The sequence below is a fragment of the Arvicanthis niloticus genome, chromosome 18 (assembly GCF_011762505.2).
Source record: "Arvicanthis niloticus isolate mArvNil1 chromosome 18, mArvNil1.pat.X, whole genome shotgun sequence".
Classification (NCBI taxonomy): Eukaryota; Metazoa; Chordata; class Mammalia; order Rodentia; family Muridae; genus Arvicanthis; species Arvicanthis niloticus.
The window spans coordinates 37,890,230-38,022,169 of NC_047675.1; the positions used below are offsets into that span (position 1 = coordinate 37,890,230).

Here is a 131,940-nt window from a genome sequence, read left to right on the forward strand (position 1 = left end):
ACACGTGTATGCACACACGCTCCAGGTTGTTCTTTGATAAATAATGAGTTTGAAGAAAGCCTGGGGTTCATAACTGCCCTCCTCAAAAGAGTCTGAAGTCTTCAGATCCTATTTTTTGTCCTAAATTCCACCACTTATTGAAGGCCATACCTATGCTGAGAATCAGGAACCAGCACCCATGATTGGTGACAATGTTGTGGCAACAATTAGAGTTCCTGGATCAGTGTGTGCCCCCGTGTGATTTACAGTGCTTGGTGTGTGGACTCAAATCTGCTTCCTTGTCCTCCCCTGAGGAAGGATGCCCGGCTCTTCCTTTAAACATTTACTGTACACTTGCTGGCTCTTGTTTCCTGAGTTTGGGATTAAGCTTTCTGCACACCCAGTATTCCTTTAAATGAGCCCTTTGCTGTCAGAGCGGGGTGTGGTTTGCAGGAAGTACTCTTAACTCTGCTTGGAAGGATGAAGGCATGGCAGAACCACCCTTAAGCCATTTTTTTCTTCTAAGCTCCTAGTAAGCCTGTGTTCCAGGCACCCCGTGACCTGCTCCTACGGGCCTCCCGGACACTGCTGGCTGTTTGCCTTGCTGCCCAGACCTCCCCAGCTCTCTCCTTTCTCCGAGTTCTTCTAGGCTCCTCCAGGTTATGCTTTGAATTCTCGGCTCTGGACCTAGAATCTTAGCATCTCCTGTTTCCCCTAGCTGTATTTCTAGGGGGAAAGTATATCTGGGGATTATTGCTGATAGAAGACAGACCTATGGAAACCTAAATTACCCACTACAGCCCCAGAGCAAAGAGCAAATCCATTTCCTCCCTTTATTTTTCCTAAAATGTGACCTTAAACAAGTCCTCTTACTTCTTAAGATGCTTTACAGACACGACAAGCTCTAATCCTGATCACGCTGCATCACGTTGAATTTATGATGTTTATTTCCGTAATTAGGATCTTTCATCTCAGGACAAATCAAAGGTTCGGCTCCCTCCTAGAAGGTCAGGCAGAGGCTCTAAGGGGAAAGCACAGAGGCATCCTTTCTGATTCCGTCCTGACAGTGCACATAACTGTCCAAGACTCTGATGGACTTCGAGACTAGGGCATGGGGGTGAGCAAAGGTCAGGGTGAGAAATGAGAGGCAGGCGCACAGATTTTAGGAGCCAGCCCACGGCAGCACCTCCGACCCCCGCCCCCGCCCCCCCCCTTCCTGACCAGGCCTGGGACACCATTCTCTGCTATTGCATGGTATGACCAAAGAGGAAAGACAGTCAAAGAAAAAGGAAGCGCTTTAGTAGGAGTCTGGCTGCCTCTGAGACCAAAGGAAGCGGGCAGAGCTTTCAATTTCCATTTACTTGATGGGAATCCAAATCTTAAAGGCCCCAAAGGAAAACTATAATCTGGACAGAAAGAGATGTGGGATTTGGACTCCATCCTTTCCTAGTACAGGGCAAGACCACTCACAGCCATTTGCTTTTGTCCAAGCCCTTTCTTTATCATACACCAATAGACCCTAAATGTCAGAGCTGAATCTCTCCACTAAAATTCTAAGATTCCGGTTGCTTATCCGTAGAAGACGCCCACTTGAAACTGTCCATGCCTCTTGGCAGCAGGAGGTCCAGAGAGAGGTCCCGTTGCTCAAGCTCTGAGTGCACAGGCCTGTAACCCAGCAGCTGCAGTGCACCTGCGCACAGCTCCTGGACCCGGCGAATCTTGGCAAAGGGCAGCGTGTGGCGCCAGGCCTGGGATACACTGAGCGCATCCCTGGATGTGGTCTTGAAGGCCTCACGGCGTGCGCCTGGCCCTGAGCCATGGGTGATGTTGTGGATCCAAGTCTGGAGCTGCGGTGTGAGACCCAGGCCAGTGAAGGCATAGAGTTCACGGATGACGGTGAGCGGGTCCCGGGCCAGATCTTCGTAGCGTACCAGGCGGTAGCGATCTTGCAAGAAGGGCGGCGGCTTGTGCAGTGCTACCTCCGCGATGCGCACATGGCTACGGCACACCTCGCTGACCACGCGCAGCCGGGGGTCCGCCTCCACCCACGTGCCGTTGGTACCCAGGACGATGCCATTGTCCCGTGCCAGTGCCTTGGCTGTCTGCTCGCGGGAGCGCAGCACAGCCCGCGGGTCGCGCACCAAGTGCACGATGCGCAGGTTAAGGGCAGGGTCGCTGAGCAGCGGGTAGAGCACTTGCAGGTTAAAGAAGCGCACCTCCTTGAGCACTACGTGGCTGTAGGAGCTGCAGGCTTCCTGAGCCAGGCCGAAGGGCCGCTTTGCGCACAGAGGCTTACACACCTCCTCGCTGCTGATGTTGCCGCGAGCGAAGGCGTCGCAGACCGGAGGTGAGCACAACGCGCGACTCACCGCCCACTGGAAGAGATCCGAGATGTTGCGGCGCCAGGGCAGGTAGGCATCGAACACGTCCATGTCGCATAGGAACACTGAACGGACCAGGTCGCGCACGGCCATGTGGAGCGCGGGGGCACTGCCCTGCGACAACGCATCCCACACGTGCCAAGCTGGCTCCATCAGGTAGAAGACATCGGGGTGTTGGCTGAAGATCTGACCCACGAAAGATGAGCCCGAGCGCCATGAGGACAGCACCAGCACGTGCACATGCTCCCCACGGCCTGCTGGGGACGATGGCACTTGCCGGGAGACCAGGAAGACCAGGATGCCAGTCTGTACTATTAGGAGCGAAAGCACGACAGTGCTGGAGAAGCGGGGTAGTCGCATGCCTCTGGCTAGGACCTATAAAAAAAAAAAAAAAAGGAGGGGCAGGATTAGGTAGGAACTGTGACCCGAACTTATGCCCCAGGCCTAACTTCTGCCCAGTGCAAGCTGTACTGTGTGTACCTGTAGAAGGACCCCAAACTTCTGCTCCTCCTGCCTCTGGCTCCTAAGTGCCGGTATTTCAGGTATGTGTTACCACGCCTGGTTTAGCAAATACTATTTTTCAAACAAAGTTCCTTCCTTTTGCTTAAGAATCCCTCTTACAGAGTCAGTGCTAGGTGATTAGCCGTGTCTGAGCTGCCGAGGTTTTTCAGGGTCCTGCCTCTTTACTTCCTGCTCTGTGATCTTAGGACCAGGTAATCTCACTAACACTCTTATTTACTCATCTGTTCATGGAGGATAACGCAAGCATCTGGCTTCCAGGATTTGTGGGGGCCGACTGAAGGAAGCTTAGGGGAAGGAGAGAGTAGTACCTCCCGTGGTTAAAGACTGGAACTTTCTACAGTACGGTGTGCTTCCCTGTTGTATGATTTTTTTTAATGACCAAGCAGCACAATTTTTGTTATTAAAGATAAACGGGTCCTGGTGAGATGGCTCAGCAGGTAGAGGCACTTGCTGCCAAGCCTGAGCTGAGGTTAAATTCCTGAAAAACACATGGTGGAAGGCAGAACCCCAGTCCCAAAAAATTGTCCTTGTCCTTTGACCTCCATATATACCCACACCCGACTCCCCCCCCCCACACACACACACAAAGAATAGTGGGGAGGGGACCGAGTAGCTTACTTAGTAAGCCCTGCTCTCAGGCATAGCATAAGCCAAGGATGACACTGCACACACAGCAGGACCCCTCGCACAAGGTAAACAAGGGAGGAAGATCAAAGGTTCAAAGGTTCAGTCATCCTCTCCTCAGCTACAAGAGCTGAGGCAAGTCTACCATGTTACCTGCGACTTTCAGTCAAGAAAAGAAGCTAGCACAAAGGGCTGGAGACATAGCTAAATGGTAGAACTCTTACCTGGCATGCCCAGGGCCCCAGGTTCAAAACACACACACACACACACACACACAGAGAGAGAGAGAGAGAGAGAGAGAGAGAGAGAGAGAGAGAGAGAGAGAGAGAGAGACAGAGACAGAGAGACAGAGAGACAGAGAGACAGAGAGACAGAGACAGACAGACAGACAAAGAGAGAAATAAAATAGATAATCTCGTTGCCATCACCTCTGGGGAGAAGGTGCTGAAGCTAGAATGAGCGGACTCTAGACCGAGGGTGTTCTCTGGGAGCCAGGAGTTTCAGAAGAGCCCAGTGAAGGGGGAGGCAGCGTGGAGGTAGAGAAGCAGAGAGACAGAGCAGAGGTGTGCCCATGGCAGGCTGCTGGCCCTTCCTTCACCAGTGAGAGAGCACTCACTGCTGTCTAGGGCCGGGGAGAGCTGCTTGTGTTGCTCACAAATCCATGGGAGGTACCTGGAGGTTCCTGGAGCCTGTGAACACAGGAGGAAGACCGGTCAGAGCCCCAGAAGGGAGCTAGCCTGGCTCGCAGAAAGCTCTCCAGGATGGGGGTTGAGCCTTGCCATTGGCTTTCCAAATGAGAAGGAACCACTAGGCTTTCCTGGTGGAAGAGGAGAGAGGGCTGGCTTTCAGTCCCCAAACTGCCATGTGGGAGCAATAAAGCCTGGAACTCGTGATTTGATCTCTCTAAGCTTCTAATACCTTCTGTCAATCTTTGGCCTCAAATTCACTATGTGTTGAGAATGACCTTGACCGTGTGACCTTTTGATCCCCCTCCCAAATGTGACGGCAGACATGGATCCCCATACCTGGTGTGTGAGGTTCGGGGATCAAACCCCAGGCTTCATGCATGCTACCCAAGCACTCTCTTCACCAAACCCCATCCCCATGGCTTCAAACTCTACCTCTTGCCTCAGCGTCCCAAGTGCTAGTATTACAGGCACCTGTTACCACAACCAGCGGCAGACATTTAACTTCACAGGTTGCTGTGACATAAACACCTGTGAGGAGAGAGGCCTTGGCACGGAAGGTCTCTGGGAAAATGAGCCATCCAGAGCCCACTTATATATCTTCTAAGCTAGGTTTACCTCTAGTGTCTAAGGTCCTCGTTTCCTGTCTATGTACCTTTTGCTTCTGCAAAGGATGCCAGGCTTCCTTTCTTTGAGAGGAAGAGAGTGGAAGATTTCTCCTCTATCTCGTAGCATTTCTCTGCCACCTCACCTGCTTCCCTATGAGTATTGCCAAAATATTATGTGGAAAAGCTTAAGATCTAAATGGGGACCCCATCCATCCCTTCTCTGTGCCTTCCTCTCACCAGGAGGTCTTGGGTGGGGGCAGAGAAAACTTAAAGCTGTCTTTCCTGCTGACTCTGGGGGTCTTCCTGCACCACACATCCAGCCCTGGAGAACCCAGAGGACAGGGAATAACCTCTTGTCTGCTCTGCACGTGTCACCAGATTGCCAAGAAGCACTAGTTGCTTTATGTTCAGCCAGTGATTTAACTTAACTGCCCCTGCAGTAGACTTTATGATCTCTGAGATTTAGTTGGAGGATTCAAGGCTTAGAGGGGAGAGGCAGGCAGGACCTTAGCTCAGGACTTCAGTCTGTAAGTTCCTGGAGCTTCTGATGGCAGTCTGAAGGTCTATTCCATTTCTGATTATTCTCTTGCTTTCTTCCAAACCAAAGGCAGCCGCCTAGCCAGGACTTCATCTTGACCCAAGCCAAGGTGTTTGTCACTTGTGTTCTAGGAAAGCCAGAGCTCTCCTTAAGTGACTCATGTACTAGAGGCAGTGCCACCAGACCCTCCTACTGAAATTCAAGAACGAGGAAGAACTTCAAATAGTCACCCAGGGTCTCCCAGAGCCTAGGTCCTACCTGGCCTTACCTCCTTGGGACTAGGGACACCATTTTTTCCCCACACAGGTTAACTGCCAGATGGTTGGAGGCAGTGATATGTGTTTTTATCTTCATGGTCAAGTTTTACCTTCTCAACGTTCCTAGAAGGTGGAGCTAATTCTCCCTATCGGTTTTCATTGAGGTAACTAGAGTTCAGACACAGGAATACCCAGTCAGCAAAGATGAGCAAAGGACTGTAGCCTGGCAGTGGAGTGTGGGCCTGGTAGTGCTGATGCTGGGTGGTAGAGTGAGCTAGTTCAATCCCCAGCAGCCCCTCCTACACTTGAATAAAAACAAAAGGAAACAAAAAGTAAGTCCAGGGCCTTATTATTATTATTATTATTTATTATTATTTTAATAAAGTGCTTGTTGAGCAAACGTGAGGACCTAAATTCCCATCCCCAGAACCCTCATAAAAGCCAGTGTAGTGGCATGTTCTGAACCATGACAATGGGGGGTTAGACACAGACAGGTCCCTGGGGCTTGCTGACCAGCCACTCTAGCCAACAACGAAGCTCCCAGTTTGGTGGGGGGGGGGGGGGGGAGTGTGACCCTGGTTTGATTCCCCTGCCCCTATAAACCAAGCAAGGTGGCAAATGCCTTTACTCCCAGCCCTTTCCAGCTCTTTTAAAACATTTATTTATTTATTTAATGTATATGAGTACACTGTCACTGTCTTCAGACACACCAGAAGAGGGCGCATCAGTTCGAATTACAGATGGTTGTGAGCCACCATGTAGTTGCTGGGAACTGAACTCAGGACCTCTGGAAGAGCAGCCAGTGCTCTTAACCACTGAGCCATCTCTCCAGCCCCCCTTACCAGCTCTTAACTGATGCGAACAAAGAGTATAACCGAGGTCACCCTCTCCTACACAGAGAGTTGGAGGCCAGCCTGGTAGGCATTAGACCCTGTATCAAGCAAGCAAACAAATAACATTGGGCCATCTGTCTGCTCAGAAGTAACGTTGAGCTCAGGGGACAACCAGCTAGAGTCTGAACTGGCCTTTTGCCATTTTACACATATATACTTATTTTTTTTCCTTAAATGCCCACTATAACATGTGGTTAAATCAGTATTAAAAATGTTCAAGATAGGATTTTAAAAAGCGGTTGACAGCTACGACACACAGTGTGCTTAGGAGGGTGTTTCCTTTTAATACGTTTCTTACCTTTGATAGTAAAACGAATAAAAGTTGCACCTGTTAACTCATGCTAGTAATCTCATGCACTTGAGAGGATGAGACAGGAGGATTAATTGTTTGAGGCCATCTGGGCTACACAAGACCTGGTCTCAATAAAGCAAACGAAAACCCAAATAAAAGCTATAATAAAACAGTTTTCTTTGGGATTAGAGTCCCTTAGCTGTTAAAGTTACAATAAAGGGAGCTAGAGATAAAACAGAAGGAATGTGGGAAGAAGAAAGAAAAGAGAGAACTGGGAAAACCAGAGCCTCAGGGCAGAGGGTCTAATGAAGAAAAACCTGACTGACTGTGGAGTTGACAGTCTAGCTACGGACATTAGGACACGCCCAATGGGGTTTGGTGTGAGAAAGAGATGGTTTCAATGTTAAGAGTACTTGCTGCTCTCACAAGGTCCTTGACCATGCAAGGACAGGGGATTGGCTTGGTTCCTAGCCTCCACATTCACAACTTAGAACCATCCATAATTCTAGTTCCAGGGGATCTGGCTCCCTCTTCTGGCCTCTACAGGTATCACACATGCATACAGTACACATACATGCATTCAGGCAAAACATCAATACACATAAAATAAAAATAAGGCAATCTAAAAAAAGAGGAATAACAAAACAGGGGTGATGGACTCATCTATGGATGACCAAAAGACCAGTGAATGGCCCAGACACCCAAACTTGGAAGTGTCACAGCTGTTTCTTTCCTGGATTCTGGTCTAATCCACCTCTCTGCTTCTGCCAAACCATCTTGGACAGTGTCTCAGGACTATGCTACTAATTTCGATCCAGGATCCTGTACTTCTAGGTTCATCAAAAGAGCTTCCAGGTCCCATGGCCCCAAACCCTCCCTCAGCTCTGTAGTCCCCACCTGTCTTTGCATAGAATCATTTCAGCTCCCTCTGATGTAACGTACTGCCCATATCTCTTGAGGAAGGTAGCTCTGCCCATACCATATTCCATTTCTCCTTCTTGCCTATAGGCAGTATGAGGCTAGGATTGTGGTTTTAGATTTTTTTTTTCAAGTGTCAGTTCTCGGGGATCTGGTATGGGGCTTGGCAATGCGTGAGCAGTCTGGTCATGTCTGTATTTGCTAGGCATGTGTTCTTTGTAAGACAACCTCTAAACTAGGCATGGTGGCACATGGACCATTAATCCCTCTATTTGAGAGATGGAGGCAGGAGGATCAGGAGTTTGAGGCTAGCCTGAGCTCAATGAAACCATCTCAAAAATAATAAAAACAAAACCACCACCACCAAAAAACAACCAGACAAATAAACAACCTGTAGATTTTCCACGAGGAAGCACTGCTCATTCATTCAAAAGTGCCCAGGCTTTTGTAACAGGGCCCTGAGACCTTAGCACAACTGACTCCATGATGGAAATACCATTCAGGCTATAAAACTCAGCATGTAGACTGTACCATCTGGCAAAACTAAAACAAAGGCCTAGTCCATCAAAGTCCATAGTTCTGGGAAAGTCTCTAAAGGTACTAACCTTGTTTTGTTTGTTTGTTTGTTTGTTTGGGGGGGGGCTTCTGTAGTTCTACTCCTGGCTAACTGTTCTTGTTAACTGAAGTATGTCAACCAAGTTCATGATTTTTGTGCTTAAAAGCTCACCCTGAGAAATGCTCGAGGCTACACTGGCATCCTGAGCACCAGTGTAGTCACTGGCTGGCTGATAAAGACTTTCTATTGGATTAACCCTATGTCGGAACAGTCTTCTCTGGTGAATAATAAGACCCCACAACATTTCTGGAGACCCAGCAAGATGCCAGAGACGGAGTGTCTCACCGCCTCGAGAGTCTCAGAGACTCTTGAAGCAAGGAAGAAGGCAGTAGTAAGAGGACCCCTAGGAGGTGTGCAACCTGAGATGGTCCAGGTTCCCAGGGCTCCCTTCAATCAATCGGTGCCTAACACCTCAGAGGGATCTGATACCTCCACCATAAAATTAGAAAGTCATCTGGTCTGCCACCTGCAGGGGTAATGGTAAGTCTGGTTAAGGCACCTTCTGTTTGGCCACGAAGGACAGGTATGTGGCTGGATCCAAGTGAATCTGTCTGTGTATGAATGTTTGGCAGCTACCCCTGGCTTCCCCCCCTCCCCCGTATGTGTGTGTGTGTGCACGCACGCGCGCGTGTGCGAGCATGTGTGTTTCTATGTGTTTCTGTCAGTTTTGTTTCCCTGTATTGCTCAGTGGCTTTCTCTGGTGAGAGACCCTCCCTGAACCCAGCTTAAGACCTTTACACACTCCTGTTGGGGAACACACACTTCAGGAGCAGGGGTGCTTGCTTGTTAAAGTTGGTTGGCTCCTGTTCACTGTCAAAGATGTCCCCTGTGTGGGGACAGGGAGGAGCAAGGCCTCTCATTAGGGGACCCCTGCCATCTAAGCAAAATGCATAGACGGAGGGAGAAATAGTCCCTTCAAGTGAGCATTCTCTCTGCTTCACTTCATGGCTGCTCTAAGCAACTCTGGGGAAGGGGGAAAGTTTTTCTGGGCTGAGCCCAGAGGAAAAAGAAAGTTCCATTTTTTTCTCTTGTATGGTTTATGGCACCCTTTAAACCAATGATCTATTTAAGAAAAAAAAAAGCCCCTGGGTGAGGCAAGAAGACCTATGCCAGAAAATACAGCATAAGACAGAATAGATTTTCCCTTCTGTCCAACAGTGACCAGGGAGGGAGTCTTTAACATTTTTTCTTCGAGGTCCTTTTAAAAGGGATGAAAGACAGCTGCTAAAAAGATTTCCTTTGTCATCCAGTCAGCCCCAGAAAAATTTAAAAGTTAGAAAAACTGAAAGGTATAAATAGGTCTCAGTTGTCTGAGGTAGCTGGAAGGTGCTTAACATCAGAGATTAGCAGTCAGGCTTGGCCTTTGAACACGGAGTGTATGCCCAAACGATGGCTTCTCCCAAGGGCAGTGCAAGTCCAAAGATAGGTAGGGTGTCCAGCTGGAGAGAGCTAAATGGCTGGTGGGGAATGGAGCCAGAGAGGGCGAGCTTCCAGTGAGACAGCTCCCAATTACATTTGGGTGGAACACAAGGCTGACCTATGTGAGAATCTGCTTGTTGTGGACAACCAGATCTTGGGGTTCAGAATTTAGCATTTGTATACACGGCACCAGACCAGTCCCCAGCAACTGAAAGCCAGGTCACCTTCTCTGATGATGAGACACAGTTAGACTTATAGACATGAAGTAAAATTTTGGTGTCTTACCCTCTGCCAGAAGAAAATATCTCCTAGCTGAAAGTTCTGCCTTCAAAAGATACAATTAGACTATCTCTCAGACTGACAAGATTCCCCGGGCAGTATGGATAGAAACCAGCTCCTCAGGACTTGCCCACTATCAAGCTCCTATAATTGTTCAACTAACCAGTTCATCTATCTGTGTCCTTCCATATTAAACAATACCCAATGATCCTGGAAACAAAGGGGAAACTGCAGTCCAGATTGCCCAGCTTAAAGAGACAGGCATTTTGGTGCCCCACCAGTCACCATGAAATAGGCCTCTCCTACTGATAAAAGAAACCTGGAACCTCTGATTCTCATGAGTCTGATTCTCCCAGAGAAACAGGTATCTACCATTTTGGACCTGTAAAATGTGTTCTTCAGCTGCCCGTTAGCAGGGGTGAGTCAACTCATCTTTGCTTTTAAATAGACAGACCCAGTGTGAGATTAAAGCAGGTCATAGACCTGGACCAGGTTGCCCCAGGATTAAAGACACTAAATGCAGACTTCCTGTCCTGCTATTAAAGGTTTCCTGGAAAAACAAGATTATAAAAGGGCCACTAAGGGACTGCAGCTAGAATTACAGACATCAGGCCACAAAATGTCAGCTAAGAAAGGCCAACTTTTGGGCTGGAGAGATGGCTCAGAGGTTAAGAGCACTGGCTCCTCTTCCAGAGGTCCTGAGTTCAATTCCCAGCAACCACCCCATGCCTTCTTCTGGTGTGTCTGAAGACAGCTACAGTGTACTCATATACATAAGATAATAAATAATTCTAAAAAAAAAAAAAAAAAGAAAAAAAGAAAGGCCAACTTTGTAGAAGGCTACTTATCCTGGCTACCAGATAAAGAGGAGCCTGTCTCAGAGCAGAATTGTTGTCATCCTTCAGATCCCAACTCCAAAGACCAAGAGACAGGTTCAAGAGTCCCTAGGTGTGGCTGGATATTGGTGCCTCTAGATACCAGTTTGTGGAATAACCAGGCCTCTATACTCTATACATCAGCACAAAGCGGGGCACTGAGCCCCTCATCTGGACTGAGACTAAACAAAACGTACCTGAGGCTTTAAAAACAGCTCTGACTTTGGCTCCAGCTCTGGAATTTCCACATGTCTCAAAATCTTTTCATCTGTTTGTCCATGAAACAAAAGACAAAAGGGGTTTTAACCCAAAGTTTGGGAGCATAAAAATGCCCTGTGACGTACCTGTCCAAATGATTTGATCCTGTAGCTACAGGATGGCCCACCTGTCTGAGAGCTGTGGTGATTACCCCTAGTTTAATGAAAGAAAGCTAACAAGTTAATGTTGGGTCAAGATTTTTTTGTTTGTTTGTTCTTCAAGACAGATTTTTCTCTATGTAGCCCTGGCTATCCTGGAACTCTCTCTGCAGACCAGAGGGCCTCAAACTGACAGAGATCTGCCTGCCTCTGCCTCCCAAGTGCTGGTGTTATACTTCTAGGAACATCTCTAAATGTACTAAGTTTGCTTTTTTGGCTTCTATAGTTCTGCTTCTGGCTAACTGTTCTTGTTAACTGAAGTATATCAACCCAGGACATGGTTTTTGTGCTTAAATGCTCACCCTGAGAAAGGATTGGGGCTACACTGGGATCCTGAATACCCAGAGTTTAGTTGCCCGCTAGATAATAAAGACTTTCTATTGGATTAAACCCATACCCAAGCAGACTTAACTGGTGAATATCCATCAACAGTTTGAAAGCAATTGATCCAGTACTCCTTGGTTGCTAAGAGGGCTTGTCTACATATTTACCTTTCCAACTCCTGGCCTCATCTAGGAGTGACTTAAGAATGAAACAACTGGGCTGTTGAGATGCCTCAAAGGTCAAGATCACTTGTTGCTCTTGCAGAAGACCTGGGTTCAATTCCCAGCATCCACTTGGAGGCTCACAATCCATGGCTACAGTTCAGGGGGATCTGAGCCCCCAATCCCCCAGTCCCCCCAACCTCTGCTGGAACCAGGCATAGACATATGTGCAGGCAAAACATTTGTATACATAAAATGAAATAATCAAACCTAAAAAAATAAAAATAAAAATAAAAAAAGGAACAGAACACCTGTCAATCTCCAAGGGAGAGAGGGAAACTGCCAAGAGAAGAGAACTGACCAGAGAAATAAGGAAGGCCCCAAGCAAGCTGACAGCATCATCTAAACATCTGGAGCCAGGGGTGCAAATTCTCCACTGGAGAAAGCATTCCATTTCTGATTAAATCAGTGCAAGTTGAATTTCTGTGACAACCAGAAGTTCTGGTTAGGTAGCTGGTGTTGGAGGGTACACAGAGCTTCTGAGTGCTTGGTTATGCTATTTCTCCATATGGGAGCTAACTACATGAATATATCAATGACAGTTCATCAGTCTGGTGTGGTAGGGCACACCTATGGTCCCAGCACTTGGGAAGTAGAAGCAGGAAGACCAGAAGTTTAGTGCTAGCCTGGGCTTCACAGGGAGTTCCAGGCCATCCTGTGTTAAATGAAACCATGTCTCAAACAAAACAAAATGCCATCAGGCCACGCCCATCGGGCCAGCTTGTTAGTGCATGCCTGTGATCCCAGCACCTGAGAAGCAGAGGCAGGAGGATCACCAGAAGTTTTGAAACCAGTTTGTCCTATATTTAGTTGGAATTATCTCAGAGAGCATGCAGGCTCATCTGGATACTTCTATGCTCTGTGTTCTCTTTGCTCTTTTCTGAGGTGCTGTATTTCTTTTTTTTTTTTTTTCAGATTTATATATTTCATTTATGTGAGTACATTGTAGCTGTCTTCAGACACACTAGAAGAGGGCATCAGATCCTGTTACAGATGACTGTGGTTGCTGGGAATTGAACTCAGGACCTCTGGAAGAACAGTCAATGCTCTTGATCACTGAGTCATCTCTCCAGCCTGAGGTGCTGTATTTCAATAAGACAGTTGTTGAAAGGCCACATGGAAAGCCAGGCGTGGTCACTCATTCCTGTAATCTCCGCTCTCTAGAGACTGAGGTAAGAATACTGCTGCAAGTATGAGGCCAGCCTGGGTTGTGGGATGAGTCCAGATGAGTACATGACATAAATAAATGTTTACTGAATTGAAATCAGACACCTCGCCATTTGTCTAATTAATTAGGAGTAATTATTTAGGTTCCCCTCCCCCCCCCCGCCACCCCGATTTCTTTCAGTGGTGTTCCCTAGACATTTTTTGCTATTTCATGGCCTAAGAGATACTGAGGTGGCTATTTTCTGCCTGGTTTGTAGATGGGAAACTGGATTTACAAGGCAAGAGGTGTGTGCCATCGCAGGTGCCCAGGAACTTCCAGCCAAACTCCACTGGACATCTGCTCCTGTCACCAGCCTGTCCCAGCCCTGGCGTGGAATCTAAGAGAGTGACACATGATACTGGCAGGCTCAGATTTCTCTCAGTTTGGTGTCCTCTGGAGGCTATCCCTGCTCAGGAATCCCAGTGGCTGGGCATATCAGATTGTAGGTGAGGAGATCAGGAAACATCACGCCTCAAGGATGTCCGGCAATATAAAACCTGCTGTAACGGAGCCAGCATGTTCTTCGGGAAGAAGGATGGACGGGAAAGGGGACGGAGGAGAAAAGGAAACGGAGAGGGAAATGAAAGAGGGGAGGAACCAGACTTGTGGTGGCTCAAGAGGCAGCATAGTGGACAGGCGTGGAGGCGCACACCTTACATCCTGCAGAGGCAGGATGGTCTCTGTGAGTTCGAGGCCAACATGGTCTACATATCTAGCTCCAAGACAGCCAGGATGAGGTAGGGAGAGACACGGCCTCAAAATAGATAGATAGATAGATAGATAGATAGATAGATAGATAGACAGATAGACAGACAGACAGATAGATATTAAAAAGAGGCAGCATAGTAAATACCACTTATTGAGGGATAAAGGATAAGCCCTTTCTGTTTTCTGACATGATCCTTGAAATGAGGAAGCAGGTTCAATGATTGCCCCTATTTTACAGAGGAGAGGACTGAAGTTAGGAATATTAGATTCACACAGCAGCTGAGTCAGAATCTGGATTCTAGCAAGCTTCCTGCAGAGGCTCAAAGGGGATTCGTTGCCTGCTCAGCCCACATTCCTTTCTGCTGTGTGCCTTAAAGTTCCTCCAGGTAATACCGATTGTGTTAAAGACGCACACATGCCAAGGGGGCAAAAACAGATGGGAGAAGAGACAGCTACAAATCACATACCTAGAAAGAGACGTACACCTAGGCTAGTGAAGAGTTCTTGGGAACAGGTAAAGGATTAAGAAGACCTCCCCTCACCCACTCCAGAGAAGAAGATACACAAATAACTGACAAGTACATCCTAATTACCAGGGAAATGCAAATCGCCCAGTAGGTAAAAGAGTCATGGGAAGCCCCAGTAGATGGCTTGGTGGGTGAGGGCAGGATGGCTCAGTGAGTAAGGGCAGGATGGCTCAGTGGGTGAGGGCGCTTGCTGGCCAGCCTGACAACCTGATTTTGATCCCTGGGGTCATACAGTAAAAGAGAACCAACCTCTTCTTTTTAAAAAAAAATTGATTTTTATTTTACATTCATTGGTATCTTGCCTTCATCTGTATCTGTGTGAGGGTGTCAGAAGCCCTGGAACTGGAGTTAGAGACAGTTGTGAGCAGCCTTATGGGTGCTGGGAATTGAACTCTGGGTCTTCTGGAAAAGCAGTCAATGCCCTTAACTGCTAAACCGTCTCTCCAGCCCCAGAGCCCAACTTCTAATAGTTGTGCTCTGACCTCCAGGTGCATATGCCTGGACATCAAAGTATTCTTTTAAAGAGGGGCCTGGGTGTGGTGGTACATGTGTGTAAGCTCAGTACTCAGAGGAAAAGGAAGGTGGAGCTCTATGAGTTTGAGGCCAGCCTGGTCTACATATCTGATTTTAGGCTAGCCAAAGCTAAAAAACAAAAACAAAAACAAAACAAACCCTCCAAAAATACAAAAAAGAGGGAGGCTGGAGAGATGGCTCAGCGGTTAAGAGTACTGACTGCTCTTCTAGAGGTCCTGAATTCAATTCCCAGCAACCACATGGTGGCTCACAACCGTTTGTAATGGCATCTGATGCCATCTTCTGGTCTGTCTGAAGACAGCTACAGTGTACTCAAATTTGAAAAAGAGATAGTGCAGGGAAGGGATACAGTAGAGTTGTTAAGTAGCTTGTAGTACTAACCCAGCTGGGGAGAGAGAAAAGAGAAGGGGAGGCAGAGCCGGGCAGTGGTGGCACACGCCTTTAATCCCAGCACTTGGGAGGCAGAGGCAGGTGGATTTCTGAGTTTGAGGCCAGCCTGGTCTACAGAGTGAGTTCCAGGACAGCCAGGGCTACACAGAGAAATCCTGTCTCGAAAAACAAACAAACAAACAACCCTCCCCCCCCAAAAAAAAAAGAAGGGGAGGCAGGGAGGGAGGGAAGGGGAAGGGCTGGAAAGATTTTTAGGATTTTTTTTTTTTTTTTTTTGAGACAGGGTCTCATGTAGCCAGGCTGGCCTAGAAACTTGCTGTGTAGCCAAGGCTCACTCTGAGCTCATGATCCATTCCCCTAGTTCAGATATTACAAGCCCGAACCAGGAGTTTTAAAATTACAGGTGTTACTGGAAATAAGAGAAATCGGGCCCTTATCCAGTGCTGACCAGAATGGAAAATGATGCCGTGGAAGAGTCTGGCAGCTCCTCAGAGGGCTGGATGGAGTCAGCACATGATGCCGTTCTTCCCATCCAGACTATAGACCCAATAATAGTGAAAACATATGTCCACTTAAAGCCCGCTCAGGAATTTTCATAACAGCGTTGTGTGTAATAAACTCAAAGCAGAAACACCTCGAATATCTACCAACTGATAAGCAAAATGGTCCTATACCTCACAACAAAGTTCTCTGCCATGGGCCAAGGTGATGGCTCAGCAGGAGTGAGCACTGGCTGTGTAATCCTGATGACCTGAGTTTGATCCCCAGAATACACTGTGGAGGGAGAGAGGTATCTCCCCAAAGTTGTCCTCTGACCTCCACATGTGGGTCAGGGCATGCATGAGCTTCCACTTGAACATATCACACATGCATGTATGCGCCCACATATACATACCACTATTAATAATAATAATAGCAATTAATAATAATGATAATAATAGGTAAAGAGAATTCCCTGGCAATAAAAAAATAATGAGAGGTACATCAGGAGTTCAGGGCTAGCCTGGACTACATAAGACCCTGTTTAAAATCATCATCTATTGGGAAATTAATTAAAATCAGTCTGGAAAGCCAGGACTGGTGGCACAGGCTATATTCCTAGTTGTTTTAGATGCTAGGGCAAGAGGCTCACAAATTCCAGGACATACCTCAAAGTTTAGGCTATATCTGGGGATAGAGATCCGCGATAGAACACCCCTAGGTTCAAGCCCAATCACTGAAAAACTCCTCAAGATCTCCCGGTTCACAGTCACTCTGAGGCTTTTCTGAGCAGATACCAAAACATACAACCCCAAACACACACACACACACGTGCACACACGCTGTTTTCCTTAGCTTTGACCTTCTGAAATTCTGTTGTGGAGAAACAGTTTTCTGGAGCTGAGAACGTTTCTCAGTGGTTGTAGAACATTTGACTAGCACGCATGAGACTCTAGGTTTCATTTCCAGCAGTAGGAAAAAAAAAAAAAAAGGAGGGGGATTGTGGGGAAAAAAAGATTGGGTTTCTATTTTTTTTTCCTATTCTCATATCACAGTCACCACTGAAGACCTCTGTGAGCCTGAGCATGGTGGGGGATTTTATTACCATTCGAGAGATCAATCCTGCAGCAGCTGTGCCTCTTGTAAGTCAATTCAATTCAAGCTTCCTGGAGACACATCATTTAAGTCAATTCAATGCTGACTTGAGCTTCTTGGAGACAATTCCAGGACCACATTCCCGAGACCCTTCTTCCTTCTTTAGGTGTTAGTTAACAAGCCCTAGCTTGCCTGACTGGCCCACCAGCTAGAGACTGGAATTCCCATGACTCCTTCCTGGAATTCAATTAATTTATTTGACTGACTCATAGAACTCAGGGGAAGACTTGTCTTCATCGTTTTCTTACAAAGGATACAGATAAAAACATACATATAGGGTGGGAGAGGAGGAATAACTTCATGGTCCTCTCCAGGCCCATAGACCTAAAATAATCTCTCTGAACTCTGTCCTTTTGCACTTTTATAAACACTCCTGTATGTCTAAGGCTACACTGTGTGGAGAAACCCAGCACAGCCTGTCAGTCTAGATCCTTGACTTTTCTGTGCAGCATTCCTTCCTCCAGGGCATGGGGTATGGAGCAAGACCCCTCATGATATCTGTCTACTTTAGACAAGGTCAACCGACAGTTTCTGGACAACCAGCAGCTCCAAGGCACACTCGGGGAGGGGGTGGGGGATGGGGAAGGTGAGCTTGAGTTTCTATGACCTGACTTGGGGGAAAAAAAGAGAAATTCTAGTTTTTATGATCTGTATGATGTGCCTTAGAGAAGGCGCTCTGAGTCAGGAATTGTCAATGAAAACAGAGTATCTTAGGCAGTGGTGGGAACCCGGGAGGCAGAGGCAGGCAGATCTGAGTTCGAGGCCAGCCGGGTCTACAGAGAGAGTTCCAGGTAGCCAGGACTACACAGAGAACCCCTATCTGGAAAAGAAAGAAAGAAAGAAAGAAAGAAAGAAAGAAAGAAAGAAAGAAAGAAAGAAAGAGAAGAAAAAAAAGAACTGGCCTAGTTCTAAGGAATCTGATGCCTGTTTAAATTTCCTGGCTCCATGTACTTGGTACCTATAGATACACTCAGGAATACATGTATACACATAAAATAAATATCTTTAAGAATTATTAAAAACCATAGAATCATATAGAGGGATCCTGAACTATGAAACTCCTTCTCCATAGCAACACACAGGACATCATGTAGGGGGTGTTGGGAGCAGACTTTAGTAGAAAGCGGCTAGATCAACTTTGTAGCCATCTGGAACCATATACCCTGATGAAAGACTTGGTTGTCAAAAGCCTATAACAGCTGAAGCACACTCTGATAAATATATTGTTTATCCCACATAGCTTGTTTTGCTGTTTAGTGACCTCAGCTGTATGGTGCACGTGGTAAAATGTTTTCACCTGTGTTCTCCTGCTTGTGTATATAAATACCTCAGAATTCCCTTCAATAAGGGAGACTTGAGAAAATAGAAGAGACTGAATCACACCCTGTCTTGTCTCCATTCTTCGCGTCTCTTGCCCCAAAAGCCACACTCTCTCTTGACCAGAGCACTTAGCCCCAAAAGTGTTGAGGCAAAGTGTCGAGGCAGAATGTGGGTCTCAACAAGGGGGTGTGCATTTATTTAGCATATCCCCGTGCTTCCTTGGCAGAGCACTTATAGAGAGCATCTAGAATGTTCTCTGATGTATTTTATTAATATATTTTATTAATATCTATTTGTTTATTTATTTAGAGACGGGGTCGTACTCTGTAGCCCTGTCTGGCCTGGAATGTGCTATGCAGTAGAGTGGGCTGTCTTCAAACTCAGATCATCTTGCTTGTGTCTCTGAGATTAAAAACGTGTGCCACGCACGACCCTCTGTAGGGAGAATTCTTTAAAAAACGCAGAAACACTATCGGAACATGTTTTTATTTTAACGTCATGTGTTGGGGGATTCGGGGCTGTGGGGATGCGGAGCTGCTTCCTGGCAGCGGCTGACTTTTGTTTGCCTCGTGCTCTGGCAGAGGCGTGGTTTAACCAGCTGCAGATAGTTTCTGCCAGTGTGTGATGCTTGGAATTCTGGGAACTTTTCAGAGGGTATGTAAATGCTAGCGCTCCACTAGTGGGGGAGGGGGAAAGGGGAGGGGGTTGGTGGTCGGTGGTCGCTCAGGGTGGGTTGGTTGTGGTTTGTTAGTGGTCGTGCTCAAAGCAGAAACAAAAAGAAATTAGATTCAAAGATTCCCCCACCCCCACCGTCTCTCTCTGGGGGTGGGGGATACAGGGTGGGACAAAGAAGCACCCCACAAAGTCGTAAAGTCCAGCTATAAGCAAAGAAGTAAGAAATTAGATTCAAGAATCTCTCTCCTATCTAGTGGTTCAGGCTGAAACCGGGGGAGGTGGAGAGGATAAAGTTTGGGGAAAAGAACCCCCAAAGTAGCAAAAGACCAGCTACAGCCCTCGGCTTGACTTTTTAATGACTTTATATTCAAAAGAGCAAATTCTTCTCCCAAGTCAATGACGTCACTAAAAAAAAGATTAGTTGAGAAGAAAGGAACTCTCAACAATCAAATGGTGTCTTAGGACATATTCTGATTTGAAAAAAACAAAGCAAAACAAACAAACAAAACCGATTGCTAGAAGCGATCTTAGAGATAATAGGAGAAATTTCAATATGGACTTGTCTTAGGTGATGCTGAATGCTGTCAGTACTATCCAGTATACTCCTGTCTGTGCCAGTCTCCACGGCCTGTGTCCTCCAGTGAGGCCAGACCCTGTTGCATCGGAGGGACCAGGTTACTTAATCACTTTGTGCCTGTTTGTTACTTTAAATTGACAAAACAAAGGAAATAGTAACTTATGGGCTAGGTCTCAAGACTGGGATGCTCATATTTCTAAAGCACTTAATAACACCAGGCATGTGATCTGGGTCATAATTATATTAGTCTATGAACCTAAGAGAAAGTCTGCACATAAGAAAACCCCCAGCACAGTAGTCTGGATAGATTGTGATGACCCTCTGACTCTAACAAAAGACAGCAAGGACAGGTGATAGTCCACACAAGTGCGCACGACACAGAATTCTGAGAAATAATGGCTGGAAGCCTGGCTTTGGAGTCAGACTGGGTTCCTATCCTATGTCAGGCCAGTCACTAAACCACTTGAGGCCAGATTCCTTGGTAAAATGAGATTATAATGAGTCACCCCACCCACTGTCTTCTCTGTCCCTCTTTATGCACCTGGGGGCTTCCAGTCAACCCTGCCCCCCTGCTGGGCAAGCCTCAGTTCTCTCGTAGTTACAAAGATAGCATTTGATTTATTTAGCTAAGGGCATGGCAGCACAGTCCTGTAATCCCAGCATTTATGAGTTTGGGGCCAGGCTACTGTGGGCTACAGTGACTTCAAGAACAGTCTGGATTGTACAGAGTCATCAGGCCTCAAATCCCAGAAACCTTAAGCCCTCCTTCAGAAGTGTGGGGGAAACTGATTTTGTTTCCCCTTTCTGCTCCCTATTAGGAGGGAAGAGAAAGCATTTTGGGGGTGCACACATACTGAGGGCCAAGAGAACCCACTGTTGTGTCCAAGGCTGAACAGCCAGAAGCCAAGCCACCAGACCCAAATTCTAGATCTGGTTCCAAACTATTTTTTTTTTCCCTTAAGCATTCTGTGACAACGTATTGATCGAGCTTAAAACGATGCTCCAGTAAATGGGAGAGGGAAAGGAGGGGTGAAGCCACTGATGGACCGACCATTTCCAAGAGCCCTGAGAACCATAACTTGTCTCCGTGACACATACACATCATTCACAATCCACTCTTGCCACCAACCCTGACTAAGCTGTCAGACCAATGAGCTACGCGAGCTGCATCTCTAGTTCAGCCCAAATTCCTCCTTGAAATGGAACATCCCAACTAGAGACCTGACTACTCATCTACCGGAAAGCTTGGAGTTTGCCCACGAACTGGTCCTGGCGCCCAGACGAGGACATCTCTCTCCCGAGGCTCAAAAGAGGCTCCTAGGACTGGTCCCTTCCGAGTTCCACCCCACAGGCAGCCCTTCTTCTTCCCTGGGAATCCACGGGGACTGACTCAGTTCTTACGATCCCACAGCGAAGAAGGGACATTCTGGTGACATCGACCCAGGGAATCTAGAGGGCACCGATGGGGTACTAACGTATAGGAAACACTTGGAGAAAACCAAATAGGAATTCCAGAGTGAAACGGATACATTAGAGCAGTAAGAACGAAATGTTGGGGTGCAGGAGTCCTAAGGCTGTCACCGAAACCGGGGTCCCCACCCTGGAGCAGCCATCCTCCCCCCACCCGACCCCCCTGCCCGGCCCCGCTCTACCTGCGCTGCCGGCTGCGCTTCTGCGATGCTCTGCTCTGCCCGCCTGGGGCGCATACAATGAGCGGCTCAGACCGTGGTGGCTCTTTGCCTGGGGCCGCCCGCGGGAGCCAGGGCGGGATCGGAGCAAGAAAGCAGCCAGTTGGCCTGGGGCTCCTCTATCCTTCCCAGGCGTGACCGTGTCCGGCCACGCCCGGGGGGTGGGGGTGGGGGTCGAGGTCAGGAAGAAGGAGGACACAGGTGGGCTCCAGGAACACTGACCGCCCCCTCCCGGGGAGTGGGGTGGGGAGGATGGATCATCAAGCCTGCTGGCAGAGCCACCTCTCGGCCCACTAATGGACCGAAAAATCTGTCCCGAGGGGAGAAGCTTCTCAGAGGACAAAAGGCCCTTGTGCAGGAAATTGAATCTTGCCCCCTCCTCTGAGGGTGGCATCTTTGCAACTATCCAAACAGACACCTTGATGCCAAGGGGACCCGGATGCCTCCTGAGCAACACAGGAGTGGGGCGGGGCCTAGAGGACAGGTAACTTTTGCAGCAGGAACAGCAGCTGCCAACTTCTTCGGGTACATGCCTCTACCCAGAGGTGTGGGCTTGATAACAGGTCCTGATAAACATAGGGCACATTTCAATAAAGTAGATTTCTCCTCTTACAAGTAATAGGGCGGAGCCCAAGCTTATGCAGAAGACGGGGCTTTGTGGGACACATGTAAATCTGTGGTGGGGTCCAAGTTCCTTCTGGGAATGTATATCATTGCAGCCTTTCCGGGGTGCGGCTTGACAAGATAAAATTAGGATCCTTAACCATGGCCATGAACTTTCTGAGCTAGTAACTTCTTTCTGGATCCATCTGAAGGAAATAAGCCAACAATGAAGATTTATATATAACTTTCAAAGAAGTGGTATTTACAAGGGGTGGGGGAAAGCTACAACGAGAAAAAAAAAAAGCTGCATTCTAAGAGAACACCATCTGTTAACTTCTGGGTAAAGTATTTAGACGGCTGTTACTTTCTTAAAAATTTAAAGTCAGAGCTGGGTGGTGGTGGCACACACCTTTACTTCCAGCACTCAGGAAGTGGAAGTGAGTCTCTGAGTCCGAGGCTAGCCTGGTCTATAGCATGAGTGCCAGGACAGCCAGGGCTACAGAGAAACAGTCTTGAAAAATAAAACAAAAATTTAAAGTCAGGTTTGGTGAATCCTTCCTATAAATCTAGCACTTGAGAAACTGAGGCAGAAGGATTACATGAAGTATAAGGCCGCCCTGGGTAACATACCAAGATCCTGCTTCCATAAAAATAAGTAAGTTTAACTGAGGCTTGTGAGATTTACACAGTTTCTCCAGGAGACACTTTTAGAATTCACCTGGTCAAAAAATGTACAAAACTTACTTTGAAATGCATGAATGTGAAGAAGTGGGAGGGAGGGAGAAAAGAGAAATCAGCTTTGCCAATGCAGGCCTCATCTCCTTCAAACAGAAGCCGAACTGATCACGTGACAAAACCAGACCTTTCCCCCATCCTCCTTCCCAACACAGCTCACCTGCAATCCTGTATGTTTTCCACTATTTTTCCACTTGCCATTCTGTGCCATGTAGGCCTAGAACCAACCACACATCTGCTGAATAGCCTGCTACTCACCAAGCTCAGTTGCAATTTTCCAGCCCGCGTCTCTCACCTGCCATATGGATTCCAATGAAAAACCCTCCTTTACTAGGGGACTTTTGCCAAAGACCTAACAAAAGCTCCAACATCTTTAGGTAGGGGACTGGCAGGGTGGGCCTGTTGAAGAGTCAGTCAGTCAGAACCAAGAGGAATCTCTTCCCTCCCTATTCTTCCCACACCCAGGGCCCCTTTCAGAAGCCACAGGAAACTTTCTTTTGGAATATTTTAATTAGAAAGTTATAAAACATCATTGAGTTCTCTATACAATTTTTTGCACAGGATAGTTTAATATAATGCAAAGTAGCCTGTATCTTTGGTCATCTTTCCATATCTAGTTATCTTTTTTTTCCATACAATATATTTTTTTTTGTTTTGTTTTTTTGTTTGTTTGTTTTTTGAGACAGGGTTTCTCTGTGTAGCCCTGGTTGTTCTGGAACTCACTCTGTAGACCAGGCTGGCCTCGAACTCAGAAATCCGCCTGCTTCTGCCTCCCAAGTGTTGAGATTAAAGGTGTGCGCCACCACCGCCCGGCTATACAATATATTTCTGATCATGCCCCCAACCCCATTTTCTTATTTTATTGAGATAGGGTCTCAAGTGTCCCAGGCTGGGCTTTAACTTAAGGATGATCCTGCATTTCTGCTCCTGCCTCCACCCCCAATGTGCTGGGGTTAGAGGCTTGCACCACCATAAAGGTTTATGTGTAGCTGGGGATGGACCCCAGGGTTCTGAGTGTGGACTTCTTCCAACTGAGCCACATCCGATCCCTCTCATAATCTTTTTGAAATTAAAATCAGAGACCATTTCCAAGTAAATCTCCGGGGGTGGGGGGAACAAAACCACTCAGGCACACAATCAGCTGTTCATGTTAAGTCAGAGAAACTAGTACTAGAGTGTTTCTCCTTTATACTTCAAATCAGCTTTGCTTTCAAAATTCTTTCTTTCCTCAGTCTGACAGAAGGGTGTCTACAAGGTAAACTGGGGTGCATGTAGTGAGGAGTGTTTAGGGTTTGACATGAGGCGTGGACGGTAGGAGGAGGTATGTCCTTCCAGGGCTAATGGTAAGGTGGGGTTCTTTAAGAGAGTACAATTGCTCAGGGCAGGAATGGGGCCAAATAACAGTTTTCTATGCAAAGTAGGCATCTTTGTAGATACTTCTATAGATTAGAGGGCTATCTGGCTGGTCTCCTTCTCACTCAGGCTGGATTAGATGCTCTGCTCAGCCTCTCCCTGCACTCTCTGCTCCTCATGCCTTCCCCTAAGCCTCCCCTCTGGTAAGTAACCTGCTCCTTAATCAAGGGAACTGCAAACAACCGAGTCTTCAGCTCAGCCTCCAAAGAAACCCTGTGGTTGTCAGGCAGTGGAAGCCAATGCCAACAACCACCCCTCTGTCACCCGGATCCTTTCAGAAAGGGAGAAGGCCATCAAGGAGGGGGTGTGGCCAGGCTGTTGGGTGAGGGCCAGGGAGAAAGAACCTGTTGTTAGAAGCCCGACATCTTCCACTGGTGCTGGGGGTAGGGGAACAGACTGAATGCAACAGCACTTCGGACTCCAGCCGCCATCCCAAGGGCACAGACAGAGGGCAAGAAACAGGGCACAGAGCCAGCCACAGCAGGGCAGGAACAGAGGCCTGTTCAGCTGAGCTGATGACAGACCCCCATCTATTAGCCTGAGGGCAGGTGTCTGGTCCTCCTGCCCTTAAGTTACCCGCCAGCATGCACATGTTTCTGAGACTCTTGTATTTAGGTCCTGCCCTGCCCCCTTCCGGTCTCCAGTTAAAGACTTCAGTTCTGGAAATCAAAGTTCTGAATGAGCACTGTGTAGATACCTAGGAGTAGAAAGTACTAGAGGCTTGCAAGTTTCTTGTGAGAGCCCCTGAGGAGGCTAAAAAAGTAGCTAGCTTATGATAGAAGGGAGGAGTGCACAGGGCATCCCAGTTCAAAAGAGGTAAACTTGACCAGAGGTGGGGCTCTTTCAAAGATGTATGAACTCTGCAATTTTCTCCTGAAATTCAAGGCCAAAGCAAAGCAAAACCAGAAACAAAACAAAGCAAAAATCACAGCCTCTGGTAACCTTGAGACCTTTCCACAAACTAGTGTTTGCGGGCTCCCTCAGTGTTTTGAAGGTGTGGGCTCTGTGCAGTACAACACTGGAAAACCCATTTGTTGTCTCTCAAGTGAAACATGCAGGCCTGAGAGTGTCCAGCGGGCTCTTTGCAGAGATGTTGTGAAACGGCAGGTCTTAGAAGGCAGGAATGAGGCAGCCATGGTCCCTTGGTCTCCTGATGGGATCCTCTCAGGATAAGTGCTCTTTCCTTACCTCTCCCTGGGGCATGGCTACAGGGATGGAGGTCACTACTTGGTTCTGAAACACGAAGATTTTGATTCTTTCAAACACCCAGAGGAAGACGAGCAGGATGCTGACATACTGGATCCAGGCAAACTTTATCATCTCCCAGAACCCTGGCTGGTAAGTGCAAAGCGCTAAGGAGACAACAGCTACATGTACGAAACAGTTACCCCAAAGCTCAGGTTCGATGGGAAATAGAAAGAATATTTCAAATACTCTTCAGATAAAATGGATGGCCAGAGATTATTAAGATATAAATATGAATAATTCTGACCCAGAAGGATTGTTTAGAAAGAAATAGGCACAGGAAATTGATTTTTCTTTGCTGTGGGAACAGCAGGCATTTGTGTGGGGCTACGGAGCTGCAGCAATTTCCTATCTCGTGAGTCCCACATCTGTTCCTACTTGGGGTAGCTAAGGAAGCTCTCCTTTCTTAGTGGGAATGAGCTACCACTGACTGGCTAAGAGAAAGGATATGAAATGACTTCCACGGGATAGCGGATGACAGCATCAATGACAAAAGGAGCCTCAGCAGCCCTGCCCACCAGCCAGATGGGGCTGGGGTCACTGAGGATGGTGGTAACTGCAACACAAACATTAATCATTAATCTAAAGCGAAGGGCTATGAGGAGTCTTCGAATACAGATCCCAAATGTGTGCTTATTTGTATTTGTGTGTGTGTGTGTGTGTGTGTAGGTACTTGTGTTTGAGGGTGTCTGTAGAGGCCAGATCTATTAGATTCCTTGAAGTTGGTGTTATAGGCAATCAAGAGCAGCCTAACACAGCTGCTGGGAAGCCCAGTGATCTGCTGGAAGACTAGCAAGCAGTCTTAACTGCTCATCTGTGTCACCAGCTCTGGCCCCTTTAAATACATTTATTTATTTTGCATGTGCACAGTGTGTACGTGTGCGTGTGCGTGTGTAGGTGTGCCTGCTCTCTTCCTCCAGAGTCCCAGGGATAGAACTGATAGGTCATCAGGCTTAATGGAAAATGCTATTACCCACCCATCGAGCCATCCCTTTGGCTCGTCTCTCTCTCTCTCTCTCTCTCTCTCTCTCTCTCTCTCTCTCTCTCTCTCTCTCTCAACAGAGTCTCATGTAACTCACTGGCCTCTGACTTGATATATTACCAAGGACGAGCTTGAATTCTTGAATTTCTGTTTTGTTTCTCTCTCTCTCTCTCTCTCTCTTTCTTTTTTTAGGTTTTTTGAGACAGGGTTTCTCTGTGTAGCCCTGGCTGTCCTGGAACTCACTCTGTAGACCAGGCTGGCCTCGAACTCAGAAATCTGCCTGCCTCTGCCTCCCAAGTGCTGGGATTAAAGGTGTGCACCACCACTGCCCCTGAGCTTGAATTTCTGATACTCTCATCTCTACCTCCTGAGGGCTGGGGCTGAGTGTGTGCTACCATGCTTTATGTGGCACTGGTGACTGAATCTCGGGTGTTCTACATGCTAAGCGAGAGCTCTAGCTCCCAGCCCCAAAGAATGAAGGTTGTGTGAAACTATTTATATATGGAAAAAGAGTGAATGAAATAAGGAAGAAGAGAGTGGATTTTCAGGCCGGTGGCGGCCACATTTAGTTTTAGGAATTAGTTTTAGGAATATTGCTAGCCTACTGCTGCTACTGTACTGCATAGAATTAAGAGAACATACTGGAATTGCAAACCCCGACTTGTGAAATGTCTATGACTATCTATAATGTCTTGCTGCCAGAAACAGTTTTGATGCCTTTAGGGAAAATGTCAGACCACCAGCCAGCCTGGAGTGCTGACTCAAGCCTGGGGATGCTCCTCTAGGGAAGACACACTGTCCACAGTTAGATCTGTGGTACCTCTCTTCTACCAACCTACAGATGCGGACTGCTTGACACACACCAGCCGTCGATGTCTGGAAAGTGAGGACAGCAAATTGTCCCTGACTTCTTTTACAGGTGTACTGTGAGCGATAACACAACTAGGCTTAAGTACACATTAATGAGAGGAGAGCAGCCAAACCTGTGACTGGATAAATAAGGCGAGTGATTATTAATATGCTGGGCTACTGGAGAGGTGGCTTGTGGGAAATGATGTGGCTTTGAGGACAGTGGACAGAGGACAAGTTCCGGCAAGCCCATCCCTGAGCCTCCACTGGGTTTGTGGTTTTCACCATGAACAGTATCCCAGTGGTTTGTCTTCATGGTCCCCTCAGCCTGGGCAGTCTGTGAGCAGGGGTCCACAACTCACCATTCCTTTCCTGGTAGGCAGCAACAATGTGAGTGAGGTCATAGTCGTGTGCAAAAGGACTAGTCCCATTGATCACAGATACCTGGGGCGGGGCAGAAGAACAAGTTGTGAGCACTCTGCTCTTCTTTCCATCCAGCAGGTCACCCAGGCTGAGTCCTGGAGGCCACCCTGGCCGAGGGACCACACTCTTATCCTTGTGACCCAGCCCTGTTTCAGTAGTCATTCCTATAGAGTTTCATTTTTATTGTTCACAGTTATGTGTGTATGTGAGTGTGTCAGAGGGTGGGGGTAACATGTACCTGTGAGCACAGGTGCCCAGGGAGCCAGAGGCATCGGATGCCCCTGGAGTTAGAGTTCCAGGTGTGTGTGAGCGACCTGATGTGGATGCTGGGAACTGATGTGGATGCTGGGCAACCTGATGTGGATGCTGGGCGACCTGATGTGGATGCTGGGCGACCTGATGTGGATGCTGGGAACTTATGTGGATGCTGGGAACTGAACATCTCATCAGCCCTCTTTCTGTGATCTCTTCTTCAAGAATGAGTAAACCTTCTCTAATAATTTAAATCATTTTGCTCTCAAATTTGCTCTCAAATTTACCTTTTTAATTTAGTTTTCTCCCAGATAGTCTCACTGGGGAAAACACCTCTCTCTCTCTCTCTCTCTCTCTCTCTCTCTCTCTCTCTCTCTCTCTCTCTCTGTGTGTGTGTGTGTGTGTGTGTGTGTAAGAAACAGACACCGAGATAGACAGAGACAGACAGACAGATGAAACCTGATGTAGGTAGACATTGGCCCTTATTTCTATCACTATAAAAGGGAAAATTGAGGGCTGGAGAGATGGCTCAGCTGTTAAGAGTTCTGACTGGCCGGGCGGTGGTGGCGCACGCCTTTAATCCCAGCACTTGGGAGGCAGAGGCAGGTGGATTTCTGAGTTCAAGGCCAGTCTGGTCTACAGAGTGAGTTCCAGGACAGCCAGGACTACACAGAGAAACCCTGTCTTGAAAAACCAAAAAAAAAAAAAGAGTTCTGACTGCTCTTCCAGAGGTCCTGAGTTCAATTCCCAGCAACCACATGGTGGTTCACAACCTTCTGTAATGGGCATCTGATGTTATCTTCTGATGTGTCTGAAATAAGACTTAAAATAAATAAATCGAGAGAGAGAGAGAGAAAGAGAGAGAGAGAGAGAGAAAGAGAGAGAGAGACAGAGAGAGGTGTTTCCCCCCAGTGAGACTATCTGGGAGAAAACTAAATTAAAAAAAAAAAAGGTAAATTTGAGAGCAAATTTGAGAGCAAAATGATTTAAATTATTAGAGAGGGTTTACTCATTCTTGAAGAAGAGATTACAGAAAGAGGGCTGATGAGATGTTCAGTTCTCTGTGGGTTTAAAGAATAGCAGAAGGGCTATCCGTGCAGCCGGATAAAGCGACTGCATGAGAAAAGAACAGGAGGCCGCAGAGCTGGGAGACAGTGAGATCCCCCATCCCCACGTGTCTATGTTGGTTTTTATATAAAAACAAGTTTGCCTCCAACTCCTGTTCTAGGAAAACAGGCTATGCTAACCACGTGGCTGTCCGTATGTTCCCTCCACCCCTGGTCCTGTTGGCATGTGCCATGACCATAGGCCTCTCAAACAAACAATGCTGAGCGCTGAGCCATCCAGTGTCTCAGGAAGTCACTGAGCTGGCTGAATCCCACATTTATAAACCTCTTTTTCATTTCTGTTTGAGATGAGGTGTCGTTCATTTACACCGTGATGACTGAGAAGCGTGTCAAATGAGCAAGGCTCCTTCTCACTTCTGTTTGACATGGCGTGTTGCTCAGTTAACCAGGATAGTTTTCACTTCCTGGCTTCAAGTCATCTTCCTGCCTCGGTTTCCCAAGCAGGGGCTGCCAAGGCAGGCATGCCACCTCACCCACCTGTAAACTTTTTCACTCTAGGCTGGCATATGTCACCTGTTCAATGAATGGTGACCAGCAATTGTAAAAATATATTTACATAGGTATTTTATGAGATCATTTGGAAGATGTGACAGTCAATATTGACTGTCCTATTGCTTGGCTTGAGCAACACTTGGGAGATTTAGGAGAGCACACCTCTGGGTACAGGACATCTCCAGAGAAGTTTAGGAAGTGAGGGCTCAGAGCTGAGCGATGGTCTGACCCACTGACGGGTACAAAATGTGACAGACTTTGGATGTTTGGGAGTGGGGAGGGTGCTGAAGCTGTGGAAGGTGGGACCTGGTTGGAAGAAGCATGGCATGGGAACTTGTCCCTCAGGGCTGCATCTTGCTCTGGTCCCAACCTGCTTCACTCTTCTTCCTGCAGGCCACAGTATGAAGCTCTTCACTCCCCCCCTCCCAACGGGACAGCCTAAAACCTTTGAAACTGTGAGCAAAATAGATCTCTCCTCCTTCAGGTTGTTCTGTCAGGTATTGGGTCACAGCAAGCAATAAACTAACAGAAGGTGGCCTGGTGATGGTGCTCGCCTTTAATCCTGGCAGGGCAGGTGGATCCCTGAGAGTCTGAGGCCAGCCTGGTCTACAGGGTGAGTTCCAGGACAGCCAGGGCTACACAGAGAAACCCTGTCTTGAAGAAACAAAACAAACAAACAAACAACAAAAACTAACACAGAATACATTTGGAATGTGTGTCCCTGAAAGCAAGGGACAGTTTAGTTCTTCAGTAAGAACATTTCGCCTCTCACTCAGTGTATAAAGCATGGTGTGCCTTTTTACATCTACAAAAAAATATATTGTTTTTATGTGTATGTGTGTTTTGTCTGCACATGTTTCTGTGCATTGTGTGTGCACAGTGCCTGAGGAGGCCAGAAGAGGGTGTTGGATCCACCGGAAGTGGAACTACAAGCAGTTGTAAGTTGCCACCTGGGTGCTGGAAATCAGACTCGGGTCCTCTGGAAGAACAGCCAGTGCTCTCAGCCACTGGGCCAGCCCTTTAACTCCCTTCCTACATTAAGAAAGAATTCATGATGGGGCTGGAGAGATGGCTTAGTGGCTTAGAGTACTGACTGTCTTCTGACCTGGGCTTGGGTCCAGCACTGCCCATCTGTGGTATACAACATCCACTCAGGCAGAACACTCATGTATGTCAGAAGAACCAAATGCTATTTCTAAGCTTAAATTCTTGTCTTTTGAAGACTGTGATAAACATAGGCACGAAGGTGCTGGACCACAAGGGCATCCTTACGTTGTATCTGACGTCTGGGCCACGGTAGCTCAGCGGCTGCTTCTGTTGCAGCCTCAGGTCGCCATTCACATGTAGCCGTGACCCGGGAACAGCGAAGGAGGACTGCAGAAATGCCATGCTCTGCATCTCGAATGTCGACATCCTCTGAAATCATTAGGGGGAGAGATGCCATTATCAGGTCTGAAGAGCCTGGGGGTTCACAAGTCACCTGTCAGCGGCTGAAGCTCACAGGCCTGGCATGCCTATGCTAGCCCACTCAGGAACCTTTCTGCCCAGAACCCTCCGGCCTATCACTTTGAATATTCAACTTATCTATATTAAGTTCCCAATAACGTTCCATACAAGAGCCATCTGCAGTGTGGCTCAGAGAGGACAGACTCACGTGCAGTTGGTAGGAGAAGGTCAGGAGAAGCTGCACACCCAGAACATGCTCTGTGGACTGCAGGGGAAGTTCAAGTTTAAAGTACAACACATCCATTTTCCCATCCTGGTTCCTGTCTTCTTCTCTGGACTACAAAGGGAGAGATTTACTTTTTTAGAGAATTGCTGTAGCTGGTCAGTGGTGGCACACACATCTTTAATATCAGCACTTGGGAGGCAGAGACAGGCAGATCTGAGTTAGAGGCCTAATCTATAGGGCAAGTTCCAGGACAGCCCAGGCTACACAGAGAAACCCTGTCTTAAGAAGAAAGACAACAAACAAACAAACAAAACAACACACACACACACAACAGAAACACAAACAGAAAAGAATTGTTATTTATTTTAGTTATATATGTGTGTGTGTGTGTGTGTGTGTGTGTGTGTGTACCTGTGCAAGCCAGAAGACATTGTCGGACGCCCTAGGGCTTAAGGTAAAGGTGATCCTAAGCTTCCTGGTGAAGGTGCGAAACCTGGACCCTCTGCAAGGACGGTATTGAGCCCTGTCTCCAGCCTCGAAAGGAGTTTCTTTTTCCTCTCCCTCCCTAACTGTCTTTCCTTTTGTTCTTTCTTTAGAGAGCTAGGGATTGGCTAGGGCCTCCTACATACCAGACTAGCGCTGACCACTGTGTGCTCCCTCCATCCCTGAGTCAGTTTGTCCAAATGGAAAGAAGATGGTTGCCTCAGACGTTAAGAGGTCCCAGAGTTAATTCCCAGCAACCACATGGTGGCTCACAACCATCTGTAATGGGATCTGATGCCCTCTTCTGGCGTGCAGGTGTACATGCAGATGGGGCACTCATACATAAAATAAGTGAATCTAAAAGAAAAAAAAAAGAAAAAACCAAAATCTAATTCTAATAATCATGCATTTACCAAGCAAATGCTATACAAATCCACCAAGCTCTGTTTATACATTTTGTTAAGATTTATTTTTATGTTCCAGGCCAGCCTGGTCTACAGAGTGAGTTCTAGGACAGCCAGGGCTATACAGAGAAACCCTGTCTTGAAAAACAAAACACAAAATAAAATTTAATTAAATTAAAAAATATTTTTTAAAGATTTATTTATTTTATGTATATGAGTAAACTGTAGATAGCTGTCTCCAGACACACCAGAAGAGGACATCAGATCCCATTTCAGATGGTTTTGAGCCACCATGTGATGGCTGGGAATTGAACTCAGGATCTCTGAAAGAGCAAGCAGTCAGTCCTCTTAACCACTGAGCCATCTCTCCAGTCCAAAAGATTTATTTTTATGTGTATAAATGTTTGCACGCACATATGTCTGTGCACTAAGTGCACACCTGATACACACAGAGGTCAGAAGGGCACTTCTGGAAGAGGCCCTGAAAGTGTTGTTACAGATGGCTGTAAGCTGTCATGTGGGTGCTGGGAAGTGCACTCAGGTCCTTTGCAGGTGCAGCCAGTGCTCTTAACCACTGCGCATATCCGTACCCTGTGTGCACATCCTAAACCCCAAGTGCCTTGGCTTCAGATACTGAAGGTTGCGCTATCTGGCTCATTACTCATGTTGAAGCTTTAAACCTTATGCATGTATCTTTTAGCATCAATCAATAAAATACAAAAAGGAAACTAAGTAAGATCAGTAAGATACCAAGACCACAAATATTTGACAAGAATCAGGAGGGGATAAGAAAAGTCACAGCCCATAAATGATATGTGAGCAGTTAAAAATCGGTCACAAGGTGGTCCCTGCAGTCCCAGCTATGTCACAGTGACCTGACAGTGGCCAGCAGGAGAGACAGAACTGAAATGTAGCCCCATCTGCCAAGCGTTCTTGACACACACCAATGCCTCCATGCTAAGCTCGTCCCGGAAGCATTCCACCTCAGCTCATTCACTTGGCCCACCCATATAGACCACTCTGCAACCAAGAGGTTTTGTTTCTCAAATGAGCAAGGCTGGAGTCAAGATAGATGCTTTTAGAGCCTTGCAGTGGTTTCTTTCCTTCTAGACAGCCATGTCCTTGTCTTAGGCTCAGGCTCGTTATCATCTACTGTCCTTCCTCCATGGCTACTTCTCTCCTGGTCCCTGTTCATCAGCTTTCTGGGGGAGGAGGGAACTCTGTTACCAGGGCGACTGACTGATGGAGTCACAGAGCCACTTATGTATTAGTCAATATGAATGGGATGGGAAAGCGGCTGCCTGGCCTTCTGTGAGTTGGCTTTTGTTGCTGTAAGGAAGACTGCTGTTAGCTCTGTTGCTGTGAAGAGGTACCACGTCACCACTGCTGTTCAGTCCATTATCGTTATGGTGGGAAGCATGGCAGCATGCAATCAGGCCTGGTGCTGGAGAGGTAGCTGAGGGTTCTATGTCCAGATTCGCAGGCAGCAGAAAGAGATGAAACTCTGGGTCTGGCTTGAGCTGCTGAGATCTCAAAGCCTCCCCCCACCCTGACACACTTCCTCCAACAAGGCCACACCCACTCCAGTAAGGCCACACCTCCTAACAGTGCTACTTCCTGAGGGCCTGTAGATACCATTTATATTCAGACTACCACAACTACCTTCGGGACCTTGGGCTGGACAGGAAGATAAAGACCATGATTCTCGGTTTACAAGAGGAGAGGGGCCAGGAAAGAATTGCCAGGAAGATGCTGACTCACTCCAATGGGATGTGACAGGGAGAGGAAGGCATTTCACTCCATCTTTACAATATGCAGCAAGTCTCAGAAAGATCAAGTGCTATCCCCTATACATGAGAAAAATCTAGACACAAGAAGTCAGGATTTAAGATTGGGTATTTTAAGCCTGTGGTGGCGCACAGCTTGGGCACCCGCCCTCTAGTGGCAGACCGTGTCCGTGTTCCCAAGTTCGAATCCTGTGCGACTCCCGTCGAGTCTCATGGGGGAAAAAAACAAAAACAAAAAACAAAAAACAAAAAACAAACAAGATTGGGTATTTTAGCCGGGCAGTGGTGGTGCACGCCTTCAATCTCAGCACTTGGGAGGCAGAGGCAGGCGGATTTCTGAATTAGAGGCCAGCCTGGTCTACAGAGTGAGTTCCAGGACAGCCAAGGCAGTTACACAGAAAAACCCTATCTCAAAAAAAATTAGTCAATCAATCAATTAATCAAACAAACAAACAAACAATGAAAGGGAAGTAAGGTAAGGATATATTTATCATGCAAATGGGGTCACACTTTAGTGTAGGCTGAAAAACATGTTTTACAGTTTACATCAGATCTAAGAAACAGGGACTTATGTTTAATTATACATAGAAACCCTCACTTGCAAAGCCTTAACACAGGACAAATATGAACTTACTCTTTAACTACAAACAGAAACTTCAACCTGCACAGAAACTTACTCTTAACAGTCTTAACTGCAAACAGTAACCTTAACCTGAAAGGTAGGTGTATCATACCTGGCTTGGTCCCACAGGAGATGGAGAGCTAGTTCATCAGTCAAGAGCACAGTGTGCTGCTCTTCCAGAAGACCAGAGTTTGGTCAGTACTCACACTGGGTGCCTCACAACTGCCTGAAACACTAGGTCCAGGGAATCCCAATGTCCTCTGGTCCTCACAGGAACTTACATGTACAAATATCCACATGGGTGTTTATGCACATAGAAATATATACAACACACACATAAATCAAATACTAGAAATAAATCTTAAATCAATAAAGTAACAACAACAAGGCTAAATAATAACATATATATTATTTGGGTAGAGTTTGAGGTCAGCCTGGTCTACACAGTGAGTTCCAGACAAGTGAGGGCTACATAGTAAGACTTTATCTCCAAGAAATCCATAAAAACAAAAATGTTTCCACAAATCCTTAAATGAAATAAATACATCCATAAATAAATAACCTCAAAGAAACATGTACCCTTCCCCCTAAAACAAAACAAAATCAAAACCAAAGATGGGGGCAGGAAATACCATTTTGTACAAAGGTACCGTTCTGCTGGGAATAGTGACTAAGAAATACACGACAGCACCAGGTAACTGTCAAGTGGCACAGAGAAAATTGAAGCAGGCTAAAATGGAGGGTGGAAATTAACGGAGACTTTTCTGGGAAGTGTTTGGGATGACCTAACTTGCTGGCACCCTGACAATATAAGCTGGGGAATGAGTGGAGGGTGATCCAGGCTAAGCAAGGGTCTGTGTGCCAAGTGTGGGTGACAGCAGGGCACCTGGACAGTAAGAAGGCTGAAGGGGAGGGGGAGGAGGAAGAAGGCTGCTTGCATACACATGAGTCAAAGCTAGCTTCCAATGACAAACTTCCTCCAGCAAGGCTTCATCTTTAAAAGTTCCATAACCAAGCAGGACACTGGTGAGACACATCTTTAATTCCAGCACTTGGGAGGCAGACGCAGGCAGATTTCTGAGTTCAAGGCCAGCCTGGTCTACAGAGTGAGTTCCAGGACAGCCAGGACTACACAGAGAAACCCTGTCTCGAAAAAACTTATAAAAAAAAAAAAAAAAGTTCCATAACCTTTTAAAACAGCGCCACCAACTGGCGACCAAATGTTCACATGTGAGCCTAAGGAGGATGTACCGTGTTCAAACCTTGTGACTATACAAACAAGAATGATAATAGTCCCTAGAGTGTGCGGGTGGGGGGTGGGTGGGAGGCTGGACAGATAGCTCAGCTGATAACACACAGGTTGCTCTTCCAGAGGACCTGAGTTCAATTTCCAGCAACCACATGGAGGCTCATAACCACATGTAATTCCAGTCCCAGAGATCCATCATGGCTTCTGGGTACACTGTACACATATGGTGCATGAACATACACTCAGGCAAAACACCCCCACACATAAACCAAATACAATGTGTCTTTTTTTCTTTTTAAAGGAGGCATTCAGAGAGCTAATACCTCAACACTAATTCTAGGTCAGTTCCTGAAATCTAATTGGTATCTGGCTAAGAAAATTTGTAAATCATACCACTTCATTGGTATGAAAATATATGCATATTTTGGAACTTAAAAATTACATTTATTATTTATTTGTGTGTGGCACAGGAGTGGAGGTCAGAGGACAGGAGACAGTCCTCTCCTACCATGTGGACTCTGGGGATGAGGCACAGTTGTCAGGCTTGGTGGCAAGCAACTTTGTCTGCTGAGCCAGCTAACTAGCTCATTTTTTTTTTTTTTTTTTTTTTTTTTTTTTTTTTTTTTTTGTGATTAAAGAAAAAGAAAAAAAAAAAGCCACAAAAATTTCATAGAGGCCAGAAAAGGGTGTTAGATTCCCTGGAACTGGAGTTACAGATGGTTGAGTAGCCCCGTGTGGGTGCTGGGAACTAAAACCCAAAAGCAAGAAGTGTTCCTAATTGCTTTAACTGGCCCAATTATCTCTTTAGTTAGAGGTCTTGCTATATAGACAAGGTTGGCCTTGAACTCCTGGATCTTCCTGTCTCAGTCTCCCAAATGCTCAGGTTACAGGCAGGCATGTAACAATCTTTATATCTATGTATGGTCTCATATATTATTGTCACATATCCCAGTAAAGGAACCATCATGGCCTGTATATGTATGTATTGTTAAACTGAGGGTAAGAGGGGGTATGGGCCCCAATTTCAAAGTTTTTTGGTTGCTGCAGGATAATCATTTACAGGAAGGATCAATACTAATGTTGGCTAGAAGATGTACCATAGCCCACTGATATCGATCTGGTTCCACTGAGAAAAGAGACCAAAATGCTTATTATTTCCTATGTTAAAATACATAGGAAATAACAGTAGCACAGTATGGAGAGGACTAAACAGGGCAAAGGGGGATAACTCCTGCATCTGAGCTTGAGGAGAGTTGGGGTCATTAGATACTAGAAGCTTGAGAAAGAGGGTGCAGGCAGCTGGAGACAGAACCTCAGGACACAGCTGGTGTTGCCACCTCAGTGTAGGGTCTCTGTGAACACCAGGGCCAGCAGAGTGTCAACTCGAGACAAGAAGGAAATCCAGTTCAATAAGACTTGGTGGCCAATGTGGGTTCAAACTTTTAGAGTCTGACAAGGGGCAGTTTATTTTAGCCTTTTTAAAGCACAGCTGAATTTAGAAAAAAAGGATTCCGATGACAATGAACTCAATCCTGTGCATAAACAAAGCTTCAGACACATTTATACTGAAACTTTTTACAAGGTACAAATGGCCCCTTCCATATAGAGAGGGTCTGTTGACTGAGAAACAGCGCTTAAGGGTCTAGGGAGGAAGAGTCTGGGATAAATTTAATAGTCTGGGGAATTCAGGTGTGGCCTGGTCCTTCAGATAGCAGAGATAGCCAGGCTACTAAATACATCCAGCTTTCTCAGGGGAAACCAGGTATATATCTGCTCTGTTTTAGAGACAATACTGCATAGTTAACATTCCTGGTTCTCCTAAGGCTTATCTCCATCCTTGTGCCTCCACACCCCAGAGCTTGGAGGAAGGTCATACAGAGACCTGGAGGGCTGAAGGAAAAATCTGACTTGTTTGCTTGCTGTCCTTACCTGGGCCACACCAGTAGTGGCTCTTCATTCTAGCAGATAGCAACCAGCCCTCAGGCAAGGCTCAGTATGCTTCCTGTTAACCGGAGGGAACAGGGACCAAAGGGCAAAGGGGGACAGAACTCAGCATCTCCAGATCATTGGGAAGCCGGAATTGGAGCTGAGATAGTGACTGAGAGCCAGCAAAAGCTGCTGTTAAATTTTGGACTAGTGAACCAGGGTCTTATGTATGCTAGACTGGGGACATACCACTAAGCTACACTCCCAGCCAGGTGGCTGCTGACCTAGGGAGTCCCACTGTTCCCAGAATGTCAGGACTTATAACCATTTTCCAGGGCATCTACAGTGTCTCATGGCTTGTTGTGGTTTTGTTTGGTTCCTGTTTTATCCCTTGTGTTTTTCTCTGTAATTCATTTTCTCTCTCTCTCTCTCTCTCCTCCTCCTCCTTCTTCTTCTTCTTCTTTTTTTTTTTTTTTTTTTTGGTTTTTCGAGACAGAGTTTCTCTGTGTAGCCCTGGCTGTCCTGGAACTCACTCTGTAGACCAGGCTGGCCTCAAACTCATGGGGATCTACTTGCTGGCCTCGAACTCAGAAGTCCGCCTGCCTCTGCCTCCCAAGTGCTGGGATTAAGGGTGTGCACCACCACTGCCTGGCTCCCACTGGACTTCTTAATATCCACACTCATATGTTTTCTTTCCAAAGGCAAAAACAAAGTTTTTCAGGCTATAAGAGAATCTCACTGGAGAGCACTTGCATACTATCTGTGAGGCTAGATTCAATCCAAACATTTTTTTTTTAAAACTTTAAACAAAATTAGTTCTCTCTCTGTAATTTTCAATGTGAATATTCAAGTTTATACCATTGGCCATCTCACTGTATTCTTGTCATTACCGGGTATTATCTTTCTGGTTTTTTGTTTTTTTATTTAGTTGGCCTTAGGATGATGGTTCCATGGTTAAGAGCACTAGGTGCTCTTGTAGACTCTTGTAGTGCTCTTGTAGGTTCAGTTCCCAGCATCCACTGGGTGGGTCACAACCATCGGTAACTCCAGGTCCAGGAAATCATCGGATGCCCTCTTCTCCCGAGTGCTGCCTCTGCCTCCTAGGGGCTGGGGTTTACAAACCTTTGTCAACCAGCCCTTTGCTGTTGGTCTCAGACAGTGCTTGGGTGGCCTCGAACTGGAGTTCCTCAGAGATTCTGGACATGGAACCACATCCTGCCACATTGGCATTTGACATCTGCACACAGATGGGTAATGAGAACTAAAGCAGCAGGCAGCCTCCTGGCCACCAGTGACTGCCAGGTGCCAAGGGCAGCAAGACACACCCCAGAGTTAGAGATGGGGAAAAAATGGGTGCTTAGACACACGGCCTCAGACTGTGACACCCGTCTCTAATCTCTGGCGCCGTATCCTTAACTGAGCCACGTCACTGAGAAGGCCACTTACAAATAACAAAAACTAGACTTTAAAACATTTTTTTAAAAAATTGGGATCTTGAACACACTGTTATAGGTGAACTGACCAGAGCAGAACGAGGCTGTCTGTGACTTTGAAGCATTCCCCAAAATTAGCAACTTCAAAGCCACCGCCCAATGTTGGTCAAACTTTGACCTAAAAACCATGGCTTCCTTGACTCCTTGGTTAGTTTCCCAGACATGGTGACGCTAGCCTGGGTCTATATGTTTAGAGCTAAAATAAAAATATTTCACAGAATATGATTAAGCATATAAAATATACATTTTTTATTGTGTCTTGCTATGTATTGATATTTAAGCTTACTTGTCGAGCTTGTGATCCTCCTGTCTCAGCTCTGTGAGTAGCAGATGGTACCGCCATGTGCCACTATGCCCAGCTGGACACTGTTCGCATGAAACCCAGAGCAAATGAGTCCTTCTGTGAGTCTATGTCTTCATATGTAAAATGGTGGACAATGTTCTCTCAATTCACCTCACAGGGTTACTGTGAGAATAAACAAATTGTATATTGTCTTCAAAATTAGTAGCTAATATTTACTGTTTGTCACAGGCCAAATACTGCAGAAATGACTTTAAATATGCTACCTGACAATAAAGTACTTATTCTGTGTACAAGTAGATAGGGGGACGTAGATAAGACATAGTAAGTCAACAGCGAATTTTTTACTACCATCGCTTGTATTGCACACTAGGCTACTGCCTGGCTGCTTTTATGAGTATTGAAGACACAATTCACACCCCATAAAACCTACTCTTCGAAAAATAATAAACGGTGGGCTGGAGACTTTGCTTAGCTACTAGAGCATTTGCCACGCATGCACGAAGGCCTGGGTTCAATCCTTAGCACCATAAACCAAGTGGTGCCGGGCGGTGGTGGCGCACACCTTTAATCCCAGCACTTGGGAGGCAGAGGCAGGCGGATTTCTGAGTTCGAGGCCAGCCTGGTCTACAGAGTGAGTTCCAGGACAGCCAGGGCTACACAGAGAAACCCTGTCTCGAAAAACCAAAAACCAAAAACCAAAAAAAAAAAAAAAAAAAAAAAAAAAAAAAAAAAAAAAAAAAAAACCACCCAAGTGTGAAGTGTGGTAATGACTGCTTTGAATCCCAGCACTCAGGAGGTAAAAAGTTCAAGGCAGGGCTGGAGAGATGGCTCAGTGGTTAAGAGCTCTGACTGCTCTTCCAGAGGTCCTGAGTTCAATTCCCAGCAACTATGGTGGCTCACAAACCATCTGTAATGGGATCCAATGCCTCCTTCTGGTGTGTTTGAAGACAGCTACAGTGTACTCACACACATAAAATAAGTAAATCTTAAAAAAAAAAAAAAAGTTCAAGGCAGTCTGAGCTATATAAGACTGTCAAAAATAATAATGCTGATGATAATAGTAAAATGTACACCATGTGAACATGTCCAGCTAGGCAGTGGTGCAAGCCTGTAATGACAGCTGTAAATGAAGCTGGGACAGAAGGACCAAAAGTTCAACAAACCAAGATATCAATACACAGAGAGCAAGAATATTCATATATATATTCCCCCCCCCCCCCATTGGCTGTGAAAGCATGAGGTTGTCTGTGAAAGCATGAGGTTGTCTGTGAAAGCATGAGGGTCTGAGTATGAATCCCAGCATCCATGTTAAGAGCTGCTTGTGCCTGGAAATCCAAGCCTATAGGAGTAAGACTGGAGGCTCTCAGGACTTCCTGACCACTGGCCTTTACCAAGGTTCAGAAAGAAACCCATCTCAGGGGAGTAAGGTAGAGAGTGATACAGCAGGATACCCAGCATCTTCCTCTGGTCACTGTGCACGTGCACACCTGTATACATACATGTGCTTACACTATACACCACACACATGCATGCAGATATATATACATGTAAGAGTAGATTTTAGTTATCTACTAAATATGGTACTTCAAAAGTTTAACTTTTAAAGACTTGCTAAACTATTTTCCAAAGTGACTTTACCATTTTATATATTTACTTGCATTTTTATATTTATGATTTCTTTGGATTCTGTTTTGTTTTGCTTATTGACACATTCTAGACTTTTCTTCTTTAAAAACTTTTTATACAGTGCCTTCTAATTTCTTTTTTTGTGCTACTGAGCTATTAATTCATTAAAAATGTTTTATTTTTCTTTATGTGTTTGTGTATATGCATTTGTATATGTGTTCACACACGTGTGTTAGTTCCTACAGAGGCCAAAAGAGTGCATGAGATTCCCTGAGACTGGAATTACAGGTGGCTGTTAACTGCCTAAGATAGGTACTGGTAACTGAAAAAACATAACCACTGAGTTATCTCTCCAGTACCCTTGATTAACACTAGCTGCTCTTCCAGAGGACCAAGACTTGATTCCCAGCACACAGATGATAGAGTACAACCATCTATAAACTCCAGTTCCAGGCACATCCAACATCTTCTTTTAGCTCCATGGGCACCGCATTCATGTGTGTGTGTGTGTGTGTGTGTATGTGAATATATATGCATACATACAAGATATATGCATATATATGCAAAATAAAACTCTCATATAAACAAAAAATAATAAATTAAAATTTGAAAATTGTTCTAAAGGAGACATTTAGGAAAAAAAGTTATGTTTTACTTCTTTTAAGACAGGGTCTTAGCTGGGCAGTGGTGGCGCACGCCTTCAATCCCAGCACTTGGGAGGCAGAGGCAGGCGGATTTCTGAGTTTGAGGAGAGGCCTGGTCAACAGAGTGAGTTCCAGGACAGCCAGAGAGAAACCCAGTCTTGAAAAACCAAAAAAGACAGGGTCTTACTTTAGCTTTACCAGAGCTGTAACTTACTGTGTAGCCCAGGCTAGCCTCAAACTCATGATGATTGTAATACTTTAGCCCACCAAGTTTGGAGTGTGTGTGTGTGCTGTGTGTGTATATATGTATGTGTGTGTGTGCTGGCACGCGTATGCATGTACATACACACACACACACACTCCTGAACAACATCCCTAGCTATGGCCCCTGTTTTCCAAGCTGTCCAGGATTATCCAGGCTGTTGCTCACAGGCAGAGTGCTTGTCTAGCACATTCAAGGCCTCGGGGTAGAGCCCCACCACTGGAAACAAACAGAAAGGAAAGGAAACACAGCACATCCATCCAGGATTAAAAAGAATTAGGTTTTGGCTTCTTAAACTTGAAACGGGAGCCACCTACCAGAAGCAGAGGAAGATGATGAGCAGAGTTCTCAAGGGAGTGGCTTCTGGTTGCAGAGATAAGCCACCGAGCAGTGGTAGCGAATGAGTAAGAAGGAAAGAAGCAAGCCTAAAGCTTATTCTTGCTTTGGTGAATACCTCAGCTTTCCGTTACTTCTTAGACTCTAATGTCCAGAAGTGTCTGTGGGAAGGATAGAAATGTAGAGGGGAAAAATGTGAAGAATAAACCTTCTACCAAAAATCCTACACATAAACGCACTACATTTGCCAGGCGTGGTGGCACTTGCCAGCCAACCCAGTGCTTGGGAGGTGGTGGCAAGAGGATGGTTAGTTTGAAGTCAGCCTTACTGAGTTGGAGTTTGGTCTGGACTATGGAGAAAGACTCTGTCTCAAAACCAAGCAGCAACCAACTAGCCAATCAAAACAAAAACAAACAAACCCATTGTCTTAAAGTAGAACTAGAATTTTGTTTAAAGTTTAAAAAAAAATGTTTGGATTTAATCTAGCCTCACAGATAGTATGCAAGTGCTCTCCAGTGAGATTCTCTTACAGCCTGAAAAACTTTGTTTTTAACCTTTGGAAAGAAAACATATGAGTGTGGACATTAAGAAGTCCAGTGGGAGCCGGGCAGTGGTGGCACACGCCTTCAATCCCAGCACTTGGGAGGCAGAGGCAGGCGGATTTCTGAGTTCGAGGCCAGCCTGGTCTACAGAGTGAGTTCCAGGACAGCCAGGGCTACACAGAGAAACCCTGTCTCGAAAAACAAACACAAACAAAAAAGGTCCAGTGGGTACACAGGGAAGGGCAGGCTCACCTCTACCCTGGCCTCTCACCCCATCACTCTTCTCTAGAAGCATTAGAGTGGAGTTTCTCAACCTGTGGATCTCCAGCTCCTTGGGGGCTATGGGGTTGAAGGATCCTTTCACAGGGGTTGAAATATCAGATATCCTGCATATCAGATAGTTACATTACAATTCATAACAGTAGCAAAATTACAGTTTTGAAGTAGCAATGAAATAATTTTAGAGCTGAGGTCACAACAATATGAGGAACTATGTTAAAGGGCTGAAGCATTAGGACGGTTGGAGAGCATTGCATTAGAGTCTCGAGAATAAAAACGGAGCCAGGTACAGCAGGCCCTGCTTGTAATCCTAGTAGTTAGTAAGAGGGTCACCAGTTCATGGCCAACCTGGCCCGTTTCTGGACTACACTGCAAAGCCTGGTCTTAGGGATAAATAAATAAACAATTAAAGGGAGCTGGAAAGCTGGCTTAGTGGTTGGGAGCCTGGGCTGTTCCTCTAGAGGATTCTGGTTTAATTCCCAGGACCCATATGTCAGCTTACAACTGTCTATAACTCCAGTTCCAGGGGATCCATGACACTAGGCAGGCACATGGTGCACACATGTGTGCATGCAGGCAGAGTACCCACACACAGAAAATACAATTTTAAAAAAGCATCATGGTAAGTAAATAAATAGCAAAAGCGGGGCTGGTGGCCCACAACTGTAATCTCACCGCTTCAAAGGCACAGGATGAAAGACCAGCAACACAAGGTCTTTCAGGTCATCCTAGGCTACAAAACCAGTTCCAAGCCATCCTGGACAACATGACATGCACTCTCAAAAAACCTACAGGGGTATGTGTTGGTGGCATGGGGGAATCGTCTTGATCATTTGAAGAATAAAAGACTTCAATGATATTACAAAACAAAAAAGGAAAAACAAAACCTTCCAAAGCAACAACTTTTGCCTTAGTTACCTAATGAGTGCTCCCCAGGGGCTGGAGAGATGGCTCAGCTGTATAGAGCAACTGACTGCTCTTCCAGAGGTCCTGAGTTCAATTCCCAGCAACCAAATGGTAGCTCACAATCATCTGTAAAGGGATCCGATGCACTCTTCTGGTGTGTCTGAAGACAGCTGGACTAATATAAATAAAAAATTAATAAATCTTAAAAAAAATAACGAAAGGGGTATGTTTAAAACTTTTGTTTTTGTTTTTTTAAAGTGCTCCCTAGGCTGGGAGGTGGTGGCACACGCCTTTAATCCTGGTACTGGGGAGGGAGAGGCAGGCGAATCTCTGCGGTCAAGGCCAACCTGGTCTATAGAGCAAGTTCCTGGACAGCCAGAACTACACAGAGAAACCCTGCTCTGAAAAACAAAAACACTTCCCAGAAGAAAGACTTCCCAGATGTTTAAATAACATTTGCTGAGTCTCCATCTCTTTTCTGAGTATTCTCTACTGACATTCCCTGGGGACAGATGGAGCCTGAGCATCCCTCCCCCTCCCATCAGCCATCATCGCACATCCCCCTCTCATCCCTTCAGTTTCCCTAGATCGACATTTTGCTTAGTCAGCATTCCGTGAAGTAACTAAGACTAAGCAAGTCCCATTCCCGTTCGCAGTCCTGACTGCCATCTCCTTCCCTGCGTGTTCTCATGGCTTATTTCCCTGCAATTAACAATTATTTTGTTTGCTTATTTTGTTTTCTCTATGTGCATGAGATTCCAACAAAAAGCTTCCATTCAGAGGTGTATGACTTAAGTCTGGGCCTCTCGACTGTAGTCCCAGCTTCTTAGGGGGCTGAACTGGGTGCATTTATTGCTTGAGCCACAGCCAGCTTGGGCAGGCAACATAGCAATAACCCATCTCAAAAAGAATAAAAAAGCTGTAAGATTTAGTTAAAGTTTTGTTTATTCACATAATAATTTTAATAGTAAAGAGATTGGAGTAAATTAAAAAAAAAAATCAAGGAGTAAGGGTGGGTAATGACTAGCTCAGCAGTTAATGACTCCTGCAGCTAACCCTGGGAATCCCCGACCCTGGGACAGTGACAGGAGGGAACTGACCCCTCCAAGTTGTCCTCTAACCTCACACACCAGTGCTACCGCTTTTGAGACTGAATAGCCTTGAGATTGCTGTATAGGCCAGGGAAGGGGGCAATCCTCCTGCCTCAACTGGGATAACACGCGTAGGTTAGAAACAAATATTTACTAACAAACAACTAGTTAAATTCATCACATTGCCCATGTCATTAAATAAGCTACAGACCTTAAAACAAATAAAGTTGGTTAACCAGTACTACTGATACATGTACCAACCACAGCGAACCTTTACTTTTCTGTCAACAGGTTTGTGATCACGAAATATATATATATATATATATATATATATATATATATATATATATATGAAAAATTAAAGAGCAGAGTAATCTGAATTAGATTAGAAAAGTCTGACTTTTTTTCCCCATCGTCTACATGAGTTTGCCTTCTAGGCTAATAATCAGACCTGTCCGAAAAGATCCACATTTGAAAGTAGGAAAGCCAGATGTCCCATACGTCTAAAGGAAAATATGTTCAGAATATGAACGGAAAGGGATGACTGTAAGGAAGCATTTGATTTATGCGAAAGTAAACACTAAACTGCAGACCGTAAAATGTTTCAGTTTCATAGGGGGACAGCTGCAATGTGGAACAGAGTTAGGAACCTACCCCAGCCAGGCGTGGCTTGGCCAGAGCAGAGGCTGAGAATTCAACCAATCAGCGCTTGCCCCGCCCTAACCCGCGTCCAGTCTGCATATAAACGCGGGCACTTTTTGTCTTTACAGTGTGGTGATGTTTAAACTCAGCGACTTGCTGGGGTATACAGACCTTAGCCTTCAAGCCCTTAAGAGGGTTTTCACAGCCACCTTTTCATTCGGAAGTGACCTGCACCAGAGGCAGGCAGTTTGTCAGACGAACACACCGCCCGCATGGTTGACTTTCTGGGGACACCTGGAGAAGCTGAGTAAAACTAACTAGAAAGTTAAGCATGCGCAGGCTAAAGAGACTTTGTTTCCAACTCCCGGTGGCTCCTTGAGATCCAAGCTGTGGGGCTGAGAATGTGGCTCAGTGGTAAAATGCTTGCGTGCAAGCACAAAGCCCTGGGTTTGATTCCCAGCACTCCATAAACCCCAGCACGGCGTTGCATAACCGAAATTCCTGGCACTGGGAAAGTGGAGACCGGAGGAACAGATGTTGAAGGCCGACTTTGGCTATATAGTTTAAAGCCAGCCTGAGATACAAGAGACTCTGCCCCACACGCCGTCAAATGACCCTAAATGGGATCTCACCCCATCTTGTCCCCCCCCAGGGTCCCGGCGGGAACCACGCACCGACACGAGCGGGACGCGCAGGTGAACCCCCTGCAGCCGGTTGAAGGCGGGGAACGTGCTCCATGCGAGGAAGGCTCCGGGCTCAGGCCCCAGTAGAGCCACGAGCAGCACTTGGTGCTGAAAACGCACGTTCGGCTGCTCCTCGTAGCTGCTCCGCTTCAGCCAAAACCCTGCGGGAGACAAGGCGGGTTGGGGGAGCCAGGTCAGGATTGGCGGCCTGGGCCCGCCGGCCACGCCGAGCCGAACCGTAAGGCCCTCCAGACCCGGGCAGGCTCACCGTGGCTCCGGAAGGCCACCAGCAGAGGGGGGATGTAGGTGAGCGCAGTGGTCAACAGCAGGAAGAGCGCGGCCTTGGAGCAGAGCCCCGCGCGGTAGGAGCGCTCGACCGGATGAGAGAAGAGATGGTACAGCGCCATGAGCCCAGGACCGCAGCGCGGAGTCTCCACGGCAACCGACGGAGGGCAGAGGAACCAATAGCAGGCACGCAGGCCTTAGCAGGGGGAGGAGCTAGCGGGAGGAGGTTCCTGTGTTAGAAACTAGATACATTTTAGGCAGTGCCTGCACGTCTCTTCAAGAGAGCAACAGTAATAGTATTTCCACTCACCAAAGTCTGTGTCAATTGTACAAAATCAGATGTGCATAGATGTTGACATCTCCCCATAGGTCACCTATTAACTCACAACATAAAGATGGTTGATATAGCTTAGCAGAAGGCTAGCCTACCATGCAGGAAGCCCTGAGTTCATCTCCTGCACATCATTAAACCAGGCACGGTGGCCCACATCTGTAATACTAGCAATTCTTCAGGTGAAGGCAGAAGGATCAGAAATCCAAGGTCATCTTTAGCTACATTGTGAGCAAGAGGCCAGCCAGAGATACAGGAGACTTTGTTTCAATGCAAAAACTCCAATGTGGTTCCTACTGAAGTCCCACCATTCATATATCAAGGCCACAATCCTAGAAGTAGGTACTTTTGCCTTCAAAGTTAGTGCTATCACTATGTCCCATAGCAGGAAAGATAGAAAACAGGAAACAAATCCCCTAGTTATTCGAAGGTCACAGGGTAATTTACTACATGGCTCCTTCTGTTGTACTTTGTTAGGTATAAACGCTGATATTGTCTTCCCCAAAGTTAGCATTAGCTGATCACTTGGGTGAATACTAACACCAATATCTTAACATGAAAGACAGATTTTCTCTCCATCAATACTCACTTCTTCAGGTCCTCTGCAAGAACAATCAGTGCTCTTAACCATTGGGTCATCTTTCCAGCCCCCCACCAATTATTTATCTTAATTCTGGAAAGGCTGTCCTCTCCTCTACATGCCTGTCATGGTGCTCATCTTCATATATACACAAATAATAAATAAATACAGCATAGCATGTAAATAAGCTGGAGAGAATGGCCGGTTTTCCAGAGGGTCTAGGTTTGACTTTCAGCACCCACATGGCAGCTCACAGCCAACTGTAACTCCAGTCATAGGGGATCCAACAACCTCTGTAGGCACTCATACACATGGTCCATAGACTTACACACAGGCAAAACACCCATACACATAAAGTTAAAATAAAGGCATTGGCACACAGCTTTGATCTCAGTGTTCAGGAGACAGAGGCAGTCAGACCTCTGAGTTCCAGGCTAGCCTGGTCTACAGAGTGATTTCCAGGACAGCCAAGGTTACAAAGAAAAACCTTGTCTCAATAATAATAATAATAATAATAATAAATAGGAAATATAAAAATGTATTTTTAAATTAAAAAAATAAAAACTGCACTAAAATAACCATTTTGGAATGGCTAGATGTAATGTAAATTCCTTGGAGTGGTTGATCTGTGAGTAAGAGAATGTTTGCCTCCTAAGAGTCAACAGAAGGAAACATACACTGTAGCTAAGTCACCAATGAGACAGAGAGAGGTGAAGGTTAAGAATTTAGAATTACAGCTGGGCAGTGTTGGCGCATGCCTTTAATCCCAGCACTTGGGAGGCAGAGGCAGGCAGATTTCTGAGTTCAAGGCCAGCCTGGTCTACAGAGTGAGTTCCAGGACAGCCAGGACTACACAGAAAAACCCTGTCTCTCTTGAAAAAACCAAAACCCAAAAACAAACAAACAAACAAAAAGAATTTTGAAGTACAAAATGATTCAGCCTTAGCTGGGTGTGGTGGTGTACTCCTTTATTCCCAGCACTGGGGAGGCAGAGGCAGGTAGATTTCTGTGAGTCCCAGACCAGCCTGATCTTCATTGTGTTCTCCTGTCTCTGAAGTTTGCCTCAAAAGACATTTCCTGGGCTGGAGAGACGGTACAGTGATTAAGAGCACTGCTCTTCCAGAAGTCCTGAGTTCAATTCCCAGCAACCACATGGTGGCTCACAACCATCTGAAATGGGATCTGATGTCCTCTTCTGGTGTGTCTGAAGACAGCAACAGTGTACTCAGACATTAAATGAATAAAAAAATCAATCTTAAAAAAAAAGACATTTCCTTTCAACTACATATTTCAGATGGGAATAGTTGTTCATGCCTGGAATGCTCATGCTTAGAAGGTTGAGACAGGAGGATCAGGAATTTAAGGCCAACCTTGGTTACAAAGCAAGCTTGAGGCCAGCTTGGGCTACATGAAACTATCTCACATATCCAAGCCAGGCTGGTTCAGTAGGAAAGAATACTTGCAGCATAAACAAGAGGACCAAATGCTCAGGTAAGAAGCCAGATCAGGATGTGTGTGCCTGTAACTTGAGGATGGCTGGGGCTGATGGCTGTTAGCCTAGCTCCAGATTCAATAAGAAACTCTGTCTCAGGAAGAAAGGATGTATGGTAGGGAGAGACCCCCTGACAATCTACTGTGACCATCACATGCACACACATGGGCACAGGCATCTACAAACATGAATGCATATACCACATGCTTAGGGGTTTAAGGCCAGTCTTGGTTACATTGTCCTGAGATATATGAGACCTTGTCAAAGACAAAATTAAGCAAAACATCCAAACTAGCATCACCACCAACAGTAAAAACAAACAAACAAACAAACAAACAAACAAACACACTGGACTAAACTTCAAATAGAACCCTTAGTTCTTTTTCTACTCACTACAAGAACTCCTCCTTGGAGTTCTGGGTCAGGTTCAAGGCTGGCCAGGATTTCTTTTACCAAGTCACTTTCTGGTTCTTCCTTTCAGCCTCATCAGAGAAGTCTGTATTTTCTTTCCTGGCTTAGTGCTGGCCCCTGGCTGCCCTACACTATCCATGTCTGTCTCTGTCCAATCACCTTAAGTCCATCCTGCCTGTTTTATAGGTCTATTGTGTGTGGTTGTTCTATTTATTTTTCTACTTACTTCCTTAGCTTGCTACCCCCATGTAGAAGGCATCTAGTGCCTTAGAATATTTAAGGAAGCTAAATGCAATGTCCAATACATGGATGCTTTAATGAATGATGAACTAAAAGAAAAGAGATACCAACTGAGCAAATAAGACAGAAAGATTTTGCTTGTCATCATAGCTGTTGTGGGACATGCCTGTCTATTGGTTGATAAACAGTGGATTTCCGCCAAGAAGTGTACTTAGCTCTTACATACTTTTAAGTGATATACACATGTCTTGGACTAGGACAGTGTGACCAGGCCAGCTCAGTCAGTCAACAGGTTCTCCAGGGCAGGAACGAGGATTAAAAAAAAAAAAGATAATTAGATAACCCTGTAGCATGACCCCAACCAGTTCTGAGGCTGAGGCGGGTTTATTTTTTCCCAATCTGCTTTTATACCATTTTAATTACATACAAGTAATAAGGTCAGTTGTAGGTTGAGGAACAAGCAAGATAATAGATGCAAATAGTTACGGAACAAGCAAGGTAATAAACAAAGACCCGTGATCACTGTTCCTTTCTTTCTTTTTTAAAGGATTATTTATTTATTTTATGTATGTGAGTGAGTACACTGTTACTGTCTTCAGACACATCAGAAGAGGGCATCAGATTCCATTGCAGATGATTGTAAGTCACCACGTGGTTGCTGGAAATTGAACTCAGGACCTCTGAAAGAGCAATCAGTGCTTTTAACTGCTTAACCTTCTTTCCAGCCACCCCCCCCCCATCACTGTTTCTTTTTCTTTTTTTTTAAGGTTTATTTATTTATTTTATGTACATGAGTACACTGTCTCTGTCTTCAGACACACCAGAGGAGGAAATCAGATCCCATTACAGATGGTTGTGAGCCACCATGTGGTTGTTGAGAATTGAACTCAGGACCTCTGGAAGAGCAGCAGCCAGTGCTCTTAACCATGGAGCCATCTCTCCAGCTGGTGATCACTGTTTCTTTTTGTTTGTTTGTTTTCATTTTTGTTTTTTGTTTGTTTGTTTGTTTGTTTTTCGAGTAGTTTTGTTTTTCTGAGTAGTGTTTTCTCTGTGTAGCCCTGGCTGTCCTGGAACTCACTCTGTAGACCAGGCTGGCCTCGAACTCAGAAATCCGCCTGCCTCTTCCTCCCAAGTGCTGGGATTAAAGGCGTGCGCCACCCAGCCATGATCACTGTTTCTAAGGGTTAATCAGGATGACAAAGATATCGGAGCCTACTTCCCTGTCCTAGCCCAAAGCCAGATTCTTGCCTGAAGCCTACTTCTTTGTTCTAGCCCCAAATCAGATTCCAGCCAGAGCTTACTTCTCCATCCTGGCCCAATGTTAAATTCCTTCCTGAAGTCTACTTCCTTGTCCTGGCCCAATGTCAAATTCCTGTCAAGCGGCCCCCAAAACTCTCCACAGTAGTGACCAGCTTTGAAAAGAGAAGCAGGGGTTTTAAGTTTAATTTCTCCCTCACTCCCTTTCTGCAGTATTGAAGACTGAACTAGGGATTTTGGATATAGTAGGAAAGTACCCCCCCTACTCAGATAAACTTCAGCCGCTTAAGCCCTGTTTTTGTTTTCAAGATGAGGTTTGTCTGTGTAGGCCGACTGTCCTGGCATTCATTTCATAGACCAGGCAGTCCTTGACCTCAGAGAGATAGGATCTGCCTGCCTCTGCCTCCTGAGAGCAGGGGTTAAAAGTGGGCGCCATCACTGCCTGATTCAATTCTTTTCTTCCATTACAAGGGTCCCAAGGACAAAACTCAGGGTCCTTAGTCTTAGCAGCAAATATTATTACCTGAGTCATCTCACCAGCCCCTGAAAGATATATTTGAAACAGGCTGGTTTTCAACCCAATGTGTACCGGGTGGATAACCCTGAATTTCCATCTCTCCTGCTTCTACCTCCTGTGTATTGACTTTGCAGGTGAACAGGGAGGGCATAGAGGTGCATACCTTTAACCCTAGACAGAGGCAGTTGATTTCTGAGTTCGAGGCCAGCCTGGTCTACAGAGTGAGTTCCAGGACAGGCAGGGCTACACAGAAAATCTGTCTCGAAAAACCAACCAACAAACAAACAAAACAAAAAAAAAGGCCTAACGAACTGGGCATGGTGGCAAAGGCCTTTAGTTCCTGTGCTGAGGAGGCAGATGCAGGCAGATCCCTGAGTTTTAGGTCACCTTGCTCTGCAGAGTGATTTCCTGGACAGCCTGGAGTAAATAGAAAAGCCCTATCTTAAAAAATACAAAAAGGTTGAATGTATTACAGATTCTCTGGAATTCAAAACACCAGTTTGTTCCAGATCTTTCTGATCTGTCTCTCCCTGTACTCCTCCTTGTTTATTTAGTCCTAGCCACACGGGGTCCTCTGTGTTCCTGGTGTCTGACAATTTGTATAGTGACCCACCATCCCACCAGTGCTTCATGCTCTCCTCATCCACTGTTTGACTTTTCGAAATATCACCTGCCATTACCTGATATTTAGTTTTTGGTCTTTTTCCAAGAGAATGCAAACTCTGCAATAGCATGGGTATTGTCTGTTTTGCTCATGGATTTCTCCCAGTTTCCAGAACAACACTCTGTTGTGTCTGTAGCATAACATTCAAAGGATTTTTCATTTCACAGAAGACAAATGCCTAGTTGCTTTGGGCTTTAAAGTTTTTTGTTTTATTTTGTTTTGTTTGTTTTTCGAGACAGGGTTTCTCTGTGTAGCCCTGCCTGTCCTGGAACCTGGACCTCACTCTGCAGACCAGGCTGGCCTTGAACTCAGGATCTGCCTGCCTCTGCCTCCCAAGTGCTGGGATTAAAGGCGTGTGCCACCACTGCCCTGCTAAAGTTCTTAAAATTATGTTTTTTTTGTTAACATTTTCTTATCTTGCATGCATCTGGGTGTGTATATGTTTGGAGGCTAGCCACCGTGCATGCCTAGAAGCCTTGTAATCAGGTTAGACTCTGTCACTTGGGTCCTGGGGACTGAACTCATCTAGAGGCTTGGCGCTAAATAGTGCTTTCACCTGCTTGAGACCTGAGTCTCTCCTCTCCCACAGTTGAAAATAACAAAATACTTTCAGAGTGAAGCTATGGCCACAGCATGTATCAGGAATTTCAACTGTAGGAAATGAAGGGTGACAAGGTTCAAACACAGGCTCTCCAGATGCGGTAGATCATAAGCGCGTGGTCAGGTGCCCGATTAACTGCATATTCATGTTCTGTGTTCACCAGTGCATAAACAAATGGTGACCCAGAGCAGACTTCCCGGATGACTCGGCCACGACTTGGCTTAGCTCCGCCTAGGGCAGGTGACACCCACAGCTCCGGGTGAGTGCTGAGCCACTCCCACTGCCGGCTCCTTCGCCTAGGGTGTCTCATGACCAGATCTCCGAGGACTACTCCCTGCCTGACAGGCAAACTTCGCCTCTGACAGTTTCTGATAAAGAATCTCTGTGATCTGGGATATTCCGTTGACTAAATGCGTATCTGTGGTACTTGTTCATAAATGTTTATGAATGTTTATAAATATGTATTCATGAGTAGAGGGAAATGAGATTTGTTTAAATCAGATTTGAGGTGCGACAACTCCTAGACTAGTCTCTAGGTGGTCACCAGTACTCATTGCCACACAGTGCTTGGAACTGGTTATCCCTCAAGGCTGAGTTCCCGCCTTGTCACTCAGCCAAAAATTAATATTCCTTTCTCCCCAAAGCCCCAGACATCCCCTACCAGAGCCCTTTATAAGCATTCCAAGCTATGAGCCATGACATGTCAGTCACGCACAATCCTGAAACTCCATTCCAGTCACTAATTCCTCAAGTCTCCACTGCGTCTCAGAGACTCCGTAGCCACCTACGTCAGTCTCTGTTCCCAGGAGAGCCCCTAGGGCTCCTCTTAGGCCCCGCCCCCTCACGTAATCACAGCGATTGCATTTACCAGGCACGCCGGAAGCCCCGCCCCGGGCGGTTGCTAGGCTCCGTCAGCCGGAAGTCCCGCCTGCCGAGTAGTCGTCGCTGCCGTCGTCGCCGCCTCCGTTGTTGTTGTGGTCGCTTCGCCGAAGTCTGCGGCTCCAAGAGCCGGCTCTGTCGTTTCCCGCCGCCATGAAGTGGATGTTTAAGGAGGACCACTCGCTGGGTAAGCGCGGTCGGCCTGGTCAGGCTAAAGATCGCGACCCTTCCCCCACTCCTGCCGCCCTGCCGGGCCCGCTGGGTCGTCAAGGCCCCGCCAGTCTGGCGCCTCCCATGGACCCGTGTCGCCCTCTGCGGATCTTTCTGGGAGTTCCTGAGGGGATCTGCGGCAAGGGACTCGGGGGCTGGGACTCCGGGCGTACGCACGCAGGTTGCGGGCGGCGAAGGGCGGACAGGAAGATGGGGTTCCGGCAGCGGGGGGCGGGGGCGGCCGGCTGCCTGGCAGGTGCCATTGTCAGCCTGGTTTACTTCTTTCCCAGAACACAGATGCGTGGAATCCGCGAAGATCAGAGCGAAGTATCCCGACCGGGTTCCGGTGAGTGTGGACTCCCCGCCCCCTCACCCCGCTGTCACCCTTAGTCTCCTGGAGAGGTGTCGGGCGGGCGCGCTAGGTAGTGCAACAGTTGAGAAGTTAAGGTCTTAAGGTGTAGCCAGAGACCGGACAGCCTGGGCTTCAGCAGGCTCTAGTGTGGGGCATAAGGGGCTGGTGCTGTTCAGGGGCATCAGTGCTGAATCTTCCGATCTAGGGCAGCAAGCTGCTTGCAGCCTCTATGCTCCCTCGCCAATTATGTAAGGAACTGTGTTCTAGGACAGGGCAACAGGTCACTGCCACTTTGGGGAATGATGGTGGAGTGAGACTGTCATTTGGGGTTGGATGTGGTAGTCTCCGGGTAGTCATCTTTAACTTCTAGTCTCTCTTCACCCTCCCTGATTCTGCCATCTTTGCTTGACTAATCTGAAATGCTATCTTTTTGCCTCTAATCAATAAGGATGTTGCTTTATTTCTGCTTTCTGCCCTAGTTGTAGCTCTTTGCTTGTAAACAGTTCCTCTGAGGAAAAAAGTAGGAGGGCAAATGTTAACTGTTCAGAGAGAAGCAACAGGCCAAATGAAACAGGCTCTTGGGTGGTTGCAGTTGTAGAACGTTGCCCTTAGTTCATCCATTCTTTCCAGTGTTGCTTGGGGTCTTAATGCTCTGTAGTGTGGGTCTATTCTCTGATCGTGAGTTAAAAGACTACAGATAAAACCCTAGCCAGATCAATCTTTCATCTACCTGGATACAATGTTAGAAAGCTACCTGTGCAGTGGGGTGGTATATGCCTTCAGTTCCAACATTCAGGTGGCAGAGGCAGGCTGAGTTTGGGGACAGCCTGGTCTACAGAGTGAGTTCCAGGACATCTGGGACTACACTACTATGAGAAACCTTGTCTTGAAAAAAGTTAGAAAGCTTTATAGCTGTGTTTCTCTTACAAATGCTGAGATCAGAGATGAGGGATTTCTGTCAGCTCTGGGCCTCCAGAGTGTGGCTTCTTAAGCTATGGGCATAGTTATTTACTCATCTGTGCCGTTTCCCACACACTTCCTTGTCTATACTTTGCTCATCAGACTTGTTTGAGGCCAGAGCAATGCAGCCCAGTGGTAAGTGTGCAGGAGTTTGCTCTCCTTCCCCTTCCCTCCCCTCATCTATTCACAGTGCTGGAACCAGGCACTAGCCTTTGTGGACTCTAGGCTTATGTTGCTCTGCTGAAGAACAGCCTGAGCTTTTGACCTGTCTTGACTTTCCCAGGTGATCGTGGAAAAAGTCTCTGGCTCCCAGATTGTTGACATCGACAAGAGGAAGTACTTGGTGCCATCCGACATCACGGTGGCTCAGTTCATGTGGATCATAAGGAAAAGGATCCAGCTTCCCTCCGAGAAGGCCATCTTCCTGTTTGTGGACAAGACAGTCCCGCAGTCCAGGTAAGAAGTGCTTACTAGATGGGTCTTTGGATTAGAAATCTGTTTGCCACCTTACAAACCTTGGGAGGTGTTCTTCCTCTGTATAGCCTTTGGCTGTCCTAGAACTCACTCTGTAGACCAGGCTGGCCTTGAACTCAATAATCTGCCTGCCTCTGCCTCCCAAGTGCTGGGATTAAAGGTGTGCGCCACCACCGCCCGGCTTTTTTTTCTTCAAGACAGTTTCTCTTTGTAGCCCTGACTGTCCTTGAGCTTACTTTTTAGACCAGGCTGACCTTGAACTCAGGGAGTTACCTATGAGCCTTCCTGGAATTAAAGGCATGTGCTACCACACCCAGCTCAGATCAAAACTCTTGTATATCAATAGCTTTAGGGTAAGGTGCTGGGCACCAAATGTGTGTCTGTGCACAGTATTTGAAGGAAATATCTGGAATCATTTGATATGTATGGGTGTGTGCTTGTGTGTATGTACACACACCTGTGTGTAGAGGTCAGAGGACAACATCTGGAGTTGATTCTTTCCTTTCACATCAACACTGAGGTTGTAGGGCTTGCTGACTAGAGCTTTCACTTTATTAAGCCTTCTAGCATACATTTGGAGACAGCATCTCTCACTGAACCTTGAGCTTACTGATCTAAATCAGGTCCTCATGCTCACACAGTGAGTACTTTGCTGTTATCTCCCCAGATCTCAGATCTGGACTTTAACATGCACCCATTCTAGCCTCCCCGAAGTTGACTTAAGATACCTGATGTTGACCTCTGGCCTCCACATACACACGTGCAAACTCCATACCCTAATTAAATTACTCAGAGATCCTTCAGAACTTTCTTGGGCTTAAGCCACAGGTAGAAATGAGGCCTGCCTTGAGGATCTCATCTCTTGATTCATGTAAACTGGTCCCTTTCTCTCTACTAGGGTCAGGATTTAGGCAGGGGCCATTACAGCCTGCAGCTTGGGTATAGCTCACAGCCTGGTTTAGTTCCCCTGACTAGCTTGGCTGAAACTTGGTTCCTCCTTTTCCCATTAGTGATTGGGCATTTTAAAACCCTGAGTCAGATTTCAGTCTTCATGTGTCTCTTCAGTGTGAATTCCTTGTTACAACTTATTTTAGTGACCTAAACTAGGTTTGGGGGCTAGCCTGGTTTGTAGAAACCGGATTCACTAAAAACTACAAAAGATGCCAAATGTGGTGGAATACTGGTCTGTGTGCGCACGCGCACACGGCTCTTAGTTTGAGGCAAGAGGATTGGGAATTAAAGAATACCATGGGCTATACAGTGACCCTGTCTCAAAAAAAAAAAAAAAAAAAAAAAAAAAAAAAAGTTCCAAAAGAGACCTAAGTCAAATTTTACATCTTATTTCTATTGAAGGTGAAAGACTGGCTATTGGTAAAGTCTTGGTACAAGTTCTTTGTAAATCTGTCTACTGTCTATTTCTGGTGTCTGGTAGAGAGGAAGCACAGGAGAATAGCTGAAGCTTCAGTAAAGGCAATAAATACTTGGCCTGAGGAGACAGGAGAAAAGCCAGAGCCACTGGGTGCTACCTGTCAGTCAGCACCTATAGCTCTGGTGGTCTTTCATCCCTTAGCCCTTCTCAGCCTTCAGAGGCTCTTGGGTAGTATGTTGATGGCTGTGCACTTTACCAGGAGGAGGCTGGGGCGTCTGGGGCATCTGCAGGGTCCCTCTGCCCCCCTTAAGGGAAGTAAATCCTTTATAGCCTCTAGACCTTGCACAGTACCTTGGTGATTCTGCTTTTTCCCACCTCTGGAGAGGAAGCAGGAAACTAGCAGCAATGCACTGGTTTAGTGTCCTTAATGCCTGTGCTCTGGCCCAGTGGTCAGCAGTGGGTCCAGTTCAGGGCTTTGTCATGCCAGGCAAGTGTTCTCCTAAGTCACGTACTCAGCCCCCTGGTACTTGTAGAAGGAAGTGGAGCAGGTTTCTGATGAAATTAAGATTTCTCTAATGGCCGGGCAGTGGTAGCGCACGCCTTTAATCCCAGCACTTGGGAGGCAGAGGCAGGTGGATTTCTGAGTTCGAGGCCAGCCTGGTCTACAGAGTGAGTTCCAGGACAGCCAGGGCTACACAGAGAAACCCCGTCTCGAAAAACCAAAAAAGCAAAAAAAAAAAAAAAAAAAAAAAAGATTTCTCTAATGGATCTATAGTTTCTAGTGATGGAAATGGCTTACATGTCTCACCACCGGTTTCCCTGTTGTCCCTGAAGTATAAATTGATTGGATGAAGTGGTTCTCAGCAACAGAGGCTGCTTCAGAGCCATTTTCACTCTGGTCTACCTTAAAGCAGGTTACATTTGACTGAAGTGATCTAGGTCTGAGCCATCAGAACCTCAGAAACCAAATGCTGGTTCTTCAGGACAGAGAACACCAAGGCCTTTAGACTTAAGGTCTCAGTTATTGACTTCTTGACCTACAGGCCCATCTGTATTTATTTGGGAGTTTTATTTAAAAAAACATTTGTTGCTGGGCTGTGGTGGTGCATGCAGGTGGGTCTCTATGAGTCCTCTATGAGGGATATCCTAGTCTATGCAGTGAATTCCAGGATAGCCAGGGCTATGTAGAAAGACCCTATTTTAAACAAACAAAAAGAAGGTTTTAGAGCCAGAGCAGTGCTGACTGCACACCTTTAATCCAAGCACTTGGGAGGCAGAGGCGGGTGAATCTCTGAGTTCAAGGCCAGCCTGGTCTACAGAGGGAATTCTAGGACAGCTAAGGCTACACAAGAGAAATCCTGTCTTAGAGAAACTAAAACAAATGAAAACAAAACAATATATTTGTTAGCCAGGTTTGGGGTAATAGACACTTGTAGTTCCAGCTCTCACGAGACTGAGGCAGGAGGAGACCATCTTGGGGAATACAGTGAGACCTTCACCAAAAATCAAGTCCCAAACCCAAATTGGAGTATAAACAAAAGAGGCATGTGACATTTCAGACCCATGCAAATGTCAACATCCATCAGATCCCAAGGGAAAGTACAGCAGGGTCTCTTTCCTAAAGCTGGTGGTGACTCAGCTTCACCATTTCCTCCTCAGAGTGGGGCAGTTTCCTTAGGGAAGCCTGGAGCCTCCTTTAACCTTCATGCAGTGCTTGCAGCTTGCACAGTGGCTGAGGAGATGAGCAGAGAGAGAAGGAATCCAGGCATGCAGGAGCCCTGGTCCTTCCTGCTGTGATTGACAGGCTGCAGAGGAGCAGTGGTACTTGACATTGAATAGAGTGCATTGGTTATGGGTAGAGCTGAGCCCAGGGCTAAGCATGGAGAGTGGAGGGCAGTCTTCGTATTAAATAGAGATGCTGTATATATGTACAGGCAAGCTGTAAGAGGTCTATTTCCTTTGTTTTTCGAGTTCCTGTTTTGTTTTTTAAAAGTGGGATCTCAGCTGCCCTTTCTTTCTCTCCTGTTTTTTGAGACTACATACCTCTTAGCTGTCCTAGAACTCAACATGTAGACTGGGCCTCAAACTCAGATCCACCTGTACTAGAATTAATGGCATGCACCACCAGGCTCTGCCTCAGCTGCTTATTTCATGGAGTTTAGAAAGTTGGATTCTGTGCCTCATGCTTACATCAAGGATCTGGCTCAGCACAGAAGAGGAGCTATGCCTTCATTCAGACAGAACTGAGAAGACATGGGTCTACAAGTTTCCCGGTCATGGTAGTTAAGGGGAAACCCAGGCCTGTTAACAAATAGTCTTTGTTCTTTGTTTAGAGCAGTGTCAAGGAGAGACAGGAAGCTGAGTGTTGTAGTGCACATCTTTAATCCCAGTACAGGAGACAGGGAGGCAGAGCTCTGAGTTCAAGGTCAGTCTGGTCTACATAGTGAATTCCTGAGTGGCAGAGCTACATAGAGACTCTGTCTCAAAATAAAACAAAAAATAAAAACAGGAGTGTGTTATTGAATACATATCTCCAACTTGTTACCAGCTTGTTCTGGAGGGATCAGTGCTGCTCAAAGTGGTGGTTAGTTGGTTGGTTCTCAGGCTTAAAGGCTGGTAAGATGTCTTAGGGTCCATCTTTTGTTGAGAAGTGTGCTTAAACTTAACAATTGTGATCCTTTCTGGCTGGGTAAACACTTCTCTCAGAAATGGCTATTGGTCTGGTGAGGGTACCTCAGCAGGTAAAGGTGCTTTCCTCCAAGCTTGATGGCCTGAGTTTCCTCTCTGGAACTTATACTGTAGACTGAGAGAACTGGATCATACAGACTGTCCTGACCTTTACATACACACACACTTTTTTTTTTTTAAAAGAAAAGGTGCGTTTTAGGAGTGGCAGAAGATTGTCAGAGAAACATGACAGGAAGCAGTAGTCGGCTCTGTGTATTTTGGTTTCAGTCCTGTTAAGTTTTCACTTTATAATCAGTGCCTTTCAAGGTTCGCAGTGTGGTCATTGCCTCCTGTCTCGCCCTACTGTCCTGCCTTGCTGAAAGACAGCGAAACACAGGAGCCTCCTGGCAGATGGCTGGCCAGGTGGTCATCACTCCAGCCTGTTTATGACTCTGCCTCCATGGCCTGCCTTTGGTTGAGAGTTGAGGGCCTGAGTATCTTACCTGGCAGATATGTTAAAGCTGCCTCTGTGCTTTAGGTCTCCTGACCATTCTGACAGCCAGCGCACTGTAGGTGCTCAGGTCTTGACTCTGAGAGGGAAGATCATCTGCCCTGAGGTTTATAGAACATGTCCTAGACTAACATGCCTGCCTCTGCTACAAACTATCTCCTGCACAGCGTCAGTATTGTCTGCTTCTGCTTCATTCGAGTGACCTTTTGATGGAACTTTGTTAGTGTGTATGAGGCGTCCTGTTAGGTCATTGGCTATAGGCCTACCTGTGTCTTCACTTGGAGACAGTACAGGCTGGTGGTAAATGTTTTTTAGGTAGGTGGTGGTGTACACCTTTAATTCCAGCATCTTGGGAGGCAGAGGCAGATGGATCTGAGTTCAATGCCAGACCTGTTTACAGTTCAATTTCTAGGACAGCCAGGCCACAGATGGGGGAGTAGCCTGGGTCCCACCACAAGATGTCTGATTTCCTGTCATTCATAAGTTCTGATTTTATTTCATTCATGGAGATGCTTATAACACTCTCTAGAGATCCCAAAGTTAGCCCAGGTTGAAAATCAACACAGTAGGTGTTCTCATGAACACAGTAGGTGTTCTCATAACCAGCTTCCTGCTACACTGGGACTGTCCATGGAAACAGCATGTAAACCTCATGTAGGTTTTAAAAATTCTAGTAGCTCTTTAATACTCAACAAGTTAAAAACAGGCGATGGTACATGACTTTAATCTCAGGACCAGGGAGAGACAGGATCTCAGAGTTCAAGGCCATCCTGGTTTACACGAGTTGTCATTTCAACACGTAAATAAACTTGCTTTATTTTGAAATCTTGTTTTTTTACTTACCACATCTAGGTTCAGATGCCACATTTGAGTTGCTGAACAAAGCTGTGAATTCTGTTTTAGAAGTAGCCATATAGGTTTTCTTCCCTTAACTGTGAGGATTTTGATTAAATAATACTGTTCAGAGAGGTTTGTTTTTTAGATTTTATGTGCATGAGAGTTTTACCCAAATGTATATTTGTGTGCTCATGTGTGTCTGCTTCCCTCGGAGGTCATACAAGTGTATCAGATTCCCTGGAACTGGAGTTATGGATGGTTGTGAGCTGCCATGTGGGTGCTGGGAACAGAATCCGGGTCCTCTGCTGAGCCATCTCTCCAGCCCATCCAGAGTTACTTCACAAATGCCAGATTAAGATAGCCTCATATCAAGAGCTCTTGTGATTGGAGAAGACAACGGGCTTTTTCTTATTCACATTCATCCCCCACATCATTACTTATTAATCTATCCACACAGCCACAGCTAAGCATGCAAATGGGGTGGGAAGTGTAAAAGGAAAGCAAACACTCCCCCTTGATTAATGTGCCTTGTCCCTTGTTTACAACTGGTCTCCATCAAACACTAGCGGCAAAGGCAGGGAGGAATAATTGCTTCAGAGTTGAGACTGAATCTCTCTTTATATTCCCCATCAGTCCTTGGTATACAATATGATCTTTAGTTGTTTTGGAGACAAAGTCTTATGTAGCTAGGCTGGCCTAGAATTTTATATGGAGCCGTGAGTGACCTTGAATTTACAATTCTGCCAGTGCTGGGATTACAGGTTTGAGCCACCATTCCTAGGCCTTTTCATGAATGGTGGGGCAGGCTGGGGGTGGGGTCTGGTCTGAACCCATGTACCTATGCACGTACTCTACCAGCTGAGCTACATCCCTGCTGTGTCCATATTTAAACAACTGGTGGCACAGGGGACTTGTTCTTGGGTCAGCATGTTACTGCTGGTTCTGGTTGACCTACCACTTCATCATTATGGTCACGTGGCCAGAGCTTGTCTGCCTTTGCAGTAGGTGTTACTACTCTCATTGACAACTCAGTTTCCTGGCAGAGAACTAGCTTAGCTCTCTACTGCAGCCAGTTTCACAGAAGGCAAACTGGTTTCCCACCCACATGTTTAGTTTAAGGAATCCTATTTTTGGAGAGTCTTAGGAAGCTTGAGCAGTCTTATTATATTACATTTTATTCTTTTGAAACAATAGGGATCCAACCTAGGCCTTCACTCCTCCTGGGTAACAAGCACTCACCACAGAAGTGCATCCCTGGCCTAGGGAAGGGTGCACTGGACCCCGAGGCTGTGGAGCTTTGCACTGTGCATAAGGATCTCTTGGTCGTTGTAGAAGATCTCTGGGGATTTACAAATTGTGACTGAAGTGTTCATAGTAAGGATCCACCTGTATCTTTGATGATGAGTCTGACTTATGAATATTCAAATAAATACTCTGATGAAGAGAACCAACATGTTCCTTCTGACAAGGGTCTTTCACAGTGTGGGGATGAGCCCTTCCATCTCCAAGGAGTAGGCTTCCTTACAGGCTTCAGAGTGAGTACAGGGACCTTAGGCACATGCTGTACCTGGATCCTAATTTGGTGTAATATCTCCCTCTTTCTGTGCTGCTAGAAATTCAACCCAGGGCCCTGTGCCTGCCAGGTTAGTGTTGTCACTGAGCCACCCCTCAGCCCATCTTCAGTTTTTCATGCCTGTTTTCTCTCAGTAGAGCAGATTGCGGGTCACAGCAGGTACCTGATTTATTTTTACCTCTCAACCACCAACCACAAAGCTCCTTATCTTTAGGCCTCATTTTTCCTCTTGATACCTGGACTCAATTCTCAATTTTTTTTTTTTTTCTCTTTCAAGCCTAACTATGGGACAGCTTTACGAGAAGGAAAAAGATGAAGATGGATTCTTGTATGTGGCCTACAGCGGAGAGAACACTTTTGGCTTCTGAGGCCCTTGCTGGGCTAGGTGCACCCTTCCTGCTTGTGTATCTTGTAAATAACTGGCTGTTCTCAGTTACTCCGCCAGAGCCTCCACACAGACCTACTAGTGCATTTGTAACTGGATTTATTTCTTAATATATTGGAAGGTTTTGTTTCCTTAGATTAGTAAATTATCATACAGAGTTTTATTTTCAGTTTTCTTTCTGTGCACTGTCCTCATGGCTATATGCTCCAGGGAACCTGTCCTCTGGGAATCATATTTAATGAAGACATAATGAAGGGCGGTAGGTGTGGTATTACAGTGGAAAGGAGGGCTGATGCATTGTTCTGGATTATGTCCGAAGTGTTAGATGGCTAAGTACTAAAAGCACCCAAATTAAATCTTAGCAATCAGAACACTTGCTTTACTAGATTTTGCCAACTGCAAATCATGTTGGACTGAGCTAATCTGTTCTTCTTTCTGAGACTATTAAGGTAAATACTTAACAATAAAGCCTCCTTATAAAGGCATTACGGTGTGACCATGTCCATCATTCACCTTCCAGAGTCAGGAATGGCTCCTGCTTGTCAGGCTGGGAGAAGGGCGTGCAGTGGCAGCAGCTTAGCCTAGGATGGGAAGTGGTGGCCAGTATCAGAAAAGGGGATTGTTTTTTTCAGTGGTTAATATAGTCATAGGTTCAGATTTCAGGACTGTGTGGAAAGGTATATACTGCAAAGTCTCTTCTGCTTATGGAAAATTGTATAAGCTTTTCAGCATTTTAGTAGCAAAATTTTAAGTATGAATATATATATATGCTTTAAAAAAAGATTATTTATTGTTGTGTTGCCTGAATGTGTCTGTGTGCGGGTGTGATTGATCTGGATTTGGAGAGTTAGTTGTGAGCTGCATGTCATTGCTGGGAATTGAACCCAGGTCCTCTGGAAAAGCAGCCAGTGCTCTTAAATGCAGAGCTATCTCTCTAGCGCCATGTGTACATACTTTTTGTTTGCATATGTAAATAAAATGTGTGATTGTTAGTAAAACATATAGGGGGCAGTTAAGGACAATGAGGTCCTGAGTTTAATTCCCAGCAACCACATGGTGGCTCACAACCTTTTATGATGCCCTTTCTCTGTGCAGATAGAGCACTAATATACATAAAAATAAATCTTTCTTTAAAAAAATAAAACATGTATTTATACACTGGGTTTTTTGTGTGAGACAGGGTTTTACTTTGTATAGTTCAGGCTGGTCTCCAACTTATCTGCTTTGCTTTCTGAGCACTGGGTCACATGTGTGGGCCACTACACCTGGCTTTCTCCTTTTTTCGAGACAGGATTTCTCTGTCGCCCAGGCTGTCCTGGAACTCACTCTGTAGACCAGGCTGGCCTCGAACTCAGAAATCTGCCTGCCTCTGCCTCCCAAGTGCTGGGATTAAAGGCGTGTACCACCACTGCCCGGCCCAGGAAATTTATTTTATTTGATGTGTATTGCTGTTTTGCTTGCATGTATGTCTATGCACCACTTGTATGCCTGGTACCCACAGTAGACAGAGAAGGTAACAGATTTCTTAGAACTGACTGGAGTTACAAATGGTTATGAGCTGTCATGTGGGACCTCTGGAGACAGTGCTTTTAGCTGCTGACTTGTCTCTCCAGCTCCTCCTCTTGGTTTTTGATGTCTTCCTTGGAGCCCCAGCTGGCCTGGGGCTGAAGAGATCACTTGCTTAAGTGTTGGAATTAAGGCATGTGCCACCAATACCTGGCACCTGGATAATTTTGTAACTAGGATATATTAGTAGGCTGACACAGTTCTCTGATGTCTCTCAACTGGAACTGGAAGAAAACATTCTTATCGCAAAGATCTTGTAGTTTTTTTTTCCAACTTCTCCGCCCCCCCCCCAAAAAAAAAGTATATTTGTCTTTGCTGGTAGTGTGAAGCTAGAAGCAAGTAGATTCTTGCCTTGGGTGAGCAATGGGAAAGGAAAGAGCAGGCCCTTGTTATAAAGGAGTCTTGTTTGTGGTCACATGCACATGCACCTTTTGTTTTCAAAACAAAATCCCAAACATCTGATTTACCAAATGAAGACTCCGGAGTCAGATGCTGTGGTGAAAGCCTGTTGGCTCAGGCAGAGAAAGCCCCCAGCTGGGCTTCCTTCTCCATTTCCCTCCCAGAAGATGAAAAGTTCCTCCTTGCTGTCCTAAATCCTAACATCCTTCAACTCACAGACCCTCCTTTCTCTTTCCTGGGTTTTCTTAAGGTCACACCTGTCAATTGGTTGCCAGCTCTGCCTCTTTGTACAGAACTCCAACTTTCTGAGACTGGCCTAGGCTGTAAAAAGGCACTTTATTGTTGGAGCTAGTATAGGTTGGTTGGTTCATTGGCTGTAAGCATTGCATGATAACATTAGACCTCATTTCAAGGTTTTCTTTTCCTGTGTGTTGGTTTCATTCTCAGGCAGATTCTTTGCAAGGGATGCTTATCAGCTTCCCATCTCTAGTGAGGGAAGAACACTTGTTGTTTTTGGTTTTTTGAGATAGTTTTTCTGTCCTGGTACCCTCTCAGTAGACTAGGCTGGCCTCCAAAGATCTGCTTCCCCCTGCCTCCCTGGGATTAAAGGAATATACCACTACTGCCCTTCTAGTACAAACAGTCCCTTAGACTGGGTATGGTGGCATGCCTGTAATTCTGAAGGCAGGGACAGATCCCCGTGGTCTAAAGTTCTGGAGTTAGTTCTAGGGCATCCAGAGCTATATAGAGTGTGAGTGTGTGTGTGTGTGTGTGTGTGTGTGTGTGTGTGTCCTTGAAGAACTAGGGGCACTGGCACAGCTTCTTGGGAGGCTGAGGCAGGGGTATTATTGAGGCCAAGTTGGAGCAACAGACCATTTCTCAAAAAAGTCCCTTGAAGGACTCTGACCTTGAACCACAAACAGTCCTGCTTGGGATGGGGACAGAAAGACAGGAATGGCGGGTCTCCATCGGAAGAGATCAAACAGAAGGAGAGGTAGCTTTCCATTTTGTCTATTTCTGTTCTAACCACAAACCCACAAATGCATCTGAGGAGAAATAGCAAGAAAACTCTCCAAAGGCCAGTGTCACTGAAGCTGACTGTAAATTTCTTAAGGCAGTCTCACATCCCAGGTTGATCTCTAGCTTACTAAGTAGCCAAGGACAACCTTGAATTCTGATCCTTCTATCTCCTGAGTACTGGGATTACAAGCATGTACCATCACATCTGGCTTTGTGACTTGCAGGGGATGGAGCACAGGGCTTGCACATTGGGCAAGCACTCTTCCAATTTAGCTATATCCTTAACCCTCACTGTGTTTTTAAATAATTCATGAATATCGTATATGGAACACCTATTGGATACCAGATGACTGGTAGACATTACCACAGTTTTTCCAAAAGGCCTGTATGGTAAGAGTTTAGTTTTCACAGATATTGCAGAGGTGAGAGAACTGAGGCACCAAATGAGATTTAGGAAGAATGACATGGTTGACAGTGCTCAGTCATTTGCTTGTTTCTATTACAGTGTGCCCAAGAGGACTTGGCCCTGTTCATACTACCAAACAGCTCCATCTGTGCAGTAGTGAGCTGCTTAACTATGTGGACAGTACAGGATTATTCTGTGCTGGACATGGGGCACAATATGAATAAAGGATTATCCCATCCTGACTGAGCTTACTAGTAAGGTTGTCAGTGGAAGGTGGTGAAAGGGGCTCAGTGGTGAAGTGTGTACTTCAGAGGACCCAAGTTTGGCTACCAGTAGTACACATCAGGTGGCTTATGGCTTCTCAGACCTCTGGACTCTACCCGCTCTTGTGTGCGCGCGCACACACATACAAGTAAAAATCAAACTTTATTGGACCAGCAGGGAGAATATCAGCTTCAAAACCCACCATTGGGGTTAGAGAGATATCTTTGTTAGGAAGGAGCACATATTGCTCTACCAGAGGGACCAAGTTTGGTTCCTAGTACCCACACAGGGATGCTCATAACTGCTTGTAACTAGCCCCAGGGACCAAGTGGCTACTTTTGGCCTCTAACAAACCTTCCCCCCAGTACACATGAAAAAACAAAACAAAACAAAAAAAAACAAAAACAAGGAAAATCTTTAGGGATAGGAGAGCTAGCTCAGCATTTAAGAACACTGGCTGTTCAGGCTGAGGACCTGGGCTTGCTTCCAGGCACCCATGTGGTGGCTCAAAAATTATCTGTAATTCTTGTTTCAGAGGCTCCAAAACCCCGTCTGGCCACTATATATACAAGGTGCACAGACATTCATATATATAGGAAAAACACCCATACACACAAAATAATTTTAAAAATCTGGGCTGTGTCTATAGTGTCTAGGGCCTATAATAGTTATAGCTATTTGCAAAGCTAGTTCAGAGGGTCACCAGTTCAGCCTATGCCCATGGAGTGAGGCTTTGTCTCAAAATTAGTATTTTATTCATATGAATACACAATCGCATTACAGATGGCTGTGAGCCACCATGTGGTTGCTGGGAATTGAACTCAGGACCTCTGGGAGAATACTCAAATGCTCTTAACCCCAAGCCATCTCTCCAAATATTATTATTATTGGTTTTTCGAGACAGGGTTTTTCAGTATAGCCCTCCCAGCACTTGGGAGGCAGAGGCGGGCGGATTTCTGAGTTCAGGCCAGCCTGGTCTACAGAGTGAGTGCCAGGACAGCCAGGGCTACACAGAGGAACCCTGACTCAAAACAAAAACAAAAACAAAAACAAAAACAAAAAACAAAAAACAAAACCCAAAAAAACAAGCCTTTTTGTGTATGTTTTGCCTACATGTATGTATGTGCACTTCATGGGTGCCTGTATCTGAGACCAGAGGATGTTTGATACCCTAGAGCTGGAGTTACAGATGGCTCTGTGCCATCTTGTGGGTGCTGGGACCCAAGCCCAGATCTTCTGTAAGAGCAGTAAGTGTTCTTTTTTTGTTTGTTTGTTTGTTTTGTTTTTCGAGACAGGGTTTCTCTGTGTAGCTCTGGCTGTCTTGGAACTCACTCTGTAGACCAGGCTGGCCTCGAACTCAGAAATCCACCTGCCTCTGCCTCCCAAGTGCTGGGATTAAAGGTGTGTGCCACCACTGCCTGGCCCGGCTTTTATGACTTTTTTTTTTTTTTTTTTTTTTTTTGAGACAGGGTTTCTCTGTGTCCTGGCTGTCCTGGAACTCACTCTGTAGACCAGGCTGGCCTGGAACTCAGAAATCCGCCCATCTCTGCCTCCCAAGTGCTGGGATTAAAGGGGTGCGCCACCACTGGCACACAAAAAGTTTTTAAAAAGAAAAAATGAAAAGTGTGTGGGCAAGTTGAGGTGGATACATTGTATACATGGTTTGTATATGTTTGGTTTGTATATGCTCAGCCAGTGAGTGCACTATTAGAAGTTAGTCCTATTTGAGTAGGTGTGTCACTGTGGGTGTGGGCTTAAGATCCTCAACCTAGCTGCCTGGAAGCCAGTATTCTGCTAGCAGCCTTCAGATGAAGATGTAGATCTCTCAGCTCCTCAGCTCATCCTACCTGGATGCTGCCATGCTCCTGCCTTGGTGATAACGAACTGAACCTCTGAACCTGTAATCCAGCCCCAATTAAATGTTGTCCTTGTAAGAGTTGCCTTGGTCATGGTGTCTGTTCACAGCAATAAAACACTACTGATACATGTGTGAAACTGAAAGTAAATGAAAGATTAAAAAACAAAACCAAAACAGTGACACCAAAACTCCCAGCACTCAAGCTGAGGCAGGAGAAGTGCTATTATAAGTTGAGGCCACCTTGATCTACAGAGCTTAAAAAAAAAAAAAGACAAATACTCAATAGCAAAAAGGAAGATGGTAAATGAGACTTCAGAGCCAATGCTCAGCTTGCTTCAGCAGCGCATACAATAAAGCTGGAAAAACAGCACACCACGCCCATGCTAGGAAGTCTGGGAAGCATTCCTCACTTTATAGAATAAATGGTAAAATTAAAATAAAGCCTAAGTAGAGAACAAACCTTCACTTAAGTGCTTTTTTACTATTTTGAATATCAAGAGAGCTATGAAAACTGGAACCCAGTGGAACATGGCTGCTGAAAGGCAGCTCAGTTATGTGTGTGGTGCTGGGAGCAAACCCAGGGCCTCACACCTGCTTCATAGACCCTCTGCCACCAGCCACCAGCAGCCCACAGTTACAGATTCGGATGTTCTTATGTACCAGCTATCACCAACTAGAGGACAGAATAGAAAAAGTGTTTTATTGCTGGCAGCAGCAAAACCTAGAAACATTTAGAAATAAATTTAGCACAGACTCCCAAGACCTTGGTGGAGAAAAATGAGATTAAGGTATTGCCAGGGGGTACAAGCAGAGCTGGATATAAGGATATGGCATTAATACATCCGAGTATTGTAAAGATGCACACCACATCCAGACATGAGTCACTAATGCCACTCCAATGAAAGCCCCAAGAAAGGCCAAGAATAACAAGGGATGTAGGAAAAGAGACGTGTGAGAGACCAGGTCCAGTAGACCCACAACATCAGTAGTGGCAGTAGTTGGGAGAACTGTAGTCCAGCACTCTAAGGCTGGGACAGGCGTGAATCTGAGGTCAGTCTGGTGTGCCCTTGAGAACAAAGCCACTTATGGTGTGATACAGAGTAGAACCTGAGAAACTGACCATGTTTACAATATAAACAGCACTGAAGCTGACTGTCCATGGTACATGCCCGAAAATCTAGTCATCCCATGCAGAGGTGTATGCGTGTACATGTGTGTGTGTGCATGTTATATGCACGTGGGTATGGAAGCCAAGGGTCAGTCACCTTTGTTTCTCAGGAGCTATTCACCTAATTTTTTTTGAGACAGGGTGTTTCATTGGGACCTGGGCTTGCCCTTTAGGCTTTGCCTGCTGGCCAGTGAGTCTAGCGGCCCTTCTGTTTCCTCGTTGCTGTAGTTACTGGTGGGCACAGGTGCACCTAGCTTTATCATGCATGGCTTTATGTGGGTTCTGGAGGTTGAACTCAGGTCTTCATGTCTGTGTACTCTATGGGCTCAGGCCATAAACTCCAGCACTTAAATGTTTCATTTCATTGGGTTAAATAAGGCCATTTTATTATGCAAGTATGTAAAGTACTTTGAGTGTACCCCCCCTTGTCCTCTCCTACCCCCTTATCATAGTCTCTTTGTTCTCCCAGTTTTGCTTCTGCACATATGTATATGACTTTGTGTGTCTGTATTACCACCTAGGGCCCCAAATGAGAGAAAACCCTGAACTAATTTATTATGATTATTCCCAGTTGTACCCACCATCCTGTAAGTGGTATAAGTTTTTGTTGTGTTGTTGTTTTATTTTTAAATGGCTGGGGAAAAAGGACACTGAGGTTGATCTCATCACTCTGCTCCTATGGACACTACTGTACTAAACACTGATGTGCAAGTACCTCTGACATGCCGACCCAGAGTCTTCCTCAGTGAACCTCAAGCCACCACTGTCTGCGCCTCACCAGTTATCTTCCAATTACTGCTCTATGCCCCCTGCTACAACCATAACATCATGGCCTCCCGGCTATCGTCTCTGTCCTGTAGCCTGTACCTTTGTTACAGAGGACCGTCAGCTCCCCTGGAGTAATATCTATCCCATGACCTCTCCCCAAGTCTCCAAAGTGCTGAGCTGGCAGGTTAAAATCATTCTCCCTTGCAGGACATCCTCCTCACTTGTGACCCAAATGCATGGTCAGCATCCTCCTAAACTCCCCTGGGCTCTGTCATGTTCTGTCCTCATCTCTACCCTTATATGATGCCCTCTACCTCACATGCCTCCCCTCAAAACTGCCCCCATATGTGACACTTGCTAATCCCCAATCCTTCCGGGAACTCAGGTATCCTAGAACACAGAACCCAAGGTTACTGTGTCCTCTCAGGCTGGGCACTGGCAGGCTTCAGGCACAGTCAGCTTCCGCTGTGCTGTGTTCTCTGTGGAGTCAGTGGTCATCTTCCCGAAGCTAAGGAGCATCATGAGGAGAGCATGCATCTTCCCAAACCCTCATCCTCCCAAACCTCGGATGCAGAGCTCTCCCCACATCCCTCCCTTTCCCCATCCCTGCCTTCTGAGGATGACTTTCAAGCAGCATTTGGAAGCAACCAATAGAACTGCTCCTGTTGGGGGAGGAGGTGTAACCCTGGGACTGGGAGGAGGGAGGAGGCTGGGATCAGGTTGTAAAGTGAATAAATAAATCAATGAAAAAAAGTGGTCCTATTCCAAAAAGATTCTACCTTGGACTGGGTAGTAGAAAGTTTTCAAAAGTGCAGCCGGAGAAAGAAACTGACAAACAAAACAAAAAAATCCTTGTGGGTGGTGTGAAGGCAAAGCCAGAGTTAAGTAGGATACATGTAGTCTGTGATCAGGGGCTTCAGTCCTTCTCTCTGGGTCCTAGAGCAAAGAAGATGTGGGCCGAGCAGTGCCCATCAGCACACGTGCACCTGCCTCCACCACCAGATTTGTCCAGTAGGCTTCCACTGAGGGTAAGCTTTTAGGTTTGATGGGGAAAGCTCTGTAAGTCTAGACAGCAGACTGGATACCGTTGCTTCTGAGCTGACAGGCAGACCCAGACCGGAAGCTCCCATGCACAAATCACTTTCAGTGCAGCAGACAGCCCTCCTCTCAAACCTGTGCTGGATATAACTGCATCTCTCCCTCACAGACCTGATGCCAGTGGGCAAGGACACTGACACTCTGAGAACGATTTATTACCTTTCTAGGATCCTAAACCAGTACACCCTGGGGCCACATTCAACTCCAATCCATTGCCAGACTCACCCGTGTTCTGCTAGGTCAGATGGCAAGGACGCCCGCCCTTGTACATATTCCAAAGAAATGTGCAGATGTTTCTTAAGATCTAGCGTGGAGTCAGAGGCTGCACTCCTTTGGACATGGAGGACATTCCAGTTTAATGTGCACTTTGGTTTCTTGAAAATTGGGTTTGTGAGCCTCACACCAATTTTATACTCCATTGTTTTAGAATTCTGCTTAAATATTTTAAGCAAAAAACTAAACTCATGTGGGCCATCTATCTATGTATTTGTTTGAGACAGGGTTTCTCTGTGTAGCCCTGGTTGTCCTGGAACATGCTCTGTAGACCAGGCTGGCTTTTAAATCAGAGATCTGCCTCTTCTGCCTCCTGAGTGTTGGTGTTAAAAGTGTGAGCCACCACCCACAGCTATGGCCCTTATTGGTAGTCTGGATGATTGTTAAACTAAACTATGGTAACGCAGGTGCTTCATAAACAACACTGTCTGGAAGCCAGGAAGAACAGATTAATATGTGGGTTAATTAGTTAACATGTGGATTAATTAACAGATTAAGTGAGGCACAATCCCTGCTTCTCAATGACCATCTTCTAACTACTGTGCAAGTGGTGGGGATCTTTCTGAGGTATTTATTGATTTTATCGAGACAGAGTCTTGTATGACTCAGGCTGCCCTTGACCAGGGCAGGTCCTGGAGGTCTTCTTGCCTTCACCTCCAGAATGCTGTTAAGGCAGATACCATCACACCAAGCTTCTGGAGTATCTTTTATAACAGCACCAATCCCATTCCTGAGGGCTCTGCCTGATCACCCTCAAAGCTACCACTGTCATATGGGGAGTTAGGGTCATGAACCAAGAACTGCAGGAGGAGACAAAGAGCAAGGCAGAGCTGGGTTTTCTTTTTCCTTCCTTCCTTCCTTCCTTCCTTCCTTCCTTCCTTCCTTTCTTTCTTTCTTTCTTTCTTTCTTTCTTTCTTTCTTTCTTTCTTTTTTTGGTTTTTCGAGACAGGGTTTCTCTGTGTAGCCCTGGCTGTCCTGGAACTCACTCTGTAGACCAGGCTGGCCTCGAACTCAGAAATCTGCTTGCCTCTGCCTCCCAAGTGCTGGGATTAAAGGCATGCCCCACCACTGCCGGGCTCAGAGCTGGGTTTTCAAGTAGTTTGGAAGATAATATGAATGTTCCCAGCTGAGCTCTTTCTTCTCACAGTCCCTTCACCCTCTGCCTGCCAGTCTCTTAATGCAGGAGTCACCGATAAGCTTCTAGAGAGAGACATTCCTGATGGCACTGGGTTAACTGAACAACAGTATTACTACAGGAAAATACCAGTGGGAAGGTCACTTCTCAGAGGCCAAAATAGCCCCACGAGAGGCAAAAATAAAACCAAAACCAGGAAGTTGTTGAAACCTTGTATTGGAGGAATGAATATAAATATCTAGAATGAGCAGGGCCCTAAGACTTCAAGAAGCACACCTTTCTTCTCAACAAAACCCAACTCAAGGCAAACGGCACCCGAGACTGAGCGAGCATCTATAGTTGGTGAAGCATGAGCTGCTCCTGGTACTTTCTCAGCAGCTCCCTGACAGGCCTGCTGTTGAACTGAAGACAGATGCTGGGAAAGGGCTGTGTGATCCCACCCAGTTGCCGGTTGGTTTCACTGCTGAGGGGCCCACCATGTCTCTGCCTTGGAGATGCCTGCTGCTGGGTTCAATGTGCTTTTCATTGTCTTGGCTGCCTGAACAAATGGCCATTACTGTTCCCATTGTGAGCGCTTCCCTTTGGAGTGGGGCCAATTTCAAGGAACATGTACTTGAGACCAACGTTTGGCAGTTTGGGTTTCTACTTGGAGTGACTTTCTGCCTCTGCCTTTTCCCCCAGAGGCTCTGCCACACTTGGACACCTGAAAGCAGTGCCAAACAGACTTGATTTGAAATGTTGGTTCCTAACCTTTGCTGACTCATCTCAGTAAGGGCAAAATAGCAAATCCAAACCAGAGTCCCCAGGTTGCTAGATTAATAAAAAAGCAGCCCCCCCACCCCGCCCCATCAGTAATATAACCAAGGCCGTATGCAGGTCACAGTGCCATAGCATCAATATATTGAGGAACATTCCCAAGTGCTTTATTTAGGTAATTAAGAGTTTCATTTGCCTTTTCTTTTTGAGTCAGAATCTTAATACTTAGCTCTGGCTGGACTGGAGCTCACTCTGTCAAGGCTCAGACTGTAGCCTTGAACTCAGAGGTCTGCCTGCCTCTGCCTCCCATGCCTGGATCTAAGGTATGTACCACCACACCAACCCAAGAGCTGATAGAGTAGAGCTGTGGCAGAGCTCACAGGTAGAGTGCTTGCTTAGCATGTGAAAGATGCCAAGTTTGATTCCCAGCACACAGTTTTTGTTTTTTTGTTTTTGTTTTTTTTTTAAAGAGAAAGCCGGCCCTATACTTGAAAATGATTGCGCCTCCTAATTGTTGGGACTTTCTTTTGTAGAACAAAATGGAGGTCAGAAGTCAAAGGTTAAATACTGTCCCTGCATATAGCTAGAGATGTTGGTGGCAGAGTTGGTACTGTCATGTGATTGAGTCCATGGCTGGACTTAGTTATTCTGCTCACAAGTAATAAGGACTTTTTTTTTTTCCTATCACATTCTAAATTGAGGTATGATTACATAAAAAAAAAAAAAAAAAGGTGCACAGAAAATAACTGTAGACCTTCATAAACTTCCACAAGACCTGCATTTTTCTATTTAATACCCTAAGTAAAACACAGATTGTTGCCAGGCATGGTAGCACCCATCTGTAACAGCAGCTTTGGAAAACTGGCCTCAGCCCAGAATGTCACCAAACAAATGTCACCAACCAAACAAACCACAGGTGGTTTTGGTTTTAGTTTTGGTTTTTTTCTAGTGTTAAAAGACTGAAAGTAGCAACTTGCGTGTGTTGACAAGTGTTGGATCCTACCCACTGTCCCCAGTTGAAAGAAATAAACATTGAATTCAAAGGCTACTTACATCTCTGAAGCGTCTCTAAGTTCCCTCTGTCCTTTGGGCTACAGGACCACCTGAAAATCATTTTGGATTTACTTGGATGGCTTTACAGGAAAGCAGGTTGGTCCAGTTACAGACACAATTAATTTTTAGTTTCAGTGTTTTGGTTTTTCTTTTGCTTTTCAAGATAGATGGTAGGCCTGGATGTCCTGGAACTAGCTCTGTAAACCAGGCTGGCCTTCAACTTTTATCAGCTGGGACTGAAGGCATGCACCAACACTGCCCAGCTTTTTAAATAATTGTTTAAAAATATTTTTTTTTACATGTATAGAATGCAAAGCAACTATGATTCTACAAAGAGAGGTATAGAATGAACTATTTTGTTCAGAAAATAAAGACTTTATCTTCAAGATATCTGCCTCCTTGGCTCTGAGCTCAGGCATATTCAGCATGGTGTGGCTGTGCATGCGGGCTGCCTGGCTCTCTCTGAATCTCGCCACTACCTCTGCATAGCAGTGTAGTTCCTCTGGGAAGATTTGCTTGGGCTCATGAACACACACACACACACACCCGTACACATGCACACACACGCGTATACATGCACACACACGCGTACACATACACACTCACACACGCGCACACATGTGTACACACGCGCATGCACAGGATGCACAAGTTCTGTTTTTATTTGGAGGCTATTTCCTACTTCAGTGACCTTCGTGTTGCCGTGGGCTCCCAGCGGGCTCCCAGCAGCTCTGGCTTTCTTGGCAGCACCGGAGGCAAGCTGCACTAGGAAACTTAACGAGCTGAAAAGAGCTGGTGTTCAGAAACTGGAAAACTCTGGCTTTGGAACCTTGTCCTTATACCAAAAATGTCAAGGTCTGCGTGGGGGCAGCTTTCCAGCGGCCACAGACACAAGCAAATCAGACAGCAGGGCACTGGCGGCCAGGGCGGCCTGTTTTCTCCACAGTAGCTTCACTTCCTCAGACAGTGAGCTCACTCTTGGCACTGGGGAATCCATAAATCATGGCATTTAACATGGCATTCCTCCATCCTGAAGGAAGAACTATGTGAACACAGGTGTATACGCACATGGCTGAATGAAACTAAGTTCTCAAAATTCTGAGGAAAAGAAAACTTACACACACACACACACACACACACACACACACACACACACACACACAGTCATAACATTAGACCCTATTTAGGAACATAGGTGAATGTAATCTTCCCTCCAGAGCCAGATTTGGATGAACTTTTTAAATTGAAGACACAATTTAATGGAAATATAGGTAGAGCTGCTACTCCATTTCCTGTGCAGCTTTACTTCTGAGGGGCTTCTAGTTTTTCTACAGTTTAAAATACAAAATCCTTCCCATTATTTAAAAAAGAACCCTGGGTGGGGTATAGCTGGTGGTTGTGGTAGAGCTTTTGCCTACCACATGGAAGGGCCTTCCTAGTTTCTCTGATGGAATTGTCCTGCTCACTATCCTGTTCCTAGTGTTGGTCTATGGGCACCAGTGGAGTGGGGAGTGGGGACACGCATGAATGTCCTTGTATTCTCTGACTTCACCAAAGAAAACAGGGTTGCTGCAGCCAGAGCCTGGAGAGGACCACAGGAGGGACACAAGTCAAATGACAATTGGAACCTCCTTGACGGGTTTGGCCCGCAGCACAGACTAGATGATGTTGCTGGTGACGGGGACAGACAGGATGAGTAGGATAACTTATGGAGAGGACTGCTTTCTGACTTGGGATTTTAGGAAGATAAGGACAGCCTAGGTGTCACAAGACACAGTCTGAGTCTACAGTACTACAGAGATGGGATTTAGAGGCATATGTACAATTCTAAACTTTCCTTTTTCTGGTTTTGTGAGACAGGGTTTCTCTGTTCCAGATAGCTTTTGCTGACCTGGAACTCTTAAGTGCTGAGATTAAAGGCGTGCCCCACCACCCAGTGTAAACTTGGGTTTTAAGAGCATAAAATTGGATGTAGGCTGTTGGATGTTTAAGTACCACCTTTAGCTCTTGAGAAAATAAGTACAGCTCAAGATGAAGCTGCCTTTAGTGGTTAGCCTTCAGTGCTTTCCTCCCATATGCCAGTGTCTAAGGTTTTTAGGTGTTTGGGTGTGAGTAAACTTGACATTATAACTTTAGGAGTAAAAATGTATTACTGGCTGAGACCTTTTCCTCTTACTGGGCTGCCTTGACTGGCCTAAATAGGAGAGGAGATGCCTAGTCTTACTGCAACTTGATATGCCATGGCTGGTTGATATCCATTGGAGGCCTGCCCTCTTCTGAAGAGGAATGGAGGAGTAGATGGGGGTGGGAGAAGGGGAGGAGAGGAGGGAGGGAAAACTTCAGTCAGGATGGGAAATAAATTAAATAAATAAATAAATAAATAAATAAATAAATAGTTTGAAAAATATGCTACTTCACATTTTATTTAAGCCTTTATAATATAAAAATCTCATAAAAGAACCCTGCATGGTGGCACACACCTTTAATCTCAGCACTCAGGAGGCAGAGACAGGCAGATCTCTGCATATGAGGCCAGCCTGGTCTACAAAGTGAGTTCCAGAATAGCCAGGGCTACACAGAGAAACCCTGTCTGGAAAAACAAAGCAAAGCAAAGCAAAACCAAACAGTATAAAACATAGTGACACTGAGTAACAAGCAGAGCTTCTGTTTCCAGCTAGTTATTCAAGGTGGGAAGAAGCTGAGTACTCTCTCTTAGCTGACAGTTAAACAGGGTTAGTTGCTAGGTCTTTTGCTGATTTGCTGTAGGAAATTAAGGCATTTGGGAACTGAGTTAAAAAGAAAATAATTCAATCAAAATAGGGACCTGCTCTGCTGATACAGGTGCTTACCGCCACACATACACTATAGCATGTGTGGCCCCCATAAATCAAGAAAGACAATCAAACTAGGCATTTGTCTCATGTGGTTTGGGTACGCTGGACCCTAGGGCTTCGGCTGTTCTGGCAGTTTCCTCCTCTGCTGCCTTCATTGTCAGCTGGCTGTCTCTGTCTGTAGGGAAAGATGGTGGCTACTGGCAGTTACAAGAATATAGTGGCCCCCACGACACTGGTCAGAAGAGAATCCTGGAAGCAAAGTATGGTGTGACACCAGGAGGCAGAGGTGGGAGGATCAGAGCCCAAGCTCATCCTTGGCTGTGTGTTGAGTTCAAGGCCAGCCTGGACTATAGAGAGGGATCCTGTCTCAAGCAAAAGATAGGAGGATGAGGAGAAAGTGGTGTGGCGGGGGATGATGGTGGCTTGGTATTTAGAAAGCTATAGCAGGACTGAAAGCCAAGGACAGTGTAGGTTACAGAGTGAGACTATCTCAAGAACAAAACCAAAACCCAAACAAACCTTTCTTGGTAAGTCTGAGAACAGAGCTTTCCAAGGCTAGTCTTGTGCTAGGCCTGAGGGTAAAGTTAACTTCAGCCATATCTGGTTGCTGAGGACTGGGAAATGATGGTTCTCAAAGGAAGGCTGGAAATATGAAACACATTTTCATTAGTCCAGGAGAGACTGTAATGTTTCCAACATTCTAAAGTGATTCCAGCCCGATGCATACTTGCTGAATCAATATAAGAAGATAGAAACCAGAGCTGCTGAAGATTACTTAAGAGCACCATGTTCCAAACTCTGATGATGTATTTTAAAGAACCAATAAAACACAATTGAAGGCACATACCAAGGTCATAATTGAGAGGCTATTTTAGCACAGAGCTGCTCCAGTCAAGTATAACTGATGAAGTTCTGGGCTCCATTTATGACACCAAAAGGTGCAGCGCTCTGGGAGAAGGCATCGTTTTCTCCTCAGACTTAATGTCCAGAAAAACAGAGGTTTGTTCAGCACAAAGGGAGAGGGAGACCAATGTGAAGGGTCCTGATACCAGCAAGTGTTCATTTAAACTGGTGGTAGTCGGGTGGGTTTCTGATCCAGGACGCAAACGGCTGTATCCTCCGGAGTGCACCCCAGGCTTCCTGGTAGGCAGACGCAGCCTCCTTGTACTCCTGATAGGTAGCCGGCTTCTGTACCCTAATGCACACATGCCATCAAGCACAGTTCTAACTGAACTGCTCACCCTTAGATCAACTAGGCAGATTCAAACAGCAGGACAGGAGCAGGGAGAGCACTCTGTCCCTCCACAGGAATCCATGTTAAAGCAATGCGTTCGTAAGCAAGTTAGAATCACACACTGCTGGTTCTGTATGGCCCTTGTGTAAGCAGGTTAGAATCACACACCGCTGGTTCTGTATGGCCCTTGTGTAAGCAGGTGAGAATCACACACTGCTGGTTCTGTATGGCCCTTGTGTAAGCAGGTTAGAATCACACACCGCTGGTTCTGTATGGCCCTTGTGTAAGCAGGTTAGAATCACACACCGCTGGTTCTGTATGGCCCTCGTACCATCAGAGAAGAGTTTCTTTGTGGTGCTGAGGACCACACAGTCTCAAGTATACTGGACAGTCTCCTCCTCCTGTCACTGAGCTGTCCACCCCAGCCCTGACAAGACTTCCACCTTCTTGGCTGTTTTTTGTTGTAAGAACGTTACATCCTACTATGTGCTGCAGTTGACCTTCCTAGCCTTTCTGCTGAAAAGTTCCTGATACTCTGAGTAGTTGAAATTCTTATGAGATTTTCTTTAGCTAAGGACTAGGATCAAATTGTGGGTGGGGCTAGGCAGTGGTGGCGCACGCCTTTAATCCCAGCACATGGGAGGCAGAGGCAGGCGGATTTCTGAGTTCGAGGCCAGCCTGGTCAACAGAGTGAGTTCCAGGACAGCCAGGGCTACACAGAGAAACCCTGTCTTGAAAAACCAAAAAAGAAAAAAAAAAAAAAAAAAAGAAAAAAAAAATTGTGGGTGGGAGTCCTCCGAGTCCTTGTCTTGGCCTTGAGTTCTGCCTGGCTTTCTAAGTCCAATCTGAGCTGGAATTCTCCTGTGTTCTTTAACAGCAGCTCTGGTCCCACCCTTACTGAGCAGAGGAAGCCCTGGCTTTGATCCTCAGAACCGAGTAAACCAGGTGTGCACTCCTAATCCTAGCACTGGGAAGGCAGAGACAGGAGGACCAACTGTCAAGGTCATCCTTGGCTAGAGTAGGTGTAGGCTAGTCTGCCTCATGACACTAACTCAAAGGGAGAAAAGCTTTTTTTTTTTTTTTTTTTTTTACTTTCTAGCTCATTACCCTGCCTGTCTTTAGGAAAATCCCATTTAGTATAGTCTACTAAGATTACTCTAGCCTAGTTTTTTTTTTGTTTTGTTTTGTTTTGTTTTTTTGTTTTTCCCCCCCCAAGACAGGGTTTCTCTGGCTGTCCTGGAACTCACTCTGTAGACCAGGCTGGCCTCAACTCAGAAATCCGCCTGCCTCTGCCTCCCAAGTGCTGGGATTAAAGGTGTGCACCACCACTGCCCAGCTAATTAAAAGTTTTTACTTTATGCCTGTGAGTGTTTTGCCTGCACATATCTGTGCAGCATGCTTGTGCCTCTTGCTCATGGTGTCCAGAAGAGGGTGTTGGATCCCCTAGAACTGGAGTGAGCCACCAGACATGAGTCCTGGGACCTGAACTCCAGCTGGTCCTTTGGAGGAGGAGCAAATGATCTTAACCACTGAGTTAAGTGGCTTTTATAAATAAAATTTGTTACTGGTTGTTAAAACCAAGTATAAGCCATGCCTGGGTCAAGCACTCTTACACGCAATATTTTTACTTATATTCTTCTCAGCGATCTTGTGGGCTTGGCTAACCTTACTATTCTTACTATTGAATGAATCCAGACTGTGATAATCAATCTTCATTGTCAACTAGATTGGATTCATAGTTAGAATCACCAGGGAAACTAACTTCTGGGCATATCCAAGAGGTTGCTGCTTTCCAGGAAGGTCTGACTCAGCTGGGAAGGCCCACCCTGGATGTGGGCAGCGCCACACATGAGCTGGGGTCCCAGACAACAAAAGGAAAAGCCGAGCTGACCACCCATGCTCCTCTCTGCTTCCTAATTCTGGATGCAGTATAAGCTGCCACCTCATCTTCCTGCCACTATGGACTGTGCCCTCCAACTGTGAACCGAAAAGAGTCTTCCTGAAGTTGTGTTTACCAGTTCTCTTTTTATTACAATAACAACGATAACATACAGAGGCATGCCACCTAATGCAATTTTATCCTGTTTCACCCGTTCTTTACTCTTATCATTTATTATTAATTATTGTATATGTAAGGTCATTTATCTTGCCTGAGTACCATGGGTGTGCAGTGCCTGGGGAGGCCTGAAAAGGGTGTCAGATTCCCTGGGATTGGATAGTGGTTGTGAGCCACTATGTGGGTGCTAGGAGCTGAACCTGGGTCCTCTGCAAGAATAGCCAGTGCTCTTCTTTGCCTCTCAGCCATCTCTCCAGCCCCAAGTTTATTATGTTTAATTGTGTGGATGTGTGTGCATGTTCACATGATGGCACAGGAGTGTGGTGGAGGACAGAGGTGCCTGGGGAGGAGGCCCCAGGTGGACAGAGACTATGCTTCTTGCAGTAATACTGATTTCAGTTTTATTTTAATACTTTTTCTTACTAGTAAAGAGGAAGGATCCATGAATTTGATAATTTCAAACTGTATTTGAGTCCTGAGCTTCTGTATCGTATACCAGAGGCCCTGGGTCCCATCCCAGCATCACGTCAGCCAATCAGTCCAAATGATAAAATGAAAAAAAATAAAGACCAGTGCTGTCCTCCTGGTGTCTGGGAGGTGAAAGCAGGGGACCTGCTGGGGGTTTGAGCTTAAGCTCATCGTGAGTTTCAGTTTCAGGCCAACCTGGGCAGTGAGATCCTATCTCAAAATAAGTAAATAAATGTGTAAGACTAAAACCAAACCTTCTGTGCTTCCTGTAAGAACAGCCTCTGTAACTTAGGTAAGACCCTGACACAAACCCCACAACTTCCCATTCTCTCTGGGTAAGCAGTAAGCGCCCACTGGCTCACTGAGCCTGATGTCAAACCAAACATAAGCTAGAACCAGAGCAGACAGACGTCTTTACAGACAGGAGAACAAAGGGACAGACAACATCACCTGACGGAGTCCGGCTGCTCGTCTTCTGCAATGCTGCTCAGCAGCTTCTGGAATGATCTAAAGAGTTCCACCTTGCTGATTCGGGATCTGTTCAGAAAAGGCAAGTAATGATCACTTCCAACTGATTACGTACCAGACCTCATCACAATGCTCAGATGTGAATGTGCCAGATCCCCCCCCCACCCCTCTGTACCCCACAAGGAGAACTGTAGACTGACCTAAAATGTCTCATCAGCCTCTCCTCTCCCGACACAATGTCTTGCTATATTGCCCAGGCTAGTCTTGAGTCATGAGCTCCTGCCTCAGTTTCCCAAGTGTTAGGATCATAGACATGGGGCACCACTGCCTGCCTCTCTAGAGAGACCTGTGCTGTGAGGAAATGAAATCCCTTGCTAGCAAATGACTCTGACCTGTTAGCCACAGGACGGTGCATTTTCACAACTAAATCCCACCAACCTCACCCCAGCTTTCAGGGGTCTGCAGCCCCAGATAACATAACTGACCTCTCAGATTCCACAGCACAGGCACTAGGAAATTCATCATTTATGCCAAATCTGCAGAAACTATGAATACAGTCTATTAGGGTTTGTTTTGTTTTGGGGGGTTTTGTTGTTGTTTTGAGACAGGGTTTCTCTGCACAGTTCTAGATGTTCTTTGCAGACCAGGCTGGCCTCGAGCTCAGAGATCTGCCTGCCCCTGCCTCCTGAGTGCTGTGATTAAAGGTGTGCGCCACCACTGCCCGGCTCACTTGTTGTTCTTGCAGAGGACCTGAGTTTAGTTTCCAACACCTGCATTAGGTGGCTCACAACTGCCTTGCTACTCCAGCTCCAGGGGAGCTGCCATCCTCTTCTGGCCTCTGCAGGCACCTGCACTTAAGTGCACATACTCACAAACAGAAACACATGTGTATACAAATAATTAAAAATCAAAAAGATGTGCTACTCTCCCTGAGGACCTAGGTTCAGTTTCCTGCCCCCATAGAATGGCTCACAACTATCTGTAACTCCAGTTTCAGGGGAGCCGGTGCTCTCTTCTGGCCTCTGTGGGCACTGAACATAGTGGTGCACAGACATACATTCAGGCAAATCACTTGCATATATAAAACAAAAATAAATATTTTTTGAAAAAAGAATTAAGTTTTGGGCTAGTGTGATGGGTCAGTGGGTGAAGGCACTTCACCAAGTCTGACAACCTGTGTTTGATCCATGGGACCTTCATGATGGGAGAGAACCAACTTTCAAAAGCTGACCTCTGACCTTAACACACATTCTGAGTCATGAGCCTTTGCAAGCACACACATGCAGAGACACAACATAAATAAATGTAATAATAATAATAAAACCTTAAGAAGTCCTAAATAAGTGGGTACTCAAAACTATGTTATAAATCTGAGCATAACAAACTGCTAAGCTGGCAGGAATGTTACAGAAAGACTTTCCATGTTTCCATGAACCTCTGGTGCAGCGGTTAGCATAGTGGCCTTCCATGTTCCTGATCTGATGACAGTGCCTTCCATGTTCCTGATCTGATGACAGTGCCTTCCATGTTTCTGATCTGATGACAGTGCCTTCCATGTTCCTGATCTGATGACAGTGCCTTCCATGTTCCTGATCTGATGACAGTGCCTTCCATGTTCCTGATCTGATGACAGTGCCTTCCATGTTCCTGATCTGAATGACAGTGCCTTCCATGTTCCTGATCTGATGACAGTGCCTTCCATGTTCTTGATCTGATGACAGTGCCTTCCATGTTCCTGATCTGATGACAGTGCCTTCCATGTTCCTGATCTGATGACAGTGCCTTCCATGTTCCTGATCTGATGACAATGCCTTCCAAATTGCTTTTTAGATTTAAAATACAAGAAAGGCCAAGACAAGACACTCTTGAAAGACATGGCAAGAGGACTTTCTCCTACAGATACCATCTTATTTAAAGCTAGAGTTGAATATGTTTTTTGAGTGCACACACAATTCTGGTACTTGGTTGGCTGAGCAGAAGGACTAGAAGTTCAAGGACAACCTAGGTCAGGGAGAAGGGTAGAGAGAGGGAAATGGAGAGACTCAATCTAAAAAACCATGAAGAGTATGGTTCTGTTATAGGGATAAACACAACTACAGAAGAGAACAGAATAAGGGTGTGTGTGGCCTGGTCTACAGAGTGAGTTCCAGTACAGCCAAGGCTACACAGAGAAAGCCTACTGTGAAGTGCACCCCCAATCCCACTTAAAACATGCGAATTTCTAAAAATCAATTATTTCTATGGCTGTAAAGAATACAATCTCAGTTTGTCTGGCAGGAAGCTACTCCTGCAACAGGAGGCTTCTAAACGCTGGGCGACTGCAGGTGTCCCACGGAGATAAACCCCAAACCACCTGCAGCCCCAACGCTTATTTCTTCTCACCTGAATAAAGTGGCCTGGCAGAATGTATACACCAACAGTTAAAACTTCCACCGAGACCCTACAGCTGAGACACAGTCTCCTGGGACTGAATTACTATAACTAAATACTAGGCACATGTTCGTAAAGCCCCAGTTAATTAATTACTACTCAGAAAATTATTATAAGAACAAAGTCACCCCTAGGCCTTCTGCATTATATACTACAGTTGTTTAAGCTGGTCTTCTTGGACTCCTAACAGCAGGAACAGGGGCTGTTTCTGACTCTTTTGCCAGCTTTTGGGACCCTTTTCCTCATAGTGGGTTGCCTTGCCCAGCCTTTATATGAGGGAAGGTGCCTAGTCTTACTGCAATTTGATATGCTATGTTTGGTTGATATCCATGCGAGCATTACCCTTCTGAAGAGAAACAGAGGAGAAAAGGATGGGGGTAGGGGACAGAGGAGGTTGGGGAGGGGACTGGGAAGAGAGGAAGGAGTGGAAACATCATCAGTCAGGATGTAAATAATAATAAATAATTAAAAATGAAAAAAAAGAGCCAAGTCATCTGTTAAACATTAGAGAACATATTCAGTGGGCACCAAAGGCAACACAATGTTCATTTTTCATATAGCTAGCAATTTTACTGTAAATATAATTTTATCAGTTGGCTATATGTATTGACTAATAAAATAATAATCTTGGTCAAGACCGAAAAAATATATGCTTGTTACTGCCTCCTGAGTGTTGGGATTAAAAGCAAGTACCACCAAACCTGGTTTATATTGAGTATTAGTAAAGCATATGGGAACGCTTCATTCATGAGAAACTTCTACTGTGTCATACTCTACATCCTGGAGAACAGATTCCCATCAAGGCTCAACAGCTCCCCAACTGACTGGAAGGAGGTCTACAGGGATCTGTTTACCACCATCACAAAGGTAACACATGATGTTAACACATGCAAAGGCTGGTACAGAGGCTGCTACCACCCTCTTGGGAACACACCTGTGAAGGTTCTCAACAGTCTGTTCCCTGGAAAACCAAGAAGAACGTTGAAATTTTTTTTGTCGGTTTTTTGGTTTTTTGTTTTTTTTTTTGTTTTTTTTTTTTTGCTTAAGTCATCTCATTAGTAACATAAGGTGTTGCCCACACACACTCAGCACTCAGGGGTGAGGCTGGATCCAGACCAAAACCTTGCTGAACTATATAGTGTCAGCAGCTACCTCCCCACACCAAGAGGCTCGTGGGAACAGCTCATGGCATAGCGGCTAGGAAACTGGTTCTATTCATGTGGTTACCACATGACCCACCAACGTTCATTCCCTAAAAGAAATGAACATAAACAATCGGGTACCCAGCTGTTCACACCAGCACTATTCACACCAGCAGTATTCACACCAGCAGCCCGAAGCAGAACACCCCCAAAGGCCTCGCTGAAGAGAGGAGAAGCCACGGGAGTAGAGTGTGTGCTGCCTAGCCATACAATGAAGTGCCAGTCCACACTACGAGTGAGCCGTGGAGACACAAAGGACAATGGGGTAAAGGGTTTCATTTATACTAAGTATCCAGAAGATAGAAACACAGAGAGAAAACTAAATGTAGCAAATGAGGCCAGGGCCAGGGAGGAGGAGGGGGAGAGGAGAGGAAGAAGGAAGAAGAGGGGGGAGAGGAGGAGAGGAAGAAGGAAGAGGAAGGGGGAGAGGAGAAGAGGAAGAAGGAAGAGGAGGGGGAAGGGGAGGAGAAGAAGTAGGAGTAATTAGTTTCCTTTTGGGGGAAATGAAAAGGTCTCAGAATTGGACAGGAAGGGGTGAGTTCAGAGCTACCCTCTCCCCAGCCCCAGGAAGCTGTACCTGGCCCGAGGGCTTCCAATTTCTTTCTTTGTTGTTCCTTGTGGAAAACCATTGGCTGTAACATCCAAAGGCTGCTGAGGGACAGCACTCCAGCTGATAGCTAGGAAGAGAGGGATTCTGGGGTTAAAACATTCTCTACCCAGAAATCAGTGCTGCCCTCAAATCTTGGCCAGAGTGTTCTCTCTGCAGTGGCAGCAGGTAATCCAGGTTCAGAACCGGTCTAAGTGCTGAGTTAGTGTCTACTGAGTACCTAGCCCTGAACAGTCAACTGCATCCATCCCCACTCCCAAGGCTCAGGCACACAGAAGAGGAAGAATGACAGAGCTGGAGGGTGGGGGAGGGGCTGGGAAATGCTCTCTGGACATTTTATGGCTGCCATACAAGTGTAGCTATGGTTACCTGCAAAAGATCCAGCCAACATGAGTCAGCATGTCACCAGACAGCACTAACTGGAGTCAGAGGACTACGAAAAGTGCAAGTAGATGCCAAATGGAAAGCAAACCAATTAAACCAGGTGCCAGATATTTCACAAAAATGTTTCTGTGACTTTACAGTGACATGGAAATGAGCTATGACGTCAACATCGAGTTGGGGGTGATGCTTGGCTCCTCGGGGCTCAGTGACGTCAAGAGGTTCACAATTACAGCTTACAATTTAATTTCTTATACTTATTTATTGAGGGGACGGGCATATGTATGTCATGGTGCAGACGTAAAGGTCAGAGGATAAGCTAGGGGGAGGAGGGTTCTTTGCTCCCACTGTGGATTCCAGGATCAGTGTGGAGTTATCAAGTTTGCTGGAAAAGTGTGCCCTTATCATCTCACTGGCTCCTAGCTTAAAATTTCCTTGAAAATTTATTATATGCTAGGTACAGAATTATATATGATAGCTATGACGAGCAGTATTTTTCTAATCTGAACATAAAGAAGGCCAAGACAGGGTAAGTGACCTGGTCAGGACCTCACAGGACACCTTCCAAGGAACACATTTGAGTTCCCACTGTCCTCCTAGGCTGGCATGATGCTGACCTGCCTAGGGCAGTCTGTGATGCTCCAGGGTAAGTCAACCTGGATTCCTTACCTGCCCCACAAGGGACGAGTCGGCCTGGACTGTCACCTCTTTTCCTGTGCACTGCACAGCGGCTCTGTTCGAATAGTAAATCCGACTGCTGTATTTTCAGTTCTTGAACGCCAAAGCCTCTGGGTAAAACCAAGGTTTCCTGACACCTAAGTATAAGGGGAAATACATTCAGTTTAGATGTACCTAGAGAAAAAGACTCTCAGGTAGTAGCTCACTGTCCCCAAGCCTTATGAGAGTCAAAGGCCTTAGTAGCTGAGTGAATCTGTTTACTTATTGAGGTGGGACAAGTGAAACATGCCAGATTTTGCACAGTAAGAACTTTTAAAATAAGTCAGGTGGTGGTGGCATACACGTTTAATCCTAGCACTCAGGAGGGAGAGGCAGGTGGATCTCTGTGAGTTGGAGTCCAGCCTGGTCTCCAGAGCAAGTTTCAGGACAGCCAGGGTTACACAGAGAGATATAGTTTCGAAAAAACCAAACCAAAAAACCTAGTAACAACAAAAACTTTTAAATTTTATTATTTATTTATTTGAGACGGGTTCCCATGTAGTCTAGGATGGTCATGAACCTGAATTACGGCAGAGGATGACCTTGAAATTCTGATCCTCCTGCCTGGGCTTCCTGAGCGCTGGGATTACTGGGGTGCACTATAGCCACGCTGTTTTATGAGGTGTTCATAAAGGAAGTGAGGATCAACCAGAAAGCCTTACTTATGCCTGCCAGCAGCAGCTTAGCAACTGAGCAATGTACCCCCATCCCCAGCAAGAATTAAAAAAGATCCCATCCTATTTGGTCTGAGGCATAGCTAAAAACGAAGTTAATGCCCATCAGTGGGATCAGAAATCTAAAACTTCATTCTTATTTTGAGAAACTTACACTGTACCTTGTTTACACAGGCTTCCTAGGAAATCCTTCAAACAACTCAAACTAAAATGATCCTGTACTGTAAAAGTTGTATGTTTCCTCTTCTGAACAAGCCAGGCGCTCACATGATGCAAATCCAGTGCACAGATGGCACTTCAAATCTCAGAGACTTCACAGCCATTAGCAGCCACCACCACACTCCGTGCCTTTCTCCAGCCCCGGAACGACTCCCCTTCTGTGGTTATTTCACGGCAACTGAGTCACACATGCGTGGCTTACTTCACTTACTTGATATTTCATGGTTCACTCACATGGATGCTGTGTCGCATGTATCTCAACACTAGGCTTTTTTGGAGACTGGATTTCACATAGCCAGGTGAGAATCAATGTAACGTAATGTTTGGTACTCCAGTCCTTTCTAACAGGGAACAATATTTGCTTGTTTAAATGCACTCCTTTTTTTTTTTTTTTTTGTTTTGTTTTGTTTTGTTTTTTTTTGTTGATTGCTTTTTTTAAAAAGGTTTATTTACCTATTTTATTTATATGAGTACACTGTCGCTCTCTTCAGACACAACAGAAGGCAGCATCGGATCCCATTACAGATGGTTGTGAGCCACAATGTGGTTGCTGGGAATTGAACTCAGGACCTCTGGAAGAGCAGTCACTGCTCTTAACCACTGAGCCATCTCTCCAAGCCCTGTTTGTCTGCTTTTTAAAGACAGGGTCTTACATGTATCCTGGCTGTCCTGGGACTCACAATGTAGACAGGCTGGCCTTGAGGCTCACAAAGGTCCAACTGCCTCTGCCTCCCGAGTGCTGGGACTAAAGACATGTTGCCACACCTAGAGATTCACTACACCTTATTCATTTGTCCATTTATCCATCCATTGATAAGCATTTGGGCTCCTTCAGTTAGAGGCTATTCCAACATGCTGCTATACACAGCTCTGTATGTTTCCATGGGAATATACAGTTTCACTTCTCTTGGGTGTGTGCTTATGAGTGGGAACCCTAGGTTCTGTTTGGGGTCTTGCTTTTGGAATCTGCTTCCCAGGTTGTATGTTCCCATGATGTCTCTCTCACCCCAATTTATTACAGTACACGCCAGAGTGGTCAGGTGTACAGCCATCTTTATCCTTTTTTGAGATGTGGTCTTTATTTTGCCAAGATTTAGAATTTTGGAGACATAGCCTAGACTGGCCTTGACCCTGGATCCCCCTGTTGAGCTTCCCGAGTACTGGGTTTGTAGCTGGTCTCTGCTGCTCTGCGGGATCTTCTTCCCACCTTTTATTCCCCTTGCTTTGCCTCTATCACTAGACAGGAGGGAAAGAAGAACAGAGGAGAGACATCTCTGAATCTAGTTTCCTTCCTTCCGTTTCTTCTTTGAGCACAACCACTAGCTAACTGCAGCCCAACCCCCTGAATGACCAATGACTGCCAACCCTGCCTGTCAGGGCCCTAGCATTTATATACTCTCTAAAAGGCTCCCAGAATTCCAAATACCACACAAAGAAATTATCTGCAGCTGGCAAAGTCACATCTCTGCTAGAGCGTGATTCGGACAGTCCTAAGCAGCCCCATATCCTACACCTGGGGTTAAGATAAAAGCACATTCTTACAATATTTCTGTGTTTTAAAAGAAATCAAAATTGTCACAATAGGGGTTAAAACTAATATTTAGTTTATAAAAAACTATTTCTTGTTTGCTTGCCTGCTTTTTTTCCTTTTTTTTTTTTTTTCTTTTTTGAGACTGGATCTCACGTAGCCTAGGCTGGACACAAACCCCCTATGTAGCTGAGGGTAATCTTGACCTTCTGATCTTCCTGTCTCTCCCCTGCCCCACCAAATGCTAAGACTAGAAGTCTATGTCTTCACTGTCATCACGCCCAGTTTTATGTGGAGCTGAGATTCAACCTAGAGCTTCATTCAAATTAGGCAAGCACTCTTCAACTGAGATATATTCCCCAGCCCTGGCAATTATTCTGCTCACTGCAGAAATACACAGCAGAAAAATGATAATGTACGGCTTTAACAAAGAAGAAAAACAGCAGTAACACCATGACTCAGAGGTAATTAGCGATGCAGAGCCTCCTACAGCTTTCTGTGCACAGAACATATTTTAAGACCAAGATGGAGCTTATTTCATCTTCTAAATTGCTTTAGACATCACAAACATCTTTCTGCATTAAATATTTATCAATACTATTTTAACAAAAAAAAAAAATCACTCAATCTCCAACTGTGGAGAATTACTTTTTTCTTTTCTTTTCTTTTTAAGTTACTGTATCTACAGTGCAAACCTAAGACTTACGTTTTTTTATTTCTTTAGAAAAAGTGACAAGATACAAAATTGAAGAGTCTACAGGTGTAGACTTCTGGCTCCTTGCTCACCTTCTGCCTCCCTCCCCCACGGCCTCTTACCTGCCAATCAATGCCCTCCTCATGGCTTCCTGGCTGTATGGGCACTTCCCGATGACCACAGCTGACAGGTATATGGGCTTCTCCAGGAAGTGCATTAGCAGTGCGCCCTGGCATCCGAGGACATTCCACCTTGCCATCTTGTCACTGCAGGACATGGAGCATGTCCTGTCTCCCCTGCCAGGCTTCACACGAAGTAGTCCCACCTGGTGGTAGGCAGCCCCTGGCTGTCTCAAGTCCCCAGCTTCTCCAGGAACACACTTGGCTCCCGTCCTATAGACATCCACCACTTTGAAGCTACCTGAAGCTATTCCATTGGCAGCATCCAGTTCCTCCTTGGTGAGATCAGAGCTGCTGACATCTGGTTTGACTGGACCACTCTCCTGTGGCCCATGGTGAGCTACACAATTGGAGAGGGACCTGGCAGGTGTTTCAAGCCTGATCTTCTTGGCTACCCGGCTGTCGGGGTCTTCACAGTTCCTTTTATTTTTAGAATCCTCTAGATTCTCAGTCTCTTCTACAGGTGAGTTGTTGGCCCAATTTCTGATGACAGGACAGCAAGGCTGTTCTTCAAACTCCAGCATCGGAATGATGGAGGCATCCCCACCTGCAGGAGAAGGAACCAACCCCTTAACCAGTAATTCTCAGAATAAGACTCCCTGACCAGTGACATTAATATCCCCTACAAATTAGGTGGGACCCAGAAGTCTGTTTAATAAGCTGAGTAGGCCATTCTGATGCAAGCTTAAAGAATCAAGGCCTTAAAACAAAGTCAATTTGTTTTCCCTGCTGAACCTAGATGAATTAAGAGGGAGACAGGTGATAAGCCTTGGTAAAGCATAGGCCTAAGGGGCATAAGGCCTGGTCTTGATTGCAACCACCATAAAAAAAATAAGAAAAAAATAAATACAAACCCTGAACCACATGCTCATATGCAGGTGTGCACGTGGCCTGACATGTGTGGAGGAGGTCAGAGGACAACTGCAGGTGCCAGTCCCCACCCTCCTCTTTGTCTGAGACAGGATCTTGTTTCCTGCTGCATACGTCAGCAATCCATTTTGTCACAGAAATGCTGGGATAATAGACATGACCTAGTGTGTCTGGCTTTGTGTGGGTTCTAGAGATTCAAACTCGGGCGGAATGGCTGATGACAAACACTCCACACTGAGACCTCCACGGGACACTCTTCTTTCCTCAGTAATAAATTAACACTAGGGCTGGAGAGATGGGCTCGGTGGTTAAGAGTGCTTGCTGCTCTTCCACAGGCCCAGGTTCAGCTCCTAGCACCCACATCATGTGGTTCATAATTTGTTAATTCCAGGTTCAGGGGATCTGACACCCCCGTCTCTGCTGGTGCTTGTATGCACGTGGTACACATGAACACCCACATAATCATAACGTAAGTAACAAGTAAATACATCTTTAAAAATTAACAATATATACACATACAAACAAACCCACGTGGCAGGACAGCAAGGTGCCCGTGCTCAAGTCTGAATCAAAGGCTCTGAGGTGGTGATGAAGTGCCTTCCTAGAGCCTGTGAGTTACAACTTCTCCATGACAGAATTGTGGAAAACTGAACATTTAAACAAACATCTCAAGTAATTTCTACCACAAGGAAGTTTTAGAAACACTGCTTCAGACCAGAGTTTCTCAGTCTCTACACTCATGAAATTTTTGTTCGTTTTCTCGACTGGCAAGCACTTTACCACAGAGTCAGCCCCCAGCCTGACAACTACTGATTTATAATGGGTAAGGTTTCCCAAGGGCATTTGCGGCCTGAGTGCCCTTTAGATGTCTTGGAAGAGTAGTGGCTTATTTCATGGGTTGAGTAAACTTGACAAACATTAATCATAATATCCTCATCTTGGGGATTTTATGATACATATTCTCACAGAAAAGACCCACGATAACTGCCAAATCCAGTCCACTCCAGTGTTTCTAAAAGCTCCGGTGTTTCCCTGTACTGGTTTACAGTCCTCATGTATTCTGTGTCCACGGAAACTAGAGGAAGGAAAGCGCAGCACTCCCTTGAGAAGGAAGCTGTTTCTTCAAACACCAGCCCAATGTGTGCTGCTTTTCCAGTGTGCAAAGTATACTTGTAGTCTTTATAACCAGAAAGTGGCAAAGGCAAGAGGGACACAGGAGGAGAAAAGTCGTAGGACAGGCTGCCTGGCTGGCTTCCAGAGACCTTACAAGGTGACAGCAACTTTGGAGAATTCACTGGGGTCCACCTCCTACTCAGTAGGCTCAGAGATGTGATCCTGACAGAATGGCAGAGTACAAGAGGCTGACTCACACCAGTAACACAAAGACAGGAGTCTAAAGTAGCTAACCAAGACCCAAATTATTCTCACTGATGAGAAGTAAATGTCAGGGAGCCAGAGTCACATTTGCTTCCAGCGTGCTTCCTTCCTACAGATAAGCCACGGGTGGGGGAGCACCACATTGTACGAGGAGCACCACACTGTACAAGGAGCACCACACTGTACGAGGAGCACCACACTGTATGAGGAGCACCACACTGTACGAGGACCACCACTTTTTAAGATTACTCATGAACGAAGAGAGTTATGTCAGTGGTTGAAGATTTTTCTTCCAGCAAGACAATTTCCAGAGTCTTTAAGATCAACAGAGGACTGCCAAATTCTTATTTAAGATCTTAAAAAGCAAAACAAAATCCAATTATCACAAGGAAGAAGGAACCTAACTCCCACCCCCAGCTGTCCTTCCTCCCACTTCTCAGCACACAGTCATCGTTCCTCCGGAGCCCTGAGGAGAAACCTGGAAGTCCTCGTTCTCCTCACCTTCGTAATCAATCACGCAGTCAGTCCACTGTCCTGAAGCTCGCTTGCATTTATTCAATTGTCTCTGTCTCATCAGTGACCTCTGCCCTCCCCAAATCACCATACTCTCACTTAAACAAGAAGGGAGCCTAAGAACCTCTACATTTGAATTACCTACCACACTACTTCAGTCTTAGTTTTCTTGCCTTGCACACCCAGAGCAGCATGCCCAAGTCCCCTGGTCTGTGTAGTCCCTCTGCAGGCTGACATCCTGGATATATCCCCCAGGTCTTTACTCATGTGAAGCAGGCACTTTACCACTGCATTCTCTTCCTAGACCCTTATTTACTGCTTTAGACTCAGTGTCCCTATCGTGTTGAATATTAGAGAATACCGGTTCATGACAGGAATGGTGGCTCACTCCTGTAACCTCAGGAGGTGAAGGCAAGGAAGGCTAACAGCAGGACTGTGCTAAAAATACAAAACCTCCGGGTGTCTGGAGCATGCCTGCATTCCCTACACTTGGGAGACTGAGGCACGACAACTTAGCAAAAGCCCATGTCACACCAGTGAGAGGGTTCAGTATGCAAAGGTGCTTGCTGCCAAGCCCAATGAACTGAGTTCCAACTCCAGAACCCACCAGGTGGAAGCAGAAAATTAATAACTACAAGTTGTCTTTCCACCTCCGTGTATACACAGCAGCACATACACACACACAGTCTCTCTTTCTAATATGTAAGTTAAAAAAAGTCTCAAAAACAGAGAAATATTTGTTCCATGAATAGATGAATGAATAAAATGGGCTTTATGATTAGTTACTACAGTAAGACTTTGTGCTTTTGAGTCCCAATAATTATATTGTACTTTGTAGGGATTAAGCTTGAAGATGCCCAGTCCTGACTTTGAGAACTAACAGTATAAGACTCCACACCACCCTCTATCTGCCTTTTGCTTTCCCCCAGAAGCAATGTGACTGTGTATGTAAACAGTCACTGCCATTAGTTTTAGCTGTTGTCAGCCAGAACTGCCTTTGGAGAAACATCTCTATGAGCAAGACAAGCATCGGGAAGCAGTCAATACAACACCGATCCTGAGGGTTGGCCATACTTACAGGGTGTGTGGCTAGAGAAAAACACAAAAGACAGGTCAGGTCTGAGCCTCCACAATCCTCTTTGAGTCCCTGAAACAAAGATGCTATCTTCTTTCAGGACGGCTGCCAAATGGAGCTGATGGAGAAGGTATCTGAGGGGTGCAAGATATCAGAATGAACGGACAGGCTGGTGACGTGGCTCAGGGTACCTTACGTGCTGAGGGCCTAGCATATGTGACAGACAGCCCTTGGCTTGATCCCCAGCACTAGAAAATCAGTTAGATGGAGAAAAAGAATTAACAGCACACTTCTGTGGTAAAGAGAGCTCTCTGGTTGGGCGGGAGATGGTTACAATAGAACGAGACTGGCCATGATCCGGGATTATGGGGATGATAGAAACAAGTCCTTTGTGAAGGCTAGAAAGATCTCAGGCTTCACCCTGATCTACTGAGGTCAGAATCTCTGCAGGGAGGTTAGTCATCAGAAGCCTGATGTACCAGGCAAGCGCCCCATCACTAAGCTTATACCCGGGCCCCAGAAACCTGGGTTATAGCAGGTGATTCTGAGGCATGCCCAAGTTTGAGAACCACTAACCTGGACCCTGGTAGTTCACTGAGATATGATCTGCATCAGCTCAAGCTCATTAGAAATCCAAACCCCATCCTAAGACATGGCCGACCAAGACTATTTGGGGAGTGTGGCTTTACCTCTGGAAACTCCTTCTGGCTATGATCTCAGCATGGCTGTCATTGAGGATGTCTCCTGTGGCAAAGACAGGACACATACTGTAAATGAAGACATGAGATCTAGGGAACCTGGAAGAATATACAGCAGTGTCCCCGCACCAGTACTCAGAATGACCATGTTACCTCTTAGAGGGGTCTAAGCTTGAGTTCCTCAATATATGGAACCATAAAATCCTTTGTATAAGGGGAAAGCCTATGTAATATAGGATGAAGTGAGCATGGTGGTACATGTCTTTAATCCTAGCATTTGGGAGGCAGAGGCTGGTGAATCTTTATAAGTCTGAGACCAGCCTGGTCTATACAGGGAGCTCTAGGCCTGCCAGGGCTACAGACCCTGTCACAAACAAACAAAAAACCAGCAAACCAGCAAAAACATATAGGATCCTTTACCCACAAGATGTCAAGAATACCCCTGCCCATGTGGTGATGACCAAAATACTTCTGGACAATGCCAAAGATACCTTGGGTACAAAACTTCCACTGGTTGCAGGGTCCATGGTGGTATATGTAACCCATGGTTTAGGCAGGAATGTCATGAGTTCGAGGCCAGTCTGACATAGCAATTTATAGATAAGCCTGGCCTATACAGTAAGATCTTGTCTTAAAATACTAAGTACAAGCAAAACCAAGTACCACTAGTTGAGAACCACTGGTTTATAGTAACAATTTTTTAAGTGCTAGAAGATTGAATTTAGGGTCTTATGCAGCTAGGCAAGTGCACTGCCCTCAAGTTTCCGGGCCAAATTCTCTAAATTTTTTAAAAGATATCTTGTTACACTTTTATTTATTTTGTATATATGATGTGTGTGCAGGTGATACAAGATGCATGTACAGGTCAGAGGACAATTGAAAGCTTTCTTCTTCTACCATGTGGACTCAGGGAATTAAACTTACCTTGAGGCTTGGTGACAGGGTTTCACCTTGAAGCTCTGACTGGCCTGGGGGCTCATTAGAACACCACAGAAATCCACCAGTCTTGGCTTTCTGAGTGCTGGACTTAAAACCATGCATCGCCAACCCTGACACTTGCTCTATTTTTTTGACATGGGGTTTCACTAAGCTGGTTAAGTTCTTCTTCACATCCACCTGTGGCCCAAACAGGTCTTGAAATTTAGATCTTCCTTCTGCCTCAGCTTCCTAAGCCACCAAGATTACAGGCTTGTGCCCCCTGGCTACAGAAACCTTGTATCTGTAAGTCAGGGATGGAGATCTCTTACACCACGGCACCATATTCATGCTCATGGTGACACATTTCCATAGTGGACGTGACACAGTCCTCGAATAGAGGAGACAAGGCTAGGAGAACAGAAGGGACTTAAGCATTCTTGCTGAGGGCAAAAGTCTATTTAATCAAGATTGTTTTCTGGGCTTCAGAAGCCACCGAGGCTGCTCCTTCTTCCTTTGGTTCAAACTTGAGAATGCTGACTGCCTTTTAGAAGCATGTTCCTGGGGATTTTGCTCTGATTTGGATTTCTCTCTTTCTCTCTGTCTCTCTCTCTCTTTCTCTTAGGGCAGAGAATTTACTATGCTGGTCTTAAACTTCTTGCCACAGCATCTAATGTGGGGTTTACAGGGAGGCACCACCATGTTCAGCTCTGAATTCTTATTTAAAAAAAAAAAAAAAAAAAAAGAATGGTCAGCTGGGTGGTGGTGGTGCACACCTTTAGTCCCAGTGCTTGGGATGCAGAAGCAGGTGGATCTCTGTGAGTTCAAGGCCAGCCTGCTCTATGGAGTTTCAGGACTGCCAGGGCTACACAAAGAATCCGTTTTGAAAAACAACAATAAACAAAACCAAACCAAAGAACAATTGGTTCTTCTAATTCCGGGGACGATCAGTAGTAAATGAGGGGTCAGCCACTCCAGCCAGTATGGCCCCATTTCCTTGACAAGGTCAGTATGACAGTTCAGCACAGAAACAACTGTTCAGAGCTTCTTTGCTTACCGCTGTCTCTCATCTTGGACTGGCCTATGCATTTTGTTCCCGTTCCCATTGAGACAACTTCCTTTGTCACTGAGAGGAAAAAGACAAATCATTAATTGAGTGAGCTCTCCGAGGCCGAAAGCTTCCTGGCGTTCGGGTTTAATAAGTCCACATTCCTCCATTCGTTGGAGCATTCCCACAGGTAGAGTCAACCGGGACTGCAGTTCCCTTGGGGTGGTTTGTCGCCACCAGAAGTACTGCGCCACCTGGTGGACAAAATGGGGAAAACACCTGACGTATTCGAGTCCCACCCAGGCGGTTCTGTGGGTGCAGGGGAGAAAGGGTCTCACCTTGCATGTCCTTATCAGGGGTGTCATAAGCATGGTTAGCTGCAGACTGTATCTTCACCACAGCTGCCAACAAAGTCCACTCACGGTTTGGCTCAGGCTTCCCCTGCTTGGGCAGTCTGACATTATAGTGTGCATAGCACAGCTGAGCAATCTCATCTGCGGTCCACATAGGTGGAGCTGGAGCTGAGGCCACAGAAAAAGCCAAAACCATCAGAGCAGAAAGGATAGAGCCTCACTCCAGTGCTCCAGCTCTTCCCTAACACGGTGCTCAGACTAAGGTCTGTTCTTACTAACCTTCCCCAACTCCCATCTCTAATAAAGGAAAGAGTGAAGCCCAGACGACGAGCTGTTTCTTCAAGATTAACACAAATTACAAGTTAATGAAGGTGGCTTTTCTGTTTTATACTGTCCTCTTGGATTTCAGCTTGCTTTGGGCAGATCGTCACCTTACAAGGTTTCTTTCCGGACAAATGTTCTTTTCTCCAAATGGAAGAGGCAAGCTACCTCACTCTGGCAAATTTCCAAGTCTATCACTTAAAGCTCTTACAACAGTGGTGCTTAAGGGTGTGGGCATGGAGTTAGACTTTCTAGGTTTCAATTTCAGTTTTAATACAGAGTAACTGTGTGATTCCTGGGTAGATCAGTTTTCACATCTGTTAAAACATGACTAATAGTACTTAACTTTTTTTTTTTTTTCTTTTTTCTTTTTCTAGACAGAGTTTTTCTGTGTAACAGCCCTGGCTGTCCTAGGACTTGCTCTGTAGACCTGGATGGCCTTGAACTCACAGAGATCGCCTGCCTCTGCCTCCTTAGTGCTAGGATCAAAGGCATGTGCCCCCTACCTTATTTTATAAAAGCAAATGTCTATCACAATGTTGACCGTGATTAGCATTAAGAAAATACAACGTTTGGTGATCTGAGAAATTTGAATTGGTGGGGGAGAGAAGCAATGTAACGGGCACATGAAGTCACTTACACACAACCTATCAGAACATTAAGCAGATCAGATCTGAAAGAGGCCTGCGAAAGCTGGCAGCACTTCTCCAGTTCTTGGCTGTTAGTGCTCACTGGATATATCTTGACTTCAATCGATTATATAAAAAGCTTCTTAGATGAGCTCATGTGATGGCCCGACACGGCATTTGTAGAATAAACGACAGAATAGTTTTTTTTTTTTTACTGAGCTCTGATGCGATGTTTTGGCAAGATATTTCTAAGACTTCTGCAAAACGCAGGCACATTTTGCAGTAAATGGTAATGATTATTCTGGCAGGGACTGACAGAGATTGTTACTTTAAAGTCTAACGCAGAGAAACCTTGTATTTCTAGGAGCACAAGCACGAGGAATCCCAGAATCCTGTTAGTTCCAGTTAGGCATCACAGAACGGTTTATTTTATGAAGGTAGACACCTGCTATTAAATTCGAGGTACATGCCGGGCGGTGGTGGCGCACGCCTTTAATCCCAGCACTTGGGAGGCAGAGGCAGGTGGATTTCTGAGTTCCAGGCCAGCCTAGTCTACAGACTGAGTTCCAGGACAGCAAGGGCTACACAGAGAAACCCTGTCTCAAAATAAAATAAATAAATAAATAAATAAATAAATTCGAGGTACATATTACAAACTACAAAACAAGGGGACGAAGCAGTCAGAACTACATCACGTCATTCAGGTAGCTGACAGACGCAGTTGTTTAATGTTTCGATATTTTGGGTCCGCTATAATTCATCTCTACAACCCCTATTTAAAGACCTTGAAGAACTCCTTCATATGAAGCATCTCAAACAGGCATTGCTTTGGCTATAAATAACAGTCTTAAAGACTGAAAATATCCCCCAAACCCCTTCTTTTCCCACCCTTCCTACCCCAGGTGAGGCTCCGCTGGGCTGGAGCGCCTAGCAGGGCTGTGAGACCCCTCCCCGCAGGAGCCGTGGACACGGGTCCTCAGTTTCCCCCCCCCCCACAAGGTCAGCTGTGTAGAGCTAACCCCGAGATGCCGACCCGGAGTCCCTGACACCCTGTTATCCACACGCCGCACCCTCCACTGCTTCCTCCACGCGATGCCACTCTACCGCCACGCTCGCCGCAGAACCCGGTTGCGCAGCGGAAGTGACGCACTAAATGACAGCTTCGGTCAAGCTTTGCTCGCAAAGCTCGCTGGTCTTTGTAGTCTTTGGGAACGGAGTCGAGGCTGCTCAGTTCTACAGCCAAGATATGAAGGAAGCTCTGCCAAGGCAGAGCTAGGAAACCGACTTAGCTTGCAACCTGTCAGAATCTTGAACAGAACTATAAGATCCTCTGACAGTTTCTCACCTCGGTCATAACATATGCTGTATTACTACCATGGGTTTGGATGACCTGCCCTTCGCTCATTTTTCTCAGGGGTAACAGACCCTCTGTTATTCTTCAAATAGTCTTATGTACATATATGCATACATATATTTTAAAGATTTATGTAAATATGTGCATGCAAATGCCCAAGGCAGCTAGAAAAGGACATGGTCAAGCTGCCTGACATGGGTGCTGGGCACCGAACCCAGGTCCTCCGTAAGCACAGTAATTCCTTGTAGCACTGAGCCATGTCTCCTGCCGTTTTGTACTGTATGTTAAAACTGCACTGCAGTCCTCTTCTCACGCTTTGTTTGAGTGTGCCTCCACCAAAAGGAACGTGCACTTGATCTGGTTCTCCCTCAACTCCCCACTCAAGCACTAAAGAAAATAAAAGTAATTTTTATAGAAGTGATTTGATTTTCATTCACTGGTGTTTCCAGTGTTTCAGAACAATGCCTCATACTGAACAGAGATTAATATACATTTGTTAAAGATTATGACCATAGATGGGGCTGCAAAGTTGACTTAGGAGTTAAGAGCTCATCTTGCTCTCATAGGGCTGAACTTTATTTCTCAGTATCCATGTTAGGCAGCTTACAAATGCCTGTAACTGGCTCTAAGGGATCCAACATCTCTGGCCTCAGAGGGCACCTGCACTCGAATGTACACACACATAGTTAAAAAAAATACAATGACAAAGTTCTAATTAGACCACTCATTAGACCAGCAGTCTGTGGGGAAAAAAAGTAACATTGCACAGGTAAAGAGAGAAATGGTTTATTTGGTAACAAGGAATAAAAAGAAATTCTTTAATTCTTCTCTCTTGTGGTTGGACTGCAGTGGATAGATGGACGGCGCCACACAGGAATCACTTCCTCAGACCAGATCTGCTGAAATGCAGATGCCATAGTTGCATGAGTCCTCTAGACAGAGGGGCTGGCCTCTGTGCTTTCTGGGGTTTCAGTGGCTGCTGCAGTTTCCTTCTTGTCTTCAGGCTTCATGGCAGGAAAGAGAAGTACTTCCTAGAGAAGAAAAAAGCATCCGTTGAAGTTGAGGAGCACCAGGAGCAGGCACTCAGGAGGCAGGGGCAAGCCAACCGCTGCGACCCAACTTCAAGGCCAGCCTGGTCTACATACGGTTAAGTTCCAGTACAACCAGACTAGGTAGTAAGACCCTGTCTTTCAATAACAGGGCACTGTGGATTTTTTTCCCGCTATCCTACTTTTGCTGTTGCCTCTGTTGTTACAAAATTCGCACCCAGCCCAGGGCACAGAACCTGCTAGGGTCCCACGTCAAAAGAGCGAATCAACAGGTTCTAGTAAAACTGAGTTTCCGGGGCTACAGAGATGGCTCAGCAAGTAAGAGCACTTGTTCTCACAGAGGACGGAGATGTGGTTCCCAGCAGATACATGGCAACTCATAGCCATGTGTAACTTGTTATAGGGGATCTGACATCTCTTCTGGCCTCTGCAGGCACAAGCGATGCTTATGGTGTAAATGGGCCATATGTATAATTTAAAAAAAATATGATTTTGTTTTATGAGTGAACCTCAGCTGAGCGGTGGTGGCATACACCTTTAATCCCAGCACTCAGAAGGCAGAAGCAGGGGAATCTCTCATTTCGAAGCCAGTCCGGTCTACAGACTGAGTTCCAGGACAGCCAAGGCTACGAAGAGAAACCCTATGTGGAAAAACAAAAACAAACAAAAAACCCAAAAAACAAACCAAGACCCACCCCCCCAAAACAAACAAACAAACAAACAAACAAACAAACAAGAGCAAACTGAAAGTGAACTTCCTCATAGACATACACCAATATAATCTCAGTATTCTGCAGGTAGAGGCAGACATATCAGGAGTATCAAGGTCACTATAAACTACCGATGGAATTCCAAAAGAGTCTAAGCTACATGATGAAACCCTGTCTCAAAAAGAGTAGTAGCACCAGCAAAGACAGCTTCACACCTAACAGAACCGAAGGACTTAGGGCAACACATGTAGAAAGGGCTTAGCATTTCCTGGATATTGAAGAAAAGCAAACTATTAGTATCCCTCCTGTCTCGAGCAGCAAAGACTAAAGTCCTGTAAGGCCACACTCTCTAGTCTTCTGTAAAGCGGAAGGAGACTTCTTGAGCCTCTCCTTTCTCTTCCAGGCCCTCTGTGCTGTTTCCAGTACAGTGGAGTTCTGGGGATGCATGTACTGGGAGGTCTGTGCATACCTTGATATTGTTGGAGTCTGTGAGGAACATGGTGAGGCGATCGATACCCATGCCCCAGCCAGCTGTTGGGGGCAGCCCATATTCCAGGGCGGTACAGAAGTTCTCATCTATGAACATGGCCTCATCATCACCAGCAGCCTTGGCCTGGAGAAAACAGAGCCAAAGGTTCAAAAGGATCCAAGTCTCCTAGTCAGCGGTTCTCAAGCCCGATGCCGAGACCTTAGTACAGCTCCTCGTGTTGTGCTGACCCAACCATAACATCGTTTCATCGCTTCGTCATAACTGTTACTTTGCTACTGTTATGAATTGTAATGTAAATGTCTAATATGACACTCCAAAAAATGGATCAACCCACAGTATTAGGTCACCTCAGTGTCTACATGAACACATTCAAACTTTCAAAAGGGTACCAAAGATGCCAGGACAATTTCTGATCAACTTGCTGGAAACTGATTTCCAGAGACCTGGAGGTGAGGACTGAAAAAATCTACCTCAGAGATGAAGCCCTTATGTATTTGGAAGGCTGAGACAGAGGGTTGCCAAGAGTTGGAGGCTAGCCTGGTTTAAACAACTAATTCTAGGCCAGCCAGGACTGAACAGTGAGATCTTGTCTTGAAAGTTAAGGAAGGCAGGCAGTTCTCCTTATTTTACACAAATAATATACAGTAATTAAAAAAAAAAAAAAAAGACAAAACCGGTCTTCTGCTTGGGGACTTGGGACTCCAGATAGACTAGTTCTTAGCTAGTACAGTATGATACTAAAAAATCTCTATTTCCTGAAACCAGCCATCAGTGGCAGAGGTAAACAGGGCTACATACAGAGATTCTGTTTCAAGAAACAAAGCCAAACAAAACAACCATACCTGCCCCCTTCCAAAAAAAGGGGGAAAGGTATAGTTTAAGAAAAGGTACGTCCTTGTTAAATGTATTTTTGAGATGAGTGTCTAAATATAGGCAATCTTCAACCCATTTTATGTACCGAATAATCAAAGCCAGAGTGTCAGTGGGTGTGGTACGTAGCCCTGTAATCCCAGCCCTGAGAGGCAGAGACTAGAGGGTCAAGGATTCAAGGCAGCCTCAGCTACTCAAGAGACTATCTCAAAAACAAGAAGAGCAGTTCTATTTTGAATGGGACTTCCTCCTGCAAAGCCTCTTTATGGAGCTGGAGAGTTGGCCCAGTGGGTAAGAGATGCTCTTCCAGAGGATCCAAGTTTGATTGCCAGCACACACATGGTAGCTCCCAACTACCTGTAACCCAGTTCCAGGGGATCCAATACTCTTTTGTGCCCTCTTGAGCATTGTGTGCACATGGCACACTGATACCCTTGCAGGCAGAACACACACACACACACACACACACTTGGAAAGCCTCCCTGGCTTTGGTTAAAACAGCAACAAAGTGTTCGGTGTGAGCTCAGGGGTAAGAGACCATTCTCACTCACTCACCTTGGCCTGTTCTTCAAATAGCTGTCGCTGCCGCACGGGATCATTCAGCTCAGTGTAGGCATTACATACTTCTTTCTTCATGACAAACAGCTCAAAGCGCTCAGTTAGACCCACTTTGGAGCGGTGCCTGGGGACATGAGACCACAGAGCATGAATATTCAGAGCTCTCATAATGTAATACCTGACCCAAAAGTCGAAACCTGAAGCTTCATCAATTTTCAGCACCGATCTCTGGTACCAGAGTGAGGGTGAGAGAGACAAGAGACTTGACTATACTCCTAACAGGCAGGGGCACAGACTGAACCCAGGCCGTTCTGCTTTGCTCTCATACTCTGGGCTGTCCACTTGTTTTGGTCAAGGAGGTATTGGCAAAGGTCTAGCATATATTTGCTTGTTGAGGCTTGTTCTTTTGGGATGCCTGCCTTGGAAACCCAACCACCATGCTGACAACAGACTACTGCCAGAGAGATCACGTGAAGAGGCCCTGGCAGGATTCCCATCTTAGATATTGTATCAATGCATGCCATAGAAAGACCAACAACCCACATGAAGCTCATGAAGAAGGAAGACCAAGTGTGGATGCCTCAGTCCTACTTAGAAGGAGTAACAAAAATACTCAAGGGAGCAAATATGGAAACAAAACATGGGACAGAAACTAAAGGAGGGGCCATCTGGAGACCATTCCACCTGGGTATCCATCCCATGTACAGTCACCCAAGCTAGACACTGATGTGGATGGCTGGAAGTGCATGCTGACAAGAACATGATATAGCTGTCTCCTTAGAGGTCTGCCAGAAACTGACACATTCAGAGGATGATGCTCACAGCTAACCACTGATATGATCAAGGGTTTCCCAATGGAGAAGTTAGAGAGAAGACTGAAGGAGCAGAAAGGCTTTGTGGCCCCATGAGGAGAGCAACAATACCAATCAACCAGAGCTCCCCAGGGTCTAAACCACCAGCCTGGGAGCACATAGGGAGGGACCCATGGCTCCAGCTGTATATGTAGGGGAGGATGGCCTTATCGGGCATAGGTGGCAGAGGAGATTCTTGGTCCCATGAAGGACGAACACAAGAGTAGGGGGGAATGTGAGGGTGGGGAGGGGGGAGTGAGGGTGGGGGGTAGGTGGGGGCACAGCCTCATAGAAGCATGAGGAGGGGGGATGGGATAGGAGGTTTCTGGGTGGTGTGGGGAAGTGGGGTAAGGGGATAAAATCTGAAATGTAAATATAATATCCAATTTTTAAAAAAGGAAAAAAAAAAAAAAAGAAAAAAGAAAGACCACTGACAAGAAAGTCAACACAGGACATCAAAAAACCCCTGTGGTTTTATACCATTAATTTCTGTTTTGCTTTTTTTTTTTGGTGTGGTTTTTTTTTTTTTTTTTTTTTTTTTTTTTTTTTTTTTTTTTTTTTTTTTTTCACCACTGAAGGGCCAGAGAGATGGCTCAGTGGTTAAGAGCACTGATACTCTTCCAGAGGTCTTGGGTTCAATCCCCAGCAACCACATGGTGGCTCACAACCATGTGTAATGGGATCTGATGCTGTCTTCTGGTGTCTCTGAAGAGAGCAACAGTGTACTCAGACATCAAATACATAATTCTAAAAAACAGAAAAGGAAGGAAGGGAGGGAGGGAGGGAGGGAGGGAGGGAGGGAGGGAGGGAGGAACAAAAAGCAGTACTGAAGACTGGACCCAGGCCTGGATGCACGCTCAGTAAGACATTCTGCTGCATAGGTGCAGCTGTAGCAGCCCAAGCCCCACGTCAGGGTTTTTTATGCAGTAACAAACTGCATCTTACCATTTGGCCAAAGGACTCATGATCTGTGGGTGATCACAGATGAATGTGGGACTGATGCATGTCACTTCGAGGAACTCTCCAACAAGCTTAATGAAGAGACAGAGCAGAGTTAGACATGGCTTCCGAACATCACTGACAGTCCAGCCTATGGGAAGGTTTTAACTCCCATACAGATGAGTTCGCCTTGTAGCTCTTGCAAAGGACAGAATATTGAGTAAGGTAATATATGCTATTTGGCACATAGTATAATATTACATTTCAAAGCTCTTTTTTGCTTATATTTCTTTTTCCCCTCATTAATTTATTCACTTTTTATCCTGATCACTGTTTCCCCACTCCTGGTCCCCTGCACAGCCCCTCCCCTTCTCCTCTGAGAAGGTGGAGGTCCCCTGGGGATCCCCCACCCTGGCACATTAAGTCTCTGCAGGGCTAGGTGCATCCTCTCCCACTGTGGCTGGACAAGGTGGCCCAGTTAGGGGAACGGGATCTGGGGGTGGGGCTGAGCCACCCCTTCCCTGGCCTTGACTTGCTAAGTGAGTACTTTGCACTGAGCTACACTTCCCAATCCCAATTCAAAGGTTCAATTCTCCCGTTCCTCTGTAAGGTTTTCCTGTAGAGCTGCAGGGAAGGATTCTCCCGGTGGGACCCACTTTCTTGGGATCAGGGAACTGGTAAGCACCGGAAGAGCACAAGTATGGTCTCTTGCCTTATCAAGGAGCCTGGCTGTGGTCCGAGGTGGGGGGCATTCAACAGCTTTTGCAACACAAATATCATCCAGAATTTTTCGAGTTTCTGTAACAGAAATGTGTAAGTTAGGACAGGGAACATCACTGTGTAAAAATGCCTATAAATACAACAGGTGGGACATTTTAGCTCTAACCCAAACAGATTTGGAGCTGAACAAGAAGGCAGGCCACATGGTGGAGTGTAGTATTTTACCTTCAGTTTCAAAGAGACTGGTTTCTGGCAGCTTCACACCTAGGGCTTTCTCAAGCTCTTCTACCATGCTGATTCTTCGGAAGGGTGGGGTGAAGTCAACTTCATAGGCTTGGCCTTCTGGCCCATCTGGGTGGTAGGTGATCTTGTAACTGCCTGTAATGCTTTTCACCATCCCTGGGAAAGAAAGCAGCCATCTCATGGACTGAAAACAGGAAGTTCTCCTCTAAAGCAGCACAGCAGTCTCCCAGATGAGTGTGAGCGGACAGCAGCAGGACTCACCTGACAGCATCTTCTCTGTGATTTCCATGAGGTCATGATAGTCTGCATAGGCCATGTAGAACTCACAGGTGGTGAACTCAGGATTGTGAGTCAAATCAATCCCTTCGTTTCGGAACTGGCGCCCAATTTCATAAACCCGGTCAATGCCACCAACCACCAGCATCTACCAAAACCACACGGCCATAGTCATGTGTTAACAGCCCTGTAGGCTTCTATGAACTAACTGCTTTTCATAGCTTAGACTCGCTCTCCATTCAAAATGCCCAGTGCCCCGCTGTCTTTAATATCAACTTGCTTTTGATTTTATTTGGCTGTGTAGGACTCCAGAGTCTCTTCCTGTGTCTTTGCTATTTCTTACTTGTTGGGTCTGAGTTTTTCCAATATGCTATGGGCAAATGACCCAGCTCCACCTGCCAGACACACTGTGACATGTCAGCATGGAAGCCACCAAAGGAAAATGAAGGTATGACATAGAACTCACTATGGTGAAGGGACCCAGAGAGGCAGCCATCTTTCAGACAGGCTGCTGAGATCCTAGTGCAGTGACTGGTGCCTAGCAGGCGGCAATGTGATGTGACCCAGCAACATTTCCAGGCAAGACTCCCTGGCCTTCAAGGTTACTGTGGCTCCCTTACACAGGTGAATACATTTCAGTCTTGCTTTAACTTGTTATATATCTGCAACTAAGAATCCTGGATGACAGACTTTGGTATTTATACTGATAAATTTGAAGAGATTTAGTTTGAATTTAAGACCAATGAAAGTTCTTTTTATGAAAGACTGAACTGAGAAGGACTGGGATGTAGTTCAGGGGTGGATTTTCTTTTTTCTTTTGAGACAAGATCTCACTGTGTAGCCTTGGCTGTCCTAGAACTCACTGTATAGACAGTTTGGTGATCTGCTTGCCTCTGCCTCCTGAGTACCAGCATTAAAGGTGTTTGCCACCATGCCAATTATAGAGTTTTTAAAGAAGAAAGAAGGGAAGAAGGAAGGAAGGAAGGAAGGAAGGGAAGAAAGACAGACAAAAGTGAGATCTAATCCAGAACACTCTCCCGGCTGCTCTAGCGTCACTGGTCCTTATTTCAGACTGTACTAGTCTAGCCAGTAATTTTTCCATCCTCCTGCTACTGGAAGGAAATAGGTGTGAGACTATTGACTACCTTATGGTAGAGTTCTGGAGCGATTCTCATATATAAGTTCATGTCCAGCTCATTGTGATAGGTGATGAAAGGCTTGGCCACAGCTCCCCCAGGAATGATGTTCATCATGGGAGTTTCGATCTGAAACAGGCAGAAACAAACAGTTCTTAGATAATCAGAGGCCTTGAGGACAGTTCATCCTTTGCATGTAACAGTCTAGGCCCGTCATCTAACAAAGCAGACGAACAGACTGCTCGACTTGTTAGAACCACATCTCCATTCCTATTAACACAGGGCTGTAAGTGCCGACAAGCTGTAAAAGGAACTATAAATGAATGCTGCAGCTTTTAGGTTTAATTTACTGTGGTGATTTGAATGAGAATGCCCCCCCTCCCCCATAGGTTTAAATGTTTGGTTTCTAGTTGGTGAGATTGCTTGGGAAGGATCATGAGTAGGTGTGGCCTTTTTGGAGATGTGTCACTGGGGATGGGTTTTGAAGTTCCAAAAGCCTATGCCAGTGTCTGTCTGACCATCTTTTTTTCATTCTCAGTCTTTCTGCCTGCAACCTGTGGATAGGATATAAGCTCTCAGCCCCTGGACTGTCTGCTTGCCTGCTGGCAGGCTTCCTACTATGATATTGAACCAACCCTCTGATATTATAAGCAAGTCACCAATTGAATACTTTCTTTTAGAGTTGTCATGGTCATAGTGTGTCTCTTCACAGCAACAGAACAGTAACTGAGACATTTACAGTATTTACTACCTACATCCTTTAAGAAGCATCCAGGGGCTGGGAGATGCTCAGTTGTTAAAAGCACATCTGCTCTTGCAGAGGACCCAGGTTCTCTGGCCTCAAAAGGACCTGGCATTCACATGTACAAGCCTACACATACATACATGTAGTTAAAAAGAAATTGGCTAAGACTTATAGAGGCCACTGGGCATCCTCCCTTATCCTTTGCACATGCACATAAATACATGCACCAGCACACAGACATCAACACAGCAAAAACAGACTGGAATAGAGTCTGAAAAAAAAAAAAAAAGAGGCAGGCTTATTAGAGTACATGTAGCATGACCACAATTTGTATTTAAACCCAAAATAAAACTCCTCCAAACATTTACATGTCTACTCCATCTGTAGCAATAATATATATATGTATATATGTATTTAGTGTATTTATGTGTGCATATATCTGCCTGCCTATGCCTCCTAAATGCTTGGACTAAGGAAAGCCACGCTACCTGGCTTCTAAAGATATCTTTAATTCTACAGACCCTCCAAAATTACTGAAAGTAGCATCATTGGCACAGGGACGGCACATTATTTTGAAAGCCTTCCTAATGAGCCCTCAACAGGAAGAAGAGACACTTGGCAAGGCAGTGCTCTCCTCAGGCATGATGGACCCTGGCAGGATATGCCGTGTGAAAGAAAGACGGGACAGTGAGTGACAAGCACAGCAAAGCCAGTGCCATTTCAGGTAAAGAACCCTTCGCCCTTGGTCACCTCTAGAAATCCCAGCTCATCCAAGAAACTTCTTATATATGTGATGATCTTAGAGCGGATGATAAATTTCTGCCTCACAAAGTCGTTCAGGATCAAGTCCAAGTATCTCTGGCGATACCTTGTTTCCTAAGGCAAAAGCAGCGAGTGGTTAGAAACCAGGGTTTTCTGTGATGGCCACAACAGGAGAACAGCTTCGGAGCTTACCTTGTCTTTGAGGCCAAAGTGAAGATGAGGCAGCATGTGCAAGCAGGGGGACAGGAGTGTGATCTCCTGGGGGATGATGCTCAGCTCACCCTTCTTGGTTTTCCCAGGATTCCCCTCAACTCCAATTATGTCTCCCCGGCGCAGCTTGTTATTAATATGAACAAATTCCTCCTCTGATTTATAATTCCTGAGTGAAAGGAAAAGTAACTTAGTGCACAGTTCTACAAATGAATACAGACTCCTGGCTTACTCAGAGTCCCTGCTTCAGGGCCAACTGCTGGAAGGATTCCTTTATGTTTACTGTAAGCAAGAACAGACACTCATTGCTAGGTCTTGTCTCCTGCCACTCAGCTGTACCCAACCATGTCCTACTTCTCGATACCCTAACTCTAAATGACAATGGGAAAATAGGACCATGCTAGCATGTGTCTTCACCTGTCTGTTACTCTGGAGTGTGACACAAGTAATTTTTTAGTTTGTTTGTTTTGCTTTCAAGATGGCGTCTCTGTAGCCCTGGCTGTCCTAGAGCTTGCTTTATAGACTAGGCTGGCCTTGAACTCAAGAGATCTGCCTGCCTCCTGAGTGCTGAGATTAAAGCCTATCCCAGCACCACCCAGCCATATAAGATCTTTCACTGTCTATTTCTATGTACCTGGAGTTGGCCATGACTTGTAACTTGACTCCCTCTCCTCGAAGGTCATAGAAGATGAGCTTTCCCCCAGAGGCTCTCTTGGCATGAATGCGACCTAGAGAGAAAACATACAAGACACTGAGAGAAGGAGAAGCCTTTTGAGCTCTCTGTGCAACACCGATCACAATCATCTGAGTGTGGCCCGGGGTCTGCAGCCTGCCTTCTTCTTCATGTCAATGATTTCCACTAAACCAGTCCAGGCTGTATAGGAAGACCTCTCTTTAAAGACAGTCAGTGAACTCTTGGATGATGGTACTGACAACACACATTTTGGGTCTTCCTGAATCTTTACATGAAAATCTAAAATATCAGTAGACAGGGACTAGATAGGCTAAGCCAAGCCCATTAATAAAGGTCATGCAGGGAAAGGCCAGGCACAGTAGCACACGTCTTTCCTCCCAGCAGTTTCCAGCCAGGAAGTCCCTCAAAGAACATCCCTTTCCCCAGGAGCATCACCTCATCTAGAATGCCACCATGCCTGGGGCTGCTCTATTCCGTGAGTAGATATAAAGGTACTGTCTCCAGTAAAGGAGCTTCAACACCAACTGGGAATAGCGCAGCATGAGATCTCAAGTTTAAGGCCAGCCTAGGGTATACAGCAAGATCTGGACTCAAAAAAAAAAAAACCAAAAGGGACAGAGGGCACAAGACCAGCCCAGGCCCTCCTTTGTGTTAGAATAGAAGCCTGCCCTCGTGAGGTAAGAGGTGAGTAAACCGTCAGGAACCTTCCTACCTGCCACTTTTAGGGTGACGTCAGTCAGGTGGTCCCCAGGCTGCAGGTGACTGTAGTCTTGGATGAACTGAGTGAGAGAGATGTCCACGTGGAACTTGTGTGGGTACGGATCCTCCCCACTGACCTTCAGCTGCTGGACTGCTTGACTTCGGATCTTGTAGTATTGCTGTTTAAAAAAAACCAGAGCTAGTCCTTCAGAAGTGGAACCCTGTCAGGTGTGGCTTCTTCAGCAGAGTATCTTAATTACGCTCCTTGTTGGCAGAATACCTTACAGGATTATTCTAGTTTAAGAGAATATAGTTATGGCAAGGGAGGCATGACAGGAGAGTGGCTTGTTCAGGCAAGACAGATAGCCATGTTGGAAAGAATGGGGCTAAACCTATTAAGACTCACCAGCAGCAGCCCAACAATGGTTGTGTACGCCTTTGATCCCAGTGCCTGGGAAGCAGAGGCAAGTGGATTTTTGTGACTCTAAGGCCAGCCTGGTCTACAGAGTAAGTTCTAGGACAGCCAAGGCCACATAGAGAAACCCTGTCTCAAAAACACAAAACAAAAGACCCACCACCAGCAACCCACTTCGCTCAGAAGGCTCCGCCTCCTAACACTTCTACAAACTTCCAAAACAGCAGCACCATCTAGGGACATCAAGAGGACACATGAGCCTGCAGGGGGATAGCCACAACACTAACCTCTGCATCTTTGAAATAGGACTATGGAATGAGATTTGTATCAAAAATACGTAGATTCACAGAATGAACTTAAAATACAAGATTCAATGGAATAAAAAAAATGGAGGTTCAGCTGAAATAACAAAACTTAATTGCTACAGACAGTCTCCTTTGTGGACTGCACTTGTGTGGTGAAGTCACATTCCTAATTATTCTGCTGGCCACACACTAGACTCTTCCCTTGGGCATGCTCAGCACACCTATAAGTGCAGATATGAAGTATTTTACCACAGGAGTTGTGAGATAGTTTGTATGTACTTGGGCCAGGGAATGGCACTATCAGGAGGTGTGGCCTTGTTGGAGTAGGTGTGTCACTCCGGGTGTGGGCTTTAATACCCTAGGGCTAGCTTACTAGAAGGGAGTATTCAGCTAGCAACCTTCAGATGATGATGCAGAACTCTTAGCTTCTTCCTCAACATGCCTGCCTGGTGCTGCCATGTTCCCACCGTGATGATACTGGACTGAACCTCTGACCTGAAGGCCAGCCCCAATTAAATGTTGTCCTTTACAAGACTTGCATTTGTCATGGTGTCTGTTCACAGCAGTAAAACCCTAACTAAGACAGGTTGGCAATTTTTTTCTTTTAAAAGATTTATTGGGCATGGCTATGTTTATGTACAAAACCAGGAAGTAGGAGAGGAGTGGTGGATTTGGCAAGAGGAATGTATTCTGCCAACTAACAGAAGCTCTAGTCTATCTTGAGGGAAGACACCCCTGCTGTCATTGCAACAGGCTCAGCTACTTCCACAGAAGTAGTTACTTAGGATGACTGGTCTCTTGAAATTGCCTACTTGGACTTGATATTAAAAACTCAGGGCCCATGCCTTTAACAAACAAAAGACAGACACTGGATATTAAAAATACAGGGTCCATGCGTTTAACAAAAACAAAAGGCAGACACTGCCCTCCCAATTCTCTTGCTGGTTCAAGTTCCTATTTATTTTGTTAGTCACTTAGTCTCTCCTGCTGTCAGCCACAAGCCTCTCAGCTCTCCTGTGTCCAGTTGTCCCAATGGCCCAGGGGAACTCACATTTGGGTCCAGAGTCTCCTCCTCAACACCCACACCATTGTCAGCAGTATGGTTGGTGGCAGAAGCAGACTGGTTTAGCTGTTTCTCACTGAGCTCTTTCTGCTTGGCCTCTTTCTCTGCCAGTTTCTTCTCAGCTTTCAGACGCCTCTTCAGCTCACTGTTGGAAAGATGACAGCACCAAGTGTGACAGCTGCCCGAAGAGCCCTGTGTCAGAAGCTCCACTACCACTTTCCAAACGTATAAACAGCTTGCAGAAAATGTTCCTGCTGTGCCCCACACCCCTAAGTGATTTTACTCCCCAGCTCTTTCTAACCTGTTAGTCATTAAGCTATTTATGGGAACAAGACAAAAAGAAAACCTAACCTTTGAACAAAGATGCAACAGGTCATTTCCAGTCTCCACTTGGCATCAGAAACCAACTGGAATCAAGATACTCAAAGGTGAAGAAGCCCACATTTACCAGTTTATGCAAGTACTGGAGCAGATTTCCCAGAAAATCTGCAGGATAAACTTTTAAGCTCCCTGACACTAGAAACTGCATCCTGGTAGTTTGGTATCCCTAGAAGAAGATGAAGTCCCTACAGTACCACTTAAAGGTGCAACAAGGCTCTGTCAGTTTCCTGGCTCTCCTAGGGAAGTGGGTTTGATGGTGGAGAACTAGTCTTCAGAGCTTGAAGACACAATCTCTTCAAGAGATAATTTCAGAACAACTGTCAAAGACTGATATGGGGGTTGGGGATGTGGCCTGGTTGGTAGAGCGCTTGCCCAGCATGCACAAAGCTCTGGGTTTGCTCTCTAGCACTGCAAATGTGACACTGCACATCTGTAAGCCCAGTACTTGGGAGGTGCAGGTAGGAGACCGCAAGTTTAAGGTCATCTACAGCTACATAGTGAATTTGAGGCCGGCCTGAGACCTAGCTCAGAACAAAACTGTTCTGACATTAACCAGAATGGACTACTACACAAAGCAGCACAATACAGGTAATATGCTATGCTTGTAGTCCAACTGCCTAGCACTGAACCCTAAAACACCGACCACTTGAATGACATTGAGCATATGACTTATCATCTAGAAAAGGGAAGTAAGACACCCTCTCACCAGTTGTGAAGACTGAGATGTTAATAAGAAATGATTGGGTACCAGAGTGTAGTTAGGGCTCAAAAGTGGGTTCTAGGTCTCTCGCTACTTAACTCTTCACATTCTGCATCCAGGACAAAACCTGGACAAATCTGGATCCATTTCTAATCAAGCCTCTCACCATCCAAACTTCAAGTATGTTACCTTAAACTCAAAATAATGGGGGCAACTCTGTGACCCTTATGACCTGAATTCCCTACCGGAATCCAGGAAAAACAAACTGACTTAGACAAGAATATCTTCGTTATTCAAAGAGAATTTATGGATGGATCATTCCTTACAACTGCTAAGTCTTCAATAGTGAATCATGGCAAAAGATTCTAAGCCACGCTTGCATATTGTCTGGCTTTAGAACACACCCTTCACTTTCTTTGGTTTGTTTTGAACTATTGGAGGTTGAACCCAGGGGTCCAAGTGTAATAGGCAAGAGGTCTAACACTGAATTACCCCCAGGCTCCTTTTCAATATAAATTTAGCGAAATCTGAAGAAAAGAACTATCTTTTAAGTACAGAATAATTTCGAAAGCTTCAAAACAGACAAGTCTTTCTAAATACAATCTGTCTTGCATTCATGTTTCTAACAGCCCAGTGGTCTATCATTCTGTAATTCAGTGAGCAAGCTTTTAAGGCTATCTGGTCCTCCCCATCCCAATATTAAGATAAATCTCTTTTCTGCTTCATTCAGGATTTGCTCTTGCAGATTGTAAGGACAGTCCAAAAAAGACCCTAAAGGGAGCACCAAAACTAGGACAAAGTTGATAAACGAACCCCAGAAAGACAAAAAAAAAGGGGGGGGGGGAATAACTAGCATTAGAAATTCCTTTATTGCCGGGCGGTGGTGGCACACGCCTTTAATCCTAGCACTTGGGAGGCAGAGGCAGCGGATTTCTGAGTTTGAGGCCAGCCTGGATTACAGAGTGACTTCCAGGACAGCCGGGGCTACACAGAGAAACCCTGTCTCGAACCCCCCCCCCAAAAAAAAAAAAACCAAAAAAAACAACAACAACAAAAAGAAATTCCTTTATCTCAGACAGGGTGGTGTAGCACATGCCTGTGCAGAAAGACCTTTAGTTTAGGGCCAGCCTTCATTACATAGTGAGTTTGAGGACAGCCTGGTCTATATAGCAAGATCCTGTCTCAATAAACAAGAATTAGTCAGAGGGGCAAAAAGAAAGGGAACAGAGAAGGGACCACAGGGAGAAGGACTCTGAACTCATAAAGTAAGAAGGGGAATGAATCTTGGCTTGGGCAATAGATCTCTGTTTCCTTAACATGTCCAAAGACTTACAAGTTAACAGACACCGAAGAAAGATTCTGCTCCCAGTGCAATAAAGAAGGTAATGGGCACCAACCTTCTTCTATCAGAAAGTGGCTTGTCCTTGTGGAGCGTTGTGAAAGGAGCAAGTTGGCCCAGTCGAAGTTCCCTCTGACCCCATTCTGCCCATGAGGTTTGGCGCAGGGACCCCCTAACAAGCCTGACAGCAGCTTGCATCAACATGGCAGAACACCCTGGAACTAATGATTACCACCACCTAGCAGGAAACAGAGACGTGTAGTCAGAGGGGACCAATAGTATACACCTACTCATTCTGCACTGCTGAGGAGGGGAGCCATGATTTGCACTAACATGCACTGTCCCTCTGAACTTCAGTCCCTCCTGACATCTGCAATGTTCTTAGTCCTATTATATAAAACCCGCTTCATATCTGGGATTCGGAACCCAAATGCAAGTCAATCAATAGCTTAAATGCAGAAATGCTCACAACTTCTTAAAGCATGGAAGGCAAACTGTGGGGCTCTGAAGTGTGGTTTCTCCCCTGAAGATGGAATCCTGACAACAGGATGACAATGAAAATATCAAATTTTAGACAGTCCCAGCTACTCGGGAGCTTGGGAAGGATCATTTGAGCCTAGGAGTTTGAGAACAGCCTGAGGAACACAGTGAAACCCTGTCCCAGAAGATAAATAAATAAAGCACACAGAAACCAGCTACAGGAAAGACTCTCTGAGTCAAAGAAAGGACCAACACAGAGGAAAGGACAGGTCCCCAGATGATACCATGTTTACGTGTTATAAACACAATGGCCTCAGATCTACTAGGATCATACTCTACTATGTATAAGTATTTTGAGGAGGAATCTTTCATTTGAGAATGAGTGATTTGCACAGATAACCCATCAGTTTTTAAATTTGGGGACTTTCAGGAAAAAAATGGTCCACAGTAAAAACTTTAAGAAATTCCAAGAACAATTAAGAAAAAGAAGGGAATATCCATTATTTACATGCACACACACAAAAAATTATTTTTAGCCAGGAACGTATATCAAAACTGGTTTATTTTAAAGCCAGCTCGTGGTGGTGCAAACACTTGGGAGGCAGGTAGATCTAGATCTCTCGGTTTGAGGCTAGCCTGGTCTACAGACTGAGTTCTAGGACAGCCTGTGAGTGCTACACAGAGAAACTGTTTTGTGAAAACAAACAAACAAAACCACTTGATTTAATCAGCTGAGGATCCCAGACTTGGTATACACTTCCCTTTAGATTTCTGTTCCAGTGCTTCAGAGCAGTGCTAGAAGGCACATCAGGAATCTACTTTTATTATGAGTACGCTGGAAGCAAGAGCCTTGTGCATGGAAGCAGCCACTACGCCACACTCACAACTGCTGGGAACTCCCATTTTCCCCGTAAATATATCACCCAGGGCCATAGTTTGTGACTTTGTGAAGTGGACATGAGCATTTCTCTTGCAAGATTACTACTAAGATTAGACAAAGTTTGTATAATGCCAACATGGTGTCTAACAGGGAAATGTTGCTTTAAAAAAAAAAAAGCAAATGGTATATTTAAGAAAAGTGACTTGAAAGCAGCAGTAAGGCTTAATTTAACCTGAAAACTGAGGTACTTTCACTTGTGACTCAAAATTCCAACTACTGATTTAATAAACTCAGTCTCCTCTAAGGAATTCACCAAATCACTCGCATAAAAGACAACCAATTAGGGAACTAGCAACCCATGAATTTAAACATTTTCTTTAAAATCCTTCTAAAACACACTAAGCAGAAGCATAGTCATAAAAGGGTAACCAGCCAGGTGGTGGTGGCGCACGCCTTTAATCCCAGCGCTTGGGAGGCAGAAGCAGGCGGATTTCTGAGTTCAAGGCCAGCCTGGTCTACAGAGTGAGTTCCAGGACAGCCAGGGCTATACAGAGAAACCCTGTCCCGAAAAACCTAAAAAAAAGGAAAAACCAATTCTAATCTAGAACATCTCTGGTATTTCCCTTAGGGACCAACAAGAGGATTTATTTATTGCTTGGGCACTAACTAAAGCAGCCACATGTAACAGCTTAAACTAGTTATTTCCTACAGCTCTGGAGGGCACTATGTAGTTCCAGGCATTAAGAAGACATTTAAATCATTGCTAGCGTTCTGTGGGTCAAGTGGCCAGCCCTGGACTAGCATGTGGTCCTAAAAACAAAACAAAACAAAAAAACAGTTAGAGCCTAATCTTATCTGTCTACTCAGTTCTCGGATTTGGAATGTTTTTACAAAGAGACACCCAGCACTGCAAAGGGAACCTGGTACATCCCGCTAAATAAGGCCTTCTGCTCCTTTGTCACAGATCCTCTGAGTGAGGCATACGGGTAAGGTCACTATAGTTTCAGAACGTACCCCCTTTTAACATCTAAGGTGCAGAATAACCTTGGATAGGCCAAGAATAATTTAAAGGTTCTCCTTTGAAGAACAAAGATATTTAATCATTTTCCAATCTATCAGTTGGGGGAGTGGCTAAATTAAAAAAAAAAAAAGCATTTCTTTGAAGGCAGGGTAAAGTTAGTTTCACTTTTCTTTGCTGCCATTCCCAGTTTCTGTGATGGCTTTCCCTGGGTATGCTCGTCCCCACGGCTAGGACCAGGGAAGCCATCAGCCACGCAATAGATACTGGGGCATCCCGGAGGCTGTAGGTTCTAGGGCACTGCATCTCTGTTCCAGCATGTGCTCACACACCGGAAAAGACAGAGGGACCCCTGGCACAGTCGCCTTGGCGGGAAAACTCCAGGTACTTTTTCCATCGGGACACTGCGACAAGAGACACTTAAAGACCTTCAGCGACACTTACTTCTTGCTTAGTTTCGGCTCGCCATCCACGTTGACTTCACTCTCCTGCAGCGTAGCCATCTTCCCCACTGGCCCAACCCAGAAAAAAAGTGACTAGCGTAGAACTAGAACTTCCAGGTCATGGCCCTAAGTCCCGCCTCTTCCGGGAAAGAGGGCGGGCACTCGGCTGGGCTCTCGCTGCGCAGGCGCAGTGCTGGGCGGAGAGTCGGTCCCTGCGGCGTTGCCCCTTCGCTTCTCTCGTACAGCGGAGCGACAGATATGGCGGAGGCGATGGATCTGGGTAAAGACCCCAATGGGCCCACTCACTCTTCCACTCTGTTCGTGAGGGAAGACGGCAGCGCCATGTCGTTTTACGTGCGGCCCAGCTCGGTCAAGCGCCGGCTGTCGACGCTCATCCTGCACGGCGGCGGCACCGTGTGCCGGGTGCAAGAGCCCGGGGCCGTGCTGCTAGCCCAGCCCGGGGAGGCGCTGGCCGAGGCTTCGGGCGACTTCATCTCCACGCAGTACATCCTAGACTGCGTGGAGCGTAACGAGAAGCTGGAGATGGAGGCCTACCGGCTGGGCCTGACAGAGCAGGCGTCCGATCCCAAGCCCGGGGCTTCGGCCGAGGGCTCCACGGAACCGGAGCCGCAGCCCCTGACCGGGCGCATCTCCTACACTGACGCGGACGATGTGGCCATCCTGACCTACGTGAAGGAAAACGCTCGTTCGCCCAGCTCGGTCACAGGCAACGCCTTGTGGAAAGCGATGGAGAAGAGCTCGCTCACGCAGCACTCTTGGCAGTCGCTCAAGGACCGCTACCTCAAGCATCTGCGGGGCCAGGAGCACAAGTACCTGCTCGGGAACGCCCCGGTCAGCCCGTCCTCCCAGAAGCTCAAACGGAAGGCGGAACAGGACCCCGAGGCCGCGGATAGCGGAGGTGAGGCTTGCACCTTCGGGGCCCCGGGGGGCGGGGCTGCCTGCCCATCAGTGTCCTTTTTGAAGCCGTTGGTGGCAGAGCTCAGTCCTTCTCTGTTGACTGCCGAAGCTTCCTCTTATCTCTTGCTCTCTTGTGTTAATTTATCTTCTCATTAACTTTTCCTTCCCATTGACTGGATGTTAGTTCGTTGGTCGGTTTGGGTTTGGGAGGACCGGGAACTTGAGGTCTCTCATTGTGTTGCCCAGGCTTTCTGTCCCCTAACTATGGCTGAAATGTTCTTCTTCCTCAGCCCCCAGAGTGGCTGGTTCTACGCGACAGTAACTAGTTTACAAGAACGGCTCTGTGTTCAAAAGGAACACAGTACAGTATGTATATGAAAATCTTCTACCCTTCTTACCCACCAGCTACCCAGTTTCCCTCCAGGAGGTAACGGGGTAACCTGTTTCTGTTTTCAGAAATTTCAAAGATGTTTTTCCCCTCTCTCCCTTTCCCCTCTCCCTCTCGCCCTCCCTTACTCCCTCTCTCTTTCTCCTTCCTCCTTCTTCCCCTCCTTTTCCTCCTCCTCCTCCTCTTCTTCCTCTTCTTTTTTGAGAAAAAGCCTCTGGCTGTTCTTTTTGAGATGTTGCCTATATTCTGGGCTTGTTCAATATAAACTATGTGAAAGGCATGGCAGATCAATTTATTTCTGTCCATATAGAATTTACTTCCATATATAAAGGAAGGTTACTTTGTGATCTTCCTTAGATGAGGTGAGTTCTAAGCACTTGAGGTTATTTTATATATGTAAGTGCACTGTAGCTGTCTGCAGACACACCAGAAGTGAGCGTTGGATCCCATTACTGATGGTTGTGAGCCACCAGGTGGGTGCTGAGAATTGAACTCAGGACCTCTGGAGGAACAGTCAGTGCTCTTAACTGCTGAGCCATCTCTTCAGCCCAAGGTGCTGCTTTTTATTTAAGTCGTGTTGTAAGTTTGTTTTTGAGACAGTCAGGCTGACCTCCCAAGTCTAGGCAATCCTGTTACCTCAGTCTCTAGAGTGCTGGAGTTACACAGTTGAAATGTATGTATTTCAGCAGCTCCTTAGGTTTCTCTTTTAACATAGCAAAGCCGGTGCTTGCTGCCAGGTTCTCCCTACCTGTTAGAGTCATCCTGGCTGACATACACGGTTTACCCCTTATCATCAACCTCCCTTCCCCCAGCTTCTCTGATTCCTGTATAAATCCAACCATTTTGACTGTGCCAGTCTCTTGGTCTCCAGGCTCCCAGGTACTCTCTTTGCTTCCCCTTCCCTCCCTCCATTCCTCCCTCTCTCCTCTCATGGCCCAGTTTAGTCTGGACCCTTCTAGATGCGTCTGGCTATGCTCTCCCTCATATCTACAGTAAACCTCCATCATAGTTAAATCATCATGTCCTCATTTATTATTTCATTTGACCTAGAACTCACTTAGAGACCCAGACTAGCCTCTTAACTCAAAATCCTCCTGCATCGTGCTCCTGAGTGCCGGGATTGTAGGTTAGTTTTGGAAACAAGTGTGAGAATTCTTGAGTGTGCATATCTTAAGCTCTTTGTACACTTCTGAATAATAAACATGCACAGAACTGATACAGATGGTCTCTGCCGATGAGCCTTGTTGATCCACTGTTCTTTTCTTTAATAGAGCCACAGAACAAGAGAATGCCAGACTTGCCTGAAGAGGAGTGTGTGAAGGGAGAGACCAAGGAGAATGGAGAGACAGTCAACAAGTTGTTTGAGGAAGCCACTCCAGAGTTTGGAGAAGCTGCGGTATCTTAACTCGGTTTACTCACTTCCTCTCCCCGCCTCCTTCTCACTTGCTTATTCAGCTGTGCTTTCCACCCACCCCAGGCCAGGGATGTACAGGTAGAAGAGGAGAGAAAACAGACGAGATCTGCCTTTAGGCTTTACAGAGCCTTTAGTATTTAGCAGGATAGTGTAAGTGGCAAGGGAAAAAAATAATCACACAATTTTATTTTTTTTTCTTTTGTTTGCTTTGAGAGAGAGTCTCATTATAACCATGGGTGGCTCGGAGTTTGACACGTGGATCAGGCTGACCTCGAACTGACAGATCTGCCTGCTCCAGCCTGAGTGCTGAGATTAAAGAACTGTTTATTTGGGTTTTACAGTGTGCTTATATTTCTAACTTTTAAAGTTTCTGTGTACTTGGAGCTTTGGAATATTCTTGTTCTTTTATATTCAGTCTGTCTTTGAATATGCTATTGGAGTCCCACAATAATAGCTTTTGAGAAAGGCCATTGCTGCAAGTTAATGATGATGCCTTTCTTTTAATCCAAATTTATGTATCTTCTCCAAGACTAAAGATCTTGTGAATTAACTTTTAAAAGACATTTTAAAAGTTTTACTACAATTTTATTTATTGGATAATAAGTCTGTCCTCTTTTTCTATCATGTAGAGCCAGGAGGTTAAACTCAAGGGTCAGGCTTGGTGGCAGGTGCTTTTACCTGCACAGCTATTTTGCTGGTCCTGAATTAACACAAAAGAAAGTGGTTACAGAGCCAAACATAGTAGCATGTGCCTTTATCCTAGTGTTTGTGAGGGAGGCAGAGGCAGGTGGATCTCTGTGAGTTCCAGGCTAGCCTGGTCTGTGTGAGTTCCAGGACAGCCAGAGCTACATAGTGAGATTCTGTCTTAGAAAAAGAAAAACAGAACAGAAAAAAGAAAGAGGTCATGATTCAGTTTTTTGCTCCCTCCTGCTTTCCTTACTTTCCTTCCAAGGTCTTTTGTAACCCAGGCTGGCCTTAATGCCCTGCTTAACTGCATTTTCCCCTAGAGCTGAGGCCTGAGTCCAGAGCTGCACCCATGCTAGGCAAATGCTCTGTGACTGAACTACGCTCCAAGCCACATTCCACCCTTTCTTCTTAAAGATACTGCCTCAGCCTGTCATGGTGCTGTTTGACTGTGACCCCAGCGCTTAAGAGATGAAGGTAGGTCGAGGCCAGCCTGGTCTACCGAGTGAGTTCCAGGACAGCCAAGGCTATAGAGAGAAACCCTGTCTCGAAAAACCAAAAAAAAAAAAAAAAAAATGAAGGCAGGAAGAGTAGGAGTTCAGGGTCATCCTTGGCTATATTGTTTCTGGAGCCACCTTGCCTAAAATTAAAACAAAAAAAAAAAATCCCCAAAGAATCCTACCCCAGTGAATGTGGCAGTACATGCCTATAATTACAGCACTTGGGAGTCAAAAGGAGGGATTCAGAAGTTAAAGGTGAGGGCTGCAAAGTTGTCTGAGAGGGTCAGAGCACTTGTTGCTCTTGCAGCGGACCCAGGTTTGATCCCAGCACCCACAAGGCAGCTTATAACCGAACGTCTGTAACTCCTGTTTCAGGTGCCTCTTGCCCTCTTCTGGCTTCTGTGGGCATCAGGCATGCACGTGGTGCACATAGACATGTGTAGGCAGGATACTCATACACATACAATAATAATTCTAAAAATATTTCAATTAATTCAAAAGGGGGAAAAAGTTAAAGATCATCTTTGCTACAAAGCAAATTCAAGGCCAGCGAGGCTACGAGTGAAACATCATCTTCCTATCACTGACCACCAGAACTAAAGGATCATTGCTTTTTGTCGTCTGCGTGTTATTTTGTTATTTGATAATATGTTCATTTCCCATCAACTGTCAAACTCAGTAGTTATTAAACACAGCTCTCATATAACATGCTTTGTCATATGCCTAAGTGGTGTATAGCTTGGAAACCCTAATAGACTCACACAGCAATATTGAGGACTTAGTTCCAGGCTGCGGGGATGAACACAGCATGCCTGCTTCCTGGTTTTATGGAACTTCACATCTGCAAGTGAAGTCAGGCACTAAATAAGTGATCTAACGTCATACAGGTTACACATGTTCTCTCTCTCACACATACACACATACACACACACACATACATTCCATATTTTAATCAGTTAAGTATATATATATAGATGTGCACAACATGCTATCCACATGCAAATCTGTACACATGTCAGCATGGATAAATGCAGATGAGAGGGACTGAAGGGAGCCCGGGGATTGGTGTGTAGAGAGCCAGGAGTGACAGTTGGGAAGATACATGTATGTTGCAAGGGTTCAAGGCTTAATAAATAGTTTATTAACTAGTAAGCTTATAAATAGTTTAAGAATGTCTCTCCTCATTCTTTCTAGGTGGATGAGAGCCCTGACTTTGAAATACATATAACGATGTGTGACGGGGATCCACCCACACCTGAGGAAGATTCAGAAACGCAGCCAGATGAGGAGGAAGAGGAACCAAAAGTTTCTACACAAGAAGTGGGAACTGCCATTAAGATCATCCGGCAGCTAATGGAAAAATTTAACTTGGATCTCTCAACAGTTACACAGGCATTGCTGAAAAACAGTGGCGAGTTGGAGGCCACTTCTTCTTTCTTAGAGTCCGGACGGAGACCCGATGGTTATCCAATTTGGTGCCGACAAGATGACTTAGATTTGCAGAAGGACGATGATGACACGAGAAATGCACTGGTCAAAAAATTTGGAGCTCAGAATGTTGCTCGGAGGATCGAATTCCGAAAGAAATAATGGACAAGATGATGGAGAAGACATGGCAGGTGATGGTGTAAGCATCTGTGACCATTGACACCAACCGGTGCTGCTGCTCTGTGACCCCAGGTTCTGTGGCCAAGCAGTGTCGTGTAGCAGGCTAAAACAAGAAGCTGGCATCAGCTGTCCATGGCAAGCATCCCCTGTTTATGACAGGGAACTCGAAGCCAGAGAGGCTGCTCTGTGTAGCAGTGATCCTTGGTTGGAATGCATCCCCCATTGTACAGGTGACAGCAGCCAAGTGACAAAGTCAAGGTTAGAAAGGGCATTTGACTTGACGAGTGAATAACCTCCTTTCTCCTGGCACAAGTTGCTTTAGGTGGCAGGTTCCAAACCAAGAGTCTGGAAAGATCAAGAGTCTGGAAAGATTTAATTGCACAGCTTGTACATGGACTGTCCCAAAGTATCCCACCCCAGGGAGCTCTGGTGTCTGTGTTGACTGTGTTGAAAAACTCCTGTCATCTTGCTAATAGTCTTTGAAACCTCTTCTTCCTTGGCTGTTGCTTTTTGAGTTCTGAGTCAAGACCCTATAGCACTTATTTGCTTACTTACCACTCATTATGTGAACACAAAGCCTTAGGCTTGTAGGAGCTTCCATCCTTTCGACATTTTAAAAGATGTCATACACACACACACACACACACACACACACACACACACACCACACATCTTAAAACTCTGTGCTGTAAGTTAGTGATTCTGTGTCTGACCCTTGTAGCTAGCTATCCTCAGACACTGTTGGCTGGATACTGTTAACTGTGATATGTTGTTTTAAAGTTTTATGGAACATAAGTTTTTCTGCTGAAAATTATGCTAGACTTAAAATTTAATGGATTGGTCCACTTTGTTGTGTTGTTTTTGTCATTGAAAATAAATACAACTTTGTGTTTGAGTCTTGTCAACAAGTGTTCTCTTTGATTTTATATAGGAAACAGTTTAGGCAAATTTTCATCTTAGGATTAATAAACCATGAGACTATGGTCCTCTGGATGGAGCAAAGGGAAGATGTGTGTCTTAGGGTTTCCATTCCTGCACAAAACATCATGACCAAGAAGCAAGTTGAGAGGAAAGGGTTTATTTGGCTTACACTTCCACACTGCTGTTCATCACCCAAGGAAGTCAGGACAGGAATTCAAGCAGGCCAGGCACCTAGAGGCAGGAGCTGATGCAGAGGCCATGGAGGGGTGTTGGTTACTGGATTGTTTTCCCTGGCTTGCTCAGCTTGCTTTCTTATAGAACCCAGGACTACCAGCCCAAGGATGGCACCACCCACAATGGGTCCTCCTCCCTTGATCACTAATTGAGAAAATGCCTTACAGTTGGATCTCATGGAGGCATTTCCTCAAGGGAGGCTCCTTTCTCTGAAAACTCCAGCTTGTGTCAAGTTGACACACAAAACCATCCAGTACCATGTGCATCAGAACTATGAAAAGAGTCAGAATCGCTTGAGATTCTGAGAGTCAAAGAGAAGCAGACCAGAGGTGTGAGCAGGTGTGAGCAGATGTGAGAGCCCCATCTATAGCACGCTTGACACTCATACTTCCAGCACATTCCACCAACAGGAATCTGGTGTCTACTCAAGCATTATAGCGTTACTGTTTTGGGGAGCAGTCTTAGGTTTGGGTAAGTGGCAGTCAGGGGATGTGAGAACAAGGTATCCCTGTTACCACCTAAATAAATGTATTTTGGCATCAGCTGCACTGAAAAAAAAAACAAAACACGTTTATTTGTTTAGAGAGAAGAACTTATGTCTCCTGCTTTCTGAATAGCTTACTTCTGGTAGAATCTGGTATAAGTGAAATGATTAACCTTAGCCCTCTTCTGAGGATGCTTTAAGCATATGACACATTTCAGTAATGTAATTCTCGCTACAGTAGTGACTTGGAATTGAGAGGAGTTATATGGTACGATTTGTTTAAAATGTGTACTCTTTTGACAGGACTCTAAAATGGTTAAAAATTACTGTCTTAAGTATGTCATTTATTATGTTCAGACCTTAGTAAAGTTGCCATCTGCTGGATTTACAGACCTAGAATCCTAGTTTTGTCAAATATTGTGCAGAGATCTAATTTATCATTCCCCAAGTCTTAAAAGACATATAAACCATAATACAAAGCAGTTTACAACTTACTATATATTATATATCCTAACAACTTAATCTGGATTGTCAATTGCCTCTGGAATCAACTAAGAGACCACCTCTGGGTGGGTTTGTGAGGTCATTTTTAGAATTTTTAGAATGGATTAACCAAAGAAGAAAGGCACTCAGACTGGATAACATCTTCCCCAGGATATACATACATAGGTTTGAGGAGAAGGCAAGCAGTGCTGCTTCATTTGCCTGCCTTGGTTTCTTGCTGGTGAATGCATGCATGCCATTGTTGCTGCTGCCGTTAGAACCCAGCTTATTCAGCCTTCCAAAGAGGGAGGGAGTTCCAGAACAGCCAGGGCTACACAGAGAAACCCTTTCTCAAACAAACAAACCAAAAACTGTCCAAAAAACCCCCAACAACAACAGAAATCTGTTTCTCAGTTCTGGAGGCTATTAAGTCTAGGATCAAGCTGTGAAAAGGTTTGGTTCCTTCTCTTTACTGTCAGAAGCCCTCTAACTAATATGTGTGTGTGCATGCATGCGTGCGTGCGTGCATGTGTACATGTATTCTTTTTATAGAACCCAGGACTATCAGCCCAGGGATGCCACCACTTACAATGCGTCCTCCCACTTTGATCAGTATTTGAGAAAATGCCTTACAGCTGGATCTCATGGAGGCACTTCCATTTCTGATTTCTTTTTTAAGGACAGCTGTTGGATTGGAATAGAGCCTACCTTAATGGCTTTATTTTACATTAGTTACCTTAAATAGCACAGTGACATTTGAGGTCCTAAGGCTTTTCAACGTATGAATTGGGTGTAGGGGCATAATTGAGGCCATAACATTTCTCCAAGGGCTAACTCCTGACTTGATCTTCTGGGGTTGAAGTCCCTTTGTTTGCCAGTTTGCCATCAGTGTCACTCCACAAGCCCACATGACCAGGACTGGAACTAGCTTGCCAGATTATGGACCTCATCCTTGATTCTTCAGGTCTGTGCTTTCTAGGCACCAGAGGTCTGAGGAAGCAGCAGCAAGGATTTGTTAGGTCTCCCGGTGTGCTGAACATTTTTTTTTTTTTTTTTTTTTTTTTTTTTTTTTTTTTGTCAACTTGACAGGAACCTAGACATATGTGTGAAGAGGGAGCCTTAATTGAGAAAATGCCTCCATCAGATTGGCATGTAGGCAAGTCTGTAGGACATGTTCTCGATTAATGGTTGATGTGGAGTACCTAGCCCACTGTGATGGTATCACCACTGGGCAGATGGTCTAGGATGGCTAAAGAAAGTAGGCTGAGGAAGCCAGTAAGCAGCACTCCTTGATGGTCTCTACATCAGTTCCTGCTTCCAAGTTCTTGCCCTGACATCCATGGATGATGGACTACAAACAGTAAATGAAGGCAAACCTGCTCTCCATTAAGCGGTTTTGTTCATGGTGTTATCACAGCAGTGGAAGCCCTAGCATCCTTGGGTCTTCTGGTGAGTCGGGTTGGTTGAGCAGATCAATCTGATTAATCTAAATCCTACCATTACAGCCCCCTACCATTCACATACAAAAAGTAAGGGCTGTCAGTAAGGAGCATGCCCGACCAAAATCTAAACCCAAATGGCATCCACGGTGAACACCTTCCTGCTTTGGCCAACTCTTTACTAAACACCTACTCCCCAGAGGTGTGTTCCAGAGCCTGAGACCTGCATGTGTGCCAAGACCTCCTTATCAGAGTGCATGCTGATGACTGTTTTAGAGGACCTTGGTGGAAGGAGACTGGGTATCTGCTGTTTGGTGCCTGTGATGGTTTGTATATGCTTGGCTCAGGGAGTGGCACTATTAGGAGGTGTGGCCTTGCTGGAGTAGGTGCGGACTTATTAGAGTAGGTGTGTCCCTGTGGGTGTGGGCTTTAATACACTTGTCCTAGCTGCCTGGAAGCCAGTCTTCTCCTAGCTGCCTTCAGATGAAGAGGTAGAACTCTCAGCTCCTCCTACACCATGTCTGCCTGGATGCTGCCATGCTCCCACCTTCATGATAATGGACTGAACCTCTGAACCTGTAAGCCAGCCACAATTAAATGTTATCCTTATAAGAGTTGACCTTGGTCATGGTGTCTGTTCACAGCAGTAAAACCTTAACAAAGACAGTGCCTGAGGACCAAGCCTCTTCTGCAGTTCCCTAGTAACTCCACCCTAAAAGAATCCCTGGATGTCAGCGTCTCCCATCTCCCAGGAAGTCCTATCCATATTCACCTAAGGCTGCCAGTTAGAAATCAGCAGACCTGAGGCTGGTGAGATGGCCCAGTGGATGAAGAAGGTACCTGCTGCCAAGTCTGATGACCTGCATTTGATTCTTGGATCCCACATGGTGGAAGGAGAGAACCAGTTCCCTAAACTTGTCTTCTGACAGCATCAAGCATGCTGTGACACACACATTCTCACCTTACATTTTTATTGCTTTGTTTTTGGTCTTACCATCTAACCTTGGGCTGGCATGGAACTGACTATAACCTTGACAGGCCTCTAACTCATAGAGATCCACCTGCCTCTGCTGGGATGAAAGGTGTGTGCTACCTACCATACCAAGCCCTCGCCACCACCAATTTTTTTTCTTCTTTGAAAAGTAAATTATTTGGCTTGAAGTTTGATGACGATGAACTTTTCCCTCTCGACCAGGATCTTGTGAATGTGGGAACGAAACAGCAGGACTTTGCTTGTTGGTTAAAATAACAGGATCTGGGAGCTGGAGAGATGGCTCAGCGGTTAAGAGCACTGAATGCTCTTCCAGAGGTCCTGAGTTCAATTCCCAGCAACCACATTGCAGCTCACAACCATCTGTAATGGGATCTGATGCCCTCTTCTGGTCTGTCTGACAGCTACAGTGTACACATATAAATAAAATAAATAAATCATTTAAAAAATGAGATCTGAATTATATTTCTGGATGGATGGAAACACAGTCTTCTGAACTACTAGTATCATCTATCAGGAGGCCCGATCACAAGGAACAAAAAAGCATACCATTGTCCATTCTCTTAAGAGTTAATACACGGAGCCGGGTGATGGTGGTGCACGCCTTTAATCCCAGCACTCGGGAGGCAGAGGCAGAGGCAGGTGGATTTCTGAGTTTGTAGGCCAGCCTGGTCTACAGAGTGAGTTTCAGGACAGCCAGGGCTACACAGAGAAACCCTGTCTTGAAAAAACAAAACAAAACAAAAAAAGAGTTAATACATGGTCTGGCTGGAGAGATGGCTCAGTGGTTAAGAGCACTGACTGCTCTTTTAGAGGTTCTGAGTTCAGTTCCCAGCAACCACATGGTGGCTCACAACCATCTGTATTGAGATCTGATGCCTTCTTCTGGTGTGTCTGAAGACAGCAACAGTGTACTCATTTATATACAATAATTTTTTTTTGTTAAAAAAAAGTAAATACACACAGGCATTCTGGTCAGGGAAGCAGATCCATCCATCTCTTGCTCAGCCATCATCAGAGAAGCTTCCACCTGTGGCAGATGAGACCAAATACAGAGACCCAAAGCCAGGCATTATGCAGAGGGTGAGAGACCTTGGAACACTCAGCTTTAACTGAGATGCCTCCACCAAATCCACCAAAAATAATAATAAAAATAATGAGCTCCTCCTGGTGCTCAGGGAATTCTTGCTGAAGAGGAGGCAGAATGTAAAAGCTGTAGGGAGTGGAGGATGCCCAGGAAACAAGGCCTCTAAATCAACATGTCTGATGTACATATGAACACACAGGGGCGGGCAGCATGCACACAGGTCTTCACCAGTCCTTTGTACCTATGCCATAGTTTCCAGTTTAGTGGGGGTTTTGTTTATTTGTTTGTTTGTGTTTGTTTTCCCTCTACACAGAGTTTCTCTGGCCTGGAACTTGATTTGTAGATTGGGCTGAGTTTTACATTCAGAGATTCACTTGCCTCTGACTCCTGAGTGCTGGGATTAAAGGCGTGTACCACTTATTACCAGGTTTGCCTGTTTGTTTTCTGTTAAGAGATAGAAAGGGAATGGATCTGGATGGGAAGGAAACTGGGAGGAACTGGAAGGAGTAGAAGAAAGAAGAATTGTAATCAGGATATATTATATTAGAAAAGAAAACCCTAGTTTTCAATAAAAGAAAAAAAAAAAAAACAACCCAGTATACTATAGACCTCTTAATCACACAGGCAGTAAAGCAACCCTCAGGAAGGCTGTATGTTGTAGGAATTTTATAGTTAAAAACCTGCCCGAGGTGAAGGAGGAGCTGTATGTTGACATGGGGCAGCTAGCAAGATAGGGCAGGTGATAATGTGCACAAAGGTTGCTTGGTTTCCCCGTATCTAAATACTGATAGCCCAGAGAAATCTGCTTTCTTCACAACATGTGGTGGTTTAAATGAGAATAGCCTCCATAAGCTCACATGTTTGAATACTTGGTGGAACTATCTGGGAAGGATTAAGAGGTGTGGCCATGTTGGGGATGTGTCTGTGAGGGCGTGGTCTTGCTGGAGGTGGGTAAGTCATTGGGGCCTGGCTTTGAGGTTTCAAAAAAACTTATTCCCAATGCCTTGTGGTTGTGTTTAAGACGTGTTTCCAGCTGTTCCTTTACTCAGCCATCATGGACTCTAGCTCTTGGAAACTGTAAGTCCAATTAAATGCTTTATTTTATAAAAACACTTCCTTTTATAAGCTGCCTTGGTCATGGTGTTTTGTCATAGCAATAGAAAAATAACTAAGACATTAGGCTTTTCATCAAGAATGCATATCAGCTGGGCATAGTGGCACACACTTTTAATCCCGGCAGAGGCAGAGGCAGAGGCAGAGAGGCAGAGAGGCAGAGAGGCAGAGAGGCAGAGAGGCAGAGAGGCAGAGAGGCAGAGAGGCAGAGAGGCAGAGAGGCAGAGAGGCAGAGAGGCAGAGAGGCAGAGAGGCAGAGAGGCAGAGAGGCAGAGAGGCAGAGAGGCAGAGAGGCAGAGAGGGAGAGGCAGAGGAGAGGCAGAGAGGCAGAGAGGCAGAGAGGCAGAGAGGCAGAGAGGCAGAGAGGCAGAGAGGCAGAGAGGCAGAGAGAGGCAGAGAGGCAGAGAGGCAGAGAGGCAGAGAGGGAGAGGCAGAGGAGAGGCAGAGAGGCAGAGAGGCAGAGAGGCAGAGAGGCAGAGGCAGGTGGATCTCTGTGAATTTAAAGTCAGCCTGGTCTACAAATGAGTCCCAGGACAGCCAGGGCGACATAGAGAAACAAGACCCTGGGTTTAGTCATCAGCACCAAATAAACCTGGTGTGATTGGTGCTAAGTCTTCGATCTCAGTAGAAGTAGAGGTAGCAGCAGAGGCATCAGGAGTTCAAGGTTCTCTTCAGATGTATCTTGAGTTCAAGGCCAGTCTGTGGTATATGAGATCCAGGCTCAATGAAAATAGTTCATGTTTCTTTCTCCACAACTTATATTTTCATCTGACGTGACTAGCTCTCTCAAGCTTTTGCTGTGCTGACTTCTCCACCATGATGGACTGTGAAGCAGCATCACCTCCCCTTTCCCCTAAGCCTCTCTTTGTCAGAGTATTTTTTTCATGGCAGCAGAAATTGATAACAGAAATAGGGTTACTGCTATGAAAGGAACAGAGACCTCTATCAGGAACTGGGTTAGAGGGCCAAGAAACGCTGCATTCTGCCTGTGCCCTGAAATGCTGAGTAAAGTTGAACTGAAAGACAATAGACTAGGTTGGCTGGCGTTCAGGCCTGTAGAGAGATCAGCACCACTGATAAGTGTCCAGTGTATATTGGGACAATGGGGAGGATATTCTGAGGTCAAGGATCTCTGACCTCTTCGGAGGCACCACCTTGTGGAGATGCCAAGCTAATGAGGTTCCCCGTTCTTCAGAAGCAACTACATAGGAAAGTGTTTCTTCCAGGTCAGCTCACGGAATCGGATGCAACCGTGACTCGGCTACCTCGCCAGCTGGCAGCACAGTCTGGCAATGTCACAAGCATTGCCCATGTGCTACTGATCTTAAAAGCACGAAGGATGTAAGCCTGAGAATGTCATGGAGAACTGCTGAGACCAGGCGCGTAGCAAGATGGGAAGCTCTACAAGACTGTTCAGTAAAGCTGAGAAATCACCAGGCAGTGGTGGTGGTTCATGCCTTTAATCCCAGCACTTGGGAGGCAGAGGCAGGTGGATTTCTGAGTTCAAGGCCAGCCTGGTCTACAGAGTGAGTGCCAGGACAGCCAGGGCTACACAGAGAAACCCTGTCTCCAAAAACAAAACAAAACAAAACAAAAAAGCTGAGAAATCAAAGCCTCAGTTGCAGTTAAGATCCTAAGACCATGGACCATGAGGACATTGGACCACCAAGAGGTGCGGAACTACCGTCCCATGCATAAGAGAGAAGTTGGCAGCCAAAGGAGGCAGGAATGGAGGAATGGGGCTGCCCAAGCCTTTTGGAGCCCAAAGATGTAATCTGAGGTCCTCTGAGGTCCAGATGCCAGACACAGCTGCTGCTGGATTTTGGGTTTGTTTTGATGTTATTTTAGTATTTAGTATTCTGTCTTTTGATTTTGAAATGAGAATCTTTATTCTGTGCTATTGCATTTTAGAAATATATAAATTGTATTTTGTGGGGGCTTCTTTTTTTCCTTTTTTTTTTTTATAGGAGTGGGCTCACAGTTAAGAGATTGGATTTTTAAAATGTAATTGTTTAAAACTATGGATATTTTGAAAGTTGGATTGTGTTTTACAAAAGGGTGAAGCTGTATTGTCATTAGTTTTAACTGTCAACATGATAACGCAAATTAGATTCTTTTGGGAAGAGGCTCAATAAAGAATTGTTTAGATCAGGTTGGCTTCTGGGTATGTCTGTAGGGAATTGCCCACTATGGGTGGCACCTTCCCCTAGGCTTGGGTCCTGAACTACATAAAATGTAGACAGAGATGCTGAGCACAAGTGAGCAACATACATGCATTCTCTCTATTCTTGACCATGGATATGACTAGCTGCTTCA

At 45.7% G+C, this 131,940-nt stretch overlaps 6 protein-coding genes across 20 annotated transcripts; 2 read left to right on the forward strand and 4 right to left on the reverse strand.

Annotated features, from left to right (window-relative positions):
* Nucleotides 1-903: 903 nt before the first annotated feature.
* On the reverse strand, nt 904-22,110 carry Chst6 (carbohydrate sulfotransferase 6). Of its 10 annotated transcripts, none has more exons than XM_076915908.1 (3): nt 21,074-22,110; nt 11,085-11,155; nt 904-2,735 (listed from the first exon to the last, which is right to left on the reverse strand). In XM_076915908.1, the coding sequence occupies exons 1-3, from the start codon at nt 21,501-21,503 to the stop codon at nt 1,533-1,535; spliced, it is 1,704 nt and encodes a 567-aa protein (XP_076772023.1). In that variant the 5' UTR covers nt 21,504-22,110; the 3' UTR covers nt 904-1,532. The 10 variants fall into 10 exon arrangements, with proteins under 10 accessions (XP_076772023.1, XP_076772028.1, XP_076772026.1 ...); XM_076915913.1 differs by lacking the exon at nt 11,085-11,155 and adding an exon at nt 4,123-4,195 and having other exon boundaries at nt 21,074-21,206; XM_076915911.1 differs by lacking the exon at nt 11,085-11,155 and adding an exon at nt 3,935-4,195 and having other exon boundaries at nt 21,074-21,206.
* An 828-nt stretch (nt 22,111-22,938) lies between these two features.
* Nucleotides 22,939-46,627, reverse strand: Tmem231 (transmembrane protein 231). 2 transcript variants are annotated; one of them, XM_034523017.2, is made up of 7 exons: nt 46,450-46,627; nt 46,173-46,342; nt 30,885-31,013; nt 30,503-30,646; nt 27,299-27,380; nt 25,556-25,661; nt 22,939-25,202 (listed from the first exon to the last, which is right to left on the reverse strand). In XM_034523017.2, the coding sequence occupies exons 1-7, from the start codon at nt 46,586-46,588 to the stop codon at nt 25,025-25,027; spliced, it is 948 nt and encodes a 315-aa protein (XP_034378908.1). In that variant the 5' UTR covers nt 46,589-46,627; the 3' UTR covers nt 22,939-25,024. The 2 variants fall into 2 exon arrangements, with proteins under 2 accessions (XP_034378908.1, XP_034378909.1); XM_034523018.2 differs by lacking the exons at nt 46,173-46,342; nt 46,450-46,627 and adding an exon at nt 39,153-39,794.
* A 6,825-nt stretch (nt 46,628-53,452) lies between these two features.
* Nucleotides 53,453-63,261, forward strand: Gabarapl2 (GABA type A receptor associated protein like 2). Its single transcript, XM_034522701.2, has 4 exons — nt 53,453-53,625; nt 53,939-53,994; nt 55,244-55,416; nt 62,669-63,261. Exons 1-4 carry the CDS (start codon nt 53,592-53,594, stop codon nt 62,757-62,759), a joined length of 354 nt encoding a protein of 117 aa, XP_034378592.1. The 5' UTR covers nt 53,453-53,591; the 3' UTR covers nt 62,760-63,261.
* A 13,672-nt stretch (nt 63,262-76,933) lies between these two features.
* Nucleotides 76,934-99,163, reverse strand: Adat1 (adenosine deaminase tRNA specific 1). 4 transcript variants are annotated; one of them, XR_013104901.1, is made up of 11 exons: nt 99,050-99,163; nt 97,066-97,248; nt 96,737-96,805; nt 94,756-94,810; nt 94,070-94,200; nt 90,175-90,778; nt 86,890-87,035; nt 85,810-85,909; nt 81,583-81,669; nt 78,222-78,569; nt 76,934-78,016 (listed from the first exon to the last, which is right to left on the reverse strand). XR_013104901.1 is itself a non-coding variant. In XM_034523074.2 (10 exons), exons 2-10 carry the CDS (start codon nt 97,232-97,234, stop codon nt 78,434-78,436), a joined length of 1,497 nt encoding a protein of 498 aa, XP_034378965.1. In that variant the 5' UTR covers nt 97,235-97,248; nt 99,050-99,163; the 3' UTR covers nt 76,934-78,433. The 4 variants fall into 4 exon arrangements, 3 of the variants coding, with proteins under 3 accessions (XP_034378965.1, XP_034378967.1, XP_034378966.1); XM_034523074.2 differs by having other exon boundaries at nt 76,934-78,569; XM_034523076.2 differs by having other exon boundaries at nt 76,934-78,569; nt 99,064-99,162.
* Nucleotides 99,164-100,154: 991 nt separating this feature from the next.
* On the reverse strand, nt 100,155-117,515 carry Kars1 (lysyl-tRNA synthetase 1). Of its 2 annotated transcripts, XM_034522380.2 has the most exons (15): nt 117,362-117,477; nt 114,598-114,777; nt 112,108-112,264; nt 110,350-110,515; nt 109,578-109,671; nt 108,926-109,112; nt 108,722-108,847; nt 107,236-107,355; nt 106,076-106,238; nt 105,797-105,970; nt 105,564-105,649; nt 104,858-104,943; nt 103,059-103,185; nt 101,613-101,756; nt 100,155-100,415 (listed from the first exon to the last, which is right to left on the reverse strand). In XM_034522380.2, the coding sequence occupies exons 2-15, from the start codon at nt 114,741-114,743 to the stop codon at nt 100,317-100,319; spliced, it is 1,875 nt and encodes a 624-aa protein (XP_034378271.1). In that variant the 5' UTR covers nt 114,744-114,777; nt 117,362-117,477; the 3' UTR covers nt 100,155-100,316. The 2 variants fall into 2 exon arrangements, with proteins under 2 accessions (XP_034378271.1, XP_034378272.1); XM_034522381.2 differs by lacking the exon at nt 114,598-114,777 and having other exon boundaries at nt 117,362-117,515.
* Nucleotides 117,516-117,517: 2 nt separating this feature from the next.
* Terf2ip (TERF2 interacting protein) lies at nt 117,518-123,767 on the forward strand. The gene is made up of 3 exons (XM_034522382.2): nt 117,518-118,279; nt 119,938-120,062; nt 122,459-123,767. The coding sequence occupies exons 1-3, from the start codon at nt 117,619-117,621 to the stop codon at nt 122,852-122,854; spliced, it is 1,182 nt and encodes a 393-aa protein (XP_034378273.1). The 5' UTR covers nt 117,518-117,618; the 3' UTR covers nt 122,855-123,767.
* Nucleotides 123,768-131,940: the final 8,173 nt, after the last annotated feature.

Bases quoted from the DNA above. Each gene is read 5' to 3' on its own strand.
- Gabarapl2 (XM_034522701.2), top strand. From the start codon at position 53,592: ATGAAGTGGATGTTTAAGGAGGACCACTCGCTGG. The intron at 53,626-53,938 runs GTAAGCGCGGTC...CTTCTTTCCCAG, and splicing joins TAAGGAGGACCACTCGCTGG to AACACAGATGCGTGGAATCC. The intron at 53,995-55,243 runs GTGAGTGTGGAC...TGACTTTCCCAG, and splicing joins AGTATCCCGACCGGGTTCCG to GTGATCGTGGAAAAAGTCTC.
- Tmem231 (XM_034523017.2), bottom strand. From the start codon at position 46,588: ATGGCGCTGTACCATCTCTTCTCTCATCCGGTCGAGCGCTCCTACCGC. The intron at 30,647-30,884 runs GTGAGTCTGTCC...TAATGATTTCAG, and splicing joins CCTTCTCCTACCAACTGCAC to AGGATGTCGACATTCGAGAT. The intron at 25,662-27,298 runs GTGAGTTGTGGA...TTTGTGTTGCAG, and splicing joins TGCCTACCAGGAAAGGAATG to TTACCACCATCCTCAGTGAC.
- Adat1 (XM_034523074.2), bottom strand. From the start codon at position 97,234: ATGTGGACCGCAGATGAGATTGCTCAGCTGTGCTATGCACACTATAAT. The intron at 81,670-85,809 runs GTACAGCTTCCT...TTTTCTGAACAG, and splicing joins ATTGGAAGCCCTCGGGCCAG to ATCCCGAATCAGCAAGGTGG. The intron at 78,570-81,582 runs GTGATGTTGTCT...TGTGTGCATTAG, and splicing joins GAGCAGCCGGACTCCGTCAG to GGTACAGAAGCCGGCTACCT.
- Kars1 (XM_034522380.2), bottom strand. From the start codon at position 114,743: ATGTTGATGCAAGCTGCTGTCAGGCTTGTTAGGGGGTCCCTGCGCCAA. The intron at 105,650-105,796 runs GTAAAATACTAC...TTTCTGTTACAG, and splicing joins CAGTCTCTTTGAAACTGAAG to AAACTCGAAAAATTCTGGAT. The intron at 104,944-105,563 runs GCAAGAGACCAT...CTCTTCATTAAG, and splicing joins CAGCCAGGCTCCTTGATAAG to CTTGTTGGAGAGTTCCTCGA.
- Chst6 (XM_076915908.1), bottom strand. From the start codon at position 21,503: ATGCCACCCTCAGAGGAGGGGGCAAGATTCAATTTCCTGCACAAGGGC. The intron at 11,156-21,073 runs GTAGAGCGGGGC...ATGGACAAACAG, and splicing joins AAGCGCAGCCGGCAGCGCAG to ATGAAAAGATTTTGAGACAT. The intron at 2,736-11,084 runs GTACGTTTTGTT...TTTTTTTTATAG, and splicing joins AGCTGTTTTTAAAGCCTCAG to GTCCTAGCCAGAGGCATGCG.
- Terf2ip (XM_034522382.2), top strand. From the start codon at position 117,619: ATGGCGGAGGCGATGGATCTGGGTAAAGACCCCAATGGGCCCACTCAC. The intron at 118,280-119,937 runs GTGAGGCTTGCA...TTTCTTTAATAG, and splicing joins CGAGGCCGCGGATAGCGGAG to AGCCACAGAACAAGAGAATG. The intron at 120,063-122,458 runs GTATCTTAACTC...CATTCTTTCTAG, and splicing joins CAGAGTTTGGAGAAGCTGCG to GTGGATGAGAGCCCTGACTT.